Source organism: Rhopalosiphum maidis, chromosome 1 (genome assembly GCF_003676215.2).
Source record: "Rhopalosiphum maidis isolate BTI-1 chromosome 1, ASM367621v3, whole genome shotgun sequence".
Lineage (NCBI taxonomy): Eukaryota > Metazoa > Arthropoda > Insecta > Hemiptera > Aphididae > Rhopalosiphum > Rhopalosiphum maidis.
The window spans coordinates 67,821,590-67,927,249 of NC_040877.1; the positions used below are offsets into that span (position 1 = coordinate 67,821,590).

General features: G+C 28.2%; 2 protein-coding genes across 6 annotated transcripts; both read left to right on the forward strand.

The window, feature by feature from the left end:
- The first annotated feature begins 8,799 nt into the window (after positions 1-8,799).
- On the forward strand, positions 8,800-64,503 carry LOC113548728 (transcription factor mef2A). 3 transcript variants are annotated; one of them, XM_026949768.1, is made up of 10 exons: positions 8,800-8,972; positions 57,594-57,763; positions 57,844-58,015; positions 59,091-59,666; positions 59,900-60,103; positions 60,449-60,703; positions 61,278-61,353; positions 61,751-61,774; positions 62,701-62,793; positions 62,876-64,503. In XM_026949768.1, the coding sequence occupies exons 2-10, from the start codon at positions 57,606-57,608 to the stop codon at positions 63,913-63,915; spliced, it is 2,598 nt and encodes an 865-aa protein (XP_026805569.1). In that variant the 5' UTR covers positions 8,800-8,972; positions 57,594-57,605; the 3' UTR covers positions 63,916-64,503. The 3 variants fall into 3 exon arrangements, with proteins under 3 accessions (XP_026805569.1, XP_026805568.1, XP_026805567.1); XM_026949766.1 differs by lacking the exon at positions 8,800-8,972 and adding an exon at positions 44,570-44,620; XM_026949767.1 differs by lacking the exons at positions 8,800-8,972; positions 61,751-61,774 and adding an exon at positions 44,018-44,620.
- A 22,033-nt stretch (positions 64,504-86,536) lies between these two features.
- Positions 86,537-98,050, forward strand: LOC113559788 (protein NDNF). 3 transcript variants are annotated; one of them, XM_026965561.1, is made up of 9 exons: positions 86,537-87,108; positions 90,027-90,196; positions 95,209-95,342; positions 95,439-95,697; positions 95,765-95,918; positions 96,665-96,886; positions 96,962-97,198; positions 97,293-97,588; positions 97,670-98,050. In XM_026965561.1, exons 2-9 carry the CDS (start codon positions 90,030-90,032, stop codon positions 97,806-97,808), a joined length of 1,608 nt encoding a protein of 535 aa, XP_026821362.1. In that variant the 5' UTR covers positions 86,537-87,108; positions 90,027-90,029; the 3' UTR covers positions 97,809-98,050. The 3 variants fall into 3 exon arrangements, with proteins under 3 accessions (XP_026821362.1, XP_026821347.1, XP_026821354.1); XM_026965546.1 differs by lacking the exon at positions 86,537-87,108 and adding an exon at positions 87,581-87,920; XM_026965553.1 differs by lacking the exon at positions 86,537-87,108 and adding an exon at positions 88,924-89,912.
- Positions 98,051-105,660: the final 7,610 nt, after the last annotated feature.

Below are 105,660 nucleotides of genomic sequence, written 5' to 3' on the forward strand. Positions count from 1 at the left end.
GATATAGAAAACATTAAATTAATCCGATAAAAATCTAAGAACATAAAAATAATGTTATTAACTTTTATAAGTTAATTATTTTTCTTTTTAGTTTTTAATTTTATTGTAGGCAACTAGAAACCTTTAAATTATTTCTAATAATGTACTACTTATGTACTTTATACTTAAATAAATTGCAGAGATTTAATTATCTGTTTTTCACGATTTAAATTTGTATATTCAAGTATAGTTAACTGATACTTAAATAAAAAAAAATGTATATAAATAAAAGAAGATAAAATTTCAGTGTCTTATAATGTTTTGTATTACCTTTTATAGTTATTATTTTTATAATTTATATAATAATAGAATAATCTTAAGTTATAACAAAAACTTAATACAAGTATTTAATTATAAGCTTATGAATATTGCAATTTATTTTTCTATTTATTATATTATTGCTTATTTATTTTGAGAAGGTTATACGCTTCAAAAAGTAAAATAATAATAAATTACCACCTTTTTACGAATTAATAATTTAAAATTTTATTTTCTATTTTAAGCTATATTGTTTTTATTTTAAGTATTATAACAACACTAATAAAATAATAGATATAATTTATATACTGGTACTTAATTATTATAAACGTATTAAAAACATCCATACTTCCCTTACAGACCATATAAATATCAATTTTTAACAGTGAAAATTATTTTTTGTATGTTATAAAACTAAAATACAATTAAACTAAGTAAAACAAACACATTTTTTTTATTAAGAAATATCATATCCCTCGGGACATAGTGCTTTTCAGTTCGTTGTTACATGATCAGTGTATAATCACGATATTAATAAAAAAGAAAGTTTTCCAACAAAATTACAACGTTTGTTGAAAAAAATTAAATCATGAATGTAAAATATATGATCATATAAAAAGTACCATCCAGGTAATAGTCCCCTATTATACCCTTAGGACTATAACTATACTGGTCCCCATATATACTAAGCATTTAAGTCCAAAGTAATTTTTAAAGCACATTCAATCCATTTTTATGATTAAATTATTAAAATTGTCAAACATACATATAAAATTCATTATCTATGGACCATTTTTAAAAATATAATTTGAAGTTTTTAAGCAATAATAATTGTATACTTTACGTTTAGATATTATATAATATTATTTAAATTTCATTATCGATTTTTTTTTTTTTTTTAGTTGTTTATAAAAAAAAATTGTAGTGAATTTTATATTTACACCGATGTTTAACGATTTTTAGTTATTTTAATGTAATTAAAAAATATTGTTCGTAATAACTTGAAACTTTTACATAGGTATATTATTGTATTTTATATTACACACAATGACATTTTTACAACTTTCAAATTAATTTTATGCTATTGTTTATTTATACCATGAACCTATATGCCGTTATACGATTACTCGATACTGACGCATAAACAACAATAATATATGACGGGAATATAAACTATTAAAATAATTAAATATTAAAAAAATAATTCAATTTACCGTAGGTATCACGATTAGTTAAATAAATTACTGTAATAGAAATAGAAATATTAAATATATCATAAAATATACTTACTATAATATATGATGACAGACCATCTTCGCTCAGAATCACTTTTTCGTATGTATAGTGATTTATCATTTGATTTAAAATATGAAATACACGCTAATGCACTGTAATCAGTGAATTACCCAATGAAAACGTTCACCTGACACCCAGTGTTTATTAAAGTGGTTATCTACTTCCTCCTTTTTTAACTACTGATTTATTTTGAAAACTATTTTAATTGGTTTATGGCTATTTTTTTATATAATAATCAAAGATGATTTTTCCCATGAATCCAATTTAAATTATATTCAAGTTTGATGGCCAGATTTTTTTTCAAAAAAATAACCAAATTTATGATTTTTATATAAGTTAAATTTTTGACATATACCTATATATATATCGTGAAGAGTTAAATTTCAATCACTTTTATTAAAAATAATTTAACTCATAACTAGCTCTTGTTTTAGGTTTAGTATAAGAAAAATTAAAATCGATTAGGTAGTCACTATAGTTTTATGGATACAGGTAATATTATGTAAGCATAATTTTAAATATTTTTCACTGAATACATTAATACAAGTAAGTATTAACTATTAAGATAGTATTAAACTATTAATCATTAAATTTATAATATTAAAACTATTTTTTTTTTGTTTAGAAAATTTTAAATCTTATTTAAATTTATAAAGTTATTGTATATCATAAAAGATAGTTTTAAGACACAATTAAGTAAGAGTTATAAGTTTATTTTAACAGGTAATAAACTAATAACAATTATCTAAAAACTCTATTATGAAGTGTAAATTGGTAAGATTCATCAATCTATCACTGTGCTAACATTTTAATGAGTTAGATACATAAATATTATACTATAAACAATTCAGAACACGTGATAGTTTGACATTATTGTCACTAATTTTAGAAAGATGCAACAAGTACGTACATAATTTGTACGACTATTAGTGCTTAATTTCATTGTCTTTTCGCACAATACAAATTACTGTGGACTAGAATACCTGTTAAATTTATGATTGTATTTAAACACTCAAAATAATTTGAGATTGTCTAGTAGTTTTTGCAATACATTACTGTTTTCATCCCACGACTAGCATGTGAAATTAAAAACGTTCCATCACGCCAAACCACATGTTATTATACTGACATCGGTGATCAGCGATGGCGTTGTTTCGATTTCATGTCTGGTCACTCATTTTTAGCGGCTCCACTGATGTGTAAAAATATTATAATAACTGCTATGGTTTGATCATTGGCAATGATTTTACACAGTTTTTTAATGTTTTAAGGTACAATTAATGTTTTATGGAAAAATCTTTCACATAGACAAATCAATATTTTTAAGATCATACTTATAAATATCCATAAAAATATTTAGGGAAATATTCAAGTATCTACAGTTATTTATTTTTTAATTAGACAAAAAACAAAATCAATCTTTTCAAAAACCACGGATTTTTCGTAAATATTCCGTTGTTTTTATTTTTTCAGTTGTTCCCAATCATTTTTAAAAGTAATGTGATTCTTTTACTTATTACTACTAGACCCGATTTTCTACCTATACGCATCATCACTCAGAAATCAGAATCTAAAATTATCTTTAATATTAATTTTTTTTTTTGTTATGTCAGTAAGATAAGTTTTTAATTTTCTTCAGTTTCATTTTAATTTAAGACACAATAAAATATAGTTTATATATGTAATAAGTCCATGATAATTATTATTACGCTAACATTTCTGTCACTTTTTTGACATTAGTAATTTTTAATTAAAAATATAATTTAAAAATTGTACGACTGCAAGTCTCATTAAAAACTATTGATTCAACTTAAAAACGGGAAATACAATGAACGTTATAAAAATACTACGTTCTCCATCGTTGTTTGAAAATAAACTTTTTGACTTGTTTTTAAATGAAGACTAAGAAACTGTAAAGAATAAGCCACAATATGCGAGTTTTTACTACTAGAATTTTCATTTTTCAATCTGTTGCACAACTCCGATTTACATAAATATTTAGAGTGCACGTACTTACTAGCTGCCACTTCTATGAACAAATTATAATATTAACAATAATGATATCATATTATAAAATTACTTGATTATATCATATTGTTTATAATTTTATAATGATTCGATTGTTAATCAATTGGAGGTTGGTAATATTTAATTGTTATTGATTATTATTAAGTAGTGTATTTCTTTGAGTACATAATATTATACAACTAATTTATTCACGGAGAATAAATCATTTAAGCCGGGAGCCATATACGAATAAGCGATAATATTTATGTTCATTATTATCGTTAAACAATGTATAATGATAGAAATCTAAGATATTAAATAATATTGACTAATACTGCTATTGGATTCATTATGTTGTTTTAATTTTTGAATGGCTTTTGTAACTTTATTTCTTTAATACATTTTTAAACTCGGCTATGAGAATATTCACTGTTATAATTATATCGAAAGGTTTGTTTGAAAAAAATTTCAAATTTGGAATGATTCTCAGATATGTTGTAGATAAACAACTAAGTAACGAAGCTGATTGCAGATATTTATATTACATGATGATAATTTAAAAACAACTTTTCAAGTACTTTTTACGTGTTACTAGTGTTACTTTGTTTTCCATATTAAATTATATTCTCACCAATTTATAGATAATTGCAGTTTACACTAATCGGTGAACTGATCCATAAAAAAACTAATTAAGTTAAATAAAATCTATTCGATAAACAAAAAATGCATATTTTTAAATTTTTATTAGCAATTAATATAATATTTATTAGGTACCTGAAATTCTTTGATAAACATATTAACATGTTGAGATTAATTAGATAATTTTAGATAATAAATATATATTTTTAAATATTGATTAACCCATATCGACTGTAATAATAAATGCATCACATTGAAATAATAGATATTTAATTAAAAAACACAGAAAAGATCAAAATCAAAATACATCAATTTAAATTATTTGCATTATTTATTGTTCTAGACTAGTTTGGTTAATTAGTAGTTATAGTGTTTTTGATGTTTATACATAATATGTTAAGTATAAGAAATGATATGATTTCTTGGAGGTTAGAACTTTTTAACTAACTCAGAATATATCTAAATAATTTTTAAATTAAATCTAAATATTCCAATTAATTATAATCATTATAATATAATGGCATGCTTATTTAGTTATTAATATGTTACTTTTATACTAAACAGTAGATCGGTGTATACGATGTGGTAATGAATTTAATTAGATTTTCTACCATTAAAATAATATTTAATAGTAGGTAATTTATTATAGATAAAAGATTTCGAAAAAAATGTTTTTAAATTATAGTTATAATAAATAAATATAGGAGCTGATATAGTAGTAAACATATTATTTATAGCCAAAATTATTAATTTATCAGTATACAACAAAATAATCGGGGAAAAAATGGAATATTTACGCTAAACTAATCTTAAACAAGACCTATTTTATTATTTTTTTTTAAAATTAAAATTAAATAACCATTATACACTTGATATTTTTTACAAATGTTATTAGATGCATTTTTAAGACACAATAACATATTTTTAAAGCTATTTATATACACATTTAAGTTTATTTACTTTTTAAAAGTATAACATTTATGATTTTTTTTTTATTTTGTTATTATTCAAAAAATATTAAACGTAGAAAATTGAAACATTCCATTATTACTTGAATTCTCATTTCCTATACACAATTAAATATTCAAAATATTTAAACTAGTTTTAAGCTATTTGTAAGTATAATTTTAAATTTCCTTTTATTATGCGTTTAGATAAAAACGTAAATGCTCGTTTAAATAGCTTGCAATTTAATACATTGATCCTTATGATTTTTTTTTAATCAGTGTTTAAAAATATTGATATTACATTAGCATAAAATTTGTATGAGTATTTTAAATTTAAAATCGTGAACATTTGTGAATTATTGTAAATAATTATAAGTAGATTATTGTTATTTTTTATGTTAAGCTCAAGAAATTAAAATAAAATTATTTATGAATTGTTTTTAAAGCAATCTAAAAATAATAACAAAAATATTAATATAGTTATATTATAATATGATATAGGTAATAACTATTTATACTATAATAACACATATTTTCAATTGAAACACTATAAATTTATTAGGTACAATCCACAAGGCCGTCAGCGGCTTTAGGTTTTCGTGAGGACCACGTTCACTGCCCTCAACAACATAATCGCATCTCCTTGGTCTGTCCGTCCGTCCACAATCATTTCCGGTCTGTCCCCAGAAAAATATCCGTCCTATTCCCAGTGAAAGTTGTCGCTATATACATGCCAACATGCTTTATACAACAAGTATTCATTTTCCACACACAGAAACATAGAATCCAGTCGTGAGACCCCGCGAGTGAGTGTATGTCCAAGTCGCGTGGGTTTGATTGATCGGACGATCTTCTCGCGTGATCTCCCCCGACGACGGCGGTCGCCCATTGTCTCCCTCGCCCTTCTCCTCCAGAGTGACCTATCTGATATTCGGTCGCTCTAAATGGTCTGACGTGCAGGACAGATATTGATAACAATCAAAACTCCCTCCTATACCCCGCTCCCCCCAAACTAAACAATAAACATCGACACTCTACGGTAGGGCATTCAAGTTTGGACACTTGTGAGCGTATTGCAAATTGTAGTAACTTGCAAGCATTACAATAAATACATCAATAAAACTTGCTTAAATGTATTACGAAATAACAAAAATAATAACGAAGCAGAAGAAATAGTACAAAATGAATCAAACCGTTACAATTGATACCGTCAATTTGATAATTGATATACAGATATTTCCAAATTAATAACACTAATTAACCAGTACCTAACTATAATATAATACACACACGCACACACACACATATATATATACGGTTTTATATTTCTTACTTATATTTATATTTACTTTATTTCTATAAACACGTATCTGTTATATTTCTTCGTTATATTATAATATATTTATACGCATTCGATGTATAATTATTATACATACATATATTATATAAATATAATTTAAATTCATATTATATTCAATAAGATTTGTATTTAAAATTTAAATTTTAAATCGATAGTTGGTCTATAATATAGATATAGAATATATTATGCTCATTTGTTTTCGACGAATTAGCCTACAATGATCAAATAAACACATATTCATATTACACATCGTATGATAAAAAAAATTATTCGGCGCATTGATGTATTATGACTTTATAGCCTATAGGTACCGATCGATAATCAACTATATTATAATATGTAGGTCATAGTTGAAGTATAAATTACCCTATCGATATTATTGGTCTTCACTCTTCATCGATGTAAAATATATACAGACCAGGTATAACAGTTATTATACTATTATTAGTTACACAACTATTATGATTTATAATCAAGCTGTAATCTTTCACAAAAACGTAACTTATTTTTTTTTCAACATTATAACTGAGGTTAATTTTTACATCAGTTTCATGTAGACTCTAGATTTTAGAGTAGGTATATTATAATAATAGACATTTAATATATTAAGTGGTATTAAATGAAATTACGCACCTTACAACTTGGTAAGTTTGAATTTTATGTTTTGTAAGATATTAAAAATATACCCCGATAGTATCATTATATATACGTATTACATAGCTAATTTATAAATATATTATATACACTTAAGACTTAATCACGATATTAAATTAACAATTTTATCCGTCTGTGGATATTAAGTATAAAATATTAAGAGACAAACTTACTATGGTTATTTCATTTTGAGATGTTAGTATAATTACGTTAAATATTTATACAACACCTCTACTTTTATCACCAGCGTTGAAGTTCCTTAAAATATAAAAAAAAAACAAAAAAATCTTATAATACCAAAAATACCTATAATGAAGTGATAAATGACAATTAATAACTATCTGGTGTACAATTTTTAGTGTGCACTTTTATTTTAAAATAATTTTACGGAATATAATTAAATATAAAAATTATTTCGCAAAGTAAAGCATACTAATTATAATTAATATATATAAATTACAATATTTCTAGATCCTAGATGTCATTGATTTGAATTAATACATTAAGTTCAATTGTTTTGTTCGTATCAAAATTAAGTTGATATTTAAAATGACAATCAATTATAATCAGTATTATTTACGACTACAAATAATTGCTTGATATGTTTACACACTATATAGGTACCTAATACAATCAGAATATACATTATATCTTACATACAAGACGTATCAATTCTTTAAAGTACATTGAGTGATTCGTAAAAAATATTTAAAAATTAGTTAAAATTGCAATTACTACCGATCGTTATTATCGTCACGAGAACATAATATTTTTTTTTGTTTGTTTTTCATCTCTCCTCCTCACTATTTACACACAAGCATACATATTAACAATGCTCATAACCTCAACGTTTTCAATCATTGAGACGGCTTGCCAGCAGTGGAGGTTACATGTGTCGGGGCCGTGTAGGCGATGGAGTACGACGACGACAACGCAACGGGGTTAAACAATGCGGTACATACGTGGAGGACAAAACGAGATGGATAGACGATAAAAGATTTATACGTATAGCCGGGGAGGTGGAAATAAATAATAATAAAAAAAAAATAACTTAGTGCCAGGAAAAATCATACAGGTAATGCGACAGTAATTTACTCACTACACAGGTAGGTGTACAAGGTACTACACTATTACTATAACTACTACTAATACTACTACTACTACTACTACTACTACCACTACTACTACTACTACTACACTACTACTACTACTACTACTACTATTATTATTATAATATAATATTGATACTCACACACAGACACTGCCGTCGCCGCCGTCGCCGTCGCTGGTTATTGAATGGAAGGAGGAGAACACCGTAAAAGAAGAACGAGCCCGGCGATCGGGTGGGATCCAATCTTCAATGTATGCAACAGTTTCGCGTTCGCCACCGGGTGTATCAGGTTGCACGTGCTAATGAGACATGGTAAAACGTGACACTTGTCACACGTTGACGAAAAAAACCCGCATTTATTATTAACTTCACTATCATAATAACATAATGTTAATCTTGTAATTTTTTTTTTCTTTACATTTTTCATTCATATTATTTCCTTACGCTGCTAAACAGAAAATTGTACTCGTTGCTGTTACCGTCGTTTCAATCGGACAAAACAGATAATACAATTTTTTTTTTCGCGCGCTATTTCCGCAATTTTCAAAAAAAATATTTTATTATGTATATCGGACGGTCCGGCGGCGGATAAACGAATAAACTGCACCAGTATAACGTGATACAATTGGAGTACCGAGGAATAGCCGAAATTATTACAAAGGTCAGTGTCTAATATATTAATTAATTATAATAGAGAATTTACATAGACGATTTAAATGATAACGAACAATCCTTGTTTTTAACGGCACCCCGCTAAGTCACAGTGTATCTGTGTGTGATACATCGCCCATCGGTACAGATATATGTGATGATATTGTCCTGTTCAATTTGTTGTAATCGACACTATGAATTAATAAATTATGCAAGTATGTACAGTTACAGTGAAACAGTTATAAGAAATCCACAAAAAATGTATACGTCAATAATTATTACTTAAAACAATATTTCAATAATAAATAAATTACTGATTTACATTTCTTCCGTATCAGTATTGTAATAATATAATATTATAAATCAAATTAAAATAAAAACAATTATAATACACAAAAGTATTATAAACTATTAGATATCATACAAGTCGGGTAGTATTTACATTTAATTACCTTGCACTTACATACTTACAAACTTATAAGTTATAAGTTATAACTAATACATTTTTTTCATTTTTTTTTATGAGAGGTTTAGTGGGTTTTGGTTTACAATAATAATTATTAAAATAATTAGATTTAAAAAGTGAATTAAATTATACATTTTTATTTTAACATTTCATAAATTTTTAAATTTTTTTAATTAATTGAAGAAAATTAATTTATACATAAATAAACTAGAGGTTTTATTTTAACGTCAACATTATTGTACAATATTAAATGTTATTATTTTTATTAGATATAAAGTAGACACAGAATTTAGTTTTATATTAGGCTAATTGATTTAATTATTTAAAACAAAATATTATGTATAATGATGGAAATCTGTTTTATTTTATATACTTATTAAATAATTCTTCCATTGTGATTTTGGATAAATTATAACAACATTAAAAAAAAAATACTTGGAATTTATTTATTTAGAATAATTATATATTTAAATATATAAAAATATTCTGTATAATTATATTTATAACTATTAGTACTAGTCACTAGAACTATTCAAATCATGTGATTTAATTTACTTTTGATTAAAATTTTAACATGATTATTGCCTTTATGCTAATATATTATGTTAAATTATACATGATTTCATCGGTATACGCTATATACGCATATATATCTATAAAGCTATCAATAAATTTTATGAATTATCCTTGCATGTTGTTTTAATTTTTTTTCTCTTCTATTTTAGTTAATTGTACTAATATAAATCATTGATACCCCGAAATCCAACTTTTATCATACTTATATCTATAATAAATTGAGAAATAATTGCATGTATAGTTCGAATAATAATTATTTCTGTTTCAGACTTTCTAATTATTCTGAATCCCTAATTTACTTGCATTTTGAGATGATTATAGTTATAAACTAATATAAAGTAATTAAGATTTCGTATTGAACCTTAAATTTATAAATTTTAAAAATAAAAATCATTAGAAAATTAATTATTACTTTAAATTATTACACAAAAATAAGTATACGAGTGGAATCATCCATTTGTTTTTAAAAAAAATAATTCATCTTGGGTACAACCCATCTGCGCCAAAATAAAAAAGGTTAATAGTTTTTCTAACTGCCCAAATTTATCTATGTTGTACAGTGATTTTACATGATAATAATCAATTAAATATTTTAAATATATAAATATTGTTATAATAGATAAAACTGTTCTCAATTGACTGTCAATAATACAATTTTTCAAATTATAGACTATTATAACAATGAATAATACCTACAGATTTTTAAAAAAAATTATAATAAATTAACATATTTTTTTATTCAAATACATTTTTTTCAAAATAATAATTATCAACAATCACACTTTTATGTTTTTTAAAACAATCTAATCTTTATTATAGTTAAATAAAATTATTTTTCCGTATTTATAACACGTCAATTTTTGTTTTTATAATAATGTATTACATTTAAAGTTTTTTTATTATATTTTAACTTGTGAATTTTTTGGATGGTTGGGAATACTGTTAATACTAGCTAATATTGCTTTTAATATAAACATTTATTTGATCTAATTTAATTAAAATTTTTAAAAATGTAAAATATTAGGATGTGAATTATAAAATAAATTGTTCATTGATGTGAACATTAAAGGATTCCTAGTTATTGGTGGTTTAAAGTTTTAGTCATACGTACATATACGTTATATCGTACATATATCATAAGCAATAGAATGTTAAAAATAAAAATGTATAACGTAGGTAAATTTAATGCGAATTGGCAATGGGAAAAACCGTATCTTTTTATTTTTGGCGCAAAAGGTAGTTAATATTATTTTACTACCCTCATTGTAGTTGTTTGACATAGCGGGCGATATATACTGTATCAAGTCTAAACTATCTTATAAAGTCTAAATTTTATTATAAACATAATAGGTTTCCAAAATGCCAAAGTAGCTCTTTTTTCGCGTAAAAAATAAAACTTTGTCCACGCTCTTTATTCGGTTTTTATCTACCTACATTATACATTCATATGTATATTACGTCGATATTGACATTATTGTCATGATTCTTAACTAGTAAAGTATTGAAATACGATTAGTGTTAAATTATTTTCAATATTATCGAAATTAATCTAAATTCTAAGGTATTTTTTCATTTGTTATTAACAAATTATTTTAAATTAACTCGATATGTGAATATATAAATCATTAATTTCGTTCAAATTACATTGTTTCTTATTTTAATATAATATTCTAAATTTCTAACGTAAAAATAAATTCTTCACGTACATTCAATTTAATTGTTTTACGTTTCAGTCTTGTATACCTACATGGCTATATACTGTATTGTATAAGTCACAACGAATATTAAGCAATGATAACTATTGTTGTTGTATCGATCGATGATGTATCTATCTAGTATCTACACTATAATATTAATATGCCTAATAGTGTGTATACTATATATTTATTTAAGTTAATGTTTTAAGAGGTAATTGATTTATATCAAAATATTATTTTACACTTAGTAAATATGTGTAAAAGGTTATCGCAGTTAGTATCAATAAATTATAATGTATAATAACCCGTTTCTTGTGATACACAATATAATATGGTTCGTCTTCGTTTTATTTCGCACGTTGTAAAAGATACTTTTTACGGCTTTTAGCATTCAATGATAATATACATACAATGTATACCGAATACGAGCTATATCACGATAATATTATAAATTATGATCAAATGCCAACACAATTCAGATATATAGATAGTTTAAGATAGTAATTAATGACACGCGGTACTCACACACATTATACATATACGTACTACATAGATAGTCATTTGATCAACGTGGTTGTGATTGTGTCTCTTACTTTCATCTAAAAGCCGTACCTTTACACTGTAGTATAATATTATATTCGCTTTTATTTCCTTTTTATTATTATTTCCTATTGCAGTGCAACAACGCTAACTATTTTTGACTTCCTAAAAAAATAATAAAAATTTGATATAATTTCTGGAAAGTTAATTTACTATAGATATTTACATCTTAACCAAATCCAAATATATATATGTAATTGTTTTTCTTGACTTGAAAGTGTGTAGTGCTTCCGATGCCTTAAGGTATACTATAGACTTTTTATTTTTAGAATGGCCCTGGTATTTTATATGTTTATTTTAGTTCTTTTACTATAATCTAGAGATCAGTTATTAAAAATCGATGATACATATTATTTGGTTCATTCATCGGATAAAAAAAAAATTACTTAAAGAGGTAGTTGTTTAAAAATTTTTTGTTTATCAGTACTTTTTTAGAGGATAGATAATGGGGGATATTTAGGTATCTACGTTAAAAAATATTGTATACAAGATTCATACTAGCCAAAATTATTTTTGAACTATAGATCTACCCGTTAATGTGTTTTATTTTAACTTAACTTTTTTTTTTTATTACTATATTTATTTATAAATATTGATATACATTTTAGACGGTGATTAAATAATTAAATGGTTCTATTTCGTTTTAAATCAACTTCATATTATTTATAACATTTTATAATACTTGATATTTTTATTTTATATTGAAATTAATTACTTTCTTTGTCCAGATACTAGTGATAACGCTTATATTTTTAAGACTTGCATTTTATTTGAATACATCCATTACTATATTACTATTACGTAACTTTTTTTTTTATTTTCTTATTGCATTTGTGTTTTTAATATTATCAAAATAAAAAATATTTAACGTCTTCTTACAAAGTGCTAAATGGCATCAATATTCAATTGAAAAATAAAATATTTGTAATAAAAATAGTTATGTAATTTTAGATTTTTAACTGCAGAGTAATGAATGTATTGATTATATAATGATGTGGGTTTTGAAAATTAAATCTGTTTTTGTCTTTGAAAACAGTTCTTAATAGTAGATAAAATGTGTTCTTTTTTTTTTTGGTAAAAAATGAATCTAAATAGTTTGTACTTGGAACGAGGTTGACAAAATATTCCTTAGAATTTAACAAAATAATCTAATCGGGGTGAAAAATGGAAATATTTACGCAAAACCAGTTTTTAATAAGATAGCTTTCGTTTTTTGTAACTTAAAAATAAATAACTTTATCATAGACTTGACATTTTCAATAAATGTTTTTAATAATATTTACAAGAAACGAAAAAAATTATAAATATCTAAGATTGAATACGTTTATTAAAGTTATGGATCATTAACTTTTTGTTTTGAATAAAACATAAAAATGTAATACAGTTGTTTTTAAAGCAACCCAAAAATATTGAAAAATACGTCACATATTTTTAAAAGCAAATTAAGTTTAAATGTTGATAAAATGTAATAAAGTTATGAAAACGTACAAACCATTTTGTTGTTAAAAATACCTAACAATTTTAATTTTGATACCTTAATACCTTAGAAATTAAAAATAACATACAAGATTCCTTATAAATTTATTTTACTAAAATGTAAAAAAAGTTTAGCGTAAAGCCACCTATATTTTTAAAGATCATTAGAAATTCAAATTTTGACAACATATTTGAACATATAACCTATATAGGTCATATAATATATACTTCTAAAGCGTCTTCTTATTGTTTTGTTATTCTTAAAAAAAATATTTGTTTAGAAACTTTTTAATTATTCTACTATTATTTAAATAATCATTTTATAATGCATCTTCTATTATACAATGGAATATATAAGTTATTTAGACTTATTTATAAATCTATTAATAATAAATAATACTTATAATTATGCTTTTGAGATATTATAAGTATATAGGCGTCATACTGACTTTTTAATAATAGTTTTATTATAAAAAATGTGTTAGTGAAGTTTAATAAACAAAATTTAATATTTTAAATTAATAAAATTGAATATTAAAAAAAAAAAAAAAAAAATGTTTATAAATGATTGAACACTTCATTTTTTCATATATGTTTATTAAATTTATTATTATTTTTTTTTTTTTTTAGGAGAAATTATTTTATTTTAAATATTTAAAATATTTTTTAACGGTATATTTATGAAAAAATAAATATATAAAAAACAATAGCAGGTATTCCTAGGTAAAAATACATAATGTTATTTAAACATAAACAAATTCAAATAAATATTCTGAAAATTGTTGTGTTTTATGTTTAAAGAATAATATAATAATACTTTTGAAAATGTAGTAAAAATCTCATTATACTTGATTTAAAAAAAAACATATGTTTCCAGAAAAAAAAATAATGATTCATTGTTTTGCCGTGTAATATACATAGGTATGTAGTATACGTAGCTCATTTATTTGTGCCGGAAATGCGTATGTGTCTTGATGGTTATTTAATTGGAGGGTAGCTTTTATATTTGAGTATCACGTTAAAAAATATCACGAAATAACACTTGATTTACATTATGCCATTATGTTGACATTAAACAATTTTTCAATTTTAAATAACATCCATATTTCATAGAAAATTCGTCACGATTTTTAAAGTTTGCACTTTACAACTATTATAATAATCTAATGGGTAGGTACTGTGCATTATAAAATTCACCAGTGTTCGTTCATTGATAGTGTTAAAATATAAAATATATAATAGATTTCATAAAAACGTTCGATTGCTTATTTTTTTTAAACTTTTAACTGAAATTCTTTTATCACTTTTTTAACAATTACATTAAAAATTATTGATTTAAAATTAAACCACGTTCAATTTAAAATTTATTAAAATTCTATATGAAACATTCTGTGCTCTTAAATTATGAAACCAATAGCTCCTTCACTTTGCTTAGAATTAAAAATATATTTTTACAAAGAAAAAAAACGTTTAAGTATTTAATATTTTATTTTTACTTTAAATATTTCTGATATTTTTATCTATCTAATTTCTCAGTAATATTTATATATTTTTTATAAAATATTGAAACGATAATATATCATTTTACGATTGGTTATTATAAAATTATATATAAGCATAATTTAATGTTATATATTTAAATAATTAAATGATGGAAACGATATTCAAACTTTAAGATTTGTACGCAGTTATAGTAAAGCTATAAGAATTCATAATTAATACCGTTTGAAACCAATATTTGTTTTCTTAATGGAATTTAAAGGTTTTTATAATTTAGATGGAGATGTGACTACTCTGAGATTTTTAATTTAGTTATAATTTTATAAAATAAATTTATAATTTGAATTAAATAATAAACTACTAAAAATAGTTAAAAAATTGTTATCTTTTACAACAAATAAAGTTATAAGTATTATAACAAAAAAACATTTGATTTGTTATTCATAACATTATAATAAACAATCCTTAAGACAAAGTATCCAATTATTTGTTATAAATTTATATATTATCTGTTTATTATAATATAGATAATACATTATACATAGTACATTGATGAACGTAAATAATTCTTCAAAAAATATTTATTATTTCGGGTTAATTGGTAACTATTAGTTAAATTATAGTGAGCTAAAAAACTAAATTTAAAACTAAAAATCGGAAGGCCACATTTTTATCGTCTCTTCAATGTGGTAGGCTATATACTTCTGCTGCAGCAACGTTATCACATATCATGTTTACGGTAACCTAAACGTACAGCGGAAACGATTTTTCGACGTTTCTTCATAACCGCCGACTACGCCGCCGGTCTCTTTTGTCCGTAACAAGCCCACGGCCGGCTAAGTGGTTTCCCCGGATAATATCAATGGACAAGGCGTGTGTATGTGTGTGTGTGTGTGTGTGTGTGTGTCGCCGCCGCGCCGTAGAATGTGTACGTGAGTTGTTATATATACGAACCTGTGTGTTTCGGTATCACTTTTGTCATGGTCCGTATACATGAATGAATTCCGTTGCGTCGTGTGGTAGGACGGTGGAGGACGAGAAGCTGTGGAGGAGTGTATGGCACAAGGGGAATGACGGGACGTAGGGGGTCCCGAGGGGGGATGGAAGGAGAGGGCAGGCCGAGGAATGAATGAAGTCGGAATCCATAGTCGCGGCGTGCATGCATGGAGCGATTTCACACTCGGTTTGTGTGTGGCAGCCCAGCCGTATCGGTACATCAATGGATCCGACACCGGATGCATCATTGATCTCTCATCGTGAAGAAAACTGTCCGGAAAACTCGCTGTACTTATACGTTAACACAAACACATATATACATACACGCACACGCGCACGCACGCACATTCGAGCCACGACCACTTCTTCGGTACACGAAAATATTTCTCAAAAACTAAAATTATAATATACATCGTTCCAATATACGCTATAACACTCTATAACCAATAATAATATTTTTCGTTTATAATGTTATTTTTTCGTATCCACCAACAGTTCACGGACCAAAAGCCGATACTCATCTTTATTCATTATAATACTATACTCGTACTGCACGTTTACCGTGCCTGCAACGGATATCGAACTGCTAATTTAGTTTATGTGATTACATAAACAATAAACATGTTTGTTCGATATAATAATATGTTATGTTTAAATTCTAGTCATTCAATTTAAACCGTATACCACTACGTTACGTACAATATTGAAAAATTAATTTGTATTAACAATCTAAACATTATCTTTATTCCAACTTCGGTCGCCTCGGTATAGGTTGAAGGATTATCTTGTGATACTGAATTAAAAAACAATAATAAATTATCAAATTCAAATAATTGAACGTAGATAAAACTATTATATTTTAAAGAAGTTCTTGTTCATACTTTTGTAAACAAAATGTAGACGAATTATTATTATAATGATAAATTTAATTTGTTTTATCGACTTAAAAAAAAAAAAAAATGTTATAAATATAATGTTGGTTTCCCAATGTTTTTGAAAATCATATTTTGTTAGACTTTGTACTAAATTATAATACTACAACAATAAAGGTATACTTAATATTTAGATAGCATAATCCGCACCAAAATTAGTTCCAATGTTATGCACGCAAAACTTGGGTGGTAATACTACAACTAGGAATATTATGTATAGATTTTATACATGAAGACTTATGAATACTAAATAGACATAGTATCGGGCATTTAATTCGGAATATTTAAGAATCTAATTAAACGTTTCTAATAATTATCAATAATTATTAAAAGGATGCCACACCCAAATGTGTTTTCCCCGTGTTATAAACATACAGCAGTGACATTTTGCGTTCGATATAATCAATTTTATGTTGTTATAACTAATATTATAGTGAATTGATTTATGATAACATTTAAATGTAAGAATATTATCTGTGTTCTTTCGTTGATTTTTAAGGATAATTTAATTTTTAAACGAGTAATGAGCATTTTTATTTTAAATATTTAACATATTCATAACTTGCTTAAATATTTAAATATCATGAGAAACTAACAAGAAACCACAGATAATGTTCTTTACTTTAAGTTTAAAAATAGGTTAATTCATTCTAGTCTCTAAGCGCACAAAATTAATTCTGCTGAACACAAATTGTAGATGTTCTACGTTTGTAAGACAAAGACAATACATCCGCATTTGTAATGTCCTGCTCTTAAATATTATTAAATATTTTGAATAATAATGAATTAATATAATTTTTAAGAATTTCAATATATAAAAAACAAATATCAGACAAATAATTTAATAGAGTAGATTGGTTAAAAGTTCGTTTATTTACAAATATCTAGAATATGAAATTAATTCTTATATTAAGATTCAAAAAAGTAATAAACTTAAGAAGTGGTAATAATATAAAATACGTTTTTTTTCTTAAATATTTTATAACTTTATATAAATTTAATATTATTTATCATCCTAATTAATTTATATTTTATAGACAAAAATGTATATAAAACTATACTTTTTTGTCAGTATGATGTTTATCAGCTCTTTTACGACATATTACGTTAGTCACTATGTTTGACATAATTCTCAAACTTTTCAAATTGTGAATATTATATTTTTTTATAGAGTAGCCGAAAAATTGTTAATGATGTGAATACCCTTAGGTAATTTAGAGTCATTCGGGTCGGCTCTTTTCACAAATATTAATTACATATGTATACTTATATTTAAAGACTATTGGTATATTAACTTGTGAATTTATGATGGTTGTAAGAAAGAATTGTTGTATTGATAAACTTCTCAGATAGGTAACGCTGATAATTAAAATGTGATTTTAGTTCAAATTTTTCAGTATGAATATTTCATAGGTCCGTATATATTTGATCATGATTAGGTATTTTTACAAAACAAATACAATGCAATACAATGAAACATACTTTTCACATAATTATTACTGTGTGTGATTATGAACCAATAATATTCATACATATATATATATATATATTATATGTGAATTAATTCAAGTTTAGTGATTTATCATTTACCAAAATGTAAATATATACACATTTTAATTTGTTGTTAAACTTATTACTGTTTGATAATTTTATGTTAAATCAATACTTATGCTTTATTAATAAATGCTAACAAATTCAATATTTTATAAAATTGTACCATAGTTATAAAATGCAAAAATAATAATAAAATATGACGATCAAAAAATTATTAGATAATATGTATTGTTTTAAAATTAATATTTTAAAATGCTAATATAGTTTTAAAAAAAAAAATAGATTTACGTTTAAAAAAATATCACACGATTTATAATAATTATTGTATGTTATTTATTTATTCGTGATATGCTATGATAATTATTGATTTGAATAATAAAAATATATTATATAAATCAAACGATATTATTACGGTAAAGTAATATATATATTATTTTCTTAGAAGGTGTAATGTATATATATATATATATATATCCGTATTAAATATTAATTTCTACACGTTTCAGAATTTATAATTAAAATTAATCACATAAGTACCAATGATAAATTCAATTTATATTATAATTCTACGCACGGCGTATAATAATATGATATCATGTGAGGACATCATAAACTCAACATAAAGATTCAGTCGATATCACAATACACGAGAAACGTGTTATAACCGTAAAATAACATTGTATGTTTACGACGTATACCGATTACGTATGATAATTATTATTATTATTATATTGTATTTTGAAATAATCGTTTTAACGAAAATCAATATAACATTATAGACTCGTAATAATATCGCGTGAGACGCGATCAGTCGGCGTGAGATATAATATAATATTGCGTGTTTGTAGAACGGCGGACAACCCATTTCACCAATCCATTTTAATAATCCGACAATACGTTCCATACCACCGCCGACTCCACTGCCGCAACAACGTCTTCCCCGGTGTACTTTACTTGCATGACTTGCCACACGACTACTCCGGACAGCGGGAGAGGCGACCACGGCGGTGTGTAGACATGTGATGATAATTTAGATTGCTCACAAGACGCTTTATTGTGTTAGTAATTTTGGTGACGGATCGGTTCTGTTCTGCTCTCTCTCTCTCTCTCTCTCTCTTTCTCTCTCTCTCTCTTTCATACTAACTCTCTATCGTATATTGCCACGTCGTGAATATTATACCGTTGCAGTATGTCTGTGCATAATTGCTTATAGGGGATTAAATGCACGATCTGCCCTCGGAGTGTAGTGTATGTGCGGCTGAATCGCGCGTCCGGGGTGGGTGGACGGTGGTTGTGGCGGCGGCGGCGGCGACGTGTACGGATGTCGGTGGGGTAGTGGGGGGTGCACACCGCCACCCGCTCGAAGGGATATAAGAAAAATAAGAGAGAAAATAATTAAAAAATATAAATTAAACGTCGTATTTACATACTCGGTTAAATCTCCGGGACGCATGTATATATAAGAAGCGTGCATGATTGCCAAGAGAAATGAGTTCGTTAAGAAAACTGCGGGCCAATGGGCGCGGGGCGGCCGGGAGATTCGATGGCAGAAAGATCGCGCGACGAGGGGATATGGAAATCCTTATTTTAAAAAGGGTTTGGAAAAACTTCGGCACGCAGGGGTGAACGGCGAAAGACGGAGAGAATTTTAATTTCACTTGAGAATGAAGAGAAAACATTTTAACAGAAATAAGAAGGCAACGGTGGCGTACGGGCAGCGAGCGTCAGCGGTGGAGTGTCGGCCGAGGCGACGGAAGGGAGGGACGGTGGTGGAAATTAGAAACGAGAAAACTGCGAGGGTAAATGATGGGACCCGTCACAGACCGCCCGGCACGAATATAAAATCTTAAAACCCTCTCTTTTTCATTCTCTTTCTCTCTCTGTCTTCCCCTTCTCACTCTCTCTTCCTGGGCAGCCCCGTCTCACTCTTTCGTATTCTTTCTCTTTTTCTTCTGTTTGGCCCAACGACCCCCCTAAAACCCCAGCTCCTCGCTCGCTTCCTTGCTTCCTGGAAGTATAATATGTACATGGGGCACCAAAGTTCTTAATAATGCGTACACCGGGCACACGGATCTTTTATTTCTTTGTCTCGACTTGCATCCACCACCCTCATTCACGTAATATATATATATATAATATACGGTTTAATTAGCTTTTAAAACACTCGATGAATATTCTTCGTGGCTCTAATATATTTCAACTCTTCTCCCCCCACCCTTTTCCATTTAAATGAAATCCATTAATACAGCCTTTACGATGTGACCACCAATATTGTTCGTCCGACCCGCGACCACTACGAAAGATATTCGATCTTTATACCTAGTTGTGGTAACGAATACATTATGTGTAATCAAATAACGATAGCTATCGAATGTTTTTGTTTTTTAATCTTCTACAAAACAACTTCAAATGCGTCTTTTTAATAATATTATGTGTAACGAAGTAAACTTACGTTCAACCGGTATGGGAAAAATAACACGGTATATGATTAAGCCATTGACTTGCGTTGTTTTTCAACTCTGGACAGTTAACTCAAATATTATGTAACTGGGAATAATTTAGTAAGAAAAAAAATGTAATTGCTCTTATTATAATTTATTGGACATTTGGACCGATTTCATTATGGTTTCTTCAGTTCAATATAACTATATATTTAGTTTTTAATATTGTTTATGTAAATGAAAACAATCGATTTCAAGCGCATTCTCGGTATACATGAATAACGTATGATTTATATATACGTTGCATACACGATTAACATTTGAGAAACGAAGATCGTTCATGGTTTTTGATTTTCCGTCCGCGTGTGTGTTGAAGCATGTATAAGAGCATGACCGATAGATACAAAGCCACTACCTACAGTATATGAGCACTTATTAATTCTGTTGTTGATACGTATATTATATGAAGGGAAAAAAATGTGCTCGTATTATGTATTGCCCGAGTACACAAAGAATAATAGGTCTTGTGTTATTCGAGATAACTAGACTACGATTCGGAAACGAACAAGTATGTAAAGAGGCCCTTGGCTGTATATTATACTAACATAATACAATATAGCATAGTCAACAGCGATGGTGTAACGTGTTTTGTTTGCAGCGGTGTTATAATAATATGCCTTAGCCCTTAATAATTGTTATTACACGCTATAATACAGGTAGTCATCATCGATTAGTTAAGTGGTCGAACTTCAGGCTATAATTTAATATCGATAATGTTCGATAGAATCCGGATAATTCCAAACTTGAGGGCATAGAAAAAAAATATTGAATTTATCAAGAAACGAATAACACATGACTCGAAAGTTATGGAATATTTCACGGAGTTTGTCGAATTATAGTGTATACCTAAAAGAATTTATTTTTGTCACCAAAATAATATACTTAACAGTTTTCAAATAAATTTCACAGTTTAAATTAAACGAAATTATTATGTTGTATATGATAAAGTAGCTCGTGTAAATTTAGTATGTAAGTAGCAAACACCCTAATTAGTAATTAAAATAACAACAACACAACTCTGAGATTTTCATAATCTGTCATTTATTTGTATATTTAAATATTATAAATTTACTTTTACAGTGGCTGATGTAATTTAAAATTAATTTCCTTATTCATTTATTTTGTATATTATTATATCGGATCGTTCGAAATTTCCCTTTAATTTAATAACACTATAGTAGCCTTAATGCAGGTTACAACGTATTGAAAACAAAAACATCTAAACATTTCATTGCTGTTTGTAGTATTGGCGAATTATTTACATTAATTTACAATAACATAATTGTATGCGTGTTCCGGTAACAATAATTTAATCAGATTTAAATATAAATACTGGATACTTTGTAATCCACAACTTAGTGTAATATATAAGTGTCGAGCTTTGATGAAAGGTAAAAAAACTAATTCGGTTTTGTTTTACAATAATAATATAGTATGAAGAATATTGTTCCTAATCTAACCTCCGTCCACTTGAATAATACTGCTGCCCTAATAATTAAAAATACATATTACATGCATTCCAGTCGTATCGTATTCACCGCGCAGTCAATTCCGACAAACGCCTGTATATGTACAACATAATATTATATTATTATACTTCAATACTTAATACAATATTGTTATTACCACTAACCACCATATAATAATAATAATAATAATAATGATAATAATGTAATATGTTTATGGTTTACACTGTTTACAGCGTACTTATAATAATATGTAAGTACTCTAAAGCTGGTAAACTCGCACGTTTTTCTCTTTATACGTATGAAAACGGGTCGCCGAATAAATATTGTTTCGGAGAGCCCATAAACCTGTGGTAAGCAACCGCGTAACCTGTTTAACCCGACTTGGATCGTGGTATAGTTAATGTGCCGCATAAAATAAACACGATCGTGCTATGATAACGTTTGTTTAGAGCTCAAATATGTAGTTAAAAGTACAATATATACTGTAGGTAATGGTATCTGCGCATACCTATTGGAGACGTTCTTAATTATGTTTTAATTCGCATTTGTTTACGAACGTTGTATCATTATTATTATCGAACTAATAAAGGTAAAAAAAAAAATATTAAAATAAAAGTTATAAATTACCATTGTTTATGCAAATACGACGAAATTATGCTATTATTCAGGAACCTATTATGCTTGTGTACGATTCGAATATGTTCAGTCTTATTTTAGCATGTTCGATCGATGTCAATGCATTATTTATAAAAAACGGTGTATTAACTGAGGTTAATCCACTTATTTTTTTTTACACAAAAAGGCATCTTTTTATCAACAACATGATCATCCTACAAAATATAAAATGATTTACTGTTCTCTAATATAATTTAGCATAGAATTATATTGTTTGCCAAAATAAAAATAACTCATGAATAATACTATTATATTTAAGGCACCTAATAATATAATAAATAAATATCGTATTCTATAAGTACCTATATAGTTGAGTTTTTTTAAAAACTATTTTTGACATAATTTGGTGATTTACATAATATTATAAATTATAAATGTATACATTGGCTATAGTCAATTCATAACAATAATTAATGATAAAAAACGATAATGGTACGGTGTGGCCGTGTCAACTATTTATTACATAGATAATCTAACATAATTGGCTTATCGTATAAAAATGTAAATTTAAAGTTATAAAAAATAGACAAACGATTTAAAAAATAAAATAATTTGAGACATTTAAATTTTTTACAGTTCGTACTACTGCGAATTCACACTATAAATTATAAACTGGAACTAAAACAGGTTGATGGAAAATTAATCTTCAACTAATAATGTTAATTTAACAATTTTATTTATGCAAGTGTACAGATAACTTTAAAATGCTGTAAGAATTTGAAACATGAAAAAAATTAACTGCAGTTATTAACAGCGTTATTCAAATAATTTATTGTTTTCTGTATTTTAAAAAACCATTTTTAAACTATGCATTATTTAATTTTTAGTGTAATATTATAAAGGGCGTACTGAGGTAAAACATTGAAAAAAGGACTAACAAATGTAGGGTTTTAATTTTATGAACAAAAATGTATTTCCATATTTATTATTTAGTAAATATCTTTAAGAGAGCTTTGGAATGTTTTTTTTTTTTTTTTTAGGATATGATCTGTCTCTCCAATCTGTCCTTTGATTAATCTATTATGCTGATGATACCAATAATTATAATGGTTATTTTTGATAACCACAACAAAACATGTAACACCTAATATATTTAGTCCGCAATAATCTGTGTAGTTTGCAATATGTTTAATACCTTATACGTAATTTAAAAAACATATTTTTTGTGGTTTGAGCTTCATTAAATTTATACATTTTCTCCTTTAATTTATCTATTATGCATAACAGTTTTTGTAATTTTACGTAACATGTATAACACAATGACATGATCTTCCACGCTTGTTGGTTAAATTACATAGGAACTGCAATTAGTGTGTGTTTTTCAATTAACTCGAAACGTAATCGATCTAAATCGATCAATATAGTTTAAAATATAATATTACGTAAATATTATGTTATATGATTTATTACAATATGCAATAGGTATATGTATATTTATTTTTAAAATTGCTCTTGTAATTTGTCAGTATCGTACAATCGTAACTACACGGTGATTATCAATCTGTATTATCTTTATTATTGTGTAGGTACATACCTATATTTTAAGCTATTTTCTAAACTTGTTAATGCGGATATGCGGTGAATATATTGAAAAATAAAAATAGTACTATAGCATAATTAAATTTGTAACATTTGAAAATATATCACTAAGAAATTAAAGATATGTATTAAAACTATACTTAGTTAAATATTTTTAAAAACATTATAATATTCTAACAGTTTTTAAAAAAAAATGTAGAATTTTTTTTTAGTTAATCTATTTATACAAACCCACAGTCTACAGAAGTACAATTCAACTTCATTATCGTTCATTTAGCAACAAAACAATCAATTTCAACAAAATTAAATCATAAAAATATAAAAAAAAATAGTAGGAATGTTGTCGGACGAAATGACAACATATTCGATAAGGTTGGCTGATCGCGATTAATAATTCGACCAGATTATTCACCCACACGTTTCTATTATTCATCGATCATATGAACAAACCGATACAGTCTCTTTTTTTACTTTGTCTGTTTTATTAAATAATGATTTAGAGAATCCTTAGACTTTCTGAGACGTTCAATTTGACGAGTGCTTACGTCCATTAGAGTAGGCGGATGGGTGTGTATATAGTATTATTTTCAAAAATATTTTAAGTGAGTGTTTTTTTTTTTTTTATTTTGACATAACTACTTGGGAAATATATATGATCAACTATACTACACATGTGTATGTGTGATGTGCTCATATCATTATACGTACGTCGCATTTTCCATCACGATTTTGACAATTTCCTTCAGTTTTTTCCACTATTTATACATTTTTTTCTGCTCGCCGTCGTCTGTTCGTTTCGTTGCGGTAAGATCATATGAACCGGAGAACTGACGTGTGACCATCCAGTGCCGTTTCCTTGCCACAATGTCACGCTTCCAAACTATATCGGTGATTCCAAAATAACCGTCACATCCTCCGTCCGTGGGCATATAATAGTAATAAATAATATATATATATATAGGAAAATGACTGGTGGGGAAATAAAAGTGCGAGGTGAATGAAAAAAAAATAATAATAAAAATAAAAAAACCTAAGAATAAAATCGCTATTGTTAACACCTTTGATCTGTTCTCTGCTGGCTAATTAGCCCAAGCCATTATGTTTTTTCCGCGCAAACACACAAACACACACAGACACACACACACACACTCTACACTGGGACCGCACACACAGGAAATCTTCGGATACCTCCCCGCCGCTGCCACTACGCAAGTGGTCTCATTGTTGTTAAATATAATATAATAATATTATATATTATCGTCGTTGTGTAGGTATATAACAATACTAATATCGTCGGGTGATTCTGCGCCGATCGCTACTTGTTGTTGAGCCCCGGGTGATGAGAAAACATCACGTTACGGGTTCTCCTATGTTATTATCAGTAAAAATTAGTGTTATTATTTTCTTTCTTTTGTTTCGTCACTCACTATGGATGCGAGATTTTGACTCTCGAGTCTCAATGACACGTATAATACTTCGACAGCATCTTCTTTACTCCTTTAATGGAAACAGATGACTAAAATGCATTATTGTCATTTGTCAACTGAAGATCGTCGCGAAACACGTGTAACTTAACTAGAAAAACCATTTATGGAATACTGTACGTTCCTAATATTTTGGATAACTGAACAAGGACGAAAATTCTACAAAAATTGATAGATAAAATGGTTAAAAGAATAATTTTATAAACTTTTTGTTGTTGTTTTTATATTTATATTTTATACCATAACCTATAATGACAAATTATAAAAAAATGTTCTATGATTTAATTATGCGAAATAGAATTAATAGTATTCAATAATAAATTATAATATATTTTATTTATTGAAATTGATGTATTTTTGTTTAAATTATTAATATCGAATACCACTGGATTTTCACTTCGTTTGCATATATTCAAAAAGTTTTTAAAATGTTTGCAACTCAGTTTTTATTCAAACTATATTTTATTATGAAACCAAAGAGACCGACATAATTATGTAACAATATTAATATGTTTTTTATGGAGCGAACGATTCAAGTCGGAAACACGCATATATTCTACAATGTAATATGCTTACATACATATTATTATATACAGGTGTATATATATATTATAATAATTGGCCGTTTTGATAAATCCATTTCGTGGCAAAGAATAATATACGCGTACACGAATAACAAAAATAACAACAACAACAACAACAATATAAACGACATCGAGTAAATGTCCATACTTCCACCAAGCCTCTGATTTAGAAATAACCGTCACATCCTCTTCGCTGCTGTGCACTGTGCGGCTAAGTGAGAGCATGGGCCATTGTTAACACGTTTGGCCTATACCACGTCGGTCGGTAATAATTAACGGGAATCCCAATTATACGTTTTTGTACCATCTCTGTGCAGATGGGAAACCGCACAATTAGGGGACAGTCGAAATCTGTTGTCTGTTGGTCTCCTCCGCGGCACAGGACTAACGCAGTCACGCCATTGTCGACCGTATTCGCGTCTATACACCGAGCGCAGACCGAACGGCCCGTCGACGATTCACATGTTATTATTATCTGACGCAATAAACGCTGTTCGCGGGTGAGGCACCGCCGATCACGAACACAATCCGATACATCCTCTCTCCGTCGTCATAATCTTTGAAACTGTTGTCAGCGGACCGAGGAAACAATCAAACAGACTGATCGTCTTATCTACATACTGATATTATATATTTATAATATAATAACTTTTATACTTGAACAATGTACATAATATTTTTTATTCGGTATTAGATATATTTAGTAATGCATCATGATAAATATCGTGTTGTAGTTGAGATATTAATATTATTGTACGACGCAAACACAGAACTCTCAATAATTTCGGCGATGGTTGGTTGTTTGTTTGCCGAACGGTACTGCGTGTTGTACTATACGGTGCACCTTCGTATACGTTTAATATGTATAGTACATTCATCGGTACAACCGGCGGCATATCTTTTGTAATGATTATGGTATGACGTACCATACCAATATTATGTTAGTGAATATATATATATCAAAAGCGCATGTGTAATGTATTAGTACGTGTGTATATACATATGATATTAAATGAAACGATATGACATCACGCAGGTCGTACACTGCAATAATACGACACTGAGTCCACCGAGTCCAGAAAAGGGTGCCTGTGGTGTATAAATTAGCGATCGAATAAAATCTGAAATCGTGTTCGGGGAATATTCTATACCTTGTACTATAATATATCTGCGCACTGAATGTTACATAAAGCGTATTCATATATAACATATACCATAGCACGGTGTGTGTGTGTGTGTGTGTGTGTGTATATATGAACTTCCTTTGTACATTCAGATATATTGTATATAGTATGTGGGTAGGTAGTGAAAAACGGGACTGGTCGTTTGGTGCTGTAGCGCACTCATGATGTATATAGGTACACATAGTGTGGTTGTTATATCGTCCATGCATACGCCATACACGCGGCGTTTGATAACTGTATGGTTTTTCGTGCGTTATTGTTTCGTGTGAAACAAAACGAAAAAAAAAATGCCCTCCACGACGCATATCCGGCCACGGGTTGGCATGTCGAACAAAACGTGCATGTGTGTTTTCAGAGAAACATTATCGATCCCCGGCCATCCCCGGTCCGTTTCCCTCATGTAGATTAGTTGGGCCCAAAGTTAAATTTCGTTATTACACACGAACACATTATAAAGGATATACGTATACGTTCACAATCGCGTGAGCAAGTTTAGGGGTTTCTGCGTCACACACATAAGACATTAGTACCCTACCACCTACTCACCCCCTACCCTTACCATGACACACCCCGGCCATACACGTCCTCCCGCCTCATCCACACCTCAACCCCGGACCCCGTGTTAGTACGAGCAATATCTCCTCTCTCTCCGCCGTCCGCCAACTCTCTTCGGCCGACCCCACCTCGCGTCGTTGCCGGACATACACACAGAGACTTAAGAATAAATGTCGGCCACAAGCCAACACACACAAACACGCACGTCTCCCTTTTGCATGCGTGTGCACACACATACAAACATTTATATTCGTATACATTATGTATATACTACACGTATATGTACACACACACACACACACACACACATATATATAGTATATATATACATATTATATACGTGTATGTGAACGTGTGCGAGTATGTGTATGAATATCGATTAAGCACGAGAAAGGACGGCTTCATGTGGTCGGTAGGCCCGTGTGTCCCTTTTAGTCTTCTCCTCGGCGTCTCCCGCACCCGCCACCGTACCGCACCACACTACCCCTTTAATTAATTACTCGCAAAAGCTCGGGGGACCAAAGACAACAGGAGGGACATACGCGGGCGGTGGCCGACGTTTCTCGGACAGTAGCTAAGAAAACCGACTATGGTGATAATAATGATAAAGTTCGGTCCAAACGTTCTGCGTGCAGTGTTGCAGTCAGGGTAGATAACCTTAGTGTCATTAGTGTAACAATAGCCCAGTTAATTGTCACCGGCAGAGCGTTTGAAATGCGTATGGGGACTATCATATATACAATATATATACACACGCCGTTATCCAACGAGAGGATTTGACAAATTCACTGAAATTCACCTTACGGTTGATGAAGTGTACGTTTTTTTTGTTTGTTTGTTTACAAGTGCCTTTACCTTTCTCGGGCGTAAGATATTCGTGTGCAAGTAAATTGGAGTATAAAGGCATATCTTGTTACACGACAAACACTCGGTTTTCACTATGGAAGATAATAAGTTCCTTTTTTTAATGAAAAGTCGTTGCGTATTATTTTTTTTGTATACATCTTGAAATGATAGAAAGGGCCTAAATTTGTTTTCCTTTATAATTCTGAAATACACTAAGGAAACCTTTATAATATGTCTAAAAGTAAAATTAAACTTGTCGCCATTAAGTATTATTTAAACTTGTATTCTACAAAGTAATATAATAATCTTTATTGATTTTTGTGATAATTTGTCTATATTTCAATCCATTTAAGTAAATTTTTTTGTTTTTTACAATTTGAATACATTTGAATTTAGTAAATATTATACAATATACGTATAATTTTTATTTTTATTTTAAATTTGTTTACCATAGAATCGTATTGCATAATAATACACGACATCCTTGTCATTAATATATTTAGTATTTACATATTATACACATTAGTTTTTATAACCATAAATCTTATTGTTAATAATATATAATTGTTTGATATCATATTAATTAATTATTGTTCTGTGTTGCGGTAATAAATTATATAAATAGATAACTTAACTACACTATACCTAATAAATGTAAGACCTTCTTTAATATACCTAAGCATTGGATAGTATTGTATCGTTGTATAGTATGTTTATAATTTATAAATGTTTAAAATAAACAAAATACAGTTTGATTAATTGTTTGGCCTAAGCGATGAATTTCATTCGATACCACGATTTCTGATATAATCCAATAATGATCTGTAACTAAATATTAATGTTCGGTGAATTTTTCAAATGTATACAGGAAGCATGCTCCGTTTTCAGACTTTCTCCCGAGGCTATACCTAATGTTCAACAAATGATACTTACCATATTCTTTTTACTATAATAATCACTAGCCCATAGATGATTGTTTCTTTTTTACTTAGTAGACTTTCTTTTTAAAATCTCTTAACACGTCCATATCAAATACGAAAACCGCTGTTATCTTACTTATTTAGCTGTGAAAAAATTGCATAATTTATTTTGATAGTTTTATCCATACGACCGAGTATACTCATGCCCTCAACTATACTCTACACTTGAATTATTGGTACCGATGACGAAGAACATCAATGACAATTAATCGTTTAAAAAGAAATATTTTCCAACTTCGGTTAAAGCTTAAAGTTGAGAATACATAAAAAAAATAATCAAAAATAATACTAAAATTAAATTATTTTAAACATAATACAATAATTGACCTTTGAAAATTACATTTTTATGGTTTCTGATAGTTTATTAACAAAATATTAATGAATACATACTCGTATATCCATTTTTCCACTATCCTCTGTAAACACACAATACATAGGTCGTAGCCCATGGAAGGGTGAAATTTTTATTCGTATGAAACATTGGAATTGGAATGATACTAAAGTTATGATACTATAAAAAACTATAGTGATAAAATAATTTAAATTTCTCCACGTTTGTACATTATTCTTTTAAATTATGCAGTGATTCGGTTAAATACTTGTTTTACAACTGTATTATATGGGTACAATAGCAATTCTATGAAAACCATTAATAATAGATTAATTTCGTACACACATACATTTTATTTTACATTTAAATTATAAAGTTATCAGCACCTATGGACATTAATAAATAATAACAATAAGCTACGTTAACATTTACATATAATATTCCTATACACACGATAAAATAAATGTATTATACACATAAAAAATAAGTTTAACAATAGTTAATAGTGCCTAACTATTAATTATTATGTTAAAGTACAAGGTATTTTAATAAATTAAACTGTTGTTGAAAATCTATTGAGATTACGTGACGAGCATTAAAAACAAAACAAAACCCATCGCAGTATTTTTCGACATATTACTGGGGGCCTCAGAATAACAATCAAGACCGATGAAGAACCACAAAGTATCGCGCACAATATAGTATAATACTCGTATTGTCTACCGTACATAATATTATAAGATACCGACATAATTGAGCGTTGAGTTTGCCAGCCAAATGATTCGCCTTCTGGATATTTGATTCGCATTTTACCTCCCACGTCAAGTTATTATTTTTAATATGTTTTCACTTATTTTTTTTTCATTATTCCCGTCTTTATTCGTGTCGACCTGTCATCGTTGAAAAATCGAATAAAACCACGAATACCGTGGTAAAAAAAAGACACCGCCTCGGGAGACGGACATCTCTCATACGAAGTCAATTACCGAATTATCATGCTCCTGGTGTTTAAATGATTAATGTGTACTCTATGGTCGGCACGGTCGCGGTGGGTTGGAAGAAAAAAAAACGAAAAAGACGGGAAAACATTAAGTATCTTACCCACCGGATGCAAATTACCTCCAAGACGTCGTCATTAGACCACGATTTTTTCCGTGCGATAGGATATATCATAAAGACGCCTTTTTTATTTTTCCTAGCTGCGTTTTGTTTCTATGTGTGTGCGCGGACGTGTGCGTGTGATCACACTGGTGTCAGTGTGTATGTGCCATCATTAGTCTTCGATCTACCTGAGCGTGACAATGTTTCCAGGGTCGAAAAGAGACCTGACGTGAACACCGTGTACACTTCCGACGAGTGTATTATGATGCATTAAAAGTGCCGGTATACGCAGAGACGCTGTATGCACACATAGGTACCACACTACCACGACTACCGTCAACCGCCGAAGTACACGACATTTGTTTGCTGAACAATTTATTAGTTTATTATTATTTTTTTCAATGTTGTTGACTTATTGATTTATCCCGCTGCAGGTGAACCTTATGACCGTATAGTATTAAACGTTTATTAATCACCTGCGCCACTATAATATGTTACACCTTACACCGTTAATTTATTTTATCATCGTAATATTGTTGATTGTCATTTGTATTAATACTCTGAAAAATAGAATTTTAGGAATATTTACTTATATTCTACATGTGACATCGATGTTTATCAATGGCTATTAGTCGGTAATAGGTACCGTCGTACATATTCTAAGTTATGACACGATTAATAATATACTTGTAGTATATAATAATTATGTTCAGGTTTTTTCACACCTCTGATCATGATGTGACACACACATTATGACTGCAGTGTTTAAGAGAACCAAAAATTAAGGACTTATTAATATATTCATCATAAAAAATAATTCGCTATATATTGAATTGTTGAGTCCGATGAAAGTGATTTTTCTTGCTGGTATATCTACCTAAAAATCAGAGGATTAATGATAAGGAAATCACGTTGCGATGTAAAATGGATAGAAAACTCTTCTAAAATATTTTCAGTGAATTCCAATATTCGAAATATTTACGTACCTATGCGCATGCCGCGTGCTGCGTATAAACACTATAAACGTAAAATGATTAGTTAATTTTTACTAAGTTAGGTACACGAATGAAAAAAAAAAGTAATGTTGGTATCCAACTATTTAAATAATATATTGTTTTGGGACACGTTGTAATTTTATATCTACCACAATAATATGCGTAAGTTTTCAATGAACTATACTAATTTTGACACGTTTATAAATCTGAAATAGTTGACAATTTATTTTATGAATAGGAGTTTTGTGTTTTCCCATTGTATTTTACATACGTTTATTAGTATTTTTTTTTGAATGGTAAAGGGGTAGAAGAATGGACCGTTATATTTAAAATCACGAAGACGTCGCATTATTGCACAAAGAATATTATACTTTATAGGTACCTACATAATATTATAGTACTTATTCCGATTTTACTATTTTTTTAGTTTTTTTTTTTATCTACGTAAAAATATTGTACTCATACCGATTACTATTTTGTCGGACGGCTATTGATATCAACAATTGTCCGGTTCGCGGGATCGTCTAACGTACGAGGTAAGCGTCAGTGTAAATTATATAAAAGCAATACAGATAGAAAATACTAACGGAATGGATTATCATAGTGTTACTGTAGTTAGTCTCGCGGCCACATTATCGTCTAAATTACACATAGGTTTATGGAACCCGACACTAGTGTATTTCACCATAAATGTGATTTTCTGATCTTAGAAAAAAAACAACTACTAACTACCGAACAAATGTATATTTCACGAACATTACACCAACATTAGAATATTATAGGCGTTTTTCCTTGAAAAAAAAATGGACCTTCTACTCACTCGTTTATGACATTTATTGGTCAAACCTAAGCCTATTTAGTCACGTAAATATATATGATATTATGTAAGTGATGTGAACATCATAAATTATAAGCGAAAAGTTAATTCTTGAAGTGATTTGTCATCGCTTTTGTCTATGTAGGTATGTAATTTTATATAATCAAAAAAAAAAAAATCGTTTTTTCTCTCTTTTTCATCCTTCGCACAGAATTACCTATTACCTATTACACATAAACAGGATTATAATATGTGCCGGCGTGACAGGAAAAAAAAAACATAAACAGTGACGTCTACTAGTCAAAACATTAACGTCTCTTTTTTTTTCTACCTCTATACGCCTTGTACCGCGTGTCATATATAATATTGTTGTTTCTTTTCTTCCATCAGCTGGTAATGACCGCCGCCCTCATCACGTTTTTATATTAAGTGCAATGATACGTCATGACTCATGACCGAATGGCAAAAATCACACAGGCCCGTTCAAACACAGCCTATAGATGATATTGTTGTATATAGAACAAAATTCTGGCTAATGATCGGTTAAAAATTAGATAAAAAAAAGTATTAACATGAAAAGAAATACGAGTAGAACGAGATTCGTAATAATTATTATTATACGAAACGTTTTTATACTGACCTCAATCCGAATGAATCTCGTGATGTATATTTTATACAATGCAGCTCAAACGATCATTGTACTACTATTTCGTTGATACTTATAATTTCGGATTTAAATGTAGATTATAAACATCGTGGTTACTGGTTTCAAACATATTATGTATTGTATTATAAAATGTACTATAACACACGCATAAAAATAATATGCAGTCGGTCCGAGCAGTCTATCCGTCTTGATTTTTGTCGTTGTTTTTATTTAATGTTAGTGATTTAAGTAAACAGTTTTATTGACGTGATGGTCAGCGGCAACCATTTAATAATACCATTTTTGATATATTAGATTAGTGAAACTATTGTTAAAATTATGGTACTTATATAAGTACCTATAGTACTTGTATTTAATCTTGGATTTATCGATTAGAGGTACTTAACCATATATTAACCGTACGGAAGTTTGAATTTTCATAGGTCATTGGTTCTGTTTCTATTTATAGAAACTAAATGTCAAAATACTATTAGCATGTAAAAAAAAAAAACTATAAGATTTAGCAAATTCTGAAGTTATTTTTAAAAAAAAGTGATTTCTTCATACTTTACAATATTTTTTTTTTTTTTTACTTGATTATACTTGAGTGAATTCATAATTTATGGTTATTTTTTTATTTATTTTATGGTTTTTAAGTTGTTAAAATATGTGATGCTATAAATATATAATAATATGTTTTCTGAAATCTTATACAACCACCTACACAATAATCAAGTCTACATAGATTTCGTAAATAGACATAATTAGTATGAAAATATGTCATAATACGCGAGAGAAAGAGATTCTTTATGGTTTTTATTATTCTGCGGGTTGGTTAATTTAATGGTGGTAATATTATATTATTTAAGTTTTAACTAAAATTTTAGTATTTAGAGTGTGTTTAATTAGTACTATAGCGATATATTAAAAAATCATAAATTATACGATTCAACTCATAATATTAATGATTTTTTTTTTTTGATTTTATTGATTTTATTATAATTGATTTTGAACGATCCTAGGTTGCTATTTGTTTGAAAAACAATATTATTTTTTTTATTAAATCAAAATTATAAATAATACGTACACGAATTTTTAAAATGTACACCACTCGATTTATTAAGATAAAAACCCCTAACTTTTCACCGAGCATAACATATGTATACTAAAAACGAACGAACGAGTGTAGATATAAATATAATATACCAAGTCTACAGAAGCAGGACACGAAGATTTATGCCCACGCGCGTTTATTAACCCCTTGTTTGTCTTTTGACTCGTTTCGACATATATGACATAATATTATGTTTATATATATATATATATATATATATTATAGTTATATACCTGATATTATATCATGACACACCGATATTAAAACCACAACTCTTTCGGAAGCGTTATGTTTGTCGCTCTATATTTTTACCCTCGAAAAGATACTATACCTACATGATATTATAATAATAATATATGAAAGTCGAATTTTCTGGTTTATTTACGTATAATAAGAAGATCTATAAAAATTATTATTTACAATAATTACGATGATAATAAAAATATAACAATCCATAAATGCGTATCGGTATAGTCACTGTTCGGTGCTATATTGGTGTTGGAGCGGTAGGGCTGCAGTAAAGGCGGTGTTAGTGGTTGCGCCGTGGACTTTGCGGTGTGTATTATATATATATATATTATGGGGGAAACGAATCCATCCCCTTGCGAAAACGTGAATGACCACTTAACAAGCTGTTGGGGTCGTAAAACCCTGTTTGGAACTAAATGCATCCTTTTTTCTTTCTTTTTTTTGCCCTTTTTATCCAGGTCAGTAGGCCGCCAAGGTCCATTAAAAAAAAAATGTTCTCTCCCCAAATCTATACTACATAGATCACTATGGCTCAAGGTCATATTCACTAGCTTTTTCGGTTTTATTAACTGCACCCATGGCGTGTGCGCGAGAGAGCAAAGTACATTGACACCCCTGCACACAATGCGTGCAGAGCGTAATTGGTCCACTGGCAGCCTGTAACGTAAATGGATCAATTACGGAAATGCGTCAGATGTAAATGCGAATGTTTGGCAAACTGCTGATGGGCAGAGTAATATCCGGAAGTTCCGAATAGGGTTGAACGTACCGGGTGGACCGTGGCATACGCGAATCTACGAAAATGCGTATACATATAGGATATACATCGACGCGTAATCTACCAAAGTAATTTAGTTGAAGCCAAGACGTTCAAATAATTACATCCAATCACTTGTACATTTCAAATTAACAAACAGTTTTATGCGTGCATGCCTAAAATTCCAATAATGGTACACAAATGTGACTCTACAATTGATGTAATTTTTCTTTCTCGCCGCTAAATACCACGTGTATTACTTCTTAACAACGCCGGTAATCAATTATTCATAAAATTAAGAACATTTGAATAAATGCATAGTGACATTATTTTTCAATTTTAATATAACAATAAACTTCGTCAAAGTCAAAATTACAAATTTATTTTGATTTTGTTTTTAAATATGTGTATACAATTAATGGCTTAGTGTACAGTGCACATAATATCCGTAACATACTAACATATTACTTTCATATTATAAAATGATAAAAAAAAAACTATATACTTTTCAGAAAACGTTTAAAGAATTGTAGTATAACTTCATTTTAGTTAAAATAACTTCGTTTTAGAGTTATTTTAATTATAATTTTTAATAATAATTAAACTACTTTTAGACTGATTTACAAATTTAGAACTAATTAATATGTCCAATGAATTAACAATGGCTTTAATTTAATAATTTATTGTTTTGTTGATTATTTGTATTTTATAAATGTAAACTCATTGAGTTATTATTTTATTATTATTATTATTTCAAATAAATATATTATCAGCTAATTTAAACAAATTATAAGTCCATAAGAGTATTTTAAAGAAATCAATTTAATAAAAATACGCAATTAAAATGTTTTCCTTGAAATAGATATTCAAATATGAAAATTAAATACGTATACAATTTACAATTGAAATTTTAACTGATATAATAATATGATATCACGAATCACGAATAGTAATTAGTGATGTTAAAATTTAAGGTTTAGGAAATATGATTACTTCGTAAAAATACTTGTATTTTAGAAATATTTAATTCAATTGTTTTGTATTTATTATTATTATTTATTTATTTGCTACTGATTGTATGTAACGTATATATTAATATCAATTTTCAGAACGCACATATTATCTTTATTATACAATATGCAATATCATATATGATTATGGGATTTAATTTGAACATCAGCAACATTGCAGACTTACGTGATGTATTATTTGCCAACGGTATGGAAATTGCATCCCACTCTCGTCTGTTATTATCATTACCATTATTATTGGTTATTTTCATATATATTTTTTTTTCGTATTACGAATGTGCGTTATTATAAAATACACCGTCGCATCGCTACGGAGAGGCAGAGTGCGGCGATGAGGCTTTAACACACGAACTGCACAGTGGGTTTTTTTAGGGCTAAATAAGAAAGGGGGTTCGGTAACAAATGAGAAGAATATAATAAGAAATGGCGGGGTGGAAAAAAAGGGGAAGAGGAAACAGAGTTCGGACCTGTGCAGCGCGGAAAATAGAATGTGCGGTGCAGGTCGGGGGAGGTAGAAAGACAATGCACACACACACACACACACACACACGTGCGCGCGTACTTACACCGACACACGCGCACGCTAGCGAACGCACGCACACATTTACACACACACACATATTATACACCCTCGTCGACTTATAATTTGCCCAACCGCGCTACCCTCTCACACACCCCTCTAGTCATCATAACACTTCACCCCCGTTAGTTTTACTTTTACTTTTTTTTTTTTTTAATGTAAAAAAAAAGATCAATATTATCATCTTTTTAAAGGCTACACGCACCCCCACACACCCAGCCCGATTTTAAGAAATCGTTATAATCACGTTTCGCGAGAGAACCCCGTGAGTGGTGGGTTCGATGGGCGAGAGGGGTGGTGTGGGCAAAAATGTGGTCGCGTAGGGGGAGAGTATTGATATTTAGCGTTATTAAGAATACTAAAAACTCTGCGCGTAAAAGTGTACTTTCGCGATTCGTCGGCTGTGCGCCCACATTAATGTATAATAATATTATTTCACACGACACAAAACCTCAAAACCTTGCCGTTCGGTCGCGGTGGGACAAAAAGATGGTTTCGCATTGTGTTTGCGCCACGGGTATTTCGGAACGGCTAGCTAATGCCGTATGATGATTGATGGTGATCTGGTAAATAGACGCGTGTACGTATTATAGTCATCTGATCTCGCTGTGTGTATAATTAAAAACCGGACGAATTTACAAATTATATGCACCAAAGATATTATTATGTTGTTATTAATAATAATAAAAAATAACAAAAAAAAACATCAAATGTACACAAATATTAATAGGCTCGAGGTCAGTGCTCAATTGTTCAATAGTATATATGAGTATAATATATTAGTCCATTTCTGTTTGCGTTCTCGTCTCGTTGTACAACGAGTTGGGTAATAAGATAATGTATATGAAAAAGGTATGATTACACCAACGCATAAGTTTTGTACTCTGCACTATATGTATATTATGTGTTCAACATATTATGTATAATGTATCCGTGTACACATATATCTCATATATTCACAAAAATACAATATATCTACTACTATGCGTATAATTCTAATATGATATATTTAGTCACATTTCTAATATTCGATCCTTCAAAATTGAATGATTTTAATGTGCATGTAGGTAGATATGCCTACACTATATTATAATACATGCTGTGTACTCTATATTATTTTAAACAAACAACAATTATTTGATAATGTTAGGTATGGAGAAATAATAAGTATCTATGGATATGAGATTAAATTTCAACCTATTTTTATTATCATCGTGTAGTGTTACGGCTAGGGCCAGTACTGCCATAAATTCCCAGAGAATGGGCTACGAGAATGGGAGCTTTCTCGGGAATATAAAAATTATAACCTATATTGTTTCATATCTTTTTTTATAATAATAGTCACTTTATAATTTTGAATTAAAATATTTAATTTTAATAGAGACAATAAGATATCCAAGTAAATAAAGTAAATGTGTATCATTCTAATATTATATTATTTAACTACAATTAACTTTCAACCTGATGTTTGAAATTGTAAGTAAGAAATTCTGTATAAATTGTATATGTAGGTATGGACCGGTGTTATGTTTTTAAAATGTATTATTGAGATAAACTACAATGCTGTGTCTCTTTATAGCCACTGAATATAGAATAACTAATATTGTAAAGTATTGTTTCTGTGACAAGTACCACGTGGATGTTGATGTATACAATTTATTAAATAACTTCAAATTGTTGTTCAATTCAATTTAATATTTTACAAAATATTATAATATAGACTATACATTTTCCGTTTTTCTATGATCGCATTATTTAATAGCAACTCTGCATATTTTTATATAATTAAGAGGTCAAACAAAATTCAATATAATTGTAAACGTTGTGTACCATTGCATACCAACAAAAATATTATCTAAAATTCCCAAAGTTCAACAAAAGAAATATTAATAAAATATCATTACTAACAAGGATTTTAATTTTAAATAATCAACCCAAAGACATTGTTAACGTTTGGCCTAGATAATATTAAAAGTAAAAGGAAAAATTAGATATTTAAATACTTATGTGTTAGAATTTTGAATTATAAGGTATACTCTTCGGCGTATAGTAAATCAAAGTTAATATTTTAACATAATTCAATTATTATTATTATTAATAGTAGTATTTTTGTTTTATCATAAGCAATACCATATTATAACATAACATTCCAATTAAATTCACGGGCATAAATACACAACGAACTCATAAATATAAAAAAATGTAATATTTGTTTTGTTTTATTTTTATTAATTTTTGATTAATTAAAAGAAAATTTTAATTTAATTTGTTTTTAACTTAAAATAAATTAACTTAGCATTGAATTTGATTTAAAAATTTGAATACCTAATTGTAGTAACTATTGGTGCATTAGTTAACATAATGAATATGAATCAATAAATATACTAATTGTTTTTTGTGGATCCCTTAAAATTACCGTGAATTCACCCCAAGTTAAGTTATCGGAAATTGCATAACCCTAATCCTTAGTTATATTTCTAACGTAATAAATAAAATACCTGAGAATTTTTAGTCTGAGTTAATAGTTTATTATACAATTTATACAGATGACAAATGATGTGACGATATTTTTTCAAACGAAATTTACAAATTAGTTGATTATACCTTTGGCCAAAATGATAGTAGAAGTATTATAAGTACTTGTATATTGTTCATTTTACGAATGGTACAAACTTTTTACGTAGTAACATATACGCGGGAAGTTATTCATATTGAAATAATTTAATAGTATATTATTTATAGGTACCTAATTTATTATTACCTATATAGTATAATATATTACTATAATAATTACTTTAGTTTATTAATATAATATAACTATTATAATTACCGACTGTATCAATTATCAACCAAATATTTTAGAAAAGTCCGAAATAATGATCAGATATTATGCATTTTATAACAAATTATCAACTATGAATTTTAAAAATTACTATATTTATATAATATTATATATTAAGAGAATTAAATGTCTTCATGTTTAATAATAATCCATAATGTTCAAAATATGATTGAAAAAATAAATTAAATTATAATCAGCTTTATAGATAATGATGTATAAATGTATATATGTATAATGCACCAATGTATACATTGACTAAAGAAAAACTTGAGAAAGTTCCTTAATCCGTCTTGTCTTTAATGGTACTTTAACAATATTCGAAAAAAATAAAATAATATAAAAATTCAGTCGAAGTAAAATAATCATCTATACCGAAATTAATTTATACTTTTTGCTGCTGTTAAATAATAATACATTATATTATATTGAAAAAAAAATAATAATAATAATTAAACTAAAAGGTAATGCATTTTAATAGTTCACAAAATGTATTATTATATTAAAAATACGGCTCAATTAAAATTCTTTTGTTCGTAGAGACACAATTTTAAATGTCATATTATAAAGGATACAGCCTATCATGCTTACCCCTCAAGGCCTCAACTAAGGAAAGTTACCAACTATAGGGACTGAATTATATCCAACCCATTTAGTGATTATTATCATATTCATTTTACATTTTGTATTTTATTTACAATCATTAGTTTTTATCTGGTTAATTGTTTGTTGAATATTGTGAAACCATATGAATATAATCTATTATATACTTAGCCCCTCCCCAACAGCTAAGCCTATGATTGTTCGAGTCGATTAGTTGAAATAATCACCATGCATACAATTTCGACACTACATCATATACTAAGAGTATATTATTCAAAATGTTTTTACAAAAATAATTAATTAGTTACCTTGGTTAATAGCTGTGTTTGAAAATAAAATGTTCATTCATAGTTTTTTAGTTATTTTAACACTACATTAAAAAAAAAAAAAAAATCATAAATCAACAATTTTTTACAATGGCAACTTCTGAAGGTCCAAGTTTTACATCGTTAAAATCTACAAATATCTGTAGATTTTTTATTTTCCACACATCCCTATTTTCGTGTTTGATGTTTTCTACGACGACCGCTCTAGTAAAACGGTAAATATTCGTTGACCGTTGCCATGTCCGCATGAATAATAATATTATTTTCAATCATCACGCTTAAATACATTTATGAACAACAGTTTGAATTCAAACTCTTCAACTGTCATAACAATACATATATTACCTATATATGACTATGATTTTTTTTCTGTTTACTACATAGGAAAGAACTTAAATCAATGATAAGTCTTCTGTTATATCTCCTCGCTAATAATCTTCTTTCAAACCTTTTATGTAACAAAACTGAAATTTAATAATATTACGGCCAACCCTCTTTTCATCCTGACCGGGACCACTTAGTTAAGTGAATAACACGCACAAGTTTCATCAATGGATGGATTCTTCGTACAAGTCAAAATAACCACCTATACTCGACACGTCACTCTCGCTATTGTAAAGCTTTTATTTATAGAATTTGAAGTGCATTTATGGTTAACATAAAATAAAAATGACATGTACATTTTTAAACGAGCACAAACGAAATTTCGTAAGTGACATAATTATTGTGTTAAAGTCTATCCATTTTTCACCAAAATTAATAATTGAAATTAAAATTTCCAATTCTATAAATAACGATTATAACGTACCTCCTATGTATATTTAAACGATTTTTAGTCTCTTAGTATAATACAACAAGTGGTCGTGAAATTGGCATACGCAAACCTCGATAATTGATTATTATTTTAGATCTACGCCTAAGCGCTATACCGGTCTGCAGCAATAGGGGACTTATCCAGACAAAAACTTCAACACTTCTGTTGTTGTCCCCGCGACCTCTCTTTCTCCATATTATCATCATTATTATTATTATCATTATTATTATCATTGCAATCTAAAGACCACGGGTTCTCGGGTACGTCGCGGGTCGCGCTCAAAAGTTCAGCTCGGTCCAACTACGATGGACATTTCCCGACATTTCGTGTTTCGTGGTTAATCAGAACGGCTATTCAACGGCCGATCGGAATACGGTAAAAAAGGCACACGACACACGGCCGAAGACGTCTGAAACCGCGTGAGAACGGTCTGTTGGTAAACGACGATGCGCTGACGACAACGCGCCATGATGACGTCGCGTATAAATATTGCTGCGGGTGATGGTTACGCAGCGGTCATGGAGTTATTATGATCTTCCACGAAGATCGCCGGACATGCGGACGCGGCACATCTCCATAGGCGGCGGTGCGCCGAATGAAGCGGTCGGTTCAACCGCAGTGGGGCGCGTGCAACTCGCGGTCCAAGCGCGAAATCACGACGGCCACCGGCGGGCGCGGGTTGCACGGCCCGACGCGCGCCGGCACGCGGACACGCCGCGTCCCGGGACGGATGGCGTCCACCGCGAAATATTAAAATATCGCCGCGACGAGTGCAGGTGGACGGACCGAATGAATGCGCTTTTATCGTTTATCATAACAATACCGTTGTTTGTATCATCTTCTATCGTCGTCGTCGGCGCATTTAGACGGACGGCCGCGGCGGCGGGTCAGCCAACCCTTCAAGACGTTTCGAAGCGCTCGCGGGGACGCCGCCGTAGTGCCGAGTCGACCGCCGCCGAGACGACGGCGTTAGTGGCGTGCGTGGCGAGGCGGCGGTGGCGTGACGTGTGAAGGGCGACGTGGAACCGGCGGGGGCGGGTTAGCGATGCGGCGTCGTCGGCGGCGGTGAACGGCGAGTCGCGGGATGAGGAGGTTGCCGCGGAGGAGTAGGAGGAGGAGGAGGGCGGTCGCATGCAAATACACGCGCGCACACACACACGCACACGCTCACTCGGTCGGTCGGTCGGTCGGCACACGCACACGCATACAACTAGTTATGTTAAAACCATCACATGCCGCTGCCCTCGGCACACGCTAACGTGCGTCTTCCGCGGACGGAGGTGTTTTACTGTTCGCTCGTACACGCGTCGCGTTCATTCTTCACTTCTCCTCAACGTTACTTTTTCACACGTCCCGTACACATTATTACTACTATTATTATTATTATTATTATTATTATTATTATTATTAATATTCTCCTCATCAATTACTATCATCGTCGACATCGTTATTATTATTATTATAATAATTGTTATTAATATTATTATCGTCGTCGTCGTCGTCGTCGTCGTCGTCGTCGTCGTCGTTGGTAGATACGACGCGAAACAACAATATTTTGAAAATCGCGAGTGTATGTGTGTGTGGGTGGGTGTAGGGTGCACCGTACGCTCCGCCGACGAAAATGTTGCGCGGACAATGTTCGATTGGCCGGCGGTCAGCGGGTTGACCGTTTGAATTCGATTCGTTTTCGGTTTCTCGTTTTTTCGTACCTAACCGCGACCCGCCGAAACGGTTTTGCAAATTTCCGTCGTGTTATCGTTTTCTCCTCACACCGACGACGCCGGTCCAAAATGATCGATCGACGACCCGATCTGGAAGTGATCGACGTATCTCAGAACGGGGTAAGATCCTATATAACTATTGTCGTTACTGTAGTAGTTTGATTTTTCTCCAACGTCGCCGTAGTACACTTTTTTCCAATGATGATAATATGACGTGTATTTTGGTTTTTTACGTAACTCAACGGGAAACTTATAATGCCGCGTAAAACCTTTTTGTTGGCATCTCACAACCGTTTTAGATCGCTTATAAAATATTTGAAGAAAATACGATAATATCGTAGTGTTTTCACTAATACGAAAACATATTATAAACATTTTTACCTGTAATATTGTATTTAAACCAATAATTTAACGAACAACAACAACACGTCATTATCTTATTTATCCGTAAACACGGCCAACGAGTGTGTTTACTTAAATCGTAATTAAAATCATATTAAGTACACTATGTTCACTCATACGTATTTAGAAATTTTATTAAAAAAAAAAAAAAAAAATCGTGATTATAATATAATCCATGTTACATTGTTATGATGTGCATACATGCATTTTGAAAATTGAAATTGATAATAATTTATGGAATATGAATATTGGCTGTTGGTTTAATCGCAATAATAAAAGTTAAAACAAATACGAACAAAAAAATAATAACACTAATAAAAAAACCGATATCCATGCTGCGTAATAAATACTATAGCGTTTATAGACGTATAAGTATAGTACATGCGGGTGAGTGTAAAAATAAAGCGCTGGGAACTTCCCGCCAAAAAAAGGCTATCGCCGCGGTATACACATTTGAAATGCATGTGTAAAATACCATTTTTTATTACAGTTTACAATTTACATCCGGAAATTATTTCGTCCAGGTACTGAGGGTATCGGCTGTTATTCTATACCTATTCTTTTATATCATCAGTTTTTAATAACTGAAACAAATCAAATATGATTTAAAATTTAAATATGATACATCGACAAACTGACAAAATAAACTCCACGCTCTGTGTACAATGTACATAATATAATGTAGGTAAGAACATATTCTATAATGTAATACGATACAATATTAATATACAAGTGTATACCCAATACCTATGCAACATTATAATTTTTACGCATTATTATTAATTATTATGACTTGAACAATAATAACAGAATGTTTAATTTATCTAAGTTCTACAATTTATAAGCTACTATAATATTGTATTTGATATTTTAATAGAAAAAAAAGTATTATTTTAATATTTCATGTTTTTATGTATTTGCATTATAAATTGTTCAAACCGACAAACCGTTGTTCATACAAAATTTATTAAAATTATTATTTTTTTGCAAAATATATTTAATTTGTTTTTAAATGTATATCGTCCGATTTTTTTTTCAATTAATTAATATAGTTACTTTAAGTTTATACAGCTATACATATAGACAGTAATTAAATATGAAATTTATAATATATTTATTTAAACGGTTGTTCGTGTTGTTTGGTTAACCGTACATGGCGTTATTATAATATTACTCGTAGATCACAATTTATTTCAAATAATTTAAAACATTTAATTAACACGTTGATCTATTTAAAGTACTATATAATAAAAATACTAATTCATATTTGTGTGATACATTTAAACATAGTATATTTTGAAAAGTCAAAAATCAGATGTGATAAATGATATGTTTAATTTTATTTAATATATTCCGTGTCACTGATTAATAGAAAAAATATCAAACTTTAAGTAAGGTTAACCGTCACTTACTCATTGTTCTAAAACCTGTTTTAAACACGTAATGAAATTATTTACACGTTTAAATATTATTTAAAATATCATGAATTTACATATTTACACGAAATCCCTGTTTTTTTTTGAGAATAGATATACGTTTTTCTGTTTTGTATTGACTATTTTCGAGAGAGTTCAACGAGAAAATTCCACCAGGATTAAAATTCTATGTACTTCAATACTAAAATTGGCATAATTAACAACATTCTCAAATGCGCAGATACATAATATTTAAATGGAATAATATATAATTATTAGAAATGCTTTGCTATAATAGTTATGAATTGAATGATAAATAAAAATAAAAATAATGAAACTTAAAGAATAATAAAAAAAAAAAAACCGTAAATGTCCGTCATTATTTATTTATTTATTTATTTATTTTGTCCGTCGTTACTTAAATCGAATTTGAGAAGATATACACCTATAATAATACTAATGAGAAAGTTGTCTAGTATAGTTATTGGTCTACGTTGATGTATCGTAATCAAACATTGTGATAATTTAGTATAATATAATGTAATAATAATATTATACATAATATACTTTATAGTAAGTATGCTATATTATTATCATTTATTATCATTAATATTGATGAAAAATATTACGTCTTGAAAATGTAATTTTGACTTACCGGGGGAATTTGCCGAATTCACATTATTTTTTCATTTATGTTTAATACGTAATCATACAAATACAACATATTTTAAAACGAATGCAACATCTGTCTACAATATTGTGTGCAATGAATAGATCGAACATAATATTTATTAAATATTACTATAATAAATTTGTTGCGAAGTCTCCGACGAAATAATCTGAAATACATATGACAAACGTGTGTAATAATTGGAAAACTACTTTCTTTCTATTGTATAGAACATTTATCAACCTATCCTACACCCATTAATTTTTATAAATCAAATTAATTAATTTTTAATAATTATTATCAATTATCTGTGTATAATATATGTCCAACATAATACATATACTTTCGGCGCATTTGCCGTATATGAATCATAATATAATAATCACCGTACTGTGAATATATGTTAAAGTATATGAAAATTTCAAAGGTATTAAACCAATAACATAATGCTAACAATGCTAACTGTCTTTAAATACTGTTGTACCGTATATCAGGCAACGAAATATCGCACATACACCAATAAAGACACACATTTAAGATTTTAGAACATTTTCTCATTGGCCCATGTCAAACTCGCGTGTTGACGATTAACATTCAAAACACGTATGGTAGTGATGATCTCGGTGGATCGTGTACATGAAATTTCCACTGAGGTCATCTTAGCAGATGTCCTATTCCTTCAATCGTCGGTTATCATTCAATCTCAATAAACGGTATTTTATTAACTTTTCGAGGATCTGATGGTGGATGGGAAGTAAAACTGAGACCTAATAGGCGGGATTTTAACGGGCAGTTGACTTTTAAATAACTCACTGGTACACCTTGCTATATAATTTATTGACTATCAATTAATTGTGGATGACCATCCGACAATCGTGTAATAATATAATCGTGTTATCAAATGGTGATTAGCGACTGCGATTACAATGTCCATGTATCGGCGGTTGATTTTGCGCAAGTTGAACTGTTTGGTGGGCAGTATATGGGAAGAGGTGATTCGTACTTGAGCGTGAGAAGAAAAAGGGCGCGGCGAGGTGGGGACAAAAAAAGGAAAATAGGAAAAAATGAAAGAAAACGGAGAATCGAGGGGATGTGGCCGAACGTGCGCGCGCGCCGCCAGTCGAATGGGTGGGTGTTACTCGGGAATATACGAGGAAAAAATTGGGCGGGGGTGCGGCGTGGCGGGCTCTGGGCTAGGTGAGTCGAAGAGCCGTAAGTGCTGGGTAGGAGGGCGGGTGGTAAACCGAAATAAGTACAAGTAAAAGAGAAAACGAAAAAGAGCTCGCTCGCATTTTAATAGCTTTCATTAGTGCGACCAGATATTATTATCCTAACGCCACCAGCTCCCCTTCGTACGTTCACCACATCGATATTCATATACATCGTGTATATATATATATATATACACATAAAGACGTACTTTTGGTAAAATCACGGCGGAGGTGGTGAAATGTGACCAGAATCGGAAAAAAAACTGAAATCAAAAATGAACGACGCCTTCTTGCACGCGAGTGTGGCGATGACGTGACTGTCATTCGGCGTAAATGTACATGGGCCATATTTAGAAATTTATCGCTCAGGATAAAAAAAATACATAATTGTATATATATGAAAAAAATGTCTTAAAAAATAATTTTCATTATAAAATGAACTTTGATTCTATTCCTAGGTTGTAACTTTTTAAATTACATTATTATAATTAAGGGTGGTTTAAATAATTTTTAATGTTTATTACAACATATGATGGGCATTCATACTAATATTATAAATTACGGTTAGATACAAGTTACAGTATATAAAAATATCAACTGTGAAAAATAAGTCAAATAAGTTGTGAGAGAATTAAAACAATGAAATTAAAAAATATATATTTAGCCACCCCCTTGCAATAGCCTCTTTAAATGCAGTTACCACCTTCCCTAAATACGACTTTTCGATTTCGTATTTACTGTTTAGTATATACCACCATCATCAACTCGTGTCACGTGCTCAACAAAAACAATCAAAACAACTAATGGCAATAGTCTTCAGTACGTGTAGTACACCTGCATGGTTCGTCCCATAACTATAAAGTCGTATTGCCGACCACGCAACAGGTTTTCAACTTCCTCCGTGGTTGGGCCGCTTTGCCGGTGACCAACGTGACGGACACCTCCGACCAGGTAAGTAGCCGGTAAACGCATATATAATATCGCGATTACGGTCGGTATGTGGATTGATATGGTATACGGTATATGATAGCATAATTATCGGGTTGCGCGATGCATTTGTAGTGTGATGCGAATCTCGTAAATTTACCGTGTACATTTTTACCAATAATAGGTAAATTAACAAAAAAAAATTAATCATTTTATATTTGTATTGCCTTTTTTTACATAATATCGTAACAAAATTGTTTACACTATAAATCAATTTTTTATAAAAATGTAACAATTTTACATTTTTACCATACATTAAATTTGGTAAATTTACCAGCACAATTATTTGGTATACCAAAATTAATTTATAAATTACCAAAAATTTGATTCACGGCCATCATTCGACTTAAACTTATAAGCTAAACACACTATAGGTATAATGTGAAGTGGCATTTTTTTTTTCCAAAAGCCAATTACTTACTGTATGGCAGGGTTCAAAATAATATATTTTCAATAGCACGATTAAATAAAAACTAATACATAGATGTAAATAAACTACGCAACAGGTAGTTGAAAATTCTAACAACTCTAATTCACCGTAACAATTTCACATCAAATTAAATAAGAAATTCGATTTCCTGTAAAATGTAGAAAAAATGACTAAAATATTCAGATTGAACCGCACTTTATACACTTAAACACTATAATGGTTTTAATCCCGTTTGTCTGGTTTATTTTGAAAAACGCCTCGATGAATAGCCTTAAAATTAAACAGACACATATGTTATAATAAAATTATTAGTTTATAATCAGATTAGAAAAATACAATTGTTTTCAAACATATTATAATAATAGATAATCGTGTGCAAACATATTTTAGACCCCTTCACGGCGTCTTGGTATGCGTAATTGCAGTTAGTAATGTTTCCAGATCGATTGTTTACCCACATATTAGCACCATTCTTTATCATCATATCTACTCTAATATAACGTAATGTATTGTAATAATATTTTTATAGTGTGATATTATAATGCTACGATATTATTATACCAGTGTGCGACGTACGTACAGAGTACGTAATAATGATGTATATACCGCGTAATAATGATACATATAAATATAATGGACGCGATGGTCATATCACCGGGTTGAGGGCTCGGCGTTTCGAGAAGAATTCGAAAAGACTTGGAGTAAAAAAAAATGTATATTAAAATTCGGATATACGTCGGATCTACTGAAAAACGGTTATAAGAGTCGATGAATGAAATCCGGTTTTCAAATTGAATAATAGCATAGTATACGCGCATAAAATAATATGATATTTTATTTACAGTAAACCACTGTGTATCGTTTAACAATATTGTAACATACATTTGTATACATAATATTATAATATATTTTCCGCGGTATTTTGGCATGTACCATTTTTACATTAAAAAACGCCTAAGTAACCGCGACAGGGTAGATATATTCTGCAATGAAGTGTGCATAAGCTCTTTAATTTATATTCCAATGATACTCGCTTTTCCAAACTAACCGAGTACAAAACCAACCAGCGGTTCGTGAAACTTCTCGCAGTACAATATTTATTACGTTCGCCTAATATGTTTCATTTGATTTTCTGCAACACTGAACGCTCGGGTATATTTGTTTTTTTTTCCGTCTTATTTTTGTTTTGTTTTTTTTGTATTTTTTTGGTGACTCGTTAGTAATTAGACATTATTTCCATGGGAAACAAAACGAATTAATGCTTAAGCGATGAATCGTTTTAGAGCAAATAGTTTAGTTTGATATACTTAATAATGTTAAACTGCGATAAAACAGTATTTCACACTAGAAAAAAATAAATTAAATTGTTAAACACGTATATATATATATACTGGTTTACTGAAAATAAACTTATTCAATAGTTGATGTGTAAGAATCAAAAATAACATTCATTTTCTAAACAACTATTCTTAAAATATTGCCCAAATAATATAAACTTGGGGCTCCTGCCTTCACCAAAAATAGAAACTATCCACTTACAGTACAACCAAACTCTAAATAAATTATGTTTATTATTATATTATATTAAGTGTATGAACTTGTCTAATTATACATGCCTGGTAAAATATTTTGAATTTATAAGTTCATAATGTAAAATAAAAACCAAAATGGTATAAATATTTATCTAAATACTATATTGCATTCAAATTTTAAAAATCTATTTGACATATTATTATAATGATATAATTTAGCGATTAAATTAAATTTAATTAAAATTTTATAGTAGTTAGTGTATAGATATAGTTTTTATTTTATGAGTGTGAATACTTGGTAGTTATCCACTTTTGTGTTTTACAAATTCATGTATTACTATAAAGATAATAGAAACCTTGGAAATGATTTTCACGGCAAAAAAGGGAAATCGTATGAACACTTGGTATACTGTTTTCCGTAGACTGTAAGTCATATTATAATGTCTCATGGAGAATCGGTGTATAGTATTCTGCAAACACACATATATACATAAGTATATATTTTATAGGTACACACTTATAATCATTTGGCATTGAATATGTGTCTTGAAGTAAATTATTAGTTACAAATTATAGCCTGTCCTCGATAAAAATGCATATATGTTTTTATGATTAATCGATATTAATAATGACTTTTAAATAAAATGTTTATACTTTAAAATTTCATGAAAGAAATTTATTTATTAATTAGATATTTTTTTCATATAAAATCTGAGTTATACCGTCTAAATTGCATATACAATCCGTGTTTATATGTGTATAGGTATAAAATACTTTAATATCAATAAATTAGTATTATTAAAATGTTTCATTAATTACTTTATAATCTATAAGTTATAATATAATAACATAAACTAAAATGTGAGCCTAGTGATTTGAATGAGTTTTTTGTATACAATTACGTACAATAATTTTGTTTAATTTATGAAAAACTGAATCCTCAATTGAGCCACTAATCTTTATCAACAGTTAGTTATAACCCAAAACACAACTTCTCAGATCCATTTTTTCTTTTGTCAGTTTAAGTGGTATTAGACTATTTTTTAATATTATATATATTTATATGCAATATAATACATTTTTACCCACATTACCTTAATTTACCTAATTACATTACAATAATTATTATGTGTTAAAAACTATTTGAATTCGATTAAATTGTATCTAATTTTAATTACTATTTTCTTAAGATATATTTTTATATAATAACAGAATTTATAAAAAAATGAATCTTAAGTAAAAAAATCTAGTTTAAAAAACACGAACAATTTAAGGTTGTAGCATAATAAAACAAAATTACATACAGTACAATTGACGGAACTTACATCTCTATTAATAAAAACTGTCTAGTTTAAAGCTTAATAATATATGAAAGTAAATGCAACACGTTTAAATCGTGTCTTGCTGTTAATTTGTTAGTAGCCCAAACATTACAGAGGCAAACAGTAAATATTTAGTCTTTACTCCTTAGGTATAGGTGAATGAAATGTGACTTAATTTATTACCGACCGCTCTTTAAAACTAGAAGGAGTAAACTCATAATACTACGATGAAGACTTAACTATAATAATTATGATTAAAATCACAATATTAAATTCTCAAAAAAAAAAAAAAAATAATTAATTAACAATACAAAACATGTAACAACAAAAAACAACAAGAAATAACACAATATATTTTTATTACACGTGTACTAATCTAAAAATCGTACTTTTATAAAAAACTTGTATTTTTTATTAAATTGCTTAAAAATTAATATTGCAGTGTAAATTAATTTAAATTATATATTATTTATTACACAAATCAATAGTAAATCCTTTGTCAAAAACATATTTTTTTATTTGTAAATAATTATAACTTACAATTAATTGTAGTATATTATAATATTCTACCAACCCACTATACAATTATATAAAGTAAATTTATCATGTTTGAGATAGTACTTTTATTAATTTTCAATGTATAGATAGTCATTACTTGTATTGTACATAATAAATTAGAATAATAATTGCAGATAACAAATAAATCATAATTCATTATCGACAACAATGTATTATGGTACGTATAATAAATATCGTGTACCTTGCAATAAAATATTTCATGCAATGTATAATATCAATTGATATTTGTATTTTATATTTATTAAAGAACAATCATTGGCATAATTTCTGGTTATTGGGGATGAAGCTAATAATTAACATTTTTTTTTTTCAATTAAACTTTAGAAACTTTGGCTCTTGGCTATGAGATTTTTGTTACGATAGTTGCAGTATAGAACAGTTAGGTTTTTAGAACACGTATTCGTATATGTGGGATATGGTTTCATCGCTAAAACCAGAGTGGTCACCAATCCGAGAGCTAACAACGACGGACGGAGCTTAACCACAGCGCCATTCAAGTGGCTGTGTTCAAACGCTATAACCACTGACCACAGTCCACAGTTTATATTTTTATTCATTAAGTTATGATTATGTTATTATAATTTTATAATCAATATTCTACATAATACACAGACAAACTATAACTACCTAAAATAAAAATGTATAAAATTCTAAACAATTTTCCAGTTTTTTTCCTAAGGATTGAACATTGTCTTAACACAAGGTTATGATTTGTATTTTTTGCAATTTGGCGTATGAAATTGTTTGGTTACTGACTACAGTAAAAGCTTATTTATATGTTTATTATTATCGTTATACTTTATAACATGATGTATTATGTAAAATATGTTTGAGACAGATACGTATATTAATAAATCAGATGAAGTGTTCCATATTTATTTTGTGTGTGTGTGTGTGTGTGTGTGTGTGTGTGTGTATATTATTATACTGTTTTGAATTGTTTTATTTTTATTTTATTTAAGCCCAACGACAGGTATCGCGTTACGTTACTGTTATAGAACCTACAAGCCTATATAATGTAATATGGTTTGTAATTCGCGTTTACATTGAATGCCGATAAAAACATACGATTCTCGAATATTATATAAAGTATAGTACCTTTTATAAAAAAAAACTATAGGTAGGAAGGTAACTAAAAAAATGATTACATATAAAACCACTGTGTGGGATATGTCGAATTTTCGTCATTGTCCGTGTACCTACCTAAATATCAAATGTCACCTTTACGTTTGTTCATATAAATCGTATTCAATGCACTTATATGTTTTTGTAGAACACCATGTTAGTGTGCACAAATTAAACCGTGATCGTAGTATTAGTTATTAATTAATATTACACTGTATGTAAAGTACTACACAGGAACGTTACTGCGATTAAAAGTAAGCGTCTAACCGTCATCCCTCCTCCCGTCGACATGCGATTATCGATATGTTTTTTCTATGAAACGTTATATTATCCCATGCATACGTGATATGGGCGAAGGGGACGCACTAATCGTTGGAAAACGATCCAAAGAATGAAATTGTTTTTTACTCAGACGTCTTAATCTGTCGACTTATTGTCGTCATCGTCGGACGCGTGGCGGAAAATAAAATATATAATACCTGTGCTAGGTGGCTACTGTACCTGTTTTATATTTATTTACACTGGTCGACGGGTTATTGGTATCGACCAAACCGACTGCACTCGTTCGTATAATATGTAAATCAATTGCATGCATTACGGACGGTAGAAGACAAACGTAATGCATATAGTGGCTGTACGAGAATTGATCACTAATCGTTCGCACATACAATAACATATCTAATGCCTAATGTATAATATGCAGTTGAGTAATAATAGTATGCAGTATGCACCTACGGCAAGGTCTGTAACATTTTGCGTGACAAAAATTATAGAGGGGAGGGGAGAATTGCGTTTCATCACACACCTCTGTTACGAATGGAGTTTTTATTACATGAAAACAATATTAAAATCAGTATTTATCGACTACCTTCTATTGATGAAAAATCTGTTCTTCCCCGTCATCCGTTTTCGGAAAACCCGAATGATCAAAGTTCACAACACTGTCACGTGAAATGAACAACCATAACATGAATATCGACTACTGTTATACACCTGTACCGAGATAGATCCGTATATAATATAATATTTTAGTAATATTTCTCGTTTTTTCTCGCACTCTTCGCATTGCAGACCACTCGTGTGCATTTTTTAATAATAATAATAATATACACACCTTATATCGGTTGCACTTTATAATATTATATGTACATCGTTATCGCATGAGTGCATATTACGCACTATATAATAATAATAATATATTGTAGTGTGGAATTCGCATTACCGTGATGCCATGATATCGGCATGGCATGTATTATTATGTAATATATAGACATAAAATAGTGTATGAATATTGCATATATTATAAGTTATAACAATGTGTACGTAAACATTGTCGCCGATGAGACGGGTGAGCGGTTGTATTTTTTTCTTTTTACACGCGACGAAATTATTGTGACAATACAATAGAAGATTTGAAGAATTCATGAAACAGGGTCTGATGTTGTGTACGTTTTAAAGGAACAGTGCTATGTGTATCACGAGAAATCTCATCTAATTACGGACACCTCCCAATAACGTACACCTCACAATATTGGAAAACACTAGCTCACCGATAGATTTGCATTGCACACGAGTGTCCAATATCATATTGTATCGAAGGGTTTCATTGTACAGTGTACACGATATTTTATTCCCTCCTCGGCGAACGACCAATAACAATAATAATAATAATAATAATAATAATAATAATAATAATAATAATAATTACATATGAAAATAATCTTGCATATATTATATTGTCATTTGTCTTCACGTGGGGATTTTATATAATTAGGAGTATTTACAACCTGTCCGTCTTGTGAGTACGTTATTATAATATAATATTACGTATTATGTATTGGCTATTATTACTCTCGTTTCCAGCGAAACTATATGTTGTGTAATAGGGAAATATTCGAAATAATATGATTGTTGCGTAATATTATATGTGTATTACGATCGGTTGGTTCTTAGTAATAATACGCCTACGAATAAGAATAACTATTACCATACGTTTTGAATTGACTAAAATGAGAACACTCTCGTCGCCAGGGAAAATGACTTACTGTTAAAATTTCATTTAATTGTCATTTTAATTTACTTTGCATTTACTTGATTAAGCATAATAATATATTGCGCTTTGTGGAACAGATATTATAACAATTGATTTATAATTTTATAATAATGTTACACATGTTACGAACATAACTGCCGCGTAAACGAGAATATTGCTCCAGAGCCTCATAGTTTAGTAAAATTACGGTTTGTCGTCATATTGTCATATTAAAAATGTTTATTTCAGTGAATTCTATGAGTTAATACAGCTACCTTGATATTTTTCGTTGCCAGTTATTTCTACAAATAACAAAATGATATAGTTGTACTTGAAATATTAATCAAATCAAAACTATTTTATGTCATAAATTTTTATAAATATTGGCCTTTGGGTCATTATTCATTCATCTGATTTTAATCATATAGGTATAATATGTCATTATGTTATTTTAAAGTAATGATATTACGTTGAAAAAATCTGAAGCTTACTGAAATGTCTTAAATTATATTCATATTGATGTATGTAAGATTATCTGATTCCTTATATTTTCCTTCTTTCCTAGATAAATTATTTATATAATACACCTCTGCACGTTCAATATTTTAACTAAATTTGATTTTTAGTCAATAAAATTACTTGAAACTTGTGTACGAAAAGTCAAAAAAAACAAACTATGCATTATAATATCTATATATTTTTCATTTGACACAGGACTTAAAAATTGTGAATTGTGTTCAAACGAATGACAGCCATTTAAGTTTTATTTATTATTGTTCTAAAATAAAGAAATCTGATTTATCGTGTTTTTAATGTCGAGTTTACCGTCATTACAAACTATTCACATAAAGTTTTTTTTTCTTAAAAAGACTTAGGTCATAAAATTTACGACGGCGTCATTTTTAATGTACTTTTCGCCCTTTCGAGCCATACTTTGTCATTATACAGTTTAGGCCCCCTTTTCTAATGTAAATGACACTATTTTCTTTTTAACATATACCTATTCATTTTGATTTTTGTCGTTTCGAAGATAACATATTTTCATATTGCATGCATTCTATTTCAATCAACCATGCCAGTGTCATTAACCATAAATAATCTAAAATATTGTACACAATTATTATTTTGAACTTAATATGATGAAACGTCGTGATTTTATTAAAAATAAAATATTTTTAACTTGATTACAATTTTTTTTTTCAACTTATGTTCCTCTAATATACCGAAATTATATATAATCATTTTAATATATAATTTTACTATATACCTTTTGGTCGGAAAAGCAAATATTATTACTTTAATAAAGCCCAATCAAATGAAAATTAAATCTTGGCTATTTCAATTGAAAGTTGTTTTCTAACAATATTTTATTTTTTTTCTCCCTGCAGTTGTTAACGGATATGGACACGCCGCAGTACAGCCTTCGGTGGAACAATCACCTGGTCCACATGATGGACGCCATCGAAGTACTCCTGCAAAACGAAACTCTCGTGGACGTCACGCTGGTTTGTGAAAAGACTCAGTTTAAAGCCCACAAAGTCGTCTTATCCGCTTGCAGGTACCTACCCGAATTTATACTCAACTTTTATCTCGGGAATTTAATTTTATATTTTTTAATTATATCGTATGTTTTTCTAGTCCATATTTTCAAAGGCTATTCTCTGAAACCCCGTGCAAACATCCTGTGATCGTGCTTAAGGACCTTCCCGACTGGGAGATGAGAGCTATCATACATTTCATGTACAAAGGGGAGATTAACGTTGGCCAAGAACAGTTGCCGTTGTTGCTACAAGCTGCTGAAACGCTACAAGTACGTAAACATTATATATTATTATTAGTGCCATTCGGTATCCGGGAAGACCTAAATATTATATATGCGATGACAAATTATCGGACGTTAACTCCTCACGGTATCGATGACCATATTTTTTCACTAGCATAACATTTCATTTATAACTAAACCTTAAGAGGATTATAAATTAAGATATAATGTATCGATCCTGCGGTATGTGTAGAAGTTTGATTTTAGTTTGCGGTTGAACAACTATAAATTTACAACGCATTAATTTGTAACGTTAATAATATTATTAAAGTAATACAAAAAATTGATTAACACGATAAAATGTATTTTTTTTTTTTTTGGAAAATTCATTAATATCTACCAAAAAGTTTAAGGGTTTATTTAGTAATAAGTTATAATATGTTTAACTATGATGGAATTTTGTTTTGTAGACATTTGACGGATACAGGGTTTTGATGTTTGTAAGATTTTATCCAAAATAAAATAAGTTCAAGAAGTTTTGAGTTAAAAGTAGATACAAACTATGATTCAATAGATTTCATTTATCATCCTGTCATATTTTAGCTATGGTTAAATAAATAATGTACACTATATAATAATCAATAATACAGTCATTACTCCTTTAGGAGTATACATATTAAATATACATACACTTCAGCCATTGTATTGTGTTAGACTGGTTATTATACACCTTGAAGTTACACTTCGAGAATCTTCTTTCTTTAGACAAATATAAACGTAAAAAAAAAATCAAAAAAAAAAATACATAGTGAAAGGTGTCCACTAAAAAATGTACTTATTTCAAAAATTGAATTCCGTAATGACCTTTGTCATTGTTAGAATGGATAAAACAGATTATTAAGAAAAAAATTGGTCGATTGCCAACTTTTGTAAATGGGTAGAGCCACAACAGTACGACCCATCATATAATATCCTCATTGCCATTGACCACGTCAACTCGTACAATATTATAAACGATTGTAACTTATGTACGCTGATGGGGCACGGGCGATGAGGCCTCTGCCGACGGGTGGGTCGTAGATCGCATTTGCTAATCGCTTTCACTGTATCTTGTGATTGTTAGATCCGCGGACTGGCCCACACTGAGCGCATTCCGTTGTTTGTCGATTCGCCCACTTCGTCGTCGACGACGCCCACAGACGTCCAACCACCACCGTCGCAACAGCAACAGCAGCCACCGCTTCCGTCGTCTCATCATCACGGCTCAAGCGGTCATCATCACCATCACCATCACCATTCCAGCCGGGGCCACAGTCCCGGTGGCAAATCAGGCTCGTCCGCCGGCCACGAGCTGATGAACGGACAGAGTTCACCGGGCAAAGGTCACCATCACCACCATCACCACCACAGGCACCGGACCGCCGACTCGCCGCAGAGTCCGCGCAACAAGTCACAGCCACCGCCGCCGCACCACGCGCTCGCGCTCCCGCCGCCGCCGCCACCACACCACCGCGACGGATCCGCTGGCCGCATGTCGCCGACCACCCGGATGTTCTTCCAAGCTGCCGCGGCCGCTGCGGCCGCAGCTGCGGCCAATCCGTACGATCCTTCGCACATCCGTCTGCCACAAATACAGCACATGCCGCCCATCACGTTCAACGACAGGAATTGCCCGTCGCCGACGCCTCGCAGGAAACAGGTAAGTCATATTTTAGATTTGATATTACAATAATGATTACCTATGACTATAATGTTCGTTTCGTTTATATTTACTTTCCGTTACCAACCGATCGAACGTTACTATTTGAATAAAAAGAGACGTTTTTAATAATATCACGTTTACCTAGTTGTCAACGACAACATTGAACATACTACTGCATACTTTACCTTAAAATAAATCGCTTATAACAAAATTATTATGTGCATATTTAGGCTAGACCCAGGCGAAGATCAGGCGAAGCGATTGGTCCACAAGATTTGAGCAAAGCACCTTCTCCGTCAAACTTCAGTAACAATGTCGCCGAAAATTTGTCAATGAAAAAATCACCAAACAATGAAAATGTCAATAACGAAAACATGCCGACAAATTTAAGTTGTAACAATAAAAGGCCGGATAGGACACCGTCACCGTCGACAGTGAGTTTTCAAATATAATATCTCATTAATTTAAATAGATGGTACTTATATATATTATTATATTATACAATTATAATACTAATTGATATTTTTTTTTTGTTAAAAAAAATAATGACTAGATAATTTTTTCATTTAGTTATTCAAATATCATGATTGTACATTAAAAAATAATAAAATAATAATTAATAAAAATAGTTATTGCTATTATTTTTACAATTTATTGTGTTAACTAAATTATATTTCTTTTTTTACACATTTACATATTATTTAATAAAACACGTCATAATTGGCAGTATTTATTTTTTGTACTTTTAGTTTTATAACGAGATGTTTTTTTTCTTTTAGAAACAAATGAAGGTTGAAGTAGAAGAATCAGAAATGATTGGAGACTTGGGACAAAGTCTGCCGGTAGAGTTGACTGCCAACAGTGGCAATAACCCAAACGTAAACAACAATAACAATAATAATAACCAGTCGAGTAACAAAAAGAACCACCACCATCACCACCATCATCATCTCAACCACCAACAACAACATCAGAGGCATCCGGATTTCCCTTATTACGGACCGGATCCCATGAGCATACCACTTAATCCACACGTAAGTTCACGTCTTCGCTACTTATATTTTGTTTTATACGTATTTTTATTTATTTTTTCACCCCTCTTTACCACGGGGACTCGTCGTTACTGTTTAGTTTATTTTGGAAATTAAAGTCTTTGGAAATATTATTAATGTCAACCAAAGTAACAATGATATTTTTGGTTGCATTAAAATTTTAATATACATAGAATATAAAATAAATATTATTAATCCCTTGGCAGTTGACAGTAACTAAAACGTAGATACGACAAAGATTTTAGTCTAAAAACATTATTTTTTTTTTTTTTTTTTGTGAAATATTTTGAATAGTATTTATAATAGTCATTACATGGTTAACATATATGATTTTAATTTATAAAAAAACAAAAATGCATAACTTTAAGTCATAAACAAAATCGAAATGGTCAGTTTCATTTACGTATCCAAATTAAATACATTAATGAGCTTTTAAGTTATATACATAATATACATTGGTAAAAATTTAGTTTGTCTACCATAATATTACCATAAACGAAATTAAATTGGATAAAATAGTACATATATATATATATATATATTTTTTTTTTTATAGGATCCGCACTTTGAGAACTCGTTGTTTCCTCCTTTTGGACCGTTGTCATCGCTATCTCTACAAGGACCTCCTCACAGTAAGTTTGAATATGTATACTTTGAGTTAATAAATATAATGTTAGAGAATATAAAATTTTGCTTCTGTGTATGTATCTATGAGATACAGCATACCAAGTAATTACGTTCCATGTGTTTTTTCTTAGGCTCTATAGTACTTTGTTTTTTATAACAATATATCATACTATTTTTTGTTTGGAATTCATTATTTTAAAAGTGCACTCATCACATATGAATTTTCTTATTATGAAGTATCATATATTATAATTTATTTAAAACTTTTTTGCAGACGCAAGTAAATAATTTTAACAATTATTAGAACAATCAAATGTTTCATCAATTTTTTTTTTTGTAATTCGTTTTAATTTTATCGAGTTCATGAAGCTAATACTATTTTATTTTTGTTTTCTATTATAGTGTTTCCAATAGATGCCCAGTTTGGTAAGATTAAAAGAAAAAATATTTCATTACGTATTACATGTTTAGTAAAAACATGTAACTTTGATCATTCAAAGAGTTATTTTGGAACTAAAATATAAAAAAAAATCATTCAATTATTTAAAGGCGTTTAAGATAGACAAATTATATTCTTTTATGTAGTAGTGTTTGAAATAGAAGGAACAAAATTTGTTTCATACTTATTATTGTGTTTTCTACCTATATTAATAATAATAATAATAATAATATTACCATAGTAATAAACTCATTGTTTAAAAATGTAATTTCAACACCATACAGTAGATGAAGTTACATAATTAATCAGTTATTATATTCCTATACATTATACATATGATAATAATTACAAACTTACAACATAATCTTGAAAAAATCTATTAATATTTTAATGTTAGTTTTGGAGTTGTATTAATTATTTATATATTATTTTATGAGTTTAAAAAGTTTGAAAAAAAAATTAAAATTTATCTGTTGAAATCAATTAAATTTTTTTTGATTAGTGAAGCAATATAATGCACTAGGAATTAATAAATTATAAAGTTGCAAATAAATATTTTGTTAAGCAATGTCTTGGAAATATAAGTTTTTATAATACATCGTTTCATGTATTAAATCATAACATTTACATAATAATAATAATAATAATATTATACCCTGCAATAAAAATTTGGTCAATTAATATAACAACAATATAATATGGAATTATTATTAATCGACTTCGACAATTATAAAAATGATGATTGTTTTTAACTCATTCTATAACATAGTACAACAAATCGAGGAAATGATTCTAGTGATTCCAATATAACGGCACTTAAAATACTTAATTAAAATTGTAGATAATATGCATTTATTTATTTATGCATGGGTATACAATCATTTTTTTCTAATAAGATTGATGTTCATAACAGGTTTATTTCCCGGTTTGGACGGCTGCAGGAACCCGCTACTAAATGAACTGATCGAACCAAGATTTGACAATCCACCACCGAGTAAAAAGAAAAGTAAGTGAAATAACTATGGGCAATGATTTATAGTACAGCATTTCAAATTTGTTCATTTTTTTCATAATTTTCTTCCTTGCAGAGAAAATGTTCCCGGTAGGACGTCCCAAAGGCCAGCACAGCGCTCCGCGCGGAGGCCCACCCAGGTCGTGGACGAACGCCGAACTCACAGAAGCGTTGCAGCACGTGTGGAACAAGAAGATGACTACGTCGCAGGCTTCCAGGATCTTTGGTATACCGTACAACAGTCTGCTCATGTACGTGCGTGGCAAGTACGGCAAATCACTAAAACTAGAGCAGTTGAAAAAAGAGTGTTTCGGCGACATAAACGGTCCGCTGGACTTGTTGCACTTCGGGTCCATATCGAACAACAACAACAGTAGCAACAAGAACAATAACAACAACAACAACAGCAGCAACAGCAACAACAACAACAGCAGCGGCGGCAACAACGGCCAGTCAAACGGTACTGGTAATAGCAACAACGGACCGACACTGCAGCCGTGCAACCCGCCGTCGGAACCCGTCGACTTGATGTTGGGCCCTCCTGGGTTCAACCCACCCGCGTTCCCGGCACCCAACTTCTTCCCGGACTTCGGGTCCACCTTCCCGATGGGCATAGACATGATACACCTGATGCACCAGCAACAGCAGCAGATGTCGTCGCTGTCGGCGGCCGACAAACACCAGTACTTGGGACTGCAAGACATGATCGGTGGTCAGCCGCTGCAGTCGTCCGTCGTGCTGGACTACGCGATGAAGTCTCCGGCCGCCAGTCGCAGCAACTCGGAACCACCGACGACGGGCGGCGAGGGCGACGGAGACGGCGACGTCGATGGTGATGGCGACGGCGACTGCGACGATGACGACGGGGCCGACGATTGCGGCGTCGACGACGAGGAAGAGGACGACGATGACGACGACGTGGTGGCCATGGACTTCTCCAAGGCCGGTGACGTTGGCGGCGGTGACGTTGCTAGCGGTGACGTTGCCGGCGGCAGCGTTGGCGGCGGTGCCGGTGCCGGTGACGAGGACGATGGAGTCGACGACGAGGAGGACGACGACGACGACGACGAAAGACTGAGTCCGGAAGCGGATGACAAGGACAAGGAGCAAGACTGACACGGGGTGTTTAGGGACTACGCGCTGGCGGCGTTCGACGCGGTGCTCCGAACCTAATTTTTCTGCAGCAGTGTTTTTCTTCACCGAGTGTACTTCCTGCACCGAGAAATACGCACACGCTAGTCATATACAAGCGCGTGTCCCTTGTCCACCACGTGGTCCTCGTCACAGGCATTCGGCTAAATCGCCGCTCCTTTCCCCCCGCCCAACCATTTGCGTGCATGCCCCCCAACCACCGATCCTAATCCTGTCGGACCCCCCTTCTCATCGCCCTTAGTCGTAATTCATATTATGTCTATATTATAATATTATATATAAAAAATAATAATAATAATAATAATTATATAATCATTCGGTCGAATCGTACGGCCGTGGTTCATAATCGCGCGTGTAATATAATACTCGTTTTTAGTGATAAGGGATTGAAATAAAATAAAAATAACGAAAAAAAAATGTAAACAAAACTATTACAGCTAGTGAATACAAAGAAACGTGTAAATTAGATTTTAAAACAAATTGATCGTGTACATATTTATGAGTGATCGTCGTATCGTTATTAAAAAAAAAAAAAAAAACTATATTATTTTAGACCAAAACGTAGCCATTTTAAAGATAAATTATTGTTCCGAAACAATAGAATTTCGTCTCAGCCCGATAAACAAATCAAAACGATACAATTACCTAATATACAGCCGAACACATTATGGTGTCTACATACAGTTCCTAAGTTTTAGTTACAGTAATTTTATTTTATTTTATTAGATATTAATCATGTGTATACTTCTGTGAAACTGTGATTCCTATACACACATGTTGGCTTTAAGTTTTACTGAATTTCGTACGTTTTTAAGAGATAAAACAAGTTTACCTCGAAATCAGCAAGAAAAAACGACAAAATATAATATACAATATTGTTCCTCGTATATAAAGCCACTAAAATACATATTTTTTTTTATAGTTCCTGTTCGTTCGCCATTTTGTTTTTTTTTTTTTAATTTTCTGAGCCATAAAACACAAACGTTTGAAAATTGTTGTGATTAATGGGATGTAATATTACCAGTAATTTGGTTATTGAAGTAGGTAATATTATTTATCCAACGAAATTACATTTACAACTTTACGTGTCTCCAACAAGCGGTCGGTCAAACTTTAACAACAGCTTTCATTAATATTATCATCATCATCACTATTACAGTAATAATATTATAACTGTAACAATCCAAATAAGCGAATAATATAAGAGTTTACGTGAGATGGTGCGTAATACCTATTTCAAAGGTATTATTACATGGCAAACGTTTATTTTAATTTTAATTCTTGCAATAGTTCTAATAGGATTTTAAACTTAACTATAGAGAAATACACTCGTCACTCATGCAGGGTAATCATGAAACATTTATAATACAATACAGGTACCTCTATATTCATAATAAAAATAATAATAGTAATAAATATCAGGAACGATAATTCTATTATACGATTATTATTCACACAAATACACCTCAAACCAAAAAGTTCATTATTTATAGTATTTAATATAATTTAAAATATAATAGTCTGTTATATAAATACACTTATGTGTAAATAATAATAAAAAAAAAACTAATAATGTGTGTTAATTGAGTGCAATGTATTACTTTCACGGTGATTTATTTGTTACCTTTTATTTATAATAAAATAGTAAATGTCTTAAGTTTATATTTCTTAAGTTCCAGCAAAGCTTATTATTCTGTTTTATTTCCTAAGGCTGTGTTTCTACTCCGTTTCATATATTTCAAATGTACAAACAAATAAATAATACGTCATATTATAATATTATGTTATAACCATACTACATTTAAAATATCTCTACGGATAATATAGATTATTATACATTTTTATAATACAATAATGGTGCAGCATCTCAGGGCATTAACTAGATGTACCAATTTTCGTTAGATAATAATTATTCTATAAATACAACATATTATATATATATTATAATTAAATCACATAACGTCCGATAGTTTATAACCTATTTTAAATGTGTTTTTTTCGTCTGTTTTTATCATGTATGTGTAAATTAATTGAACAAAAAATTGTATTGTTAATATTATAGAAAGTAGACGTTTAGGTTAAAAGTAAATTATGAAAAATACTGTTTTCTTTTATCTTAATTTTTATTTTGCGAGTGTGTTATTATTTGTATTATTATTTTATTTTATTTTTTGGTAATAGCGTCATTTTTTATGACCTTGTTAAGTTGATTTTTTTTTTTTTTTTTGGTATTGGTTCCTGTTATAATTTTATGATTTATCCTTTTAAGAATTATTATTATGATTATTTAATTGTTTTTAGTAGTATTTTTTTTTGTCCTGAAACTCTCATCGAGTAAATATACAAATTATGTTATTAGGTTTAATCAATTAATGTAATTTAATTTTATAATTATTGATTAATTTACTTATTATTATCATTATAATTATTATTATTATTATTATTATTAATTATTATTATTATTATTATTATTATTATTACTATTATTATTATAATGATTATTATTATTATTGTGGGAATCGAAAAGTTGATGAATGAATGTCGTTGAAAACGAAAAATTATAAGATGTTATACGATTCGTAAACAAAATAATAATTACAAAAAAAAAAAAATAAATAAATAAACGAAAAAAAATAATAAAATAATAAAAATATATCAATTAAAATTTATGTTTTTTTGATTTGGTTTTTAACTACGATAAAACATTACGATTTTAAGTGTACAAACCGCTTGTATATTTTGCTAACTTTGTTCATTCAACGAATAACATTCCAAAAGTCATATTCGTTCATCAGAATATTATTCTTTATATATTTGGTTTTTTAAATAGGTCAGACATTTATTAAATGGAAATATCTTAAAAGTTGAATTGAGTTAAGTTTTTGATCCAATAAAAATCTTGACAAGGTCAGACATAAAAATGTGGATGATATATTTTTTGAAATAATGAATGTATTGTCATACGATGATAATATAGGCAATTTTGTGTATATCCATATATTAGTAGGAAGAAATATAAATAAATGATCTTGACACGCCCGGTAATGTTAATTGATAACTCAGTGTTTATTTTTATCTATTATTAAAATCTCAGTCAACACGATTTCAATTTTAAATTATTAAATATTGTATTTTTTTCCATGAAATGGAATTATTAAAATAAAATACATAATATAAATTATGTGTACATATTTACAATTTACATGGTGATAATAGGTACGAAACATAACTATCTACAATCTACTTATTACAGACATGGTCGGCTCAAAAAACAAGTAAAGTTTGTGGTCTTCCGTCCCTGATTTACATAGAGTTATTTTCGGTATTTTAATTGTTCTTGAAACGTGGTTTTAAAAATGAATTTTATATACTGATTACAATATTATGACGTACTTAAACGCCTTAAACTGGGGTGTTGACCAATTTCGGAAAATTTTAATATTGTTGTGTGGGTCTAAATATAGAGTGACATTAAGACATTACTATACTATAACAATGATACGGTTAGAATAATTAAGATTTCGAGATGCCACCAACTTGTGTTCTATGATAAATTTATATTAATTATTTTTTTTATATCACAACGAATAATTGTAGGTAAAAAAATATTTGCCATACGATACCATATTAACACGATTACAAACTGTTATTAAATTAGGTAGTATATTTAAAAACGTTTAGAATACCTATCTAGATATATTTCTATATAAAACAAATTATATTTAAAATAAATTTAAACAGATTTTTAATGTCCATAGAACAACAATTAAATGCCATCAGTCGTAACTTATGGTCGTGCAGTGTAAGTTGCTCCATCAATAAACCAATATGTTTTAAATTTAAATTCATGTCTGGTTTACGTTTCTTTCTCAATCGACCTGAACGAATTGTTTACACTTAATCATAGCGATTTCTTTGTATCTTTATTATTATTAAGTAACAATACATTAACGATGGCCTGGCGGCAGTTGAACAAACATCAAAATCTCACGGTTTGTGTTACTTGGGGCTGATTATGTAATAGGATGGGTCGAACGTTACGTAAAACGCAGGGCAGTACATATAATACACACAAACCGTTAAATTGTACATTGTATATATGGGATGTCGGTTAGCGTGTAATGGAATCAATAGTGTACCATTATGGGGAGTAATAGAATTGAAAACCTATAAGCCCTGTAATACTGGCTGGTTTTGTCGAACATAACACAGGAACCCTAAACGAATTGTTTCTGTTAAAATAATAATAGCAATGAAATATCTTGACAATAATAATTTCCACTCAGCCCGGCAGACACATTAGGTGGTCATTTCATATTCTTGAACGCAAACGGTCGAGGTGATGGTTTTTCAAAGGATGATACGCTATAACAAACGGGTGTGATGAAATGGGCCAAGTGTGTCTCAGTATTGTGTTAGAGAAGTGTCTGTCGTAGGGGGGGGATGAATACAGATAGAAAAGGCTGATAAGAGAACCGAAACTAAATATATTTAAGAGCCTTGCGCGCTCAAGTCTCACCAAACACGGATTTCGAGTTAGATGTTTACCTTAGTTACTAAATCGTATTCCGGTTGACAATGATGGTCGCTGGTTGTTTTTGTATGTCTATCACATAATATATACGTAAACGCCAAAGAATACCAAAAGATTTTGAATATTTGGTTTTATTGATTTCCATGCGAATCCATTTAAAATATTTTCAATATTTGCATTAAATTTCAACCGATGTTTAGTTTAAATACCTATTTGTAAAGTTTAGTCAGTATTCAATAGTCAGTAGTCACAATATTATTGGGTGACAGTATGCGTATTATTATTTTTTTTTTTTTTATCGTAGCTCGTTATAAATTTCATAGTAAATAATTATTTCAGAAGTTAACTCGAGAGACTATTTTTTCACTATTAACAAATAAAACTTAAGTTTAAAAACAAAATAGGTAATTGAATTTTATAGTTTTTCTTGGTCCTTTAAAGATTTTAACTACTCAATGATTGTGATATTATTTTTCCTACAATTTAAATAATTTAAAATAAAATAATATGAACTCGTATGTACAAATTTTGTTTTAAATTAATATTTGTGTATACAATTGTGAAGATACTATCACAATACATGGTAAATTTGAAAATTTGATAAACAATTTAGAATTTAAAATTGTAAAATTAAAAAATACTATTTACTTGACTTGAAATTTAATAGTATAGTTTTAAAACAATAATATCTAGAGATATATAAGTTCTATTTGTATACATTCGTTGTGATTATTTATGAATAATTAGCTTAGTATTTGCTTTATTACATGTGTCCATTTTCATTTTAAACGATATACCTGATAGTTATTAATATATTATAAAAATATGAATTGAATTATTCATTAATAACTGCTGATAGTAATATTTTTTTACTATAAATATTAAAATTAATTACATGAACCATTTCTCACTGCAGAATATACAATTCATCATAATTATTAAAGAATCAGATCATACGAATAAGCAATACTGAATAGTTGAATTACTCACCATTTATTGCACGTTACAGTTCATTACATTATATTTTTTATGTAGCAATTTGTTCAACGATACGATACCATCCTATAGCTACCATAGGTTAACATAATAGTTAACAATTCTCACAATTCTTCTGAAGATGGTTAAACGAAAAATATAAATCTCTTTTAAAATTGCATAAAATATAGGAAAAATTGAAATTTTCATGCAACATTTGTTTTTAAATAACTATAAACTTGAAAATATCACTGAATATTTGTATACCACTTTTTTTATTCTAGAAATTATATATTCCAAAAATATTTTGTTTTTTGTTTTTTTTTATTTGCCTTTTATTTTATTTTAACTTTTAGTTTGTTTTCAATAAATTTTAATAACATAATTTATTTTTCTTGATCATTAACTTTGAAAATGTAATACATTACATAGGAAAACAATTTTAATAGTTAATTGAAGCACACATTTTTATGAAATTTAGATAAATTTATTTTTGTTACAGTAATTTATTTTTATTCCGTTATGAATAAAAAAATATTTTTCATATCTAGAGTTTTGAGATTCAAAACTTTTTGTGATTACGTAGTAGTTATATACTCATATTATTATTTTTTATACATAAAATAAAACTGACTTAAAATTTAAACTAATTTTAACCTATTTATACTATGAATTTAATCACACTGTTCAACAAGTTCTACGTTGATATTGAGTAATGAGTTTATAACAATAGTGTATAATATAATAATTTAATAATAATAATAAATAATTGAATTCAAATTTAATACACCCATCACGGTGACCTACTCAATGATGATGTACTCAAAAACATACAACAGAGTGACTTCTCGGTTTTTTATTTGTTTACTTTATAGTTTATAGTTTTTACAAACGATTTATAATTTTAACTGTTGGTGCAGAGAGTTTCATTAACTGATAAAAATGCATATTATAATACATTACTTGTAATTAATAATTTGATAGACTTCTACTATCGTTTTCAATTTGTTTAAATATTTTAATCATTAATTTATTATCTTTAAAACTATGTAAAAATAAAAATAAATACAAATTCATTGAACCTTATTAAATTAATAAAATCCCGTTTAAACGAAAAAAAAAGTGCATATCTATTTCTTAACGAGTTCAAAATTAGTTATCAATACAATTATTATCTTTGTGTTACAAAACCAAAACCGCGTTCACAGTTTTACTAAGATCAATTACTAATCACTATATATTTTTTATGGATAATAAACTGATTATAAAATTGTATGAATATTTTTTTTAGGGAATGTTATAATGGATTTTATTATGTATTATATTTTTTTTTCAAATTTATTATTAATAACTTTAAACTGCTGTTAAGGCTTTTTATTTATTAATTATACTAAAATATACCATGAGATGCCTTGAATATATTATGTTGCTTTGTATAATAATTTATTTTAATAATAGGTGGTATAGGTAGTTATAGCTTTTAAAACCACCCTAAAGCTATTTATAGTTGATAATGGTTGATTGTCTTAGCATACCATTCAATAATATCTGAGTGACAAAGATAACAAATGTTGATATGAAATCTTCTTAGTAGAGTTGTTTGTTTAATCCAATAAATAATTGGTATAATATAGGCTTTATTTTCTACATTTGGACACAATCAAAGTCATTATTTAACTCATTTCATATTGATATTCTATAAGATAGTATTAAAATATTAACATAATTATAGGATTGTCATCATATTATTACGATAATAGTATCATCTATATCAAGTTAATTATACGAGTTATGAAATAAGGATTTTAGGGACTAGTAGCAAGTATAATTACTATTCTTAGTGTTTAATTCAAACATGAATTACATACAACTTTAACATTCCAATCAACAAACGGATGAATGGTATTTTTAGTCGCATAATCGCCCTGTAAAACGAGTATTCTATAAATCAACGCAACTGAACGCTGGCTTTGTCAAATTATATGGCTGCCGGTTTTCCTCCTCTTTGTGGTCCTCTTAATTTTGCTAAATAAATCAATGCCAAGTAGATACATTTTTTTCTTATTAAATCGTTAATGATTTCATTCCTTTTTTTCTCTCCACCAAAGTCTATATATACCATCTGCTCCCTGTCTATATGTCTATATACCTACGTATAATAGATATGTGTTTCGCAAAAAAGTTATTTTTGTTCAACTCTTCATATAATTCAGTATATTTCAGTATCTTTTTTTTAATTTCTCTCTATTACATTCGCCACTTAACCATAACTAGTGATACACAGGGATGGGACGTGCAATTCGGGTTCGACGAACTAAAAGAAGGTTTTTTAAAAAATGCATTGTGCACACTACTGAGAGTACAGAGAGAGAAAACAAGAGAAAAAGAGAGAGACCACCAAGGCGCGCCATCAGCAACAATAACTAATTATTCGATGGTTGATTTATGACACCGGAGTGGTTTTTACATGGGGACAAACTAGAATGAAGCATATACGCTTGTTTATATATATATATATATATATATATATATATATATATAAACACATATTATATATATATATTGTATACATGTGTATGTGTAATATATAAAAATATATAATGCACAAGAGTGTACGCATAAACGTTTATTGGACAAGCTAAACGTATGTGTTATAAATTGGTTTTTTCTCGTCATCTGTACGCATACACGCAGGCGGTCGAGAACGCAAAAATTGCGCACTAAACCATCAGCTTGGTCATTTGTATCAAGTGAACTCAGAGGTCAATGTTGTAATACCTCATTAAGATGAAATTGATAGAAATCTCGTCGTTAGAGTGCCGACAAATAATACTGTAAATATTCCTGGGATATGCCTGCAATGCACTATACTGTCTTCTCTTCGTGAAAAATGAAGAGCACAATCGCATAAGATGCAATGCTTAAAAATATTTGCTATTTAAAATTTAACGGCTTAACTTAAAATAAATATTATTTTTTTCTTCGATTGGTTTTGAAAAATTATTGTTATAGAATTCAGTATATTGGTAAATAAGTTATATTTTATTAAAAAAAACTAAATAAACTAACACGAATACATTATTCATCAAATTGCATTTATTTTTAAAACATTTTTTTTTCTTTTAGTGTCTGAGTAGTTTATTTTATCGATTACAGGCTATTGACTTCTGTTGATATGTTTGATTAGATTTATTCATTTCATAATGACTATACTAGCTGCATATAAGTTATATTATATGGGAATCAATCTATAAAAATGATACAGTAAAACTGTTGTTTCTTATACAAACGTGATGTAATCTAAAAATCGTGGATAGTACCTATACATAATTGAACTGTATAAATATAAATTGAACTTTTTATATTCTTAATGATCAAAAAAAAAAAAACAATATGGATATTATCAATCAAGCTTACACACTAACCATTAAATAACAAACAATGTTATGGTACAATCCTGCAGGCCGAAATAATTAAGAAGAAAAAACGTAGGTATTGACACAAACACCTAACTAATAGGCAATAACTATATTATAACCAGACTACCAGACTAAAATTTCCTTCATGGAAATAATCATATAAGTAATGTTTCTAATTATTACACTTATAATCTAACATTCTATGACAACCGAATGTCACAAATAACACACAAAAAAAAGATATTGAAATTAATATAATTATATATTTCAGAATAAATCAGACTAGCTCTAGGCCCGGACAGATCAATCAAAAAAATAATAGATCATTATTCATTATGCATAGACGCTGATCCTTATAACATTAGTATCGAACAAAAAAAAAAAACTGTAGGTAATGTATAATAATGAAATGATTGTAGTTTAATCAATTTATAGATTACATAAGTAATAATATTATATACAAATCGATCTTCATATTAACTTAACAATATTTATAAATTAAAATTGTATTTGAAATTTGTATGATATAATATTGTTATATATGTAACTCATTAGTATTATTATGGGTATTTTTTTTTTTTTTTACTCAATTCGATCATTTTAATCGTATTAGTTTTTAATTCTTTGAAATTTTTGAAATCTGTTTTTAAACGATTAAACGTTAGTCAAAAATATTTATTAGTTTTAAGTATTTAAGTACGCAAATATTAACAATTTAACATATTTTTAATTAATACCATATTAGGTCTACACAGAATAATTTTCAAATTCAATCTATTTTAAATAGATATTGGTCTGTGTTCACAATGTTATTCTCATAAACCCGAAGTTTTTATGTCCTCACTCAACCAACCAGTTTAGAATGTAGTCATTTTTGGTGGAACATAAACCTTGAAAATAAAACAATTGGGCACGTAGCATAATTTCAAGTATGTACTTAGTTTTTGTCTTATTTGTGACAACGGTGGTGATGCGGATAAGGAATCTACTCAATATAGACGTTTTAAATCAAAAAATATGTGTGTGTGTGTGTGTGTGTGTGTGTGTGTGTGTTTGACATTTGGGAACCAGTATCAAAACTATTCTCAAAGTATAATATTACAAAATATTTATGAATATTCACTTACACAATAATTCAAACGGGTTTTTACTCGGTGAATTACAATACGTTGCAGCTTATATGATATTTGGATTTTCGAAATCGAAAATCTAGAAAAAAAATGTATGTGCTAAGTAATTTAAGATTTTAAAAATTTACATTTAATATAATTTGCATATAATGTGATGTAGTGTTCAATAATAATTGATTAGATTAATTAAACATATATTTATTCATCCATATTAACCAATGATTTTAATATTATTATAATATTTATATTTCACATTATCATGACAATATTATAATGACTACCTAGTGTTATTACAATTTAAGTATTCTGTGGGCTAGCAATTTGGACCACTAGATGGCAGCAGATGAAATAATTGTTGATTATACGTAATGTTGTACAACTATTTTTAATTGATATTGGATTTGTAGTAAATAATTAATTTTTTTGCGTATATTATTTACTTGATCACCCAACCTTTTTTCAATTAAAATAGTAGACCCGGAAAAGCCTTTCATTGCTAGAATAAGCTAGGCCCAAAGACGTTACCATGTTAAATTTATGTTTTGTTTCATGCTATTAGCATATACATTTATAATTAATATTTTGAACATTTAAAAGTATACTTCAAGTAATATTACGAAACTACTCACTGAGGAAGACCATGTAACGTTAATATATCATCTCACCCCATCAAGGTACTACCTATGTATATAATATATTTATTAAATTATTTTTTTATTTACTGTATTGTGTTTGAAAGCCTTAAACCTTTCAACGGCATTGCTAGTAACGATAATAGTAAATCCTCAATAAAGTTTTAAAGATTAAAAGTAACTTAATTTCTAATTAATAATTTAACACTAACTTAAAATATTAAGCTGATCAGTGATCAACGATTATAGTTAAAGTAGCTTTTCATACAACTACTGTAAAACTTTAACAATCGGTAAAATAATTTGAGTGCATATTTTGTATTTAAAACCATATATTCATCTTATCGAATTAAATTTAATATTTAAAATAAATAATAGTATTTAAATAATTTTTTATAGTCAAAAAAGCACATAATAACATTAAAGAAAAAAATGTTTAAATAAAATATAATTTGAATTTTTAAAAAAATACTACCTAAAGTCTTTAAGTTTTTAATTACAAATTAAAGACTATAGTTGCTTAGAATGTAATGCTTAATTGTTTTATATATTAATTATACAATATCTATGATTATATATTAAAACAAAATTAATGTTTGTTTATCAAAAATAATTTCTTATTATATTTTAACAGATTTTATTAATATGTGCAAGTAATATAATAATAATTTATTATATTAATCATTTATAATACTAGTATGATAATCTTGTGTAATTAGGTAGGTATGTAAATTAATAAATACTTTAAATACCTGTTTGTTTATGTTTAGTTTTTCTAATCGAAATATTTTCTTAATATTTTAAATTGATTAACCTGATCAATATTAATTAATCATATATTAGTAATTGTATACCTACTTATAAATTTAAATATTCTGAAGTTAAAAATAATATTTTTAAAAATTCGTTTTTAAATTTCTTCCCCCATTATTTCTAAAAAATTAAACAATATAAAAAACTAAGAAAATAAGTATAATAATACTTATTTTTATCCAAACACAATATAATTGTAAGTAACAATTATTCACAAGGGTGGATTAAGAAGTATGAGGCGCTAAGAACTATTAGCAATTTTTTGATTTGTTTTTATCGTTTTTACGAAGAATTTTCTTAGATCTTCTGCAGATCTTATAAGGGCGTTATTTTAGTTTTTCCGATTTGTGAGCTTTTAGACAGTCCAACAGCATTTCACCTGGCCTTTAATATGTCTAATTGTAGAAATGTAAATATTCTCTCATCCCCTTTTATAAATTTCAATTATTACTTATATCAACTATACCGCAATGTACTTTTAAAATAACTAGCAATTGAAAGAATTGAAATAATATAAGCAATAAAAGCCTGTTGTTAAAACAATTCAACTATTATTAAGAAAATAAGGCATATACAGTTTTAAAGAGAACATTCAAATTCGTTAATTTCGCTTTAATTTACTGTTATTTAAACTGACACTATCAATAAAATAATTATTAATAGTACATAAAAGTACAAGCGTTGGCAGCATGATACAATAATATAGCCATATAGGTATACATAATAACAGCTGATAACTGGTAAAATATTATAATATTATTTAATTTCATGATTTACTAGTGATAAGCTAATAATAATTAATCTATTCGATTATACATTAAATATATTAACTAATATTCTTATAATCTTATCATATGTATATACAATATATATAATGATATATTAATAATTTTAAGCGCATAATGGATAATAAATGGAAAGCAAATTTTCAATATTTTTTATAGTTAGTATAGTGACGTCACATACCTTACTTTCCGCTAAACTAGCATACTCTGATAGTTCCTCTAAATTATACATTTCAACAATAATATGATAAAGCATAGAAACTAATATAATTTAACTTACATTATTACCTAAATTATAATTAAAATTATATATTTTTTATTTTATTTCTATAGTAAAATGTGTTCTACTTTTGTAGAAATTATTTAAAACTATAAAATAAAGTATACCGACATGCCGATATTGCTATAAAAATAGATAAATAATAAAATAATTTAAGAACTGCTATAAATACAAAAATAATATCATTTTCTTAATGATTTATTGTTTAAAAATATGTCGTTAAATTTAATATATAGGATTATACGTCCAATTTCTTAAGAGTTATTTTTATAGCATTTGAGTGCGGGATAATTATATTTTATGCTTTAGTTTCTATAGGTAGGTACTTACAATTACTATTTTACTAATTTTTAACAATAAAGTATATTCAACATTGTGTTTGTGTTAATTTATATTTAACCTATAATAAGTTATTATTTTTTAAGGTTATTCTATTTCAAACACATGGTCGATTACTTCTAGTGATTAAATAACTTATTTTAGTTGTCACAGATATGATCAATAAATGTTACTCAATCATCAAATACATGTAAATAATGCTATTATTTTATAATTTATGTTATGTTAACAGTAACTTTTAATTTTAAGTGCCAATTAAATAAACTTGTCAAAATAACCAGCAAAAAAAAAAAAAACAACAACTGTCGCCATATTAATGAATAGTGATATTATATATATTATATATACTTCTCCCACATACGTTCTTCTAATTTAATAACAGGGTACATAAATTTTTTTCACACTTCAATATTATACATTTTATATCAGTTGAACTGAAAAACAAATTGTATTTACTGGCCTATAGACCTATTGCAGAATGCTAGCAGACGAAAGAGATCAGTCTCACTGCTTTAAAATATTTTCTATTTATATTTATATTTTATCAAATCAAATGTAATACATTTTTTTAAATTGCAAAAAAGATATTTATAAGAAATTTAATTAAAAAATTGTTATTGACTGTTATAAATTATAAGTTATAACTAATAAGACTACCTAATTATTATTTTAATGATAATACGTTACTATTGATTAAGCGTGTATTCTTAAGCTATATAAAAACATTAAAAACTGTTCAATACTAATACTTAGTTTTTTATGAAATCAATTTGGCGTTGTTGTATAAAATAATTTGCATATCATCATATTTTATCACATAATTCACATGTGAATTTATACATTCCATATTATCCATAGAACTTGAAGCATAAAATAAAAAATGTTATGGTACTCTAACCAATATTGTCTCAAGTTTTTGTCTCAGTTGATTCCAGGATGATTTTTTTTTTTAAAGAGAGAAAATTATTACGTACGCACCAAATGAGTAAACATAATGTCTGGTGAACCGTATCACCGAATGACATAAATCACTTCTGAATTCTGATGTATTCGCACAATAGGGAGAACAATAGGACGACCCGTGATGCTGATGCTTCCTAGAAACCATAACCAGTACACCGAATAGTTATCATAATTCATAAACATATTACAATGAAATTTCCATGATTATTTAGGTTGCACAGGGTTGGGTTGAGCAAGTCTTACTGCAGAGACCACATTAATAATAATAATAATAAAAAAACATCTAATAGATTCTCGTGTAAAATATAATATTTAACGGGTTATATTTTGTATGGTATAGGCGATCGGTATCTACTAGTTATGAGACGTTTGAAAACGGTTAGTTTTAATATTCTTGTTAGGCTGCCTCATCAAAATATTGAGTTGGGTAGGTCTCGTATGTTATTTTGTTTTTCAAATAATACGCATAATAGTTATAGCTACTCTCGACCAATTTTATTGTTTTTAGATAATAATAGAAAATTAGATATACAACTGTGGATTACTATTTTTTTTTTTTATGTACTAGAAATGTAGACATTTTTAAATACTAAAAGAGTATTGTTAAATAACCTTCTTAAGTCAATTTCTGTAACCATAAATATTCGTTACTACGGTCAATATTTAACAAAATTGTCTTGCCAAATTTATAGATAATTAATATTTTTATCTAAATGATATTTTTAATCGTAAAAAAACAATTGGTAACTGCTGTATCCTGTTGATGAATAATTGTTAGCTATACTTGTCGATTGTCGTATTTTAACTGAACTCGCCAGGTCAAAAACACTTTACGAGTAAGATGCTGATATTTGTATGAAATGGTAGTCAGATTTCATTATTGAATATTAATTTTAGTATATTATTACTTTTACTATAAACTGCGATGTATTTGTTGCTTTTTTGATCAAAAACATATCACTAATGCTTCTGAAATAGCTAAAGTTCTATAGTTTTTTCTTAAAATTGTTACACATCAAAGTTATAATTAATCATAACTATTTAAATAATACCGTTCCTGAATTTTATAATTTATATTAAGGAATCCATTACAATTATCATATTTTTAGCTACAATCATAAACTCATAACAATTTTATTACACCATAAATAAACATATTATTCAATACAGTTCTAGGCAATTAAATAAAATTGGTTATTAACGATTTATTTTATTAAATAATTACATTAACTTTTAAGTCATCCGTTTAAAATAGTTTTTATAGTTAATAAGTAACCACGTGTACTTTTATAAAATAATTATGGGAAGTATAATAATTTATATAAAATCAACTATTTTAACACGATTACATTTTTATATTATTAGTATTAATTTATGGAACTTAATATCATTGTAACATACTATTAAATACTTACTTACTATACATACTGCTAAAAAATTTATACTGCAGTCTGCAATAAATAATTTGATCATATTAAAATTACTATGATTCGTTAAAGCAAAATAGTTTATTTATGTACCTAACTTGTTTGTTCTCATTTATATGATATTTATTAATTACAGTTTCTTCGTGCTTTATATAGAAATAAGATATTAGTGTAATATAAGTGTTGTAAAACCTTGCCTGTATATAATTTAAGATTAGGTAATAACAATAAAAATTGTTAATATTTTATTCAGTCAAATTACAAAAAATATTTATTACGTCTTATGTTCCTTGTTATCATCTAAATACATTATTTTGACTTTAAATAATAATTATAAACGTATCAAATAAATATATTCAGTGTGCTTTAATTATATCTACATATAAAAAAATTATCTAAACAATACATTAACTGCTGTTTTATTTGATAATATTTGTTGGTCACCTATATAATACTTTTCGTATTTATTAAAAGAATTTATATCATAAATTGACATTCACAGCACACTATTAATTTACCGTTTTATTATAAAATATTTTCTCAGGAAAAAAATATAAGAATTGAAGTTAACCGAAACTGGTTTTCAATACTTTTTCCTCATATTTTAAATAATCTTCTAACTTTTTTTCTCACAACATTATCATATGAATCATACAACCCCGATTTTCTTAATAATTTTCACACGACTGTTTGAATTGTCTTTAAAGGATAATGCATAATACAAATATATGATTATTACAACTTTTAAAAAAATATATTAATGTCACTATATAATACATATATTTAATATTGTTATTATATTTTTTCCGAAAAATAAAAATATAGAGATGAACCAATAATAATAAATATTTACATATCCATTATTACCATTATTACATAAATAAAAACTTATATTTGCACAATTCACATAAGACACTAAATGTTGATATGAGCATATTACATCATAGCTCTAACAAGTTTGGGGACAAAAGAGCTTTTTATTTTCATTAAATGTAGATTTTTTTTATACACTTCGCCATGATACCATAAGGATAATATTAAATTTATGTATAATGAAGTACAACTATGCCGGTCACGAGTACTGGATTTGCTATCGCACAGATCTTCAAAGACATACATTGTTGTGCATTGGCCCCTCCATCGATCCCAACTTCGCTAACATTATTTTTTTTAAAGTAGGTAGGTAAAGATTACATAAAAATATAATTTACGTCATAGTAAACCACCCCAAGTATATGTATTTTTTTTTTTTTTGAATATAGGCTATTTATAATTTTAAAAACTTTATAAATGTATTATATTATCAAAATGTAAGTTATTTTATTTTTTTTATAAATTATAATTTAAAATGTCTGTAAAAATTATTACAAAATTTGAATTCATAGATATCTTTTATACACGGATATATAATTTGTCTATCAAGGTTATTACTGCTTATCCTTGCAATAGTATAAACAAATTTAATTCATCTCACAAAAAGATAAGTTATGTACATAGTGGTCTAGTGCATCCATTATTATACATAATATAATTGTAAAATTATAATCTGCAGTAATTTAAATTCTGATTTTATTTTATAATATTCGTATTATATTTTTATTATCATATTAAATAATATTATACATGATGTGCCTAAAAATAGTTACCTTTTTTTTTCCTTTTGAACCTACGACGTCGCGGGAACTGTTTTGCATTGCCTCCGTGAATTAGAAATAGTATACTCTATAAAATCTAGATTCTAGATTTAAAAAAAAATATTAAAATATTACTAATATACTCAAGAGTCTAGATTTAAAAAAAAATATTAAAATATTACTAATATACTCAAGAGTCTAGAGTATATTAGTAATATTTTTCTTACATATTTTTTTAAGTTGTTTTCAAAATTCAAATATTTATGTAATAGACATAATTTTTTTTTTATCTGATAAAATATGCTCATTATACTTTAACACATCTTGAATTAAACCAAACTAAAAATCTGTAGTAAACAATTACATTATATTTTTAGTTTTATGAAATTTAATATTAAATAAGTGTAAACTAAGCTTAACTTAAAATTGTTTTTCAAATACAGTGATTTTATCATCACAAGATGTTTGAAAATTGAATAATACACTTTGCCATCATCCTATTCCGAGGTGGATAACAAAAAGTACTCATATAAGAATAAGTAGAATATAAGCAACAGTCTGTACTTAGTAAACCTATCGACTACCTAAATATTTTATTTTATTTCTTCGAGTCAATTGCATTTTTAAGAAAACCGAAATTAAAAACTGTGAAAAGATGTAACGCACTTGTTTTTTTTTATTATTATTATCAAAGAGCGTTACCTACTTAAAATAGTTTGTTTTCATTATTATTTAATGGTTTATTGTTTATCTCATATTTTATAATACAAGCCATAGACAAAAATAATTCGAATAAAACTACAGCAATTTAAATAATTTAAATTTTTTTTTTTTTTTTTTTAATTAACAATGCGAATATAAGGTTCATTGCTTTAAAAATTTTAGTTAATTTTATTGTTTTAAGTATCTTTTTATTTATAAATACATTTTTAATATACATGAAAATTATTAATAAATAGTTTTTATTATTTATATTTTATAACCTTACCCTATTTATTGCGATTTTAAAGCTGCAAATGATATTATATTATATTAATATACTTACTATTATAATTTATAACCACCTATGCAACTTTTAAGAAAGTCCATAGGCATTTTCAAAACAATAAAATATGACGCAATTAACGACTATTATTTCAATCGATTAATGCTGAAGAACCGTAATGGATCTTCAGTCTTGATTATAGTATCTTAAATGTTTCAAATCATTTTATCATAACGCCAGTAGGTACCTAACACAATAATATGCCTTGTTTTTCAACTCTGGAAGACTAGAGGGCACTATGTTATAACGGCCGTGATCAATATAATTAGACCCGATTTGCCGCTACTTATAATGATCAATGAATAAAACACCTATTGCGAGTAGTGAATTTGAATAACACCCAATTTATTATTATTGGGTTCGTTTTTTACATTCTCTCTTTTGCGCGCTCTTCCATATTACCCGAGCACCAAGGTCTTGATCTTATGTAACCTAAGGGCTCTATCGATCTGAAGACGGGTTAAACGGACGTATAATTAGTGTATAGAATTCGCATTAAGTTTTATTAGATTGTGCGGCTCCGCGCAGAGAGATAGTTAACCAAAAAGGAGGATACCAAAGTGAACGAGAGAGACAGAGTAAGGGTGATTGGATGGACAGCCGGTTCTATGATAATCACACTATAATAAAAATATATTGAGTGCACTAACTTCCTGAAGCTATTGGGTTCACAATATAACTAGTTTTTTATTTGAAATATACAGTACACGCGAGTTTCTGCGGGTTTTCCATATTCTTTTATTTTACTTATTTATTTATGGTTTTTTCTTTTTTTGCTAGTATGGCTGGTCTTCCAAAATGTAGTATTGGAATACATGCACCCCAGACATTATGAGTAAACCGGTTCATCGTATTTGGCTTACTAGATCCACATGTCTATGTAGACCAATGTACGGTTTTTGTTATTGTAATCTTTTTTTTTTGTAAGAATAACTGTCCAAATTTGTTTATATTACCTATAAACTCCCAAAAGAAATGTTTTCGAAAATTTTTTAAAATAGAAAGTCTATTACTATTTTGCTTAAACGCAGAATAATTGTTCTTCTGTCCCACAATGTGAGTATTCACTATAATATACATTCTTGTTATTTTCTTATACGTAAAATCAGTCTCTACATCTGATATTACATAGTAATCAATCTGTGTATATAAAAAAAAATGTTTTCATCGATAAACGTAGTGTAATAGAAAAATACGACGTTGTAGATTTCTTAAATTTCACGCGGAAATGGTTTATTTTTTCTGTGTATTTTACAATTCATTATTGCGTTTTTATGATCAATGAATTTACTGATTATAGCTTAACAAAAAATATACTATTCAGTTTCAGATGATTTTAAAGTTTTATTATTCTTATTATAAATTAAAATTTGTTTAGATATCTATAATTGCATAATAATATTAATCATATTAAACATATAAATTATACTATAAAGTTAAAACGTTTCTATAGTATATAAAATATATAATTAGATAAGTTATATTACGTAAATATTATATTGGATTAATATTTGATTTCCATTTATATTTCATTGCCGATTACTATGACTAATTATTACAATAAAACTGAATAACATATTTTGTTTAAATTAAAACTGTCCAGTAATTGGAAAAAGCTAAGTTCTTAACTAGGTTTAAAAATCTCACTAGGCATAATTAAATATAACTTTTTTCTACTACATTTACTTTTTAGGTTAGTTATAGTAATTTCTTCACTGTAAAAATAAATTATCATGTGTTATACTGTTATTATAATTTACAATTTTGATTATAAAATTTAATTGTTTTTATTCAATTAAATATGGTTCAGATTAAAAATGTATTGTTTATGTATTATTCTTTGACAATAATATGTGCAAGATAGTTCATCGTTATATTTCGTAATATCTTATTGTTTCACATGACTATCGATCTGTTGAAATTTGACATTGTATTATTAATGATATTCTATAATATCATCATAATTTTTGTTAGTTAAGCAAATATTTTACCGATCAATTTTCGTTCGTCAATATGTTTAATGTATAATAATATATTTAATTTTCTAAATTCTTATGAATTCTTTCATCGTTAATCTTATATTTTAATATTATTCAACTAATATCTGAAACAATATTTCGATTGTGTTAGTTGTTATAATTGTGTAAGATAATTTATTATCAAAACTTTAATTTACTTCAAGTAAAATAATAATAATTATTATTATATTTATAAACGAGATTTTATTTTATAAAGATATTATATACTAATAGTTTAGAATTCTTAATACTTAATAACTAATTAACGTAATACAATAATTTGTATTACAAATAGGTAATACATAACTGCATGTCGGTATGTGTAACAATTCATTACATACATAGTGTTAAAAATATAAAAATTATGATTTTTTAAATTTAACAGTATTTTAAAATTATTATTATTATGAATTAAATTGAATGGTTAATTTTTTTTTTTGTAATTATTTAAACGATTGATTGAATAATATACTAAAATATAAGATCTGCAAGTGCTGAATTGTTTGTAATATGGGAAGTAAAAATTAATATGTTACTTATATAAATAATTATTAATTTATCTGTCTGATTCAAATTATGTAATTTTTATCTGCCAACTATACGGCTGCATGCTTACAAAAGGTTTTCTAAAAAAAATTAATGAAAGCAAATGTATTTGTCTGCACAAAAAAAGCAAACGTATTTGTCTGCACAAAAAAATTCAAACTAAGAACAACTTTTCTAGTATAAGATTTCAAAAATAAGAAAAAAAAAATACAATACGTGAAAGTAAATATTTTAATTACAAAATTAATTTATACATTTGATTACAAATTGTTGTAATAATATGTAAAGTAAGGTCATTACTGGAGTAAGTTGCATCACGAAATTCACTTTTAACATAAATTGTGTCCCGGGTATTATTTTAAATATATATAAATTGCATTCTGGTTAATTGTTTGATATATGTAAATTATGAATATTTTTTTTATCAATAAAATATCTCTATTATAATATAGTGAATATTATTACTACGACGTTTAGTTTAATTTTAATTTTAAATTATGAAATCTAAATTTGTAGCCGCTAATAAATTTTAGGTTTTTTATTTTTTTCTATTCATTACGTTAATTTTGATATACCTACGAGCATTTAATAGAATCGCAATCGACAAATAAACAACTTTATTAATAAAATGGAATTTAATGCTCGATTATTAACACATTTTGAGCTATATTCTTAAAATTTATTTCAACAAAGGATTTTCAGTACAACGCAATTTGCGTATGAACGCAATTAATAGCAGGGGACGCAACTGACATCATAATTATTATGATTTTACTTATTGTATAATATATATATATATATATATATATTTGTTATTATGGCAAACATTAGGTATGTTATAAATACTTTTTATTCAAACACAACTTATACTATCTCCAATTTATCATACACATAGTTCAAAGATATTTGTTCATAATATTTTAATACCCATTCGTCAATAAACAATTTTTAGGAATACTTAAATTAACTTAATAACCATATTTTCAAATTCTTGAAATTTTACTTAACAAGATTAATCGTTATTAATTACTAAAATCTTCATATTAATTTATCTACAAGATCAATTATTATGGATTTATTGTATACTTAGTATAAATATTTTAATAACTGAATAACTTCTTTCGAATTTTAAATTAAATTCATAACATTTTTTCTAAATATTTTACTAGATAATTTTCAGTAATGAGTGCTCTCATTTGAAAAGTAGACTTAAATATGTCTAAAAAACAATCTTAAAATAGTACAAAAAAATCTTAGAAATTTATAAATATGGTCTTAAAATAAAAAAAAATTTAAAAATCTACAACGTCAAAAAACTCCCATATCCATTAAGAAAAATACAGGTTTTTTTCATTATAAAAGTTTATTGCTGAATGTAGAGGGTAACTATAATTTTCCAATTATTAAAATACCTGTATTATATTGTATAATATATATTTGAATATAAGTATTTTGTGTTACTCTTTTAGTTCATATTATGATTTTTAGTGCACTACTGTACTTTATTATAATTTTAGTTTTTTTTTTTTAACAATTTTTATTGCAAGTGTATTTTATTAGGCATCGAAAATTGTATACAGCTGTAGTTCATAATATTTATTTGCTGTAAGGTTATTGACCCCTTCACTGAAGGATATTACTGTACCTACCTATATGGTGTACATTAAACATTTTGCATAAAATTATGGGCATTATACGCTGAGTTGTTAGAATATTATCGATACAAAATCCGTCGCTGAATGATTAGGTTAGGTCGACTTTTTCAATTATACTAGTATATATTTACAAAATAATACACCATTATTATTTTGTCAATATTTGAAATCAATATGGGTTACTATATATTATTGCGAACCAGTTTGTTCAAATTTCGTGGACCGGATTTGATTCGGCGGTAGTGGCAGTGGCCGGCCGTTTGCCAATATACTTACAGTATAGGTCCTACACTAACACGAGTATTTCCTTCTGTCGAAAGTCATCATCAAAACCGTTTATACGCATTTAGTATCGGACGTCTATCACTACCGTGCGGATCATGGCTGAGATATTGCGTAAACAGAGTTAACATGCGCTAATAATAATTATTATCCACAAGTGCATAAAATTTATAAAATATATTTTAATATGAATAAATCGTGCGAAATAGTTCTTAATTAAACGGCTTGATCTATTGACATCTATTAATAAAGGTAATGTAAGAAATCCACGTTAAGCCGCGTTTAACTATAACCCGTTTGAATATAGCGATAGAACAACAATATTCATACTGTGCAACTCGTCAGTTACAGTGCCGATTTAATCGTGATTTATTTACATACGAGTTAATTCTGCGGTTTCTTGGTTACCGTATACGTGTTTAGGTAAAGTTTCAGCAGCACGTTGATTAAAAATCTTCAGCTGTTGGACTCGAGCGTATAGTGTGGTGGTCACGTCAATGACGGCAATGCCTATCACGATGACGAGGGCGGAAGGGGTACACGGGAATTAATAAGAGAGAGAGAGAGAGAGGGGGGGGGGAGAAGGAGAGAGTGAGTGTGAGAGAGTGGCAAAGAGAGATAAATTCCCATGCTACTCAGGCGCCACACACGTTACTCATTGCGGATTCTGCACCAATATCGTGAGTTCTACAAAAAAAAAAAAAAAATCTTATATATATTATTATTATTGTGCGTGCGCGCGTGCGATTTGCGAGTGTGTGTTTTGTGTGTGTATGTGTGTGTTTGAATGTGTATATGCATGTCTAACAACAAAAGGCCGGTAAAGCACTCGGTCTGCATTCCGTGTGCACAAGTCGAAGAGACAAATTGAATTATCATATAGGTACGCACCGCATTTATAGCCTCCAGGGGTCAAGGAATATTTACCCTGACACTAAAGAATAGCGCACAGTTTTCCTTTCACGATAATGCAGTAATAATAATAGCAACGGAAAAAAATACGGCGATGAAAAAATAATAGGAAAAAGAAATGAGAAGGAATAATAATAATAATAATAATAATAATAATAATAATAATATAAAAAGGTATGAGAAAAAAATAAAGCAACATGGCGCATGCGTGATAGGCGGTTTGGGGGGTGGGCATATGGTGGATTGTCTCTAAACAGGAGTAGAGGAGAGCATATGCGACAGTCCAGACTCCAGTTTGGATTTTATAAGGGCTCGGTTCCGTCGCACCAGCGCCGGTAGCTGCTACTTGAACGCTGTCGTAAAAGTATTGTTATAATTCCGTCGAACTATTTATTATTTATATTTAATTTGTAATTGTGTCATTAATATTTATATTTAAATATATACATTTTTAATAAATAAAAAAATAACCGTGCATTCTACGAAATCATTATTTAATCGAACATAATAATTAAAACCGTTTCGAATCAATAACATTAATGGTGACTGTTTCCTACGACGTAAAATTCAACAAAACCGAGTAAGTACACCAAGTAAATTGTTGTATATTAATAATTTTTTTAATGTATAATATGTCATAATATTATGCGTTGTGCTCTCGTCGACTACGGATTTTTTTTTCCTTGCACGCTGTTAGATCGTTATACAATAACCAATCAGTGCACGTCACCCCATCGAGTCATCGCTTGTTTAGGCAAAGCTCCAAAATATTCGGCGACGAATTCCGCGAGGGGATGAGACGACGCATTTAGATTAAGATACACGTGTGTTTTCTTATCTGGTCCTCCAGTCTTATTGCATTACGCGTGCCCTATTCGATGCATTGTTTTTCTTATTTTTTTTTGTTTTTTTTTTTTTTAATACCATACACTAAAAATAGATTTTCCGCTGTCCGATGAAATGAGTAATTGGCTCCGTGTCACTACAATTCACAATTGTTCATATAATAAAAAATAAGATGACGGTGAGCACGGGACGACGTATTTAATTTGTATTGTCTCCCAAACGATGTTTAAAGTTTTAAAATATACTTTATATATATATTAAAATCAAAGTGTAATTTCTTGAGTTTCAGTAATGTAAAAATTTATATTTCATATTCATAGCTGCTAAAATAGTCATTTTTTAACTGCCGTAAATAAATTAAAATAAATTCTTTATAATATTTGGTTTTGGTGATAGCACAAAAATGTTATATTGTATTATTTAACTGACACACAATAAATATACCTATGGCTATATATATATATCATTTATATCCTTTTAAAAAGGTGAATCAAAACAACCCTCTTTCAACCATTGTTGTAGATTCCGTGGTAAAATTTTTTTTCAATTCTTCAGCCTAATCCCACGTCGTGTAATTCCTTTAGATATTTCATTCGATCATGTTATACTAATAATACTTTATAAGCTGTTTTCTTCAGTCGTACCATAGTTGCATCAGGCATATATTTTTTGTTATTTATAAAAATATAGGTACGTTTTTATAACAAAGTTATATTATGTACATTTATTACAATCAATTAATTCTATAGCTCAAGTCTCAAGTGACATAAACAAATTGGTTGAATAATATTATGTTACATATTATAAACGATTAAAGTAATAATTTGTAGCCAATAGCATAATTATGATGAGTACCTGTATAGATTAAAAAAAACCGGAGACTTACACCTATAGGCGTTTTTATTATTGCTATTTTTAATGTTTGTAAAAAACTGCCTTGTCCGTTGTAGATAATTTTAACATTAAAACTTGAGAAATTTATGTAATTCTTTAAATGTTTAGAACAAAAATGTTTGTGTTTTTTGTCACTTGATATCCATTAATTTATTTCACAAAAGAATAAAAAGATCACTATACTTGGGATATATAAAAAAAAATCATATAACTACATAGTACGCAAATGTTATAATCAAAATGATGCAAATTCGGCAATATTCACTCATGAGAAGGGTTTCATGCTGCGATTTTATCGTGTATTTACTGATTTTGTCAGAATTGCAAAATATCACATCACAAAAAAATCTACCTAAAAAAACGGGAACTAAATCTCCCGGTGTAGACTTACACGTGTGTGTGCTCGTGCACGAGCGTGTGTGTATATACATGTGAGTGCATGTACGTGTGTGTGGTATGTGTATGCCATTATTGACTAGTACATTTTTTTTTCGAAACAGTGGCTTCCCTTTCTAACTTCCAGGTTCTGTTTTTTCCAATACTGTTTTTTCTTTATTATTATTTTTTTATGTTTTTTATGTAAATAAACTTGTTCGTGTCGTCTTTGTCTGTTTTTTCTTTCATTTTACGTGTTCTCTTCGTGTAAAATTAGCGACCAGTTGAAATTCGAACCCGTAATATCTAGATCTCCCGTCCACTGCTCGTTTCGCTCCTCGCCTATGGAAAAATACCCCACGAGAGGTGCATTGTTCTTCTTTCGTAAAAAGAAACCTCCTCTACACTCCCACTACACATAATCCGTTAAGAGGGATGACTAAGTACTGAATAAGAGGTAAATATATATATATATATGTTAATATGAAAAGCTGTTCATCGTTTTTGTTACATTTCAATACATGTGTATTTTGATTCTTTTTTTTTAATGCTTGTTTTTTGTGATATTTAGGCGATGCTAGTGCGGTTATGGTTGGCGGTATTAATGGCCGAGTTGTTAACGGTGATCGCCTTCAAACCGCTGGAGGCTAATTTAACACGCGATGGACCTATAACGAAATCAATGCTTGTTATACCTCATGATTTCGATCACATTGTGCCAGTAACCAAATCTCGAACAAAGTAAGCGTTTTTGTTTATTTATTTATTTTTTACAACTTTTTTACTTATACTATTTAGTAAACATTAAATATCTACATTTATAATAATTTATAAAATAGTATTATATAGTATTATATCTAATAATAAATAGTATTTTATTATATCCATACTTAATTTGTTAACATTTAATCATAAGACCGTAATGTGTATTAAAATATAATACACGTATTGTAATTAAATTATCAACACAGAATAATTAATATAAAAAGTTCACAAATAATTTCTTTATCATGTGTGAATTATTCTTATTATTATTGAATAATAACCAAGTTTGATAATATTATAAAACGTTTAATATCTTGTTTATTATTATAAATTTATATAACATGAAGTGATTCAATAATTTTTACAATTTTCCTTTTTTTTGATTAATCACCAGTCTAAATATTGATTTTTTTTTTATATTAATGAAATACATTATTTAGAATAAATATTAAAACGTATCATTTATTTAATAAGTGTACGTTTTTGTAAATAATTTTTAAATTTTAATTGGCTTACTTAATAATTTAGATTAATAAATACCTAACGATAAAATCATGAAGATTAAAATATTAAAGAATTAAACATAAAAATAATTCGATTAATATAGTAGGATCTCCCACTCTAATCACGTTTGTACCAATATTCCGTTAGTACATTTATTTTTTTATCTATATTTTTGAAAAATAATTATTATATTAGAATGCAGCCAGAGCAGAGACCTAGAATACAATTATTATTTAAGATATATTTAGTTTAAAATTTATTATTTCAGTATAAAGGTATACGATATAATATTAGAATCAGAGTAAACAAAATAATAAGAACATTTAATGGATAAAAAACAAATATTTTAAATTCGTATATAATTTTCATTATGAATTTACGATATTGTATAACTTGAAAAACTTCACAAATTTAATGTATGATTCTTTTTTCTTTTCTTTTATTATTTTCCGATTGCATAATAAATAGACAATTTTTATAATTACTTGTATTCCATATTGTCACATAATTGTGTTTTATCCCTTCATTATTTCTTCTTGGGAGGTAAGTCCTTTAAAATAATTATATATTTGTAACTTAATATCAAATGTATATTCATGATAAAAACATCAGATATTTTATTTTCAAATATTACCAAACAACTTGAATAACCAAATAATAATTCACACATCTTGAGTGATATGAAAGCAATTTATTTACATGATCAATTTAGAATAAAAGTAGATAAATATACAAATATATGATGTATAAATTATACTTGTATAAATATATTATATTACATGTCTTATACACAGATATAAAATGGCATGACTATATATACACGAGAAAATTTGTTTTTATAATTATATAGCTTCAGAAAATATTTTTCTCTATCTATAATTGTCTGCTCTTATGTTTGTATTTTTGATTTTTTTGTGCCTAGTTTTAAATAAATCCACTTTTTCAAAATGCGTGTACTAAAAGTTAAAATAATGTTAATAACTACAGTGGACACACGTAAAGCTATTTAATAATAAGTATTAATCAATTATCGATGAAAAAAAAAATGTAAAAATATTATAACTGAATCACGAAAAGACCTTATAAATATATATATAATATAATATATAAAATTATAAATAATAAATATATAATAGGTTGAATTACGGTACTACGTAATATGCATAAATAGTTCCATGAATTGTTTCATCTATAAATTATTGTTGAAGTTTAAAGTGAGGCTATTCGGAAACGGGAATATAATAACATGTGTGGTTACGCCAATAAGATCGCTTTATCGTTTTGGGTACCTAGTTTAAATTATGCAACATCTACCTACACCTAATTGGACTATCCAGCTTTTATCATAAATTAATTTTATTTAAAAAAAAATAGATTTTTTACATATATATATATTTATTACCACATAGTGTGCAGTTAGTAGGTAAATGCATTTATTCGATCTAGACTATGGAAGATAGATTTACATAAATTATTTGATTAAAATGTATTATCATATTACAATATTTTTAAATGCTTATATTTTATAATACCCAAACACAATATTAAACTTATTTTCAATTAGAAATTTTTTAAGAAATATATATTAATTTCACACAAAATTAATAAATAATTATATTATACATATTCGTATATACTATGTTTAATGTAATTAAGTATTCAATACATTAACTATTTTCTACTGATGATGATAAAATTACTATTTTTTTTTTTTTAATTTCACTTTGTTTAGTTTTTCAAAGCTATGGAATTTGAAAATAAATCTACATGATATGATTTATTGTTATCAAAATAACTGAAGAAATATATAGTATTAATTTCAATAATTTTTAAGGTATTTTATGCAGGTGATATCATTTCAATTTTAAGTTAGACTCTACAAAAAATAGTGTTTAGTTTTTGATGTATTATATTTTCGAACCGAGTTATCAGTTGTTTATTATAATCCCTGAAATCACGTAACAATAATAGAATAATAAATTAATTTTTACAATATTTGAAAGATGATATAAATTTATATTTTATTGTTGAACTATATTAAATAAATACGTAATGCAGTGACAATGCAAATATTTTATTGTTTTAATAATGCGCACTAGTCTTAAAATTGTATATTTTTTCAAAGTTTAATAATTTATAAATCACAATGAGAGTATTTTTAAATATGAAATGCATAAAAAAATAATTTAACCTTGAAAATCATGGTCTACAACTCTATAGGTAGCCGACCGCCATAAATAAATAAATTTCTTGTCAAGTGAATTTTTTTCACTATTTAAAAAAAAAAATGCCCGTTAGACATACTATAATTATTATAAAAAATAACATAGTATTTGTGGCCAATATTGTTCACATGTTACAATTAATAACAATATATGCGATAACCAAGTCGATCAGTTTATACGTATGCTATTCTCTACAGGGATTTTTTGCAGTCTATATAGCCAGATGTTGATGTTTAAATAATAATTCAACAATAATTAAAATATTTAAAAACATTCTAAATATAAAAACTTCAACTTTAAACTTATTTAAATAAAACAATTTTGGGTAGTATAATAATTACATTTAAGTTTAAATATCAAATAATATAGAGTAGGTACTATGTACCCGCATTATTGTATTATATCCCTATAAAATGAATTTCTCAATTGTAAGATATTGTTAACATAGAGAAATTAATCATAACATACTATTTTATCTTACTTTAAAATACACAGTTAAACACCTATCAGTATTAACGTGTATTTTTCTCTTCTGAAAATAAATATATTTAAATAGGTTCTATATTTCAATTATGTGCATGGTTAAAAGTTAAAACGCTATAAAATATGTTATATTTTGAAATGTTTAGACTATAATTCTTACATATAATTATTTAGAAAAAAATATATAATCACCATTATTAAATACTACTTTAAACGTTTAACGATAAAATTATCGAAAACTGTTTAAAGAGTTTAGCTGAAAATACAATCACCGATCGGTCCCAGACGTCAATGTCCTCAACAATAGTTTCTTATAATAAATCTTAATAATATAATATGAAGAGTTTCTGTTATTTTTTCAATACGAAACACGAACACGTGAGAGTCAAAAGTCTGTATAATAGAAACAAATATTATAATACTTTATGCAAACAACGGTAATTCTTCTTTATTTTTATAATTTTTTTTATTTAGAATTGCCGAATTTAATGTCTGTTGGCAAAGTAGTGGTGTGGGCCCGGTGCACCGAATTATACGTATACTACCGGTACCGCAACCGGTTATGCGCATTGATCAGAAATTTTGCACAGGTGGTGCATTGATAACGCGAACCGGATACCACACGCATAATAATAATAATAATAATATGACGTCGTTTAAATATTATAAAAAAGAAAGAAGGAAAGAAAAATAACGAAAAAAATAAATAATAGAACTGCTATAACAATCCGAAGCCGTTGTGCTCGCAAGTAGCATTGACAAACTACGTAACTACTTGCACTCTGCAGCGGTTTGACCTTTAACATCGACATTTACGATAACAACAATGCAATTATATACTTCCTCGTGATTTCGTACAATGTCCGCATTATTTTATACACGCGAATGTGGATATATATTAGATATAGCCAAAATTAGCCTTGGCCCAGATAAAAAAAAAAAGAAGAAGAAGAAGAAAAAAACCATAGTCTAGACACTCAGAATTCCGTATCCGAGTGGAATCTAAATGCTTATAATGCGTTTGCGCATAATAATGTACCTACGTTGCACATATGTGTAGTAGTGTACACGCTCGTCGAGCTAACATTATAATTAGAAAGATATTTTTCACGACAATTTTTCGCATCCTCTCATCACTCTCACGCTTTCACCTGTCCAGCTCATTTTTTTCTTTTTAGGTTTAACATGCAAATCGTATACTTACACATGCGTAATACAAATGTTCCTCATTATTTTTTTTTGTTGCTATCTGTAGGTATTATAGTTAGGTATACGTAATTTTTTTGATTGATTATGTTATTGTCATTATAACAAAAAGAACATTTTATACATCTCATGTATATAAAAATAACTATAACAGAAATATGTTTCCAAAATAATTGTCATGATTTATTTAAGTTAAAATAATAATAACAACATTGTTAATCAATTACAATAGTTTTCATATAATATAAGGTAGTTGAAACAATTTAAAATTAAATTTTTACTTTTTTTTAAGATAAATTAAGTATAAAACAACAAACACGATATGGTCCAAATTGAAATAGCGTATTTAAATGACATTATACCTATGCCACTGATGCTTACCGTTTAGTACTCAGAACAATACGTTTATTTTTGTGCGATCTCAGACCGGAATTCCAAGTCACTGCCAACGATCATCAATTACGACCGTACTTATTATAATAACCGACAACCCTTTGATGTTACGGGTGGTCTTTTGCTACAATACAGTTGTTAAATAGCATTTGAAATAAAGGTGTGTTTTTTTAATAGGTTTCACATTTTGATACCCCAAGACTCCGACCGAAATCTGTCCGTGACCGTCACGCCGTCATGCAACTCCGTGCTCAACTGGGACTTGAAGTTTATACCTTTAACACGATTTAACCAAACAGTTGTCATATTATGTAAGTTTTAATTGAGCGGAACATCTGCTGGAAATTAATCAAGTCGATTCTTGTAACTATTATTGTATTATTTACACATATTTTAATATGCTCTAGGGAATAATAATAAGTCGAGTGATATAGGAAGGTTACTCATAGAATACACGGGTGTATCCATACCTGTGACATATGACCACGGCAAAGCGAATAGAGGTCTTTACGTCATATCAGCCCAAACGGAAACGGGTGACGATTCAAATGTTATGTTTTACGTTGGGCTAAAACAAAAATCACAAAAAAAGCAATTCGGCTACCGTCCAAATGGAATAAGGATCAAAAAAGGTGGTCAAAAAATTTATTTAAGATGGAATCTAAGGTAGATTTAAATGAATTTATACCATACACATATGAAACTGTCTACAATTAATATATTTAATGTATAGCCATATAGATCATCATTTAATGAAGTACAGCCTTGTAGTCAGTTCATCAAAAATATACACGACGATTTGCGAAGCTGAACATCGTTTGGAAGAAAAACAAAAAACAAATTTTTCTTATTCTGATGATGATTTACGAATTGACGATAGATTAGAGGTAAATTAAAAGTTGATTATCTTATAAAATAAAACGCTTACCTAAATTATTGACATAAGTTACAATATATATATAGCTTAAGAATCATTTAAAATTAAAATCATTAATTATTTAATTATCATCTCATTGATCATTATGATACAATTTTAAATTATATACAAATACAATATTTATTTTATGGGAACTCAGTTTAAAGTTATTTTATTATTTATAATGGCAAACGGCAAACGCTCTTAGAATACACAGATTAAAATGTTGTAAATTAAATGTACATAATAGTTTATTTAGTTAATATGTGATACACACTATTATATTATGTTAGTTTGTAAATTATAATATCATTTAATTTTGACACAATGGTAATAACTAAGATTTTTACAGTTAGGCAATCTAAAAAATAATAAAAAACGTTAAATTAATATAATATTAAAACATATAATGTACGTATAACTCGATTAATTTCGTATTTCATAGAAATTAGAATTTAGAATATGTATTTATTTTACTACCGATAGGTATTATATTAAATATTATATAAGTATTTCGAACGATTGTTAATATTAATCAAAATTATGGTTTGACCGTAAATTACTAAAATAAAAAATAAATGTTGATTTATTTAAATTAGTCAAATTAATTTTTTGCTCTAACTCACTTTTCTATCTACTCTAATATCTGAAATAATTAAACACCAATCTTAACACATATACCTATATTTATATCACAAATGCTCTGTTTTAATTTAGATACATCATCTGGGATTTAACACAAGCTATACATTGAATAATTTAATTTATGATGAAACGTACTATTTTACTGTATTTGTATTGCATGGACCTCATATAGCTACACATCATGCCAACGCTACATACAAATTTCAAAAGTCCAAACCCATTGGATTAAAAGATGCAAAGCCCAGAATGATCAACCTGAGGGCTCAAAATGGAAAAGCATCCTTCAGGTACAAGGTTGGTGGGCTGTTTACTTGTTGTGGGAAACACGTTTTATCTTATTTGTGCGAATTATTACGGTTATTATTTTAGGTAGGAAATAATAGGCAGTTGGAAAAAGATGGCCCTCCTAATACATTATATTGGTACGTCATGCCATGCGATGGGGTGGTATACGTTGAAATTCGTTGTCGAAAAACGTTATTAATAAATAAAAGAGTTTTTGGTTACGAGAAATTTATCTTAAATAACACTAAGATTGGAGAAAGATACGTGTTAAAAGTGGAATCCGTGTCTGTAGACGAGACTCAACGCATCAGATCAATTGAGGTTGGTGTGTAGAATAGGTTCTTTACAATAATAATAATTATTTAATAACCTTACTTAAAATACTATTGTAAAAATTATGTCGTTTTTGAAATAGGTAATGGCCACCGTACGACCAACGATGATTCAAATGCCAGACATGCCGAGTGATCTAAGTATCCAACAATATGTCGAACCGGATGATTGCCAATCAGTAAAGATCGGCTGGTTATCAGCCAACTCATTGACTGATTTAAAATATTGCGTGTACGTACAGGAGAATAGTAACAGCTTAGAAAGTTTAGATTTTTCAGTAAAGCCAGATCAGTGCAAAGTCCGTTATGGCAAAATTAGGAGGAGTGATACATCTAATAATTATCGGACGAAAACTCGATGCTACATTGGAGAAAAAGGGTACGTAAATTGTATTATAGTTATTTATTTTGTATGTAGGACTCTTTTATATTAATTTTATTTTATTTTTGTCGAGCTCAGGATAGTTTTAGTAGAAAAGATACTCAAGCTTAAACCATTAACAACCTACACAATTCAAGTTACAGTTACTAAACCAAGAGGAAGAACATTATCGTACGATTTACTAAGGTTGGACACAAACTCGTGTGGGTTAAACTAAAAGACTATTTGCAACACTTTTGCTGAAAATCAACAAAAGCTATTCATCCATCATTATTGACAAAAATGTTGTCGATCGGCATATTCGTTTCGTTATCTTCTTCATCCTGTAAATTGTAATCCTTCATAGTATTATTACGTTTAAATACTTTATATCGTAACTATTTTGTAGATTTTATTATTGTTACTATTAATTTTTATTATCTATATTTATTGAAAATAAAATTGACTTCCAAGAACTTACTCGGTATTGTGGTACTGTGACGTTAAAAAATAACAATGTAAAGCTAAAAGGAATGTGGAACGCCCCATTAAGAAAAAAAAACATCTGGCGTTTTCGGAACCTCTACAGCTAGTTTTTATACATACAGAAAAGTTATTAAACAGGTACAATTCATTTCAAAAATACTGAAATAAAATTACATTTAGTAGTTTAAGGGAGGATATAATATATAATAATAATAATATATATTCGTGTTTATATGTATATATACACACATACATATTAGAACATACCAATAAGGCGTTGATGAGTTGGAAAAATAAAACATTAAGATAGCTAGGTACCTACCTTAGAGCATATTATTAGGTACCATGCTGATAGGGTAATCATGTCAGAATTATGCTTAAGGAATTCGAGTCCATTAAATTTGGGGAACTGTTGCTGACGTTGCTGTATAAGGAACATTACATAATATTATATTAAGGGTTAGTGAACCCGAGGTGAGTGGTGGAGAACAACCTTCGGTTAATTTAATGAGTTCCAGATTTTTTTTTCAGTTTTACAAGGGTTGGTTATAATAACACCGTCGGATTCACCTTTATTTTCAATGGAGTTTATATAAGATACATCTCATATGCGTTATATAACCTTTTGTTAACAATATAAACTGTACGCATCTCACATTATTAACAATGTGTTCATTATTTTATTATATTGTGTGGAAGTTTACTTTTTTTTTCTATGAAGATATTTACAATTAACTAATAAAAAATATCTATTGAATTTTAGTTGTTGTACGTACATTTTTGTTAGTATAAAATATTATTTAAATAAAAAATAATAAATCAATTATTTTTTTTAATTATTGTCTTACAAAACCCAATATTATAATAATGATTATTATTTAACGCAATTACCAACATTTAATTAATTAAATATCATATTCACAAGTGAAGCTAGGATGCCAATGACCGTGAATAAAATTAATTTAAACATACATTTGAAAAGTTAAAATATGCAATAATTATATGCCATTAAATAATAAAAAAAAAATTTAACAATAATATACAAAAAAAGTAAGAGTTACGTTAAACATATTTAAGATTATTAATTACGATTAATATTATGATAATTATCTTAGATCTTAAACACAAAGTATATATTATTTTGAAATGTTAAACATATTTTCAATAATAGTTTTAAGTGTTGAACAAAGTAATAGTATACCTATTTAGATGCTGGGTACACATAAATTTAAAAAGACAAGTTAATAGACTTAAACTAATTATATAATTATTTAGTGTAATGAAATATTATGATTGATATTTTTTAATTTTACTATATTTTTGACACCAAACAAGTTGAATTATGCAGTTTATTACACTTATAAGTACATTTTATATTTTTAGTTTTGAATTCCTATTATTTAACTCTAGCTATAATCTATTATACACTTTATTAATTATTTACTTGTTTTTTACATTTAATAATATAATTTTTAAACTAAAACATTGGATCTTTCATTATTTTTACTAAAAAAAAACATTTTAATACAAAAATTAAGGCGAAGTTAATATAACAATTTTATACGGGCATGTGAATTATAATTAATTTATTCTAAAATTTTAATAAAGGCAATAAAAGCTATATTGTTTAATAGTTGAATTATAATATAGTAAAAAGTAATAAAATTAAGTTCGGAAATCAATATTTTAGATTCAAGTGAATCTAATAATAAATAATTAAAATAAATTATAGTCAACTGTGCACTGTAATACTAGTAATTGATCAATTATTAAAAAAATAGTCATACTTGTAAATACTTAAATTTATAGAAATATTTGAAAATAATTAATAAATGATACTATTATATATATTTAGTTAATTTGATTATTTGGTTATTAGCATATTTATATAGGTTTAACACCTTGATATCTATTTATGGTTGTGAGATTCTCGTTTAATGATTTTGTAACAAGATGTACTGTAGGTCTTGGGAGAAATTATGTACTATTGTCTATTATAGCCTATTGGTATATAATCTGAGTTGGCAAAGATTTATTGGTTGTGCCATCTCCTTACATTTTATACTTTGCCCCTTTGTTTTAGCTGTAATTTATTGTAGATATATTATAATACATTTATTATTTTTAATTCAAATATGCCAAAATATTATTTTTCTGTATGCATTTTATACCATTACTATAATAATCGATTAGTCATTAAAATATTTGTGTTGTATATGTATACATAAAGCTATAAGTAAGTAGTAATTACAGATTATTATAATATGTAACTTTATAAAATTTTATAAAATTTCAAGGATTGTATACCCATATAACAATATCTGTATAGGATAAAATATTTAAAATATTATAGTATTTACAATTTTACATGTATATTCTTACAGCGGGCGAGTGCGCATATTTTGCAGGATAATAATTTTAGTTTTATTGACATAATAACTTTTATCTGAGTGGCCTGATTACAGGTGTTCTCCCTATTCTATGATGACGTATATTTCAATAATATTTAACAAGACAAGTGCTATATTTTCATACGTATTTTTCACATTACATTATTATCAATGTTTCTTTCAATGAACTCCACACAGAATACATACGCAATAAATAGGATCCAGCATGTCGTGATAACTGCACCAAACTTTTACTACTATTTTTCAACTAATTTACAACGTTTTGATCCTCGTAATTACACCAGATTCAAGTTTTTTAAGTCAGTGTCATAGATTCACACATAATAATTAATGATGGATATATTTTTATCCACCATCTTAGTCTGTAATAATAATAGACAACTGCGTGTAGTGTAATGATGACATCATGGAAATTAATATAAAATATTCAATACCTACCCATAAATTAACCAAAGGAATTTATCATTCAATTTATCGAAAGTGGTTGCGCTAGATCGCAAGTTTTGCGAGTTAAAATTTGTGCCCTTTCTCCTATAAACGTATAAAGATACGATATTAATTTTTAATAATACATTTATTGTTGCAAATCACTGTTAAGTATAATTAATTGTGGTTTTTGTAGTCTTGTGGAGGACGACCACGGAAGGATTAATTAATGTTGATTTAACATTTTATCACGGTACCAGTGGATTGTTTTTTGACGAAAACGATCTAGGTAATAATAATAATTAACTATTTGCACCATAATATATTGTATGAATTCGTAATTTTGGTATATTTTTCATAGATTATTGTTACCAACGAAAAATTTATTTTCTGAATGGATGAAAAATGCACTTGACTTTTTGTGTATTTATATTTTAACGATATGAATATTTATAATAAAAATAATTCGAACTTCAACTAATTTCATACTTATTCCATTATTTGCCATAAATTATTTTTAACTTTGATATTTATATTATTTTATCGAGTATAATGGGCGGTATTGATATATCTTTTCTAATTTTATATTATAAATAAATGAAAAAGGAAAAATGATTAAATGGATTATTTATTTAGTTAGTTCATTTGATTTGATATCAATGAGTAATTCTAATAAAATATAGATTAGAGAATATTAGGTGCCTATAAGGCTTTTTTGAATTAAAAAAATATGATTTACCAAGGTAACGGAAATCGCGTTTTTGCGAACGTACACTATGGTGGGTATACCTATAATAATATAAATAAGTTAGCTAAGCTATTTAACGTATGTATAGTTTATTAATATTTATCGGCTATATTCTGTATTATAACATATCGTAGTTGAATTTTAATTCTGTTTTTTGAATTAATAACCAATTCATAGTGACTATATTTAGTTTTGCATATTAAATCCCGATAAAAACACACGGAATATATTAACGAATTGGAAAAGATAATATTATGTACAGAATTCGTGAACGCATAAAATTTAAGTTTGTCTAATAAATATTAAATAATATACTTCATGACCGTCGAGATGTATTGATAATACGTGTAATAATAATAATAATAATAATAATCAGTCGATTCGAAAATATTACTTTATCTATTTACTTCGTATTCGATCTGAACATAAATGCAAAATGCATAGTATATATAGGTAGATAATATATAATGTTAAAAAACACGATCATATGTGTAAGTATATTTTATTTATCTATCGTGGAATATATACTATATTTTTGTCATCCAATAAAGTGATTATAATGTTCAACATAATAAAAACATTTAGAAGTTGATAATGTCTGGAAGTGTACTCTGCGCTCAATGAGGTTATATGCATTTCTTAAATGTAATAATATTGATTATTTTTTTTATTATTATTATTATGATTATTGGTATACCGCAGAAAGCAAAACGTTCAAACCTACGAAGCGTAAACCTGAGTATCACTACCGGATGTAACGTTGAAGTCAGCAATTTTAGTCATGACATTGACATTGGTATACTATACAGATGGTAGACGGGTGTTTCTTTTTCTTTCTTATTTCTTTCTTTTTTTTTTTTTTCATGTTGTTGTTATTAATATTTCTGCGAACCCGCAAACAGTAAATCGCGAATGTCAGGATAATAATTTGGGAGGCGATAGTATTTTGCGTAGGTATAAAATTATTTATTAGATTATTTTCGTCGATTTCTAAAAACACGTCTAGACCTCAGAGGTGTATATTATTGTATATTTGTATTATGTCTAGGTTTGACGACGATAAACGGACAAATGACACAGGCGCCATTATTTTAATTATTAAGATATTATGTTGTCGCGAAGTAATGTAACCGTTCATTTATAAACTTAAAATAGTAATCAAAAATCGATAATCAATGATTTCCGTTACTCGTAGAGTCATGGATCAATATTATATATTTTTCGATCCATTATGTTGAAAATAAAATATTTTTATTATTATTATTAATATTTTTAATTTAACTATACATTATTATTTATAATACCGATTATCTACCGATTTTTGGTTGTACTTTAAAAAATGTTTTAAAACTTTATTTTTGTTTGACATATTAAATTTAATGTCTCAAGTATATATTTAAAATGTATCAAAAAGTACTATCTTATGATTTTTGGTGTAAAATTTATTTTGTTGTCAGTATGCGATATTTTTATAATGTATTATTATTATACATTATCAAATAATTAGTTAAAATATTTAAGTTGAGTATGATAATAATTTCTATTTTACCGTATTATATTGCACCCATACAATCTAACACTACAATCTAATAATTCAGAAAGCTTCAAAATCAATTAATTAACAGGTGAATACCATTAACAATTATACAATTTTATATAAACAATTACAATTAATTTAAATAAAATATAAATTCAGATCGATCTATATTTCCGTGGACGAACTACAGCTAATAACTATTGTTGTATAACAACGATTCAAAAATCGCTTTACATTAAATCATCAAGCAACTGATTTTATTCTAAAGAATATTATGTTGTTTACTTTTTACATAATATATATATAATTTTAATGTTTATTATATACTTCCTTTAAACTCTTTAGGATAATATTTATCACTGGGTTGTCGCAGATGATTTATAAACGTGCGTCGCATACTAAACCTAATACTTATGTACATAGGTAATCTTGTCTCTAAGTGCCTATCATGTTCCACGATGATATACTAAATATGGCTATACCTATGCGGTTTGTAGAAATACACGTGCAAAAGTCATCTGGATGAAGTGGCTATATAGACACAATTGTACTATATTCTACTCTACCCACTTACTATTTAAATACACCGCACATGTGCACCATATTTTTATACGGCGAATAGACAGCCGACATGCCGTCGTAGTTAAAATATATTATGCACATTATAGTGTCTCACCATATTTATGTTAGCAAGTCAATAACTTTTTATAATTAATATTTTTTAAATACTTATCACTGCTGTAATAGCGAGTAGAGAGCCATACGATTCGTATATTGCAGTGCCTAATTCATAGAAAAATATAGTTTCACTCACTAAAGCCGAAATTAAAGAAATTAAAATCGTTTCACGTCTCTTAAAACTTCTAGATAAAAATTTAATATTTTAAAAGTATACGACGACTGATTGCCATCAAATATTCAATTAGCTCACTATATTTTTTGAAATTTCGGTGGGTGCGTACGCACACGCGAGAACACACACAGTGTAAGTATACAGGGTGACTCGTTTAGCATATTCGCGCAAACATTTGTTATCTTTTTATAATGCATATATTTCAAATATTTTTTTTTTAGAATTTTCTAGTTAACTTCAAAACTAAATTTTCAAATAGATATTTTCAAACCTTAAGTGAGTGTACTATGGTGAAACAGCCTTTTTTTAAAATGATCATCACCCTTTTCAAATTGTAAGCAACATAATACTTTTGTAAACTTCATTTAAATTGAGACAAAGGTTTTACATAATCAACTATAAAATAGATAAAATATTTAGTCTATTATTATATTAATATTTAGCGGTCAATTTTTACAAAATTAAAACTTTTTCCTAAATTTAAATCTCACTTATTGTTCAGACTTAGTTACTGAAGCATAAATTATCAAATTAAAAAAAAAAAAAATTTAAAAACTATATTATTTATTTGATGTATGAAACTATTAAAGAAATCACGGTCCCCGTATTGTATTTCAAGCCTATCATCTATAGTAACATTAGTAACTATAGTATAAGGACATCAAGTTTAATAACTCAGAAATAATTCGTTTGAATTTCATTTGAGATGCTTCAAAGTTTCCAAAAAAAAAAAAATCATCTGTTTAACAATATAATCATATACTGAATACACTGCAGTTAAAATGTGTTTCATATGAAAAAATAAATACATTTTTATATCTTGTCACTCTTCAAAAATGTTAATCTAGTCTAAAGATTTTAATACATATTGTGGTCTCTCTGAGTATGAACTCTCTATTATAGACACCTAAAAATGCCAATATTCAGAATCTCAATAATCACTATACTTACTACGAAGTATTCAATACTCGGCGCATCACTCTGTATAATAATATACGTGTGATTTGCAATGTCCTGCATTTAACGTACCTATTTTACGTTTCACCGTGATGACGACGGCGCGTCGGAGGACCGGCCCCTGCAAACGTTTATTATATTTTCAATCGTCGTTCGTATTCGCGATATGTATGATTCCATAATAACTGTAAACATTTAGTAGGCGATAATAATATTATAATGTTCTACTCTCGAATATTTGCAATGATATTTATTCGTGATTATATTTAAGTACCACGATCGCGCGTTACATTATAAAAAAGCTGCCCCGCTAACCACGCTAAGAACATAGAAACGCGTGCAAGAAGGATATAAATATTGCTTTATTTACTAGAATTATAGTACCTGCGTACGTGTTTAATATATTCGTATTATGCGAATAGTATAATAATATTATTGTAATTGATACGGTTTTATAGGAATAACAAACTGTTTTTCTCTCGTCCTCGTACTTGCCCGTTCCCAAAGGTAGTAACCTTATTGCAAATTTACATCGTGGATACGCATGCATAAACATTATACCAGCAACATACATATACGGTGTTAATGAGTAGCAAGTACACTTCACATTACATATCAATTAGAGTTATTATTTATATGCAAAATGCAATTCGCACATGTATTGTTAATATA

Bases quoted from the DNA above. Each gene is read 5' to 3' on its own strand.
- LOC113548728 (XM_026949766.1), top strand. From the start codon at position 44,570: ATGATCGATCGACGACCCGATCTGGAAGTGATCGACGTATCTCAGAAC. The intron at 57,764-57,843 runs GTACCTACCCGA...ATGTTTTTCTAG, and splicing joins GTCGTCTTATCCGCTTGCAG to TCCATATTTTCAAAGGCTAT. The intron at 59,667-59,899 runs GTAAGTCATATT...GTGCATATTTAG, and splicing joins CGACGCCTCGCAGGAAACAG to GCTAGACCCAGGCGAAGATC.
- LOC113559788 (XM_026965561.1), top strand. From the start codon at position 90,030: ATGCTAGTGCGGTTATGGTTGGCGGTATTAATGGCCGAGTTGTTAACG. The intron at 95,698-95,764 runs GTAGATTTAAAT...TTTAATGTATAG, and splicing joins TATTTAAGATGGAATCTAAG to CCATATAGATCATCATTTAA. The intron at 95,919-96,664 runs GTAAATTAAAAG...GTTTTAATTTAG, and splicing joins GAATTGACGATAGATTAGAG to ATACATCATCTGGGATTTAA.